This window comes from Apteryx mantelli, chromosome 1 (genome assembly GCF_036417845.1).
Source record: "Apteryx mantelli isolate bAptMan1 chromosome 1, bAptMan1.hap1, whole genome shotgun sequence".
Taxonomy (NCBI): domain Eukaryota; kingdom Metazoa; phylum Chordata; class Aves; order Apterygiformes; family Apterygidae; genus Apteryx; species Apteryx mantelli.
The window spans coordinates 132,467,571-132,583,034 of NC_089978.1; the positions used below are offsets into that span (position 1 = coordinate 132,467,571).

Consider the following 115,464-nt stretch of genomic DNA (forward strand, 5'->3'; position numbering starts at 1 on the left):
TTAAATTGTGGAGCAAATTTATACAACAGTGTTCCAGAAGTAAAACAGTTTCCTATCTGTAACATTTTCTGGTCTGTTATAAATGGGCCCCATAAGCCAAGAGTTTCAGCAGTCCCTCTGGAAGACTCACCTGCTCTTGGCTTTCCACAGCATGGATCAAATCTAATCTGTTCCCAGACCATGTATAGCCCCATTTTTAATGTTCACAGTTCTGCCTGCAGCAATACAAGAATAGAGATGTTGTCAAATAACAGACAGAGACAATTGTAGAAATAACATTTTTGGTTTAGTGTTACAATTTGTTTTACAGCTCATTAAGAAATACTGTTAGAGATATTCTATATTCATACATTTCTAGCAAAATATACTTTTAAAAACATAAGGCACTTTAAGGCACATAAAACAAATGCTCACGATAAAAATTCACAAGAGGGCTAGATGAGAACCCTTTCTACCCTTAATGTTCAGGTCAGTAAAAGATCAATCCTCTAGTCAGGCAGGCAAATGAAATAATCAATAGAAAGGCTTCCAAGATAGAGTTACTACTGTATTAGTGTGCATCCTGAAGTAGTCTATTTGAAGTATCTTGAGATTCTACAAGGAGGGGGAGGGAGAGGGAATTCATCTGCCCGGTGTGAATAAGATGCATTAAAATAGTTCTTTGAACTGGGTAACAAAGACACATTGCAGGGATTGTTTCATTACTTTCATTGGATTAAATTCCTCCCATTCATTATTGCCAAAAAAAGTAAATAACAAAAAGGAGCTGGTTCTCCCCTCCCTCCCCCCTACTCCCATTATAATTCAACACAAGATTTCAAAGACTTGAAGTGACCAAGACAGAAGCCCATGAAAAACTGCATCTGGCCACTTCAGAGTATGTTTAAATATTCATTACTGATTTCCTCAAGTCTCACCTCTTATTAAAGAAAGAAAAACATGAAAGAATTGGCAACTATATAAATTGCTTCCAGTCAAATTGATATTTTGCTTCTTTTTAACGTGATCCCACTATTCACACTAAGTACCTGCATTCAGAAATACCCCATCAGCTCTTCTTGGCAAAGAGATGGAGGGACAGAGGAACAATGTAGGCAGGATCCTAGACACCGCAGGGAAGATGGAATGAGCAACTTTGCTTCACACACTTGTGTCTCAACTTAACATTTTCAAAAACTGGACATGCTGGGCTGCTGTAGCAACAAGAGGACTGATACCAAAACACTGACTGAAGACTTTGCCAATGGAGATGCATCTGTAGGAACTGAAATCCACTATTTAAAACTGACAAAAGAGCTGTAATGCTGGCAAACCCATCATCTACTTTTCCGGGCCTCTGCAGGTGGAAGGGGACAACAGAAACTAGTTCCTACCATCCTCATCACATTTTCAAGTTTTGTCTGTTTGGGGGCTAACAAGTGCTGAAAAACAAGACTCCTGAGGGCTCAGTATGTTCAGCACTGCACTGCAGCCCTCTCAAATCTAACTCTGAGGAGAACAAACAAACAAACAAACAAACAAAAAAACACCCAACCATTTGTATTTCTTACAAGTCCTTGATTGTTTTAAATCCTGACTTACTTGAATTGCACTTTAAAGCCCACTGGCAAAAAGAAAAAGACATTAGCTGTATTCAGGAATATATACAAATTTTTAAGATACAAGATACTTTATGATAAAGTCTGAAAAGATTTCAAAGAACTGCATAGAGATATCGACTGCATGAGCTGCCAAGTTTTGACCTGGCTACAAAGAAAAAGCAATGAAGAGAGGTCACTATTAACCTTAGTAGAATTGGGCCAGAAATCGGACACTAGTTTGGTTGGGAAAGAAAAAGCAGTTAAGGGAAGAGCTAAATTAGAACCAGTCACCAGTATGGAGCCACTGGTCTTAACCCATCACCCAGAGGTATTACTGTGCAACAGGATTTGTGGCAGCAAAGTGGTTGTGAAATCTAATTTCTTGAAGTGAAATGTACATCACTAAAGAAAAGCTGCTGCTCAAGAGAAGAAAGAAAGACAGTACCTTATGGCCCTGAGCTCAAAAGATCTTGAGACCTCAACTTGTGTGGCTCACATTCACTGGCAAAAGAGCCAAGCTCTAGATCACTCAGTTGCTCACTACAGATATACTAGCAGTAAATCTGAAATTATGGCTCTGCAATCAGTTTACTGTCATCTAGCATTGGTATGGCAAAATTCACTTGGGACAGGAAGAAGCACCTGAAGAAGATGAAGGACAAAACATGAGCCACTGATCCCAATCCAACTAACACCAAGCAGTTGGTTCCTCTCAAAATTTTTAGATTCTTCTTCCCAAGCAAACCTCACAGAATTTGCTAGAGAGACATCCAGTTCCTTTGAACATTTACACCTTACTGTGTCTTAAATACATACATTAAAAAAAAAAAAAAAAAGGCACAGAGCATGTGCATTTTAGCTCCTTAGGCATGTGTGTGCGCACAGGGGCAATCTTTAGAGTCTACGTTGCAACGATTAATAACCAAAGGGGTGCCATTTTACAACTCGATTATTTCTTTCAAAGTGTTCTCTACAAAGGAACCTGGGGAACTGAGCCATACTGTCAAGGAACTTCCCAGCAAGAAGTTCAACCTGCCCACCAAGACAGACTGGCACGTACAGAATTTCACAGACTTTGTTCTTCAGGTCACATTAAAAGAAAAATTGCATTAAAAAAAAACCAAACTCACTAATGCTAGCTACAAAGAGTAAAATTATCAAAGTGCTTTAATAAAGTGTCAAACATAATTAAAAAGAACCATTAACACAGAGCTGCCATAAGATATTCAAATAGCTACGTGTGTTTTCTGAATGCAGGAGAGGAGCACAACTTTTTTGTTCCCTTCCAAAGTGGGTTTAAAAAAAAAAAAAAAAAAGAAGAAGTTATGCTGGTTCATTTAGCTTCTTACCACTATAAGTATCTACTGTGCTCATGCATTTGAATGCACAGTTGGATTTGTTGTATCAAACTGCATCAAAAAGGCTGTCTGCTGTGAAATATCAATAACAAGGCAGCTCTGACTGAGCAAAACATACACCAGCCCCATAAGTAGATTTACAAATACCCATCAATTAAATAATTTGAATTTTTAAAAGTTATTTCTTAATACTTAAAATTCTGAGCTATTTTTGCAGCTTTCCTTTAAACATAGTTTAAGATAACTGAATGTGTTACTTGAACAATCTGACAGACTACCTAAGCTTTCAGAACAAGAGCAAATGCAAACTGATAAACAGGCAAGAAGCCTCAAAACCAACTTATGTGCAAGATGCTTGGAAAACATGCTTTATATTCCTCCTACCAGCTTTTCCTCTTATGTTAGGAATAAGAAAGAAAAACAAAATTCTCCACAGTGCTTCTCCCTGTACTTTTAACTCACTAAGCTGCTGCCTACCTTACGCAGATGAATTTAAAGACAGAAAGTAACACTGTACCAAGCATAGCAGAGCTAGCCACAGCAGGGGACATGGTTGTTTAAGAACTGGAAAGGTCAATCTTAAGACCCTTCCTGCAAGTCACATACTTGAGAGCAGATTTGCTCCAGTAAGCTGAGAGGTCAAAGGCATGATATGGAGCACTGCATTTGGTCCCTAGCACAGGCAAATACGGCCACAGATCTGAACTAATCCCAAGTCTCGACAGAACAACTTGTCTGTTGTCCTGAGGCCATGTAAAGACAGCAACACTCCAGGTGTAATGGGAAGGGGCAAGGGGAGGAAAAAAAGGCATTAAGTTAGGAGGAAACACTAAGAGCAGCTTGGTATAACAAGTAAGAAAAAAGGAAACTCAGTTGTAGGGCCGTAAAGTCTACAAAAGCATAAAGATCCTATACCTCTAGGTAAAGAAAAAATAACTAGAGTTTGGGAAAATATACTCCTGATCAAAAAAAAAAAAATCCATTTTTCATGAATGGGTGTAAAATCTGTAACTAAAATCAAAAGGAGACAGAAAAGAATCAAAACACTATACAAAACATTGGGGTCCATACACACCCACATAGCATCATTAACCTGTTTCTGATTTACCACAGTGTTATAAGCCCTGGACAAAGTCTCGTTTACTCTGCAGGATGACTAAAGTCCAGTGAAGTGTCATGTATTAAAACCCCTTTAAAATCTGCCCATCAGAAAAAATCCCCCTCCCCACTGTGTATGAAGGGGACCTCCCAGAGAGCAGACGCTTCTAACAACTCCAGGCACCCTACAGGCACTATGCCACTGATTTAGTTCTCCTAAGTAGCATTGCACCAAGCAAGTCTAGCCTTGCTAAGATGTTCTTACATCCCCTTACATGGACTTGAGGACAGTTTCTTGTGAGCCCCTCAGGCCAGAGGCTCACGCTTCGCAGTTCCATTATTGCTTTTCTAATGTCTTCTTTTCAGTCTTTCCCCCTCAGTCCCTTTTATCCCAGGAGGACTTTCTGCATCCTACGTGCAGCAACACTGGCTTCATCCTCAGAGTCGGATTCGCTCTGGGAAGTGGAGCTCTGGGAGGCAGAGCTGCAGGGAGACGAGCACTCTGGGGAGCACAGGTAGTGCATCAGCGGGAGACGATACTTCCCACAGAAGTCAACAAACTTGATTTGCCTGACGCAGCTGTCAAAGTAGACACCTGTAAGAGCAGAGGTCACAGTAACAACATATGAGACAGCAGGCCGAGAAATCCGTAAGCTCTGCAAGGTTGTTTTGCCTGATGCAAATGCCTCAAAATAGCATTTAACTGACACAGCACTGGATGTGGAAGCAGAAGGGACACCAGAGAAAGAAGGTACCATATGGACACATATGGAAACTGGAAGTGTGAAATTTCTTTTCTCAGTAGACTAAAAAAAAATTCCTTGTAAAAGCATAATGGGTAGATGATTCAGAAAGGCAAGTTCTATATCAAAAGACACAGGACAGCAATTCCAAACAATGTGGCAATTTCTTCCAAACATTAAGGAGAAATCTCAGGCTGGAAATTTGCAGACTTCTCCTCAAATGTTGAATGAATTCACCCACCCTACTTTCAAGTTTGTAAAACCTCTTCCACTAACTAGCAAAGATGTGTCTGCAAATAAACCCTCTCTCCTTCACAGCTCCACTTCTCTTCTGCTTGAGTGAAGTCACCATGCTGAGTTTGGGTGATGCTTTCCATGGCAACAGTGCTGCTCTGACACACAATTACGTTCCTCTCCTGTCACAGGGAGTGATTTTAGACACTGACATTTTCAAAAGTTTCCAACAGTGTTTAAGTCCTAGCAGGTTTGGAGCAAGCTTTTCTCCTGCAGTGTTAGGGCAACACTGAAGTGCTGTGCTAGGGGAGAGGGAAAAAAACCTCTCTCTTCCAATGCAAATTCCAGCCCTTCCATCTTTGCTAACAGAGCTGCTTTGATATTGTCCTATAAGGAGATAAGATATGGACTAAATTACGACTGCAGATTAGAGAGCAATTAAGGAATACTTTTTTTTTGGTTAATCTTTTATGGACAGAATGCACAGATCATTTACTCTGAATGAAAATTAAGCATTAAGCCAGATTAAGCCCAAGCATTCCAGGCTTATCTATAAAGTCCTCTGCATACAGGTGCTGTAAATTAGCTGTCCCAAGCAAGAGCTAAATTAATTGCTCTTGGTAACTGGCAAGCACTACAGCCTCCTCTTTTCCAACTAGAAACTGAACCTACTGTTCAGCAGTTCAAATATAAGTGTTTGCAAAAGTTGTCCTATCCTTTAACCAGTCTGAGTTATTTCAGGGCAGACTGCTCAGAAACTTCAGGACATACCAGCACTATGGAGTGCTGGGATAAGCCATGAGAATTCTGACAAAAATCACTGCCTTGTAGCCCCATGCAAACATGACAAACCAGCACTACAGCTTTAAACAGTGTTCCTAAGTTAAGAAATGGCAGTGAACAAGCTTCTTTAAAGATGAGGTTGCAGGAGAGCTGGAGTCAATAGAATCTGGATGCAACAACATATCTAACCTTACTGACCTACTAAAGTCATAGCAAGTCACAGGGAAAGAAAACTATCATGTAGAAGCAGGAAGCAGAAGAGCAAAGGTGAGCTTACCCCCACATTTAGGATTGGGACAGTTGCTGGCCAAGCTCAGATATCGGACAAGATTCTCTGGGAGATCGCTGGGAGCATAGGGAACATTGCGCGTTTTAATTGTGCGTCCAGCCAGCTCCTGAAGGCTTGGGGGATTGTAAGTCAGGTCACGGACAAACCGAACCACAAGTGGGTTCCCACGCAAGCTCAGCTCTTCCAGGTGAACCAGGTTGAGAATCTCTCGAGGGAGGTAAGTCAGCAGATTATTGTGCAGGCTAAGAGAACGCAGGGAATGCAGCCTGAAGATGCAGATGGAAACCCAGTCAAGAGGTGCAAGCAAAATCATTCCACAATTGCATTACACACAGACCTGATTACTCTCCCCTCTCCCACCTATTTCTTTCCTCTGTTTTTTCCTCCTTTTAAAGCATAAATGCATGCTGGAAGAGCTGCTATTATTCCAGCACACCCAATGCCCTAGAAAACTTGGCTCAGTTTCCAAATGCCTGTTAAAGAAATACAGTTTGAAATATGCTGCCATCCCTCTTGCTCCTCCTCCCCCTGGAAAAAAAAATAGCATGGATTTTCTTTTCCTGAACACAAACAGTGCTTTTAGAGGAAGATAATGTTTCCTTGTACCCAGTGCATGCAACAAAAACGGTTCCATACAATACTCTAAGTCACCTGCTTTCACTCATGCATTAAAGATGAATGTTGGTAGGCAGCCAATTCTGGAAAAACTCATGTTTTCATTGCCTGCAGCTGCATCACCTTGTGCTGTGATGCTATCAGATCTCAAAAACTAAGCAAGGTCAGGCCAGGTTAGCATCTGCATGGGTGATGAGCAGTTTCTTGGCTTTTGGAGGAGGCATTCTCCTCTCTCAGGAAGCGCAAAGCAACGCTCCAGCACAGTGTCCAAGGATGCTATGGTCTCAAACCAATGCAAGCTACAAGAAAACTGGAGTCATTAAAGATTATCCATCAAGAATAACCCCACTATGTCATCAAAATCCAACTCAGAAAATTTCTATGCTGCCATCCAATTGCTTTTGGGGTTACAACTACACTGAATTCTTCACCTCCCATCTTAGGCTACCCAAACAGTATTTAAGTGTCCTCTTTCTCCTATTATGTAGCAGATAAAGCAGTAACTTATCCTCTAGAACTGTGCTGCAGGATTTTAATGAATGCTAAAACATTCTGAGATCCTGGAACAAGAAATGCCAAGAGAAAACAGGGGATGGTACAACACACACACGCGCACACACACGCACATAAAAGGCTTTGGGCGAAAGACAAAACAGACTAAAGCATTCCTAACCAAGAACACAGCAGCACAGCAGTTTATTTTTTCTGAGATGCCCAGGTGCTTCTCAGGATTTCCTGCAGAAACCCATTAAGTCACCTAAAATGTCACAGAGTGTCCGCTTTATTCCACAACCCTTTGATAAAGGCTTTCATACTATATATTTGTGGTCTGCCTGCAGTGCACCATGCTAAGGATATTCCTGTTCAAGTCTACTAGATTAAAAAAATTGAAAGACATAGATCCTCCCAGCTGCTTTTATCCACACATGCAGAATAAATACTCACTGTGCCAACTGAGGTGGAATGCTCTGGATCTTGTTGTCACACAAAACTAGATAGCTTAGAGAAGGCAGGTTTGCTAGTTCAGGTGGAATTGAAGTAATGAAATTCCCTCCAAGGTACAGAAACTCTAAACTAAAAGAGAAAACACCACATTAGTTCATTAAGGTCATTTCCAGTGTCATTTAACACTAGGTCTTCTCATCTCCTGGGTTTCTTAAAGTTACAGTTAATCTTTTCTTAAAATTTCTCAAACTTAAGCTGACTATGTATGAAATAATTTGCTGAGGGAGGGGGCAGGGAAAAGCAAGTTGAGTTGCAAAACACCAACTCTCTTCCAATTTTGATGTGCAACAGGTAATATTGAAATTTTCCTTCATTCAGTCTTCTACAGTCACCATTACATCTGCAGGAAAGTACCAGCCAATACTACTCCTACACCTATCCCACGTGCAAAGCACCTGCCCTTACCTTCAAGGCAAAGCAGTCTGTGCACACACAGTTTGCAGCACTGCTGCAGCTGCTGCCACAGCCAGTGGGAGTTCTCCATTTCAACAGGAGCAAAGCAAGAGAATATCAGCTGTCTCTGAAAATCCCATGGCTCTTGGCCCTATGCAAGTGCTAGTTGCTCTTTATAGTGTCATTTGATTCCCCAGCGACTAACTGTGACCTTCCAGCAGAAGAGAGAGGCATCCAGTCCCGCTTTGATATAATTCACGTACTGACAACAGTACACAGCTGCAACAGCGCATACAGCATCCGATGAAGTCACCCAAGTACACACATGCAGTTTCTCAGGTAGACTGATTTCATTATACCCAAGTCACAGAGCCCAGTGTTACCACAGACATTAGATGGGATGGGCTTAACTGCAGTTGAGGGAGGGGGAACACTGGATGCCCTGCCAAAACTCAGTATTCTGGATAGGAGATAGGTGCTAATGTGTCTCCTCAGTCCTTTCTGCCAAACGAAAGTATTTGCTGTGCATCTCTGCCCTTCCTGAAAAAAAAAAAAAATTGTCACGTACAACTTCAGTTTAGTTGCTGTGAGTTCACTTCTCAATGTCCCTAACAGTTGAGGACTTTTCCTTCCCTGTTCTCAGACGTTATCTGGAAGAGGGGCAAGGGAACATTTGGCTTTGGTACCTCTGGCTGGGATGAGACGCAACAACTAATCATGATTCAGACAACTCTCTTTCCAGTGCCTCAAGAAGGTGGATCCATAGTCCTATCTGCAGGTGTCTGCAGTACTCATGCTGGCTCAAGATCTCTGGTACATACTCAGATGAGCTGCCTAAGTACAGTGTACATCGCCACCCTGGCCCATCAAGGGGAGAGAGCAGACCCAGCAAGTCAGGGAAGGAGAAACAGCCGAGACACTGTCAGCATCTCTTTAGGAACAGCTTGTGACTTCCTTGGAACAGGAGACACCTTCATCTCACCACAGCTCCTGGAGAGAGGCTACAGATACAGTTGGCAAAGGAGCACATGGCCAAACCACTCAAGGGACACAGTGCCTGACTCAGGGAAGGCTTAAACCCTGGACCTCAGCCAAGGCATGCATGGAGTGCCAGAGAAACTCCTGGCTGAGGCATGCCCTAAGATGGAGCACAAGAATGGTAGAAAGAGACTATTTTATTCCATTCTTCCAAGAAACATGAACCCAAGGATCCAATGACAGCATCTGCTTGGGCTACAGAGGCCATTAACACAGCACAGAGTCCATCTGCCCAAAGGGAAGAACAGGAGAATGACAGAGCACTGCAACACAAGACAGGACGCTCACAGGGCTTGACATACCCCAGAATCACATACCCTTTCGAAGAATCCCAGAAGCACACTAAACACGGGAGGTTTGGCAAAGTGGCTACAAAATTAAGCCATTTCTGAGCCTTAGTTTTAACTGAATTTGGCCATTTGAAACAAAGTAATTAAGTTGCTTCAGTTGAGAGATAGAGGGGACAGCACATATGGAGGCTGTTTTAAACATGCAAAAAAGCACACGGAAACGAACAAAAAACCCCACCCCACACCAAACACCAACCCACTGCTCAGCAGTGGCCCCTGTCCTAGGTAGGCAACCTTTAGGTGAGGAGGGGGGGCAGGAAGAAGGCTGTTGTGCAGAGAACATGTCAAGGGGAGATTATTTTTAATTAAATTTAGATCCCCTGACAAAGCCCAGAATTTTAACCAAAATTCCTCCTTCAACCCCCATTGTTTCCCAAGGTGGATTTAGGCTGCCTGGTTCTCATTAGCAATGTAACTGCTGACACTACAGTTCCTATGCAAATTTTAACTCTATGCTATTGCAGGAGCTCATGCTGAAAACTCTTGGGCAAGGGACTTTTAGCAATGTGGATTTCAATGTTTAAACAAGCTTTAGACATGTACAGGTCTCCATTTCCTAGGAAAAGTGAATAATTAACTCTGCATCCTCTCTGTTTGAGGACAATAATGCCAGTAAGGCCACATTGCGTAAAAACACATAATGCCAGTGAAAGGGGGAAGGGAGCAAAACATATAGCAAATAATGTTTTCCAAAACCATTTCAAGGCTTCAAATGCATAAATCTCAGGACGAGCATCCTGCACAAACTCAATGTGCAAAAACACAGCCAAGCTACTTACAGCTTTAAAATCCATTCTTTTTAAAGTCTGTGTAATGAGAACACACAGTTATACTAGCTAAGATATATAAGCCCAAAATCAGTCTACAAACTGTCACTAACTAAAAATCCCATTAAAGATAATTCCTTTACTGAGAGAGGGCTTAAAAACTGTTTTCTTTTTACATATCTTCTGAATCACCTTTCAGAGGTCAGTATATTAACAACCCATGAGGCCCAGTCTGATACATCAAACCCAAGATTTCCAGCATCAATTTAAGATATGAATTAGATGGCAAGTTTATAAAATTTTACAGGGAGGAGGTTTTGAGACTATAAAGAGACTTATTTTACATGCAGTGAAGATATTCTTACAGCTTCCATCGAAATACTGCTCAGTAGCAAAAGCAATCTATAAAAAAACCCTCAAGAAATACAGTTTGCTAGAAAGAAGGATCTAGTCTACACTTGGCTGAGCAAGATGGATGAACTAATAACAGCCGTTTCTGGGTCAAATTAAAATGTCAAGAGTTGTTTGAGCAGAACTAATGACACAGGCAAGGATTTTAAAGAGACACCACCATTTTGTAATTAGCGCTGACCACACCATCAGGGTCACAGTTTTAACTCATCTATTCCTGGTGTGATTTTCATGTCATACTAACTTTGTACCTAGCATCCAAGGCAATGCTGGCTCTCAAGCATTCCTACTTGGAGGAGCAGAAGGCACCACAAGAACTGATCTTAGCAAGCAAGATTTCTAAGTAACCATTCACATGAAGGGCCAGCTTTTCTGGCAATCATTAAGCTGCATACTCCTGGGGACCAGCCACCTCAAGTCTCGTGCAGGTACGCATCACTGCATACACAGATGGAGAGCTGGAATTTTTTGTACTTTCAAAAGTCAGTCCAGGAACTTAGAAAAGCCAATGAGCAATCACTCTTCTTGTTGGCTGAAGAGAACGTAAGTTTAGCCCCTATTTCTGAAGCTAGAATAAATTTACTTCTAACCTAAGGCAAACGATCTGGCTGTACAAGTTTCAAGCTAGGGACAGAAAGACACGCAGCATCATTATACTGTGGCTGCAACATAAGCTCATTCCCTATTAGACATTAGCGAATCAACATGGGACAGGTACATGATGTCAGAGAACAGCAGATCCCAGGTTTGTGCCCTATCCATTCCCTTCTCCCCTCACTATGAGGGCTTCTAAAAGTCTCTTCTCTGTACGCTGGCGGATTCTTTCAAATTTGGCGACATTTTCAAACCTCCATTCCTCCAGTATTTTTGGTTAAAGTTGGCCACTGAGCTCTAAAGTGATTCTAAGAACAGTAATATATGGAGATGACTCTTCCATATGCGAGGTGCGCACACACACACACACACCACAGATCTCATCTTAGGAAGAGAAACCATGCTAAGGAACGGCAGCCTCCTTTGGAGAGCAGCACAAAATCTCCCATTTGGCGGGTAAGCGAGATCACTGCAAATGTCCACAAACACATCTGGTGCACAGCCATCTGCATGAAAGCTGAAGAAAATATTTGACAGAGTAACTAGAAGGAGCAGATGCTTTCTCTTGCCATTTAGCAGCACTTACAAATACACTAAGCAGGACTACAATCCCTTTCAGCCTTATACCCAGCAGGCCCCTCACTCAATGCAGCCAGCACTAATCACTGCCAAGCAGCAGTCGGCACTCCATGCCCATCATAGGACGCTCCCCTCCAGCAAGAAATTTCACAACAGGAGATTAAGGTGACAGTGTAAATTCTTTTGCTTATGGAAGGGCAGCAGGGAAATGCTCACACAACTATGAATTGATTCAGGTGGTGGCATCAAAGTGTACTTTTAACATGCCAAGAGACTCTACACTTTTGCTTGAATACGACTTGGAGGTTTCCACATCATCATGTACCACAAAACAATCCAAAAAGCTCCAAAACACTGAGAAATTAGGAAGTGCCCACTCTGAGCACTAGAGGTATTTTTAACACTCTTATCAATTACTGTAGCACTTTCACAGTACTGTTTCAAGGGCAGACTGCCTTCCAGCACAGAAGAGACTCAAAATTTTCAATCGATCCGGTTTCCCCAAAGATACTTGTTTGGATAAAACTTAACAGCTGACATCAAACAGACACATCTAAATAGCTAATCTGAAAAGAAACAATGAGCCTGAAATAGCTCCAGGTCTTTTTAAGATAAACTTTTTAGCAAGAAATTTCCCTCAGCAGTTGTGAGGCTCACGCAAGGGAGGATTTTAAAAGCAGCCCACAGCACACTCCTGTTCACCCTGTTCTACAATTTGTTAGTTCCTGAGAGAACTACACAGTCTTTGCTGACACACAAATTTAAGATCAAAAGGTTGTCTGAAAACCATTTGCAAAACGTTTGAAGGGGGGAAGAAAAAAAGGGAGACAGCAAGCAGATTTCCTAATGCTGTATCTTTATCAAAGCTTCATTTGCTGTTTTTCCCACACCATAACTGGCATTCTTAAGCACATGCTTGTCTAACATGCTTAATACTATCCATGAATAAAAGCAGATCCTCTAGCTTTCATTGCATCTAAGCCTTTACACAAAACCTGCATGAATCCAGTTACAAGTTTGAGGCCTTTGATCCCAGCCCTTGAATAACTGGGGTTAACTAGAAATACTCAAGCAAGCAGGAAAGGAACCTACATGACAGACACCTGGAAATAGCATGGTTCTTTCCTATCTTCTTTCTGCTTGTTCCCAGTGTTCTGCTGAACCCAAAAGACCCAAAAGAAGAATAAGACTAAACTTAAGGTTCGTATCAGGAGATTCAAGGTACCAATTGCATTTCACCAACCTCTTAAGAACTTTCCCTCTAGGAAACACTTACAAGACCTCTCCCACAGCATGCATTGATGAGGGCAAGCTGTTCACCAATAAGCCAAAGGCCACAATTAGACAGGTGAGGTCAAAACTGCCCTTTATCAGACTGCCTTGCCAAACTAATTTTGTCCAGAACAGGCACAAGCAGATGACTGCATTTCTAGCTCACTAACTAGAATACACAATGCTTCTTAGTGCATCCCCAACTAGATCAGCAGAGGAAGGAAACAGCACAATCAGTGTGCTGGAGGGATGTCTGTGCAGCAACATAGCTCACAGCTCAGGTGCTGCTAGGGGCTGTGAATCAAGTCTGAAAGAAAATGATTTACCATAACCTCTCACACTGAAAACACACCACATTCAATGCTGGAGGCACAACTATGGAAGAGGTGATGCCTACAACCACTTATTCTAAGCTCATCTTTTATTTGGCAACAAATACGAAAGCAATGCAAAGAGGAATGCACACATTTGGTGCATTTTCAACTCTAAATTCACAGCAACACCCAATGCAGCAATTCAGCTCACGCACTATACTGACACTGCTCAGCTGACAGTCAACCAGCACATCACGAGGAGAGAGCAGTACTGTATTTTCCACAGTGCCTCCCTGGGGGAAAACATGCAGCAAAAGCTACGCACCCTTGGTGTTGGCATGCTCTGACTAGCATCACCATGCTGCTATCATTACAGTGATCATGTCCATCCACTTATGGAGACATTTGAAGGAAACTTCAACCATTAGGACACTTTCAGGCGTGAACTGCCCAAGAGGCAACAGATAAACTATGAGGAAGGTGAAATGCCCTTTCCTTCAGCACAGGATCTCACACAGCACACAACAAAAACACTTGTGCGGGCAAGGATGGGCAAATGGCTGAAGCTGGGAGAAATAAGACAAGACAACAGGACTGGCTGCAGTTCTTATCGCAGTTCATTAACTTGCCAAATCCCTAGGAACATGCTACAGAAGTTTTGCACAGAATGTCTGACCCTGGCTTGCTGCAAAGTTGTGGATTTATTGCCTTTACACGAGTAAGTACTCATGACATCTTTCGTTCCAGGGCCTTTGCTTTTGCAGTTGCCAGCATGTTCCTTCTCCTTTTGCAGAACAGATCCATCAGCTTTCTATTCTTGCAGCTTCACCATGTAGGCTCCTTACCTGCTGTATCCTTGGTCTTCATTAAAACAACTGATGCACTATTTCTTCAAAAACTACAACAGAAAAATATTTTGGGAACAGAGGAAAAATATGAAGCTTAGCTATTAAGAATTAAAGAGCTCAGTCATTCCCTGGAAACACATGAAGTATTTCTAGATCTCTGCAACTATGGCCAACTCTTTAATCAGGGACTGGAGCAAATGGGAAGCTGCCAGGGTCACAGGAAGAAGAGAACTGCTGGTCTCAGGAATCTTAGTACCAGCAGGAGGAACGCGTCTGGACAAAGCGCTGCTTGCATTCCTCTGTGGTTTCAGAGATCATGAGACATGAAGAAAATTTCTCTACTGGGAAGTGGCCTATGGAAAAAGGCTCAAAGTCTTGGCTTGCCAGCAACAATGAGACAGATAGTTTGCAGCTTGAGCTGTGAGGCTGAGGATAACAGAGAAGCCTCAACATCTACACCAGGTCCTACCTTCCCCTCCCTCCACCCGGGCACTCTGGAATTAATAGATGTCTCCATGACATTTTGTCACAAAACCTGTCTCTGCTCTGTCCTTACTCAGGCTCATTTTGCCCACCTCAAAATTATCCATGTTCACTTTGAAGATACCTCTCTTGTTGGCAGATGGGAGGCGGGTCTGGCAGTGGTTTCTCTTCAGTACATATTCACTATCCTTTTGGTAAGGGTGCCAGGTCATTGGCTATCTGGCTCCAACCAGCAGACTCAAGATTCCCTGTGCAGGAATATTAAGTTATGAAAGTGTTATTTTCTCCCAGCTCTGGCAAACAAGCATGCCTCTCCCCTTGGTTGCTTAAGTGGTCCCACAAACAGAAGAGTCACTGATGGCAATATCCATGAAGAAGCTGACAATCCTGGTGGAATGTGAATTTGCTATCTTGAACTAAAGTTCAATTTTATTAAGGTGACGTATTAGCAGAGGTTCAATGAGTGAACATTACACAGGCGGCAGACACGTACCAGGTCTAGGTTAGTTTTTCTACCTGACACATCAATTTGTAATGATAAACAACCAGTTCAATAGCTTTGTCCACATTGCCCTCTCAGAATTGTCATTTAGGGGTTCAAGCAAGATCAGCCCAGGAAAAGCTTCAGGACAGGACAAACAGAAGCCCTGCTTCAGGGCAAGCCAGAAGAATAAAGCAGAGTAACTAGGCAGCAGTAGTTTGCCAGGGGTACAGCATGTTGGAGTGCAGTACACAGCCCATTGGGGCACCACACGAAGCACTGTGCAGCCTAGTAGCTCAGGCTGAGAAATGGTAGCTTCCTGGGTCAGCAGCACAGCACAAAACAGGGCTGACAAAGCTAGGCTACTCTATCATCAGAACAAAATATGTTGGTGGGGTTTGTTTTCAGGGAGGGGAAGACAGAGACAACCACACATGAGGGCAGGTAGGCAGCAGCAAGGAGTCTCTGCCCCAGAGGTGAGGGCAAAAAACAGATCCAAGCTAGGTGCTAGACAGCTACCAGGTGCGCTATGGAGACTATGTGGATCCACCTCCCAAGTACAACTGCTCTCCTCCATTGACCTCCCCTCCCATGAAGTCAGTGCCGCTGTCCTCATTCTCTTTGGTACCCTGAAGTGACTGCTCCTGAACAGAGAGAAAGTTTAGATTCCTCTTCCACATGACAGCCCCAAACCAGGATGCAGTCCAGCTCCACTGAGAAGGGCAAGGGCATTCTCTAGCTCTCAATATGCCAAGTGGTGTCTCTGGACCTTAGCTTAGCCCAGCATTGCTCCAGATCCCCGGAAGATGCACGCTGTGTGCTATCTGGGCAAAAACTGCATACCAGGCTGTGTTATATCATCTGTGACGGACAAAGACATTTCCCTCCAGCATTCAAGCAGCTTTAGTACCTCCACCTAGGACTTAAGGAGACAGCACGTCACGTACAACATCTTTTGCTTCCACTGGATCTGGTTCTGCTGAGCCACTGGGGTGAATCCAACTATTCAGGGTCAAGGTTGCTGAAGCTTGCATAAGAGAGGCTGCCTCCAGTGACTCTCCCAGCAAAGGGTCTGAAGTGAGGAAAGTTCAGACCCAAGTCTTAGCAAAGAGGCACACAGAGACTAGTCGGAGGCTTGAGAAACCAGCTGAACACACAGAAGCGTCCACATGTAACAAGTGAGACTCAACACAGTCCCCAGCCTGCCCAGGAGTAAGGCAGGCTTCAGAAGTATGAATCCTAGGTCAATGCAGACAGCAAATAACCAAACCTACATAAGATCTGTCCCCAACCCAGAAATGTTCTTAACTACTATGATTCAGTCATAGGGTTTTATGTCATTGGCCTGCAGAGATCTGAACCAGCTCAAGAGCTAGGTGTATCATGGCACCTAAGCACAGCCTAGGGCTCTGTGCCCCAGGAGATCTGTCAGCTGACAGGGGCTACATGAGCCACAAGGGTGGAGAGAAATAAACAAAAAGCCCAGCCATGCCAGCAAACACTCCGAGACTGGAGCTCTACCAACAAAAAAGGCCCTATTGTCCGCATATGCCACAACCGTCTCTTTATTCTCCTGCACAGTCCACCAGGCACGCGCTGCATGAGACCCAAGCTTTTGTTCTGCTCTTACCTAGAGATCTGTAAGAAAGCAACAACATGGAGCACCTTCCCAAGGCACTTTCTGTATGCCAACCGTACTGTCACTAGAAGAGCTCCCCTGCCCCACAGCAGCCCAAGGACCATGAAATCCTGAGACACTTGCCCATGCTGTGGGGGCAGAAGGCTAATCGCTCACCTAGAGAGGAAAACCAACCTGATGCGCACGTGAAGGGGAAGAGGCGCATCAGAAGCAGCAGTGCTTAAAGGCACCTGAGGCCGGGCAAAACTCAGCACCTGCACCGCGCCATACCAGTGGGTGGGAGCAAGACGTTACTCCCGGCTGCGCTCCACTTGCGAGCGAGAAAATCAAGTTTGGGCTGTCGGGCGGCCGCGGCTTCCCCCGCCACCCGGGCAAAGGCCCAGCCCCGCAGAGGCCGCGCCTGCCCTGCGCCGGGGGCCGGCCCGGGGAGCAACCCCGGCGGCAGGGGGTGCCCGGCGGCGGGCCCTCACCTGCGCAGCTCCTGGATGTCGGGCGGGATGCTGTGCAGGCGGTTGCCGCCGAGGCTGAGGCTCTGCAGCCCGCGGAGGCCGAGCAAGGCGGGCGGCACCTCGGCGAAGCGGTTGCCGCTGAGGTTGAGGACGCGCAGCGAGCGGCCGAGCGGGGCCTGCCCCAGCCCCTTGGGAAGCGAGCCGGGCCCGCCCAGCCGGTTGTTCTTGGCCAGCAGCGTGCGGAGGCGCGGCAGCGCCAGCAGCTCCGCGCCCAGCTCCGCCAGCCCGGTCCCGCTCACGTCCAGCTCCTCCAGCGCCGGGAACCACTGCGACAGCCCGGCCGGCAGCGGGCCCGACAGCCGCCGCGGCGACAGCACCAGCCGCCGCGCTTCCGCGCTGCGCCGCGCCGCCAGCTCCGCCGCCAGCTCCGCCACTGCCTCCTTGTCCGCCGCCGCCGGGCCGCGCCGCGGCAGCTCCGGGGCCGCGGCGGGGCCGTCGGCCGCGCCGGTCTCCTCCGCCGCCGCCGCCATCCCACTCGCACCGACCGATCGACCGACGTGCCCCCGCTCCGCCGCTTGCGTCACCCAGGGGCCCCCCGCCCCCGCCCGGCCCCGGAATCTGGATGGCGCCGCCAGCTCATGCTCGATCCCGGGCGCGCCGCTTTTATGCAGGTTGCGGGGCGCCCGGCTGCGGGCAGTGGCAAGAGAGCGTGCCCCGCCGCGGCCCCGGAACGAGCATGCGAGGGGAGGGGCGGAGGAAGCAGCGGGGGCGGGGCAGGGCGGCAGTGTCTGGCGGGGAGGAAGCGCGGCGGCGGCGGGGCTCGTCTTCGCCGTCCGTCCGTCCGTCCGCCCGGCACGGCGGGCTGCGCTTGTCCCCCGCTCTGGCGGGGTTTGCCTGGCTTGGCTCGGAGCTGCCCCCGCCGGTCGGCGCAGAGAAATTTGTACCGCCCCGGCACGCAAAGAGGCTTCTCCGTGTCGGCATGTCTCATCCGAGCCTGCCTGTCACAGCGGGGCGGCGTTCGGGTTACCGTTATCCCCCCGCGTTACCGTTACAACCCCCTCGGTGTTATCGTTCCCCCACAGTGTCAGGCCTGAGGCGACGGGCCAGCAGGGCTGTCCAAAAACCATTGGCGACCACAGAGGGCCTGGGAATGGCACCTGTTTACCTCAGTGTCTTTTACACTGAACTGGAGTTGGACAGTGCTGAAGTTAAAAGTCCTTTTAATCGAAAAGGAAAAATGACTCACTTATCCTCAGACCCCAAAGAGAACATGGTTGCTGCATTATGGGTTTTTCAAGTCACCTCTTTTCTAGCTGCTAATGGTAATGCCTGACCTGTTGTGTCCCCATCCTTTCAGTCAGCTAGTATTTTGGCTGCAAAACAGGGACTCTCATCCTGCCCTCGAATCTAATGCTGGTCTCTGACAGAGCAAAATTCAGGGGAAGGGGAGTGCTGAGGAGGTGGAAGTCAGCCTTTCCCCTGGGTTGTCCAGCCTCCAGGTTACACAGGTCTAGACCTGGGCCCAGTAGCTGGCGTGCTCCAAGGCAAGCCATGCGGCGTGGCCAGGTGGTTGCCAAGGGCTGAAGAGCCAGAGCAGCCAAAGTGCAACTTAGGAGGCCAGCAGCCCCACCACCCCAGTGTTTCCCAGCCCAATATATCGCCACAGTCAATGCTCTGTGTTCCTGCTTCCACTTGATACCAAATACATCACCCGTGACATCCTCAGACAGCCCCTCAGATTGCCTGAAAGACTCCCCTGTTCAGCTATTTGGAAGAAATGGCATTTCTCAGTGCCCCTGTGGTTACACGCTGTAAAAGCTGCCCCCTAAATTATCCTGATTTCAGTCCTCTGTCGAGAGGGAACAGTCAGCCCCAGGAAAGTGTGTCCGCACCAAGAAGAGCTGGGAGCTGGAAATGGGACCTTGGAGACCTCCTGTTGGTGGTGCACTGGAATAAAGTTGTGTGCTCAGAACTACCTTGAGATGTGTCCTAGCTGTCAAAAGACAGCTCTATTCTTGAGCAAGGACATCTACAAGAGTTAATCCAAAGCATTCAGTAAGTCTGTCAGGCTAAGATGTGTGATGCAGGCTGCATCTTGATACTGAACCAACCTGGGTCGTACCACATGTTACATGAGCAAGTAACCTGAGGTTCTGGATTTCAATTCATCACCCTTTGGACACAGGCTAAAAGCTACGTAATCAGGAACCACATATTAGAAGAAGCAGCAGCAATGTGTGACCACAATGAGAAGATTCCCTGCCCAAGGGAACTTTTGCCCTGGCAAAGTCCAGGCTTAAAGAACAGACTTCTTTTGCTTCTGTGTAATGCATAGGGGAACCAAAATGAAGGGAATGGTGGTCTCCTCCCCACTCAAAGCACTTTATTTACACAAAAGTCTCTGTCATCTTAGAGTTGAAGAAATGCAAACAAACCATAGTTGGCTTGTACCAACCAAGGGTTTAAAAAGAATGTGTGAAACAGCAAAGATGCTGTATTCAAAGGTGTCCAGAATACCATGGACAAAACCCATGGTCCACTAATTTTTCTTTGGACACTGCAAGAACATCAGATTTCCAAAACAAATATCTGAAGGGACAGCTCCTTTTCCTGACAGCAGGGAGTTGTCAGAGCTGTGCCCAGCCTTCAAGAAAGGGTGTGCTGTAGTGGATAGGCTGAACAAGTCTCTTTCTGGACAAGTCTCTTTCTGTTGGACTTGTTTCATTTGTTTTTTAAGCCAGTATGGTTACACAGATGCAACCCCTTGCTGTGAAACCAGAGACAGCCACATAAGAGCAGAAACTGTACCAGTATAGCTATTCCTTTTCAATATAATGTTGTCCACTTTATCCAGGTTGTGCTGTTTTAGCTAGACCAGGATAGCTAGTGTCAGGTTTGATATAAACACAAGTGTAGGCTCATCTGGATTTTGCTCTTGCCTACTACAGTGCTTTAAACATGAGTTCTGCTGAAGTTGTGTTCTGTGAACTGGTTCAGTTTTTTCAGGGACCAAGTCTTATGATAGATCAGTTCACTCCCATCTTCAGAATTAAAGATAATAAATACCTTACAAGTGCAGTTTGGAGTCTTGATCAGCCACTTAAATAGCATATATCTCAGTTTGAAGTTGAACAAAACTAGAGAATTGTGAAGTAATTAAGTGCATATAGCAACACAATGCAACAACTCACTAATACTCAGATGTGCTTCACTTCCTAAAAACAAGTCATAGTTTAAGCTAGGCCTCTGCTAGAGATGAGGAACAGACTTCCTCTCTCCCACACCCTAAAATCACTTAGCTTCAGTAAGTATGCACAAGACAAAGTATTTATAGTGCCATCTAGCCAAATTGGCAGCTAACACTGCTTCATTCCTTCTTTAAATCCTGGGAAATTCCAGCAGTAGAAAATAAGTAAGGAAATAGACCTATTTTAAAGTTGAACACTGAATGGCCAGTGTTAAGATTTGCATACACAGCAGCTGGTATATGGTAGAGATGTTATTTGGGCATTATTTGTTATTATGCAAAAGTAACATGTGAGAGGCAACATTAATTTTTTTAAACAGTTTTGAAAGGAGCATATCAACTAAAACAAAGTAACCTAACCTTCTCTTCTGTTGCACTGTCATTTGCGCAGAAGAGCTCACAGCAGCAAAGCTGCTAAGTCCATTACAGTTGTGTGAGAGAGGAATGTAAAGAGATTATGCTCATGTAATACAACACCATTAAAAGCTATTTCATCATTCAGTTGAGCAAAGGTGACATTAGCCATTGTGCCCTGTCTTCATAATGTCACAGCAAAGAGAAACAGAAGGGTCCTCAGGAGGGTCACCAGTCTGTTCTCCCATCTTAGAATAGGATCAGCTACACATTGACTCTTCCTAATAGTTGTTCATCTAGTCTGTTCTTAAAAGACCTCCAGGGAGGGAGACTGTGAAACCTCAAGCAAGTATCTTCCATTTCTTTGCTATCCTTTGGGTTCAAAAGCATTCCCTGAGTCTAGTCTAGAGCTGTCTTGCTGCAATGCAAGCTACAGTGTCCCATTCACTGCAGAGAGAGGCCAGATTGATACTTTCCTCTCGGTAGCAGTCTCTGCCTGAAAACAAAGACATTTAGAGAAGCCCTTCTTCTTCTCTTAACTATGCCTGAGGCTTCTGATCTGTCCTTGTAAGTCATGTTTTCAAGACCATTCATTATTTTTGCTTGCCTCTGGGTTCTTTGCACTTGATCCGCCTCCTTCCTGAAAGGCACTGCCCAAACCAGAAGGTACTCCAGCAAAGGCCTCCCTGATGCCACATGGAACAGAGTGATTGCACCATGTTTTACAGGCTGTGCCCCTCTGTACTCTTCCCAGTAGTGGTTTGCCTTTTTTCACAGCAGTGTGACCCTAAGTCATGTTCAGCTTGTGCTCCGCTGGTATACCAGTCTTTTTATCCGGAACTGCATCCTAGGTACCTGCTGTCCAGCCTCTATGAGGCAGGAGAAATCAAGTGTGCAGACTGTAAAACCCTAAACTGATCCTTATTAAATGGCTATTTCCCATTCCTCCAGTTTTTTGAGACACTTCTGAATTTTTTTCCTGTTCTCCAAATAACTTGCACCTTCCCCCAACCTGAAATTGCCTAGCTTTCTAGTAGCTGTCCTGTCACCTGATGTCACATAGGTTTGAAATGTTTAACCTGAGCTGGGGCAGAAAAGGACCACCTAGTGCAGTTATGGAAACATTTCAAGCAAGTTCCAGAGGGATCCTTACCGACAAGTCTAGCCTCAACCTTCCTGGTTGAGGCATGTATGTGTGTATATGTGTGTTTGTGTATGTATGTGTATGGGGCTAATGGCCCCAGTAGACCAGTGGCAGAGACATTTATTCACTCAGGCAAGCGTAATACAATAGAAACAAGAGAGCCTGTTGGGAAGGTAGAGAAAAGTGTGTGTGTGGGGGGGACCCATTAAAGTATTTGAGGGCTGAGGAGGGAAGGAAGCAGAGGGGAACGAGTGTAGGTAAAAGTGAATCAAAGATAATTTTCCTGGTTTTAATAGGGCTTTATAAGATGCCTCAAAGTAGGTTATGTAGAATACCTAATTGCAGCGGAAAGAACAAGGGGTTATTGTAAGTGAAAAACTGCTTAAGTGACAGCAAACAGGTTTGCCTTGAGCTAACCACACAGTGGATGGGGATTGTGTTTCCATTAGGTAGAGGGGGGTTTTTTGCTTGTTTTTCGCAGAAAATGAGACACATGCTTCATTCTCTGTGCAAAAGGCTATTGGGTGGATGGGGAAGGAGAAGACAGACAACTCCTATCTAATCTGAGAGACTGGTAACAATCTCAGAAATACCATGCTCCTACAAGATTCAGCCAGATAAAAGCCGAAGACAAAAGAGGACCCTAACTGGGGAGCATCCTGTAGCACAAGCTCAAGAATAGACACCACAGGATCCACACAGACTGTCCCAATATCAAGAAAGCATTGGTGAGACATAGATTTTGTTGTTCACTGTTTGCCACAAGATGCAGAGCTCCAGACATCCAGGCTGCAGGAGTCCTGGTGTTCATGGAGCTTCTGGGAGAAGGGAGACTGGGCAGGAGCTAGCAGTGTGTCCTAGGGATATGGTGTAGCTTTGACATGGAGAATCAAGAAGACCCTGGAGGGACAGGGAAGGGAAATGGTGGACGAGTCAAAAAGGGGCACAAAATAAAACATTGCAATGCCATTAGACAGAGGTAAAATTGATCTCTTGGCAGAGAAGCCCCAGTTGGGGAAACTTTCACAGAGAAACTTTGGCATAAGTCTGGTGTAGCTGAGGTGTTTAGGAGTGTGCAGTCAGCATCAACTACTCTCTGCTGGCTGTTTGCACAGTCAACAGAAGCTTGAACAGGTTTCTGGTGTGTTAGAAAGCAATTCTCCTAGCTGAATTTCTCTCAGTTTTGAGCTGTGGCATCTCTGCTGCTGCTAAGGGGACAAAGTGTGCAGTGCGTAGCCTCCAAACCTGCCCTCCCACACAGCAGACATCTACTGGCACTGTCACAAAAGCAGTCCTCACAACTCCCCTATATTGAACGGCCCAAACCTGCAGCAGACAAGAGCCAGGCTGGAGGGAGCTGACACCCTAAGTGCTGTAGGATGCAGAGATGCAGGGCAGACACTTGCTCAGCAAGATCACAGAGCAACACTGTGACAAACTGACAACCCTGCTCCATTGCAGACACCATAGGAGAGAGGAGGAAAAGACAGAACTGTTTGCATTTAACAAATGCCTTAGAAATCTCCCTGCCACAATTCAGACCATTTTTCCAGAGCAGGAACAAGGCACAGTGAAAGGCAAGGACCTGTCCCAGGAGATAAAGCAGTGCCTGTGGCAGGGCTGCTCCTCCCGCTTGCTCACCCTGTCTCATTTTTGTCCAGGCCAGTAGGGGAAGTGCTAAGTCAGGGCTTAGCACTGCAGTCCTACAGCTCCTTCCTGCCAGCACACATCACTTACACACACAGCATGACAAAGCCAAGAGGATGTCACAGCCCAGCTCACAGCTGGAGGGACCCACAGCACATTGTGCTTTGGTGGGCTCCATGCTCCAGGCATGGTGGTTCCTGATGGCTGGCAATCACTCGGTCTCTCACAGTACAGCTGCAGGCCAGACACTGCACTGTAAACCTGAGTAACAGTCTAGAAGTAGCCTTCCCTTAAGAAATGCTTAAGAAATACCGATTCAAGCCCCGGTCTGCGGACAGGATTTCTGCCCCTCCAAAGTCCACTCCCTTCCACCATGCAAACCCATATTGAACTGAAATGAAAAAAGAAATGTATTGAATTTTAGCTCCACTCAGGGCTCACAAACACCACCTTTCCACTCCTCTTGGGGACTTTCTCTCCATCCATCAGGCACAGGAAAAAAGCAGTTTCAGGAGCAGGATTAAAAAAAAGTGGATTTTTTGGGTTTTTTTTTTTTTTCAGTGGGACAAATACTCCTCAGTCAAAGGCAGGTCCCCTTATTACTGTCATTAAATACAGTCACTGTGACCATGCATGGCCTGGAGCCCCATGGTGCTCTCTATGATACAAACACATCACAGGTAGAAAGTTGCTGTTTTCCTTTCCCAGGGGCACAGGTGGAGTGCATTGGAGAGTGAAAGGGGGAACTGAAAGGCCTGTGAAGCAATCTCATTACTAAGAATGCATGGCTGGGAGGCAGGAGCCTTGGTGGCAGGTTACATTTCTGCCACTGGCTTACCGTGCGATTGCGGCCTTCCACTTCTCCTTCCTGCACTTCAGTTTCCTGAGCTATAAAACAGAGACAGTCATGTTGATTCACATTTGTCAGGTGTGTTGAGATCTGTGCACAAAAGCCATCACAGGATATGCAGACAGACAGTTGTATGTGTGTGTTTTTTTTCTTTTTTTTTTTTTAAGAGAAAAAGGAGGAATAAGGGTTGTGGTGAGAACTCAGAAACAAAATAAAACTAGTGCTCTTTTTTAAAATTTTGTTTCATTTATTTGGCAGTATATCCAAACCCCCCTGCTTCAAAAAAATTACAAAATCAAGTAAAATAAGTGCACTAAGAAAACCTACAGAATACTGATAAATTTCACACACGTACAGGAGGGAATATAGAGGGAGGAGTGGGAGTTTTTTGTTTCTTCCTTAAATTTGGCTTTTTGAAAAAAAATGCCTTCCCTGCCCTTGCAGTCTCTACAGCCGTTGTCCCAGAGGACATCTGGCATTCAGCACATCCTTCCTCATCAGTCAAATCACCCTGCAGAAGTTAGTGAAAGACCAGCCTGTAGTGGGTTACAGCCTGGGCACTGCTCACTGAAAGGTTGCCCTTCCTCTCTGGGTGGGGAGGCGAGATGTTTAGGTACCGTTTGGTTACCACAGCCCTTGGAACCAGCATCATTCTCCACAGTTACGTTCTCCCTTTGAGATCACAAAGAGGCTGCGCAAGTGGCAGCTCTTCCCGTGGAGGCATCTGTTCACTGCACTCCTACCATGCTGCCCCAGACTATGCTAGTTATATGGCTTGTCAGAGAGCTTAACTTGGCTTGCTCAAGAGACAGCAGCCCATCCATATGCCTTCAGTAAAAGTGCAGGCTCTGTAAACTACAACTGCCAGCACACAATGCTCCAGATGACCCGAGCAGCCACCCTCATGGACTGCACATCCACAGGAGATAGGAAGCAGACTGGAGAAGGTATTGTGTAATCACAGCCTACAGAAAGCCCTTCAGCTATGGACTAGCCATCCCTACCTACACATGCTTTGCTTCTCCCAGTTGGAGATCTTCCTGACTGGACCGTAAGACGTTGTTCCCATCCAGGGAAAGCCTTTAAGGCAAGTTGTTGTGTTTTCTCTAAGGCACTTTAATGATCCAAGCTGGGAGGAAGTGAGTGGGAGGCACAAACTAACTTTCAGAGTAGGACTTGAATAAAGCAAAACATATATTAACAATGTTCCTGCGATTCCAGATCCAGCTTATGAAGCTGCTTTGCTCATACCATTGGGGAAGGGTGAGGGCATGTCTAATGGATGCTCCTGTTCCACCAACCACTTCCTCCAGTGCCATCAGTGGGAATGGGGGAACACAAACAATTTGACTCCACTGTGTTCCCAGTGTAGTGCTGTCCTGCTCTTGAATTCAGCCTTCCCCTCATCTCCTATGGACTGACTCTCCTCACCTTCACAGTTGATAGCATTTCAAATCTGGACCATTGTGGAAGAACCAGCCCCTTTCTGTATTTATTATGTCGAAATCTCCAGGCATGGTGGAGTAAATTTGATTCCTACTGCAAAAGCCAGACCATAGCAGGGACCAAGCTTTCTTCTTTTCCTGCACTTGCTAGGCACCAGCTCATTTTGCTTTTTCGAGCATTGTGCATAAAGGGGATGGCTGGGACACAAGTCCTGCTGATCTTCACTCAAGCAGAACATGCTTCTGCTGATGCAAGTGGGAGTTTTGCTTGAGTAAGCACTAAGGACTGCAAAACACCTAGCAACAATTGCTGAAATTGTGATTCAGGAAGATCGAAGTCATAGGCAGTCACCTCAACTCAGGCTATATGCAACTGCTTGGGATGCACAGCAGGGGCATGAAGCAAATGTGGAAACAGGTTGTTTGCTTGTGTAAGCATTATGAAATACATGTGACAACTTCAGGAGAAAATCAGCTGGGCTTGAGGCTAGAGAGGTGATTGTCAAAAAAAGAGCATTACATTCATAACTAGGACCAATGCTCTGAGAAAGAAGCCAGAAGAAAATAACCTATGAAGGGATGCAACAGTTGTCAAAGATGGTCTGATCAGAGACACTGTGAAATGCCTCAGGAGTGAGGATTCCAGCCTTGCCTCCAAACCCAGCCCTGGAATCAAAGAATGCTGCTGCCTTACCCCAGCTAGAGATGGAGACCCCAAGATGATGGCTAACTTCACCTAGACTTCAGCTAAACAGTTTTCTATGTAGTTAGGTCTTTTAAAATACCCTACTAATGGGACTGCCCAGTCCATCTGTCTCTAGACTACCTGGCAGTTCCCTCTGGGAAATTTAAGGAGGGCTGAGCATGGACTTTGAGCACAAAATCAGTGCTAGCCAAGGGAGCAAGGGCTAGAGAGAGCTGCAGTGTCAATCTGTGTCTGGTGAAACTAATTACATCCAGCCCTGTCTCTTCTTCCCACGAGGGACATTGCCATCCCCAACTGAGAAATACCCTGTAGTGTAGGGCTCACAAATTGCTTGTGTTGCTTGTGATGGCTGAGTGCAATGTGATACAAACTATGCATGGGCATTACAGCACTGTCAGTAACAAAAACCCACAAGCTGGGTTTTCTTGAAAGATCTAGAGCTACAAAACATACAAAAGCTGAATTACTACCATAGGAAATAAAGTAATAAAAAACAAAACAAAACAAAAGGGGGAGTCAGCATGTGAATGTGATGAGAAAAAATATGATAGCACCTTTAAGGAGGGAGCAGGGAGAGTAAGAGCAAGATGAAGTCAAAAGGAACCTTGTGTTGGAGCCCACAATGTACTGGAGGAGTTGCTGGGAACAGTCCATTGGAAAGCAAGGAGGAACGTGCTGGACTCACGCCAGCACCATGTCACCAAAACTTCCAGGTGTCACACGAGGCTGACCAGCTTTGAGGTGCTCAAATGGAAGGGGCGGATAAGCAGGGCAAGGTCCTTGGCTAATGATGCCCTGCTGCACACACGCTCAGCCACAGAACCGTCTGGCCTGTATTTTTTCTGCAACCGTGGCTGGTGTCGATGACCATATTGGTTGAGGACCCCCTTTTCTATCCAGCACTGACCTCCATCCTTTCCCCAGACCCAGGGGCACAGAAACCCCTGTTAGCTCTTGCGGGAAGCAGCTGTCTACTCTGGGAAAGGGTCCCAGAGACTGCTGTATTTCCCTTCCAGCCTTCCAAAGCCCCAGCAATGAAGCTCCCTGAACAGGTGGGCTGTGCTCCCCTTCCCTGGCCCCATTTCTCTGTGAATTACAAAACAAATAACTCATCGCTATACAATGTAAATATCTGTGACTGGGCAACTGTAGCAGACACTTGTGCATAGTGAGATCAGCACTGGAGGACAGGGCGGCAGGTTGGGCCCATCCTCCTGGGCTCCTCCTGTGTGGAGGCCCCTTACATCTCCTTGGTGCTCATTCGCTTGGTCTTCTCAGCCGTCTCCTAGAGGAAGAGAGCACAAAAATGAAGTTCTGCACTGACAAAGGCACTTGCAGTGCCCCGAAACCTTTGGTTCATCCACAAACAGTGTCAATACTGGCTTCCTTGAAAGCCCCACACCTGTATTTGTCTCCACGGGCAATAGAGAAGATCGCCCTTTGCGGAATACGGTGCTCCCCTTTCTACCAGGAAGTCTCCAAGCGACACAGGCAGAGGGAACTCTAGTGAGGAGGGACTTCATGTAAGCAGATCTTCCCAGCTTACCTGATGCTTCTGCAGTTCTTGAACATATCTAGCCAGCTCCTCCTCAGTCAAGTCTTGTTCAGGTTGCCGTCTCTGACCAGGCACCTTCTCATTCTTCCCTGCAAACAGAAATGGAGTTCAGCACTATCACAAATGGGGGAGGCAGATTTCAGAGTGTGAGCCAAGGAGAACAAAAAGAGGCAGGTTAGCCTGAGCCTGCCTTGGACCACAGCATATCTCAAGGTTAAGGAGATTTTTGTGAGGGCTGGCCATATCTTCTTTGAAAGGGAATGGGCCTTGTGGCTGCCTGGGACTTCAGGAGCTCGGCATCCAGTCTGTCCACCTCTCTCCCTCCCCTATGATAACAAATAAAACCATAAGGAAGAGGCTGCATTCTGCTGTCCTCCACTGTTACTAAAAAGAAGCACCTAAAGTTCAATTATCTTGGCCGGCTAATATAAACTTCTTAGCAGGTAAGAATATAAACAGAGCACTCTATTTAACTGGGAAAGCTGCTTATTCAGGTCTGCTGTAGGGAATAAATGGCAGCTCGGTGAAATTTACATGCAATAACTGATGCTTAATGAAGAAGTAATTTCATTTAGTGGAGACGCATCTTGCTGATGTATCTGATCTGTCTGATTCTTTGGTTTTATCCTCCTAACAATAGCCTCTAACCTCTCCGCTGCTCTGACATGGGCAGAAAGTAAAAGAATTCCTGTCCGACTGCATGCTTCTGGCATGGATGCAGGGAGCAAAGTAGGCAGCAACACCAGGTTTCACACAGCAGCTTTGAAGGTTGTTTCCGAGCAGGCAGCAAAAAGAGTCTCTCATTTGGTTACCTAACCCCTGAGACCTGCCCACATCTCATAGGCAGCTCTTTGTATTGTATTACAGTTATCTTCTCTCAGACGAGTTCCTGCTACTGCAGCCAAAAGGTCCCTGCAATCTGGGGCGAGGCGATCATGAAGCCTCTACTGCAGACTGTCAGATTGATGTGAAAGGAACTCTATACATACCTGTCGCTTTCCTTGCTCCTTCTCTGTCCAAGCTACTGGACACTGCCTGGCTACAGATTTGAACTCACATACTGCTGCCAGCTTCCACAAAGCACTGCAAACAAAGCTCATGCAAAGGCCCTGTTTCTAGGGAGGAAGGTAAGAAGAATGCAGACCAGTGCTGGAAGGGTACATCTGGCTCTTTGAAAAGGACCAGTATATTTCCCAAGGCACGGGAGATGGTGACTTTCTACAGGCACTGGACCATTTGTGAGAAGGCAGAAGGGAGAGCCTTAGTTCAGAACCGCGCCAGGGCTCCCCACAATTGTAACACATCTGTGAAAGCTTAAAAAGGGCCTTCCAGAGGAAGAGCAGATAGATCAACAATCCTGCCTTACTATAAACAGTACCTCCCTTCAGCTCCATCACCATTATTTTCTTCTACTTCTAGGGTTCTTATTGCAAGAATCTCAAGTGCTTTCCTGACATTACTGGATGAAGTCTTGTATTTCCTCTCTGGGGCAAGACAGGACCCGTTTTACAGATACTGTAAATACAGATACAGTGAGTATACTGACACACATAGAGGAAAGGTGTCTTGCTCACACCTACACATATGGTTGCAGACAGTTGCATGTTTGATCTGTGTATGCCCCAAGCCAGCTGGATGCACAGTAGCTCTGGTGTGGAAAATTTGGTGCTGAATTTTCATGACACCAAATCCAACCTACAATGCCCAGCAGCATTGCCCCCAACTCAGTAACACACTTTCTGATCTCTAGAACAGAACTAGCTTGGGTCTGGCCAACCTGGAACACAGGAGGGGTGATGCAGAAGCCACCAACAGACAATCTGAGGAAGAATGGGAGAGAGAAGGAATCTGGACAGCTGCTACCCTGCAAAACCTAGAAAGTAAAAATCCCTTTTGTACAGAACCAAATAAAACAATCTTCCGGAGAGCATACAAACCCTCGCATGTCATTGCGGTGCACACCCAGTTCCCACAGGCACAGACACAGCGGTTGCATTCCACCTGGGTCTCTGCTCCATCTTCATAGGTTTCATCTTCCAGAGCACACTCTAGAGAGGTACAAAACAAGAGCAGTGGTTGTGAGATACAGAGCTAGCAGAGGAGAACAGACTCTGAAGATGTTTTGAGAGAAAGTAGGTAAAACTTTCTGAAGGAAGCCTTCTTCCCCCTATCCACCGATTACAGTTTCTGGTGGAACATAATGGCTAAATATATTCATGTTGAATTTGGTTTGTGAAATCAGCCAAAAAATAATTATTGGGAAAAGTCAAACATTTCATTTTGACTTCCTCAAAATAACACATTGTAATTTCTCAGTTCCAAATGAAATCTCAATATTAGATTTGCTTGAATTTCCTGATTTGTTATACATAAAAGAGAACTTCCGAAGTGAAATGTTTTGGTTGCTCTGAAACAATTTCATTTTTAAGGAGGGGAGAAGTTAGGGAAATGGTTTTTGTATTTCTCATTGCCCTGAGGAAAAAGGAAAGAAAAAATAAAAGCTTTCTCACTTCATCTCACAGGTCTTCTCACAGCTCTATTCTGTGGTTAACTCGAGGCCCTCAAAGCACTTAAGGGCCCGTCTCATGTTAGGTGAAAATCAGCTGATCATGTTTTCAGGGAGAGTTGCAGCATGCCTAGCTTCCCACTGAAACAGGCAGCAGATAGTTCAACTTAATATTCCCTAAGAAGCATCGCCTCTGTCAACAGTGTGGTGCCATTGCAGTGGGATGTAAATCCAGCACCTTCTGAGCGGTAGGTGACAATTATATCAATGGCAAGGAATGCTTAGTCAGCACAACACTGAGCTGTTTCCAAGTAAACTGTAGCAATAAGCAGGGTTTGGAAGGATAGTGAACTTTGAGACGTTCATCAGGGAGGGTGTCTGTGTGAAAGGCAGAGCACAGTAGGACTTTGCTCTGGTCTGACTTTCCTAAGTTATCCAGACATGAACTCCTCACAGGACTTATCTCCACACTGTTAAATATGTGCCTTGACCTTCCAAGCATACCTTATCCATCTGACCTACGTCCTTGCTTCTAAAATCCATACCTTTTTCATCACAAGAGCTGTGGGTGCTCTGGGATAGAGAAAGCAGGATTTTTGACAGCCCTGGGCTGGGAGAACAAGGGGTGCTGTAGGGCAGGAAGTAGGGGTATATCAACATAACCCTGGGAATGGAGCTGACAGCATCCAGTGTTGGGCTTAAAGATGGTGTCTTTCCTTTCCTCCCTTCTTAGAGTCCCCACTGGTTCCCCAACACAAGGGAGGAGTTCCTACTTTTCTCTGGTGGGTTAAAGGATGGGCTGAGGCACTTGAGGAATTCGTTGAAGCTGAGTTTCCAGTCAGCATTTTCATCAGACAGCTCGATGAGGGCATCTACGCAGAGTCCCCTGAAAGGAAACAGATGCATGCTCTGTACAGAGCTGTACCAGGCTGGTCCCTGCTCTACTAGCTTCAGAGTACAGATGAGGAAAAACAGTAATAACCAGGAAGGCTCCAAGATGCCTGGCAGATACAGCTTTTTGTAAAAAAACCCTCACTGGATATAGACAAAAGCGAAACACATACAAAATGCTTCCTGGCTGGGGAAGGGCTGAGAAGCAGGGGGATACTCAGAAAGAATCAGGCAGCAGAAATAGCACCCTGCTGACATCTACACACTCTCATACAAATACAGACACAAGCACAGCCTACCCACAAGCAGCCTGTTCTCTTCAGCGTTTCATACACAGTGATACACACAGAAGAAAAGAAACCTCTCAACTACGTTTTCATGTGATGCTTACACCAGCTCTTACTGCAGGCTGTCACAGCCACAGCTGTGTTCTCCCACTATCTTCCTCCTAATCCCTGGCTACACTTTCCCACCATCTTTCTTGCACTGGATCTAACAATCAGGCACTCTTGATGTAAGCAAGGTCCACTGGAAAACTGAATCACTAGGAAATAAAAAAGCAGACAAGTTTTCCATCATGCAACTCACCTTCTGGCTACGCACCCATTAGATCCAGTGCAAGAGGGTGGGAATGCACAGTCTAAGGTGAAGGATAAGAGTGGGCCTGCCCCTTCAGTGGCGTACACATCTAATTAAGCAAGAAGCCACTTTGTACACAGGCATCTTGGCTGATGCCAGTCCAGACTGGTATTCTGCACAGGTGTCTTCATGCCACAAGTGGGCAGCTGCCACTTCTCATCACTTCTGCCCCCCTGGCTCTCCCTCTGGCCTCCTTCCCACTGCCCACCTGAGCAGCTTGTTGGTCTCCTGGTCCATGTAGGTGGTGATGTTGACGGCAGTCTCATTCTGCTCCACAAACTTCAGGAATTCAGTGGAGTCCAGGCGAGAATCACCATCGTCAAAGCTCTGTAGGGAAAGATGGAAAGATTTGAGAGGGTCTGATTTATCAATTCAGGGTATCCTTTTCTTTTCTCTCTTCTATATGTACTTCACATTTTTGAAGCTTTAGTGAAACATGTTGAATCATCCCTGTTTTGCACAGAGGCTCAGAGAAAAGCAGCAACATATCCATGCTAGAGTCAGACCGGGGAGATATGATCATAGCCTTGAGCTCACTGATAAGCTACACTGCCTCCCATTTACCTCCTGCTGCTTGATTTATGGCTCTAACCCCATTTCTTCTCTTTGTTCCAGCCAGCCCTTAGCCTCCTCATACCTCCTGCCATAAAGCAAACCAGTTGCGTTCAAGAAGGTGCCAACTTTCCAATATGTGTAAATCCAAAGCTGTATCTGGACTGTGGCAGTGATAAAAGGAAAAATCACAGGAAGTCATTTTCTGCTGATCTCAAAGAAGGAACAATTTAACGCAACAGCACAATGCCTTGCCACCAACTTTGGGAGATCCTGACAGGACTCCTGGCACTGAAGAGCAGGATTTTTAGCCCCCAAGTCCTGGCTCCACTCCCAACGCAGTAATTGCATTCTGCCTTTCTGTCTGGAGCTGTCATATCAGTGCTGGGCACTCAGTGTGAGCTGCTGGGTTCCCTCAGAGACAGGCTGCATTGCAGTGAGGGAAAAAATGAATTCTGTATATACACACTGCTGCAAGAGATGCTGGATAATTTTTGCTGTGTGACTTGTGGCAGGTTACTGTGTCTCCTTATGCAGTGTTTCCAGGGGTGCACAGAGACACTGTTTGTTATTATCTATATGTGGTTCAGGGAGAAGCCAGTAAGGCAAGGAAAATAGCTCTGTGCACCGTAGCCAGTATATAATTGCCTCACTAACATGTTTCGACTTCCACAAGACTTTAAAGCCTTTCTCCCCACTATTTCTTTTAAGAGTGGCCACAGTTCCCTTAATGACCCAGATTCAGTTAGGCTAGTCATTGTGCCTTTCAAGGCTATGGTCTGTATTTACATTTCCCCCGGAGGCCCTCCAAAACAGAGCAGTCTCCCGCTACTGGCCTAACTCCTCTTGGCATGACGTCCTTCAAAGTCTAGGTCTGAAGGCCCCAGACGTGTGACCCACATCTGAGTGATCCACACAAGTCAGGATCTTATGTGGGAGATGGCTTAACACCACATCTGCTAACCTCCAGTCAAGGAGAAAAGGGAAAAAGCTTCACCTCATCCTTGGTCCACTTGTGCTGGGGATGAGTAGTCCAGAAAAAGGGGGGCAACTACAGGATTTCATCAAGACCTCGCCAGCCTGCGGCTGGCGGGGGGTGACCTGGGCTGCACCGTGGCAGTAGAATGAGCCCATGGCTGCCACATATGTTTCTGCAAAGCCAGTGGCACTGGGAGGCCCTCTGCAAAGGCAGCTGGGGACAGCGTGTTTGCAGGGAAGGAACCGCACAGCTCCACTCTGCAGGACACTGCAGCTTTCGGGTGCTGGCAGGCGCCTGCGGGGGTGCCTGAGGCAGCAGGTCCCAAAGGGTTTCCACAGACAGCACCAGCGTTAATGGTTACGAAGGCCGAGATGCTTTGTGGAGCATGGGGGCCAGCTTCTCTGTCTCACCAGGGGGTGCCATTGCCATGGCAAATTTGCTTGCAGCACTAACTCCTGTCAGGTGCCATTAATCTCTCGCTGTCAACAGCTTCTGATTTAAACACTTTCCCCATTTTCCCCACCTGCTCCTCCAGCTCCGTCCTGAGCACTGTGAAGTCTTTATCAGGAGGCGGATGCGAGGGGGAGGGACGCGGCAGTGCATGTGGCAGGAGCATGGCAGGCACGTGTGATCTGCCAGTTAGGAGGGGGTGGGGATGAGAGGAGGGATGGACTGACCGCCAGGAGGGAAGAGGAACTGGCTTATTGCAAGGCGAGACTCGCAGGTGGTTATTCTCTCTCGGCAGAGGGCTAGGGGACTGCCAGCTCTGCCACAACTGGGGCATATTCCTCCCAAGCAGTGACCCCCCTCAAAACCCCAAATATTCCCTATCCTTGGCCTTGGGACTGCCTGGAACAAAGGATCAGCAACACCCCCCACTCCAGCATCCCCCTCTGTACCAACCCGGGCTTTTTCCCTCCTTAGCCTGCCTCTTATTCTTCCTCCCACTGTCCCTTGTACCTGTATTTCCAACACTTTCATCCACCTTTTCTCCTCTGGTTCTCTCCTGCCCCTTGAGATTCGTCCTTCCCTCCGCTGCTTCAGGCATGTTTGCCCTTTCCTCCTCCTTTTCCCCAGGGCAGGACAGATACCAGGAGCTAGAGATGCTCCAATTTCGTGCTGCCTGTTGGCTGTGCGAGTGGCTCTGGCAGCAGCTGCTGCAGGCAGCTCAGAGCACATGATGCTATAGGATATATCAGACTTCTCTGGCCCCCATCACTACTGGCATGTCACACACTGGAGCCTCTTGGAGCAGGACATGGCAGCTGTTTTGCAGTGACAGGGCAAGAAACGTTCCCTGGCCTCTGGGGCAGGCCTTGCGCTCCTTGCCTTGAAATACTTGTCCAGGACTTCACTGTAGTTGCTGCCCTTGGAAAACCAGCCATCTGGGATAATCTCAGCTTCCAGCCACTGGATGACGCGGTGACGAAGCTCGTCCCTGTCCGACTGGTAGCAGACAACTGTCATGGAAGAAAGGGTAATGGAAGAGAAAGACAGGAAGAGAGAAACAAAGTTGGCAGAGAGACCACAGAGAGATAACTGGAAATAAAAACCAAACAGGCAGTCCTGATGGCAGTTTGCAGGCCCCTTGGTCCTTGGAGATGATCCATGGCCAGATCAAAGCAGAGGTGCCATGTGCTGAACAGTGGATGGGCTGTGGGTGACATCATGCGGCAAGGATGGCAAATGACACTTCCACCCCCCCCCCTTCTGTCTTCCTGTCCCTGAAGCTTGTAGAATAGCAACCCAGAGCTGACTCATCTTGGCTTGAAGAGCTCCAAGAATAAAGGAGGAAGGTGGCTGACTGGCCTTGGACAGTGTCTCCAGGCCTTCTGATAGGATTCAAAAATGAGTCCTGGAGTACCAAAACTTCCGTCCATTGCAAGGGGACAGACTGGACTGAGCACGTCTTTCCACCAAGTTCTCCCCAAGCCTTGAATTTTAAGGCCCAGTATCTCAGGAGATTTCATTCTTCAAAGCCCTGGCTTGTCCACTTGTATTGGAAATTAGATGTGGTATAATTGTGCTCGTTTGCTGTGCCCAGCAGTCCCAGGTTTCTCTAGGTGGATATCACTTTGTGTGCTAGGACCCAACTTTGTATTTAGAAGCAAAACTGAAAGCCTAGATCTTCTGGCTTCTGTGAGCTGTCACATCCGCCCTCAGATCAATGGAGCCAGAAGGGGAAGCAGTATGCATTTTGTCCCTTACACACACTAAGGATCTCCTTCCAAATCCAATAGCTGTAATCACAATCAGATAGACAGATGAAAAAAAATCTAGGGATTCTGCATGTTTAATTTGGAACTTCCTTTCAACCATTTTGAGGTGGTGGCCATGCCCTGACAGGGTCCTTTGCCTTAGGCTTCCATGAGGGCTTGCTCTCATCTGTCCTAGGACACTGAAGTTAACGATTATACAGCTCCAGCACACCTTGGACAGAAAAAGTGTCCCCTTATATAGTACAGGCCATGCCCCCCAAATCCATAGCCTAAATACACACGGCAAAGGATAAGGGAGGAGACCAAGCACAGGGAATTAGAGACTTGCTGGCTGATGGGAGAGATGGTTCAGCCAACCTCCTGACCCCCCAGTCAACGCCTTATTCATTACACAGTGCTGCCTCTCTGCCCCGGGCCTATCCGATAACTACTCCTGAAGCATAAATCTCCTTTTAAAAAAGTGCTTATGGAGTTGGGGGCAGCAGCTTCACAATTACTGTGTCTGATACCCAATGAACTGTGTAAAAGAGTGTCTCTTCCCTCAGCCTGGGCAATGAACACAGCTTGGGTCCTCAGGGGCAAACCAGACGTCTTTTCACCTTGTGCCTGCCTAGGGTCCCTGAGACATCCCAGCACAGTGAAGAGCCCAAGAGAGGTGCGTATGAGCACTGAAAGGTCACCCAGGAGTAAAGACCTGAACAATCATGCTTCAGTTGATTTATCAACTCAGACCCTGCTACAGCCAGTGCAGAGGTACCACTTTTATATAGAGCTGTGCAACTGCCAGTGCAGACCTTCTTCCCCGCCTCTCTTCCCAAATACATACAGAGGCCCCAGCAAGGCAAGGAGATGGCTTCTCACCTGGACTTGCAGCTGGATTCTCAGACTTCTTCTCTGTTAATGGAAAGACAGAAGAGGACAGTTCTGATGCCACATGAAGCAATATGAACCTCTTCCCACCCTGAGAGAAACATGGGCAAGAGCAGAGGAGCCTGGGAGTCTTTGGAAAAACTAGTTATTAGGCTGCCCTTGGTTTTGGCAGAGGTTTTACTCAAGTAGAGGAGGTCGTCAGGCAGTCCTGGCCTGTGCTACTTCTCTCTTCTCACCTGCTCACTTTTGGAGCTGCTCCTTTAGCAGAGCATCCTTCCATTCAGGACAGACAAGCATGTGCAAGGCTGGGACCCAGGATGTGGGGGTGAGTTAAAAGGCCTCACCCTCAAGGCAAAATCCTTTCTGCTAAAGTCCCTTGAAGTCCCTCATGAACACGGATGGTAGTATCCAGAGGAACAGATCTTTCCTCAGCAGCTAGATGGAGAGCGCCACCTGGCTGAAGCCATGAGCTCAGGGAGAGGCAATCAGGAGCGCCAGGACTGGAGAAAGAGGTTGCTCTGCTCTCCAGAGGGCCCCCCTTCCAGCAACCCAGGCAGACAATAGCTCCAAGAGCCCAGCACAGCCAGGGTCTCAGGGCCCTAAGTGCACTAATGGACCATAATGGCCCTGACCGGCCTCATGGAGGGTCTCCATCCACATACTCTGTCCATTGGCCCAAGGGCTCCATTTAAACTCAGGCCTGGGCCCCTAGGTCTTGTTTGAGATATGTTGTAGGTTTGCCCATCTCCAGCTCTGTTGCAGCCTGTACCTGGCTACAGATCCTGTTGATCCAGGCCCTGATCTGTGGGCTATCTTCCCACCTTGATGTCAGACCTGCTTCATCACTATGGACTTGCCTGGCAACCACTGAACTGTTCTGGTTCTGACCCTGGTTACCATCATCAGATCTGATCCTGGCCTGACTTCATGGCTTGACCTTGGACCTACTTCATCATCACAAACTTGCCTGATGGTCTGGACTCTTGGTTGAACCTGGCTACTATTCCCAGGCTTATCTTTCTTGCCTCGCTTGGGTACTGTGGGAGGGGTCCCTGGCTGGCAAGGCGCCTGCCCTACTGGCCATGTTATCATGCTCCACTCCCAGCTCCCCCTCTCTTAGGGAGTAGCCAGCCCTAGTTGCTTTCTGACACAGGGTTACCTTTACAGTGGCCATCATAGTCCACCTGGATCTTGGAGCCAGTGAGGCAGGCATCACGGTGCAGCTCACAGTGGTTCAGGTACGTCTTGCCATTGCTACCGCACACAGGCCTCTTGTGAGGTTTGCATTGCTGTGAGAGAATCAGATAAGAGAGCTTTGTACCTGCCTTTTCCAGACACCTAGAGGGAGGCAGGTGAGTCCCAGCATCAACCCAGCTCAAGAGAAGCCCTTTGCACTGCTCTCTTGTCCCCAAAGGTGTTTGGAACAGGCTGAGCATTCCCATTGCCACCCCAGAAAAACCCTCACAGGGCCAGAGAAGCCCATGGGTGCAGATCCAGAGGCTTCCCTTTATCCCAGCCCCAGTCACTGTCATCATACAGGAGTCTTCCTGAAATCAGAACACAGCAGAGAAATCAGTGCCCAGCATAAACGTTGAGTGTAAATCTGCAGCCACTGCTCTGTGTGTCATGGACATGCCTTTCTGGAAGTGTTTTTGTGAATGTGTTCTGAGCACCTCTGCTTGCACCTGCAGGTCAACTCTGCTGCATGTCTTTGCAGAACCTGCTCCACCTTTCTGTCACTGAAATTAGAATAAGCCAGCAGCCAAGAGCAAGTGCCTAAAGCAGAGTGAGAATTCACCAGTGCCACTGTTCATGCTGTGGACTTCCTTCCTGTGTCTCTGTCAGTCTGGGCAAGGCAATCCAGAGTGTTAGACTCTCTTCCTGTTAATGGAGCATTTCACTTTCCAGTATCCAGGCTGGCAGTGTCTGAGCTGCAGATCCTGAGGGAAGTGGGAACAAAGAGCTGCACACCCATTTCCAGAAGCCCGGCAGGAATGGTTTTGAAAGCACAGGGCAGAGTGGAGCAGTAGGAGACTACTACTTTACATCTGGGAAAGGCTCTTCTAATCATCCCAGGCTCCCTGCTGGATGAGCACTCACAGCACTCTACCACAATTATTTCCATTTTACAAAAGCTGATTTTTAGTGGGGTGCTTGTAACCTCCTCAAACAAGACTCCAGCAAGAGCAGGCTGTCTTGGAGCTTGCAGACCACTCCTTATAGTGTCCCTTCAAAGCCCACTGCATATCAGTACCCTACCAGGCTCTCCCAGTGAGAGGCCTCCAGCCAAGTCGTCCCTGCATGTAAAGACTCTAGGCAGTTGTGTAAGTAGCACAGCTACAGGCCCCGGATATGATACACACTTCAGGGCTCTTTCCTCACACCACACTGGGAACGACCCCACTGCTTGAAAAGCCACTGTGAATTTGCAGCTGCCCCTGACCACCCCTAGCCCTATCCTGTCATGGAACCCTTCCAGTGACCTGAAACCAGCCTCAGGGGGGTTTTGTGATGCCTGTCCCAGATGCAGAAGCTGTTCTGCCTCCCTACCTCAATGCAGAGACAGGTTGGCTCTCCCTTTTCTGTCACAGCACATTCCCGCCCAGCTCCACAGAAAACATTGGCACAGATTTTGGATTTGCTCCTTGGCTCTTCCTGCAAGACACAAAGCAAGAGACACAAAATACATCAAGTTAGCCTTCAATACATAGTTTTAAAAAAAATATTTAACCTTTTGCTTGGACCAAAGGGTATCACACTAGTAACACATAGATGACAGAACAAAAAAGATGACTACAACAGATGGAGAGCTCAGACAATAACCAAGAGCAGACACAAAAACTAGGGTTCACAGCCCCAGCAAGGGAGGGTGTCCTTGAGGTCATTCCAGGAAATTCACCCAAGAGAACTGGAGCAAACATGAGCAGAAGAAAATCTAGCACGAATGGCAAGAATAATTCCCTGGCGTCAAGGATTACTGACTTCAAAATTTTTCATAGAAGGTAGAGAACCAAAATTTCTTCGGTTGAGACATTTAGGAAGGAGATGAATGTAACCCTGGAGAAAATACTTTCCAAGGTATGATACCAAATAGGAGAAAGAAATCACCATGAGGCATCAGATAATGCCCCAGTCACAAAATATTTCACAAAACTACATGACCTATTATCTTGCCTCCACTGGTCAAGATTATATGCTTCAAAGGAAGAAACACTGTCATGGATAATTATACAGTAACCTTCTCACAGAGAAAACTTCTTCCTGGCCCCTGACAGTTAGTGGTTGACTTATGCCCTGAGGCATGATTTGTACGCTTTACGGTTTTCTCTTAGCCAAAGTCATCACAAGTACTCTTATTGTTCATGTAACTGTTGAATCCTTTCTTGAGTCCTGTTGCATTCCCAAATTGGTGGCAGATAACAGGGAAGATTTCCACAGGTTAATCATGCTTTTGATAAAAACACCATTTGCTTTTATCAGTTTAATGTTTCTTTTTACTTACACTATTAAAAGAGAAGACGATTCCAGAGGTTAGTACTTTGGAGACCTAGTTTTAATTCCCTGCTTTGTCACTAATTTCCTTTGTGATCCTCATTACATATAACATTTGTCACCTAAAAGTTAATTATATTGTTCAGGCTAGACATTTGGCTTTCTCAACAGTTTTATATTGGAGGTGGAAGACTGAAGAATGTAGGATAGATCCATCACTTCTGCTGTGATTCTTCTCCCTAATATACAAAGACTTTTTACCTTCTCATCTGAGTAATATTCCATACCTCTGCTCATTGCTGGTATCTTTGTTCTGTGCCTTCATCATAAACTCTTGAAGGCAGGTGACCAAAACAGAGCAGAATTTGCCTGAGGAGCAAGCGTTACTGATCCATATAACGACAAATGTTGAGTACGCTTTTTTCTCCTGTTGTTTTTTTATCCCTATTTTTTTTTCTTTTAAACTACAATTGCACAGTGAATTGCTTCTTCATTGAACTGCCCACAGTGACAATTAGATCATTTTCTGAACAAACTTGCCCTAATCTTCAGAATATTTTTTCTGCTGGCCTGTTGCACAGTCATCCAGCCTGAGGAGGTATTTTCAAAGCACTGCATAATTCCTTCCAGGCTTACCTAGCCATGAACACATTTCCTACCTTCTGCAAATGTTACTGTCTCACAGCTTATCCTGTTTTCCACATTACAAATAAATAATATTCAAACATGACAGTATCAGCTCAGAAATGTACAACACTTTCCAGGCTTGCTCACCCCACAGACAGTCAGTTATCCTCACTCTGTCCCCTCCTTTTCCTTCCCAGCTGATCAATCACATATTGTTTCTGAGCTATAAAAGATATTCTGCCTCTTCTGCAACATCTATATCTCTTCAGCTGCCTTCTGCAGAGAGATGGGATAAATGATCTAAGCACTTCTGGGGAAAAGCTGTTCATCTGAGGGTGGGATGGAGCAACATGAGCGCCTCACTGCACAGAACAACTTCAAACAACTTTGGATGGGAAAGGAAGAATAACTCATTTTGCAAAAAGCACAAAGAAAAAATAAATTCTCCCAGGCTGGAATCTGGCTTGGGCACTTGTGCATCTAAATTTCACTGCAGACCCCTAAATGCTGTTCTATTGTAAAGGGCTTCTAACCAAACCTGCACCAAGCCAAAGACTGGAACAGAAAGAGTTAGATACCACTTGAAACGACACCGGCCAAGGTTTGCAATCCAGGTAACTGGCAATAGGTGGCAGTGATCAGCCTCTCCTTGCTCATGGCCAGGCAGCAACAGTGCAGCAAGCTCCCTAGCTGTGCCCCCCCAAAGCCAAATGTGGCTCCTGTTTCAGGGGCTGAGATTTAAAGTAGTGACAGAAGCAGAGCTGGCCTCAGCAGGCATCCGCTGGGTGACTTAGCCGAGGTAGCAACACTCCTGTCTCCTTGCCAGTTCACTGGAGATCAGCCCTGTGACGTGCCTGTCTTGGCCACTGCTGCTTTCCCCACAATGCCAGAGCCCAGGAGCTGGCCCACAGTTCTCCAAGCTGGGACTGGTGACACCACCAGCGGCCTTTAAGGACAACCTACCTGCCCCCACCAGACTAGAAAGCCATGCTCCTCCAAATTTTCTTATTAATCAAAGCAAGGTGGTTTGCTGGTTGGTCGTCTTTGTTGTTTTAAACTGTCCTAGGTTGGCGACAGGTCAGAGTTGGTTGGCACATCTCTCCTGATCTCAGGGTTTTGCCACAGAAATAAATAAATCAAACTGCTTTGCCTGCCTGGCCTCTTCCCCCAGCACAGGATTTCTCAGACGCAGCTTGCCGATCTCCTCTCCCTGCAGCAGCAGCGGCGGCAGGAGCTACCAGGCAGGTGCTGCTCCCATCCACGGCGAAGGCAGCTCTCGGCCTCCATCCAGCCTCCCCAGGCAGGAGCGCAGCCCCTGCCCCTGTGTATCACTCACCCATAAACTGCACTTTCTCCTGCCACAACCCACAAATCATAGCTCCTTCTACCCCTATCCACCCCCAAATCCCCCAAAGCCTCACCCCTTACCCACCTACTACATATGACGTCTCCTACCTGGCGCTTGCAACCTGCCTCAGTGTGGTGTGTGCCTCTGCCCGGGGTCAGCAGCCGCTGCTGCGGATCCCAATTCTGCCTCTTTCGAGAGTCAGAACCCATTTTCCTGCACACAGATGGAGTTAGCAGTTGCCACCACTGCTGCTTGGTAGGGCTGCACAGATCTGAAATGGTTCGTGGCCTACCACAGGCTGGGAGCTCTTATTCCAGCGGCTGCCATCCTTCTTCCCACAGCTGCCTGCCAAGCTAAGCTGTGGGCTGATGCTTGAGTCTCCTCTCTGCAACTGAGAGTGTAACTGAGGAGAAGGTGGTGAATGAATGGGTGAAGAAGGTGGGACTCTGGGAATCAGGACTTATAGACTTTATTCTTGATTCTGTGACAGTCTGTAAATCCATTTCTTGTGACAGATATTCTGAGCTTGCCTTGAACCTTGTGGTGTTTGGTGTTTTTAAAGCTTTACCTTTGGAGTCATGCGAGTAGGTAAGGACGCCAGCTGTCACTTCAATATTAAATAGCCTATCCTCATAGCTACTGTCTAAAACCTTGAAAATGCAAACAGCAAAGGCTGAAATAGCAGGTGACAAATAGAAAGACTCCACAGTATGTTGTGTATTTAAATGCCATCATCCTTAAATTAACCTCAGGGTTTGGGGGCTGGAAGCATGTTTTTATACTGCTTCCTCTTGGTGAGCTGCCATTTCCTTTTCTGTCACTCCCAGCTGTGCAGGTGTGCTCAGGCAGGTGGAAGGGAAAGGGCATAGAGTTATTATTAATTGCTGCACGGTGGCATCTACACAGAAAGCAGTGACAAAACAGTTCCTCTTTTCTGTCTCAGGTGGGACAGTTGCTTCATTCGGTTTGGGCAATACTCTGAATCACTGTTCTGCTGCCCAGAGAGCAAGTGGGCAGGTGTAACAGCAGAGGGCCCAAAGGAGCATCCAGGCTCTGAACACCCACCACGGCACGGTGGCACTCCTGACTCTTCACCCTTGGCCTCTGCAGGGCACAATCTCATCAGCTATCTCTCTGGCCAAAGACCATGGAGAAAGTTGTTCATCACTGTCACGGCTCACAGAGCAGAAACCCAGAGCAGTAGGGCAGCAGCAGCTTCACATACGCACAGCCCAGACTGTCCGTCAGACAGAGATGGGAACTAACGCTGTTCACATGGCATTACAGAGCCTAATGCCACGGGTGAAGGCTTCTTGCTTGCAAACCTACGGGCAGTTCAGTCCAGAGGGAAGTGCTGAGCAGAAGACCTGAACTGAGAGTGCAGTGAGCCACATAAGATGTCTTCTTCCTTGGCTGCTGCTTCCTGGGGTGTGGAGAGCAGAGAGGAAAAAAGACATTTCCAAGGCACCTGTAAGCAAAGAAGGCGGTGCTGACACTGGTGGTGAGGAATCGCCATGGCAACCGGCAAAGCAGGGTCTCAAGGTGGAGACCTAAAACTAGGCAGCGGGAAGGGCTGTTTCTCATCTTCAGCAGAAACAGTGCTTAAGAGAGAGTCAGACCCTCCATGCAGCGTATATGCAGATGTCAGGAACATCTCCGAGCCCATACAAGCCTGGACGTTTGGGCTGGAGCATGGCTCAATGTGTTGCCACATGCTGCAGAGCACAGGTCTGCATGAGGGGCCCTAGATGCCGTAAGCGGTGGTGCCTGCCTGCACTGGTGAGACTACTTCACAAAAGCGCACTGCTGTGTGCCGTCACAAGCATGTGAGCATGCTGCATGCCTGCTGGTGACCGTCCCTGCACCTGAATGTGCCTGGCAGAGACCGATTGCATGCTCTTTTGCCCCAGTGCTTGCACAAACACATACCTGTGTATGCTTGCAGGTGGTTTAAGGATTGTGTTAGGGAGGATCTGTGTGTGACTCTGGTATATATGAGCATATAGGCATCTGAGTGACTGCATACTGCATGCCAGAAAAGAGGCATTGTGCCTCCTAGGTTTTCCAACAAAGCCTCTTTCTTGCCTGCTCGCTTCCCTGGAGGATGCTGGGCCACACTGCCTAGTGTCACTTAGTAGAAATGGGGACTTTCCCCATCGCTATGTGAAAGCCGAAAAGGTTAATAGTTTACCAACAAAACAACTCTGTAAGGAAGAACAAGTTTCGACCTGCAAAGAAGAGCTGTGCAAGCAGCTGCATGTCCATTGTGCCCCACTGCACCGATGGAATGGCAGGGATTCCTGCTATTACACACGCTCACACATGCTCTGAAACCACAAGGCAGACCACTCTGCTACGAGATGGGTGAGGTAAGGAATGAACATGCTTAGGAAATAACCCTCCAGATCGCTTTCTGCATGTCCTTCCATATGAAATCTCTTCTTGGAGATCTCAGAAGTGTTTTTCTCAGCAGCGCAAGCTGCACTGGACAAGTACTACATGCTGTCCTGCTCCTATTGACATCAGCAAATAGCTTTTCTGCTATCAACAGTGACTGCGGGTTCAGGTTCCTTCTCCTCTTCTGGTATCAGTTTGTGGAAATCCATAAAATGACTCAACCACTCATACAGTGCTCTGCGCTGTTTGCTGTAAAATCAAGGATTTGCATTTTTGCCCTGCCTGATGTGCAAGGAAATCAAAATGCTCTAAAGTGGTGATAAGGCAGACAAGGCAAAAATAAAGGGCAAGAAAATGATGGTTGGGGTTGCAAAACTGGCACAGATTGTTACAGGTCAAGGAAGATAGCAGCTAAAGCTGGGAGGAAGCCTTCAATTCAGATAAAACCAGTATAATTCACAGCAGATTCTCTCCAGGCAGACATGGAGAAATAAGCATTGCTGATACGTATTTTCAGCCAGTCCTCTTTATGTCTTCCCATTCAATCCCATTTTTTCTGTTCCCAGTGACATTGACTTCCATAGAAGCATACATATTGGGGGTCTCAGAACGCACCAAGGGGCCACCTGCAAACAGCACTCAGTAATTTCTAAATCAACTCAATGTCCAGCCATGATACCTAATATTTCATTCAGCTGTTGTCTTGGCAATGTTTTCTCCTTAACGCAGAAAGATTTGGAGACATGGGGTCAAAGATGAGGAAAGCTAAGGCCAGAACCCATGTCCCCTGACTCCTGAACCTCTCTCCTGCCTGCTGCAGGGCTGGGAAGAAGAAACGCTACACTGTGCTGCAATACCCCAAAGGAGGGCTGGGCAGCTCTGGGGACCAGTAACAATTAGCAACTCCTGTATAGAGATGGCACTGGGAAAGCATTTGGCTCATGCGCTTCATCCCATTACCCAACTGTGCCTCTGGGCAAAACAGCTCTTTCCGCAGCATGCTCTCTTGCAGGAGTGGGAAGAGCAGACCCCATGCCTGCTGGAGGGAACACGCAGGCAGTCTGTCACCTCTAGTCATCCATGCTGCAGGGTCTGGCAGCCTGTTTCTCCCATTGTTCTGGTTTGTGACTAACGAGTAATGTGCCTGTCCCTCCCCGGCAAACCTGACCTAATTCCTATGGCAATTCCCTAGATTCTCTAACACTCTGATGTGACAGGGCAGAAATCTGGCAGTTGCATAAACTGAACAGATTAGCAGCAAAACAAGCAAGCAACCCTGACTTTGGGATTGTCATAAATAAATAGATGAACATTGCAGTTTCTCTTTCTTAGGACTATTGCCTCAGGACGTCAGCAGACTCTGGAAGAAACACTGCACAAGCTACCTTTAAGTCCCAGTTGGAAGATTTATTTACAACTGTCAGAGGGTAGATAAGTGTCTGGCTTGTGGAGTCTGAGCCACGTGAGATTTCAAGACTTGTTCTCCGGTCAAAGCAACCTCCCTGGACAGCATTAATACTAGGCTGACACAGGGGCTGTGTGGTGATCCACACCCTCTCCTTTGGAAGAAAAGGTCACCAGAGGCTGCTGAAGACACAATGGTAGGGCCACCTCAGGACCCAGCTGCACCTTTCCTCAGGTCTGGCCCTGTTCAGTCCCACAGTGAAACCTTTCCAGATCCACCACCACCTCCCTCCTGCTACCACCTCCAGGAGCTCCCCTTCCCCTTGGCTCTGGGAGGTACACGATATGTGTCCTGCGGCTCAGTCCAGGAAAGATGTTGGCAGGCAGCTCTGAAGGCTGGACAACAGGCCACTCCCATGCTAGTTAAAAAGGAGAAGAAACAATGCCGAGTTTGTGTCTTGCAAAGCCTGGACCAGTGCTGGATTCCTCAGGGAACTGCAAACCGGCACATTGGACAACATCATCAACAATAACAAAGTCCTGTCTGAAAGGTTTCAGCATGAAGTCTGTGTTGGACGCAAAGGGGTCCAGAGCCATTCAAACTTTAGGAGTCCTTCTCCTCCCCAAAATCCCAAAGTTGTTTTGTGAGGAGCAGAACTAATGCAGCCCAGTTTCCAGCCGCTCTCTCTGCACAGACTATCAGCTAGTAAGAGGGCAGCTTATGAATGCTTTCCTCTGGGGGGGGGGGGGTATTCATAGGCCCGTCTCATTAAGCCAGTCACCTAGAGTCACAGAACCAGCTGGATCCCATTATCTGGGAGGCCTCTACTGCTTTATCAGCTGTGGCAGAAACAGGCTGATAGATTCAAGAGTCACTGGAGGTGAGAGACAGGCAGGCAGGCACAGACAGCATACTGACACAGCTGTGTTTCCTTAGGGAATCAGGCTAAAAACAATTCTTGCACAGCTCCACAAAATAACCTTCCAGTTCATCCCCTCATTTCGGGCAGACTGAACAACATTGTTTGCAGCCCTAGGGTCAGCTCCTCACACCAGCTTGCTCTGTACAGAAGTCCTTGACTCCAACCACCTTTCAGCATCACCTCCCCAGCATTTTCCTTGCATTTGAGGACAGCCCTCATCTCTCTTCTGCTTTAATCTACCCCTCAAAACTTCCATCCCTAAGATATTTCAGCCAGCTGCTATTTGAGGCTGCTAACAGCCATCCGGACACAGTACTGGAAACTGCTGTACTGCCAGCAAGACACCCACCTTGGAGAAGCATACGCCCTGATCCATCAATCCACATACCCAGTCACCAGCCGCATATACCCCCTCCTTCCCAAATCCTTCCCTGTATCTCCTCCTAGTCTCAGCTGACTTCCAGGTCTGGTTTGCTATAACTACATCACGCAACAAAAGCAAACCTTTAAAGGCTTCTTAATGCTTAATAGATGAATATTTAATGGCAGTGGACTTTTGCTAATGGAAAACAACTGAGAGCATACATTTCTGCCCATGCTGGGAATCATGGCATGTTCCCAGAAAACCCAGATGCACAGACAAGCAAACGAGAGGAAGTGACCTGCAACTCTTAAGAGTCCAGAAGAAGTTCTCTCTTGGGCTGCAAAACCCATACCTCAACCACTTGCATGTGAACCTTCTTGCTTTACTGTTGGCTCAGTCATGGATCGTGATTCATGAACCAGCTGTGTCCATCATGTCAGGTCACAGAGCAGGAGAGTGGCTGTGGCTCTAACAGAGCTCTTTGATAAGAGAGGCCCAGCAAGTAGGTGACCTCAGCATGGGGCTGAGGGTAAACAACAGCAGGAGGCCTACATGTGGATATTCGTCCTTGGTTCTGTCAGAGAGATGGAGAGGGCTGATCCTCTTGCTACAAAAAAGATTGCCCTGGCAGTATTGCCTGCAAAGATTGCTCTGCCCTCTCTGAGAAGGGACCAGATAGAGGCTGCATCTATACATGGAAAGAAAGAGTGCTGTGTTAGAAAAAATACCAGCAATATACAGCTGCCACAGTCCCCAGAAAACCTGGCCCAAGGCAGGAGTTGGTGAGGAGGATACAGAGAGCTCTACATCTCCACTGACCCCAAGTGCAGTGTAGGCTGTATGAGAGGAACCATAACACACGAGACTTGGCTTTCCTGTGCCCCAATACAAGGGGGTAGGAGCTGGTGTAAGCAATGAAAGGTATGCGGGAATTGGAGGAAAGAGGCTCTCTTCCCCATACTCTAGTAAAGAGGAGAAAGTCATTTACCAAATAGAGCTAATTTGTCTTACAGCAAGATGTTGCTAACAGTTACAGAGCCAAGCACATCTCTCTCAAGGACTCCACTGTGCAAGGACTCTGTTTTCCCTTTTAAACTAGAAGGAACAGCTGTTCTCTGGCCCCCACAACCTCATATTTTCCATTACAAGGCAAGGACCTGTGAGGCCCCATAAAGGGAACAATGACACGAGAGAGTCTGAGGAAGAGGAAACCCCTATCACAAACAAGTCTGAAAAATGGCTGCTAGAAGGAAGCAAGATTGCATTTGGCAATGCTCTCACTGCTGCAGCCCAGCTCTGCTGCTCACCCTAAAAAACACTCTCAGAACCACAGCCTCAAAAATATAACAGCCAAAACTGCACTGTCTCTTAGCACTCTTCCCCTACCTGGCCCTGCAGCATTTCTGGAATAAGGGGCTGGATTCCCTTCTGCTGCATCATGCAATAAAATTGCCAGCTCCTTCTCAGCTCTCAGAAACTTTCTTACTAGTGCTGGCTCCTGACAAGGCATGGAGGCAGGAGATCAGAGACTGATTTGCGCATGCCAGCTGGAGGGATTTCAGCTGCAAGCGCAGCAGATTCAATCCTATGGGAGGAGAAGAGATGCTGCTGCTGCTGCACCATAGTTCTTAGGGGGAGGAATTCTATTAATTACTTTGTATTTGGGTATGAAAATAACACTTGTCCACTGGGAAGGATCCCAGTGCATTCTGAAGGCCCTAAATGAAGTCAGTCTCAGAAGCCCTGCAGAATGAGATTGGTATCATCAATCTTGTGTGACAGGTTGGAAAAAAAAGCCTCAAGGGAGGGGATTTGCTCAAGGATTACCACAAGGCAGTGGCTCAACCCCTTCTCTCCCCAGTCCAGGGCCAGGACCACTCTGCAATCTGATATACAAGCTCTACTCCTTGTTGGGGCACGGCTCTCCTTCCCAGTCCCAGAGTGCTCTGGGCCAGGCTCCGTTTTGTTATGGATTTCTGGGAGCTGCAATTCTCCATCCTAGTTTAACACATAAAAACATGACCAACATAACTCCGATTGTCCTGAATTTTAACAGGAGGGTACCACTGCATATGTGGGTAGCACGTGAGATAAGTTACAGCATCTTAGAGGTGGTCAGAGGAAGCCCTTGATGACAGGAGGGTGAGAACGAGGAAGAGGAGCTCCTCCTCAGAGCAGGCAGTGAGGGAAGACCGCCTAAAATTTTAGCCTAAAATTTTACTGATCCTGCCAAGAAGTTGTGTTGCCTATTTCTCTGGCCAGCTGGTTGATGTATGCCCTGCGATTTATTTCTGAAGAGGATACAAATCTGGCACATTTCTCAGCTATCACGTGGCTCCAATGGAGGGAAGGGAAGAGTCAGCTGAGCAGCTGGAGGCAAATTAGGATTTACGACTCTAGGACATCTCCTCACTCCTCCAATAACTGGAAACACAAGAGAAACCTGGAGTGCAGGAAATGCCAAGGTTTACTAGCAGCCTCTGACTGTTTGCGCAAGAGTCCTCACCAGTTTTGTTCCCGGTACTAATGTAATGGATATGATGATCTTTCTTCCCAGCTCTGTGCCTTCATCCTTCCTTACCCGCCTTCTACCACAACATGTTGCAAAAAAGCAATGAAAATCCTGCTGTGCGATCGCAGGAAAGCACCGAGTCAGAGTCGCAGTGTGGGAAGGAGAGTGAGAACAGAATAGGACATTAGCCAGCTTCACACTTCCCATTTCTAGCTGTAGTCAGGGACTTGCTCAGTTTCTCGGTAATACAGAGCAGCTTCAGGGCTGCTCCACCCACCTGCTCTGCAGGAGCTCTCTGGCCACAGCCCTTCCTCTCCTTTGAAGCTTCCTTACTTTAGGGAACGTCATGTAAGCCCCTTTATGCAGTGGGATCACTGAGGAAGAGTCAGAACAAACCCCAAGATTTAGCATTATTTGGTCTAAACAACTTCTCTTGTCCTGTGCTCTCCCCAGAGTCTTCTCTTTCTGAAAGAATAGGAAAATCTGAAAACAGGAGGGTAAAACAAATCTGCCAGAGTGGAGAAATTTGGGAAGGCTGGGGAACTAACCTGGAGTTAGCTTATCAGCGGTACATCTGCCAAAAAGGCACAGCTCCATCAAAGGTCTAAGCGTAACCCTGTAGCCGGAGGGAGCTGCAAACAAGTCTGCCAGAGCGTTGTCATATTACAACCTTCAAATTGTGAACTAGGGTTTGAGAAGGTAGGCAGATGCAAAGAAAGCTCTCTAAGTTCTTATAACCTCAATTTTTATTACTGAAGACCTGACAACTGGCAGAAGAGTGTGTGACTACTCATTTGTATTGGAAAGAGGAGAGGAAAAACACTGCTGTAAAACTAAGTGAAAATCTTTGCTACAAGAGGAACATGGGAAGGGCTGCAGAAGCATAGGAGCTACAGGGAGAGATATGCATGTGCTTTTCCCTGCTCTCAGAAACATCACATTGGTAACAAGCAAATTCCATTAACCTGCAAGGGCAGTCACCTTGCGGCCCTGCACCACAACCACTGACTAGCAGTGTTAGGCCATCCAGGACCCAGCACAAGGAGAACTGTGAACCCTGAGTCACTACTAGCTACTTCTTTTCAATTCCTGCTGCCCCTGTTGTCCCCTAGGACATGCACAGCCCAGGCACCAGCACTGAAACCTTCCCTGTGCAGAAGTAACAGTTTTACACTTCTTCTGAAGAGTCTCCCTTCCTGTAATGGGCAAAGTGCTGGAAGTCTCTGTGATTCATTTAATGGCTGATTTTTAGGAGGATGGGAAAATCGGTAGTTTCACTACAAAATCAACTATAAAATCCAGAGCCCCTTGCAGCCTGAGCTTGGTGGCGATGCTACACCAGCAGAGCTGGTGTGGGGAGCCCCAGGCTGGGAGAGCTGCGGGGGCTGCACATGTCCCTAGCAGAGCTGGGCCAACAAATACCCAGTGGTGTGTACCTTCACAGCTTGCGCACACATGCCGTTGCGGAGGCCTCCAGTAGAAGCAAGCACGAGGAACTAAACGTCTTCCTGCTCTCTGTAGCTATGGTAACTGCCCTAGCTGAAAGGAAAGAAGAATACTTCCAAAGGCTGAAGGCTTCCAGCCTTCCCACCTTCCTGTGACCACCTGAAGGATGGGTGAGCTGTAGCATGGCATGGCCCACCCAAGGCTATCAGAGCCACAGACACCTGCAGCCCCTTCCACCCTCTGCACTGCTCTCTGCAGCTCCCACCAAACTGACTCTTGCTTAAGGTGCTTGGCCAAATGCTGAGGGTCTTCCTTAGGCAAATTGCTCTTGCTTCTACTGGTGTGTCCTCGTGGGTCCATGTGTCTCATTCCTGATTTAATCCAGCATAAACAGAAGGGAAACAGGGTAACAGGAAACAAATTATGTTGTGTGGGCTATCAGTTAGTAAGGAAGATGGCTGGCAGTCTTCACAACACCACCCTGACCTGTTAACTCCCAATCTGCTGCTCTCGTAATAAGCTCATTAAAACAATGCTCCCTCTCACAACAGTGGAGCAGTATATAAAATGAGGGATACATTTAATTCAGACCTAACTTGTTGCACGTATTAGGAGTGGTGCGCTCCATATTCCATTTAGTCTCAAGCACACAGACTTGGTCACCCCCCTCTTCTCAGTACTTGGTGACAGCTCCTCCCAAAGCAGGAAAGAGCAAACATTGCCCCTTATCACTCCAGGGGCCTCGGTGCCAGGCTGAGAGAAAAGACTCTGCAGCCTTTGAGGCCCAAGGGCAAGTCTGTGATTAAGAAACAAGAGAAGTGATTATTGATTTCCTATAATTCCTAAATAAGGCTGGGAAACATTTTTCAGACAGATGGATTATTCACTGGAAAATGCAATTTGGGATTGATCAAAACTATCTGCAAATTCGTGCCTTGTCTGGGGAACAGTTTTGATCCCCAAATTATTTCTAAAATGAAACGAACTATTTTCCCTTTTTTATTTTGAAATATATTTCAGGATGTGTTGTATGTAAATTGAAAGATCAAAAACAGTAAAATAAAAAAGTGTTTTGATAAGCTTAACCATTTTTTATTTGGTCAGTTCTGGTGTTTTTGGGGGATAAAAAAAATTTTAGTTGATTTGAAATAAACTTTTTCTTTTGATTCTTTGATTCAGCTAGGGAGTTGAAAAAATAATTTTTCCCATGATTCTATTCCTAAAACAGCATTATTTGGGGTCTGAAGTGATCTAGTCATCTCATTCTTTCTTCTCCTTCCATCTGGCTCTTCGTGACAGTGTCTGGAAATAATGAAGTTTTGCATATATCTCTCTCGCCTTCTCTCTGCAGTCATGGGGGCTGGATTTTTTTCCTGTCTAGCTAGGAAAATTGTTGATGCTGACTCCCATGACTTGACTTAAAAAAAACAAACAAACAGAAAAATAAAGACAGTTTCTTTTTGTGGTTATGATAACCCAAACAGATGTTGCTTCAGGGAATGCATCTGCTCTTCTGAGTCACTCCAGCCAAGCGAAGAGCACAGATTTAATGAGGCAGCTCTCAGTCAGAATTTTACAGGGGCTACAAAAAGCCTTCCTCTTGCCCACTGTGCTCCAGCCCCCTCCCTGATGCCCGCAGCCTTCCCATCACTTCCCCTCCCTCCACTCCCAGAGATGTCTGTGCCAGTGGCTCTGAGAGCCAGAGGAAGCACTGCAGTTCTCAGTGCCTGCAAACCACAGTCCCGTACCCCCACTTAGCACTGGCCAAATTCAGCTTGCACGGGCGTCAGGAGATTTGCATGAAGACGCTTACATGGAAGGCTCATATTGGCACTGTCCTGAACAACGCTAACAAGGAGGGGGAGCGAGGACATCTGGGTCCTCTTCCCAGCTCCCTCGTTCCCTGACGTGGGATTTCAAGAGATTACCTGCCCGTGTCGTTACCTGCACCAGCACCCACAGAGGTGACCTGAATTGCAGAGATGTGCAGGACCCAAGCATACCACTGCAGTCAGTTAGAAAGGGGGCTCCTGAACCTTGGTAGCCCATCTGGGCCCAGACCAATATAGGCAGGCAGCCAGCACCAGCCCAATGCACTGCTAACTACCCAAGAGTGCGCCTGTCTCTCTTTTCCCCCTGTTCTGAAACAGCTACATGGCATTAAGGGCTTGCTGTGAACCATGGCATTGCCCTGGGCTGGAGGGAGAAGGCTCCGTGTGCTGTTAGTGACCCTGAGGCTCCCACCGCCTCCTGGAGCTCATGTTCCTAGAGCAGAGATCGTGGGTGGAGTCAGCTCCAAAGGCACGAACCATCCTCTAATACTTCTTAAAGTTTTCCCAGAATGTTTTGCTTTCTGTCCTGCGGCCTGGCAGGACTCTGTTGCGGAGATGAAAGGCTGTGGCAACACACGGCTTCCAGCATCCTTACGCATTCCTGGTGTGCATACTTTCCTCGAAACAGCTGCAAAGGCACAGCTAGGGGAGGAAAGGCAGTCACTTAGGCCAATGGGAGGGCCACAGCCCCAGCGGCTGGCAAATAGGCGCCTGCCAGGTACGCCAGGAGACCCTGGCAGAAACCACTCCGCTTTCAGGCCAGCAGTGATGCCCCGGGGGCCCACTGCCCCAACCAGCCAAGCAGAAACAGCAGACTTGGAAAAGCGCAGCCCTGCTTCCCCCAAGGGCTCGGATGGCCTTAAAGAGACACGGTGCAAAACGCGTGGGGCATAATGCTAATGGCACGCCAACTTACTTCATAACAACATACATTTCTGATTCTGTTTGTCCCTATGGCTCCCCAAGCACATCATAAAACAAGCATGTTAAGCATCACTGCCCGCTGCCGGACTGCAGCTTCTGGGTGATGCGTGCTGGAGAGGAAACCCAAACAGCGCTCAAGGTCTTGGGTCTTTACCATCTGTGCAATGCCAAAGTGGTTAGCATGAGCTTGGGGGGGTTGCAATACAGTCAGTCCTTTGTACTTCATCTCCCCAGCCCAGCTCCTGTGCAAGCCAAGCCACAATCCCAACTCCAGACGCTCAAGAGATGCTCGCTCGCTGTCTGAGCTTGCAGCTCAGCCCCATCAGGGCGTTAAAAGGAGAGGCTGAGAGTGCTCTGGCAGGACTTCAACCCAATATACTGTCCCCACCACTTAACTTCTGGCACCTGAACAGGACCTCAGCCTTAACCCTCAGAACCAGCAACATAATGCAGTGATGGCTGCCTCCGCGCCCTTGCAAAACTGCAGCGTTTCTCTGGTGTGGCAGAGCTTGCCCAGCTCAGGGGAGCCAAGGCTGCTCTCTGGGATCACACCTGCCTGAGGAACAGTCTGCTGGCAGAGATACGCTCAGAGCCCGGCCAACTGCGGGACCTGCCTGCTGCAGTCCTCATCCCTTCACACGTGAAGACAAAGAATTATTAATGCTACCACATTAAAAAAAAAAAAAAAGTGTTCTTACTTCCCTTCACTGGTATTTCCCAGGGCCAGCTGGATTCACTGTGTGCACTTTCTCCACAAACATATAAAATATACCACTCCTGTATGCACATGGGAGAGACTAGAGCCAGTGAGGGAAAAGGGGGTAAAGTGCCTCTTTTTGGATGTCCTCTTAAGACCAGACTTTCCCCCATCTTCCTCTCAGACAATTACCATTCTTGTCCCTCTGCTGCACAACCTTTCCTACTGTTTTTTCTTCTCAATTGTGAGACTTTCTTTTTATTAGTGCTGAACTTCTTCCTGCTGCCTGCAGCTCTTACTGCTCTATGTTGTCAGACTGAAGACTATTCTTTCCCCTTGACTGGTTTTTATTCCTCTACTTTTGTCCTGATGGAGTTTTCAGTTTTCTCACAGGTGCTTGGGCAATCTTGGCCTTTGAATGCCTTTTAATGTTATGAGGTAAGAAGTAGGGTTTGGGCTCTTTCGGTCAAAAGGAAACTTAAACTTCCACAACTTGCCTGTGTTCTCTCAAAGGGGTCAGGAATGAAAGTTCCTTTAACTTAACTCTGCTTTAATCTTGTTTTTTTTGGTTCAGGAGTCTCCTTGGAATTTGAGAAAAGAACTTCAAAAGACCTATGTGAGGGGACATAGTGGTGAAACACAAGCCACAGAGCCAGGTCTCATTCTTTCCTGTTCCCATTCCCCACACCTTGTCTGTTCAGCTGACTTTCCTTGCCCGCTCTTTTAAGAAAACGGTCTTATTTCCCTCCAGTAACTCTCTCCTTCACAAATATTTGCCTTTCAGTCAAAGCTCCAAGGAGATCAGGCCCATGTAGGAACCACAGGACACGGAGGGACCTCTTGAGTCATCAAGCCCAACTCCACGCTATCACTGCACCCTCTTCATACAACTACATTCACTTAGTTCCACCTAATTGCAATACTACCTTTTGCCTTTCTCTCTCCTATTGAAAGCCTGTTCTCAAAACCCTTTGCTTTTACTGTTATGAGCCCTCTTCTAATGCCAAGACTGATTTTATTCATAGTCAATTTATACATATTTATTCATATGTCTGTTCTATCCTTTAACTTATATTGTGCTTTTCCCTCCTCGGCATTCCATTTCTCCCACCCTCCAGCATAAGGGAGGAAACTAGACAGCAATAACACGTCTTTCTTAACACATGACACTCTTTTATAAAAGTCATCTGTGTTTTGATTCATATTGATAACACTTTTAAAGAAGTATGGGGTCAAAAAATCTTCCATTGCAGTGGAAATCTGGGGCAACAGGCCAAATCAGGGTGAAAATATGCAGGTTAACACCATTTTACAGCAAGAAGAAGGCAAAGAAAGGTTTCAAAACCGAATTTAATATTTAATATGAGGCATATTTGTCACGGTGCAGTCTTAGCCAAGATTATAATCAGGACGATAAGTCACCTCTGCCAAATTCCTGTTTCTTCCAGGGAAAAGGAATCCTTCACACAACAAGATGTGACATGCAAGATTAGTAATGGAAAAAGAAAGAAGAGTGGATTTGCCTTTGATTACATTAGTCTAGGAATGAACAGAATGACAGATCATAATGTGAAGCTAGCTTGAGTTGTATTTTACAGAAAGAGCAGCCCCCCTCCAGAACCAAGTCCCCTACTGTTTTGAAGTTGATACCAATTATTAGCCACATTGTTATCTCAATGGGCAGCTGAAAGAAGAATAGGCAGCATTTACCAACTCTGTGAACCCTCTCTAATAAACCAGGACTACATATCCTGCAATTAAAATCACCACACTACATGCAATAATTGCTGTGGAGGCCCATGATCTCCTCCCATATCTAAGCTCCTGTGCCCCAAAAGATGGAGTGTGTCAAGGGCTCCAGAATAATTCCTTGGAGAGGAGGAGGAAGAGGAAGAGGAGGGGAGAGGAGGAAGGTTCACATGCTGCCACAGACCAGCTCACATCTGGGTCTCTCACTTTGTTCCCCTAGCTTTAACTTGCATGGAAAGAAACAATTCTTTCTGTGCAGGCTTTTGCAAAAACTCTTCAATAGGATCACACATTCATCCTCCTCTTTGTCCCTCAAATAGCCCTTATGACCCTGCTTCCAAGCAGGCTGGTTAAATGCAAATGGATTCAAACATCCACGCCAGTCCTCCACCTCACACAGCCCAGGAAGGCGTTACGCACTCCTGTGGAGCATGGGGACCTGACCACGAGGAGCCAGGGGCTCTCTCCCTAGTCTGCCCCTATTCGTGGACTGACCTTCAGCAAATTCTTTGCCTTTGTTAACATCCTCTACAGAAGGGAGCAGACCACACAGCCTTGTCCCCCTCTCCCTGCTGAAGATGACCCCTTCAGGCATCCAAAACTTGAGGCACATTTGGGCAATGCTGGAGGGATGCAGAGGATGGACTAGGGAGAAAGGGAGGGAAGGAGGGAGAGAGAGAGTCTGCATTATTGTCATCTCCACCGTTATCTGCTCTTCGGGTAAATAAGGGACTTCTGTCTCCAGGGCTGCTAATCAGCTCCATTCCCTCCAAGAAAGCAAACAACAACACAATAAGAAAGCCCAGAAATAAATCCATTTCATTATAAATTCATTTTCTTTTCATTTCATTTTTCTTGCTAGTAAAAAATTTAGGTTAAGCTAAGCACTTTCTTTTCCCAGCAATCTCTGCTGGCTGTTGGCTAACGCAACAGAACCTTAAGCTTTTGACAGTATAATGGCTTTGTTAGGAAAAAATTACAATTATATTATTTCCCAAGACAAATTCTACAGTGTTAAATGTCTGAGCAATGCAGCATTGCCCTTGAAGCTGTTGGCATAAGAATTGTACATAGAGAGACAGGAGGATGAGATGTGCTTTCAGGAGATGTATTTTACTGTGTAGATCTCCACTGTCCAGAAACACAGAAAAGATTCTGTACCAGGGACCAGCTCGTACACTGGATAACTGAGTGATGCATCCTTTTGCCTCTACACTATTTGCATTTGTGGTCCAATGTCACTGATAATTAGAAATCATAACCATCTGAAGACTCATCAACGGCGTGCATGGAACTACCTCAGTCGCAGTTCAACTCCTATTACACTAGAGTTCATAACAAACTCATTAGCAATAACTAAGACTACTAACGAGGGACTCAGGAGGAAGAGCTGAAGAGGCTACGAAACAGAAGCTTTCCTTCTCCAGGGCCATCAACATAAGAAAAGGCTCTTACAGTGAAAAGTGTTAGGAAAGGTAATTTTAGAGTCCCATATTGTCGAACTGGCCATACCTTCACCACAAAAAGTATGTAAGACAAGCATGACTGGACAATGAGGCAACAGGCAGAGAGCATGCCCAGGGACTCACTATCTCATCATAGAATCACGGTTTGGAGATCAGATGAGATTTCTGTAACTCATTAAAACCAAAATTTTTCTACAGTAATTATATATTATCATGTTTGCCAAATCATTTTAAACATATGTCTCTAGAAACTAACACCTAAAAACTATGGTAGGGTACTGAATGCAGTGAATTTATAACACATACCAAGATTCACCAGGTATTTCAATAATCCTCCAACTCTAGGGTAATCCCAGATAAGCTGTCTGAGGTTAAGTCAATGACAGGAATACCCCCGGCAGTCGAAGTAGCCACAAAACAGCTGACTGAAAGAATTCCCCCTCTTGAACACTACTCAGAAAAAGAATATTCAGGGGACACAGCAATGCTGGGATAGGTACAGAGTGCCAAGACTCAAAGTTACGCTTATCTTCGGAAATTAAGCAGGGCCAGGGAACACTCCCATGCCCAGGAACTCAATTGCCTGCGCTACTAAAGCAGGAGCACAGCCACGGTGCAGCTTGGCTCAGGCCAACAACCAGTCTCCCAGTGAATTACCAGGCATAGTTAGGGAGTTAGTATGGACTGGTAACCATTCCTAACAGGTAAGTCACACACAGCCATCCTAATTCAGAGAAAAGACAGCTCAATAGTATAGATGTGAGCCATTCCATCTCACTTGGCCTCATGGTCAGAAAGCAGTCCCATGCACGTTTAATTAATACAGACATAGCCAAAGCCATGAAAAAATCTTGTTCATAACCTGAGAGACAGGGCATGGAGGAGTCAAGGATCACAACTGGAAATCTAATAGCCAAGAAGAAGTCATTATCCAGCATTTACATCCTTGTGGGTGGAAAAGGTCAAGGCAGGCAGAGCCATGCATCCAAAACAGCAGCACCAATCTTTCAACTTTGCTCAGCTTTGTACTTCAGGGACTGACCTCTGAAAGTCCTTAAACAAATGGTGTGCAGTCAAACTGGCTGATTCACGAAAGTCAAAATTAGCCCCCCCATTATGTGTGGAAGAGGTAGCACACCACCACTTAAAAGTAGCCTGCACTTCCCATTATGAAATCATCTCTTCTGTTGCTGACAGCTTTGCCAGCACCGAACTGCCCAAGTTGAAATTTTCCATGCCAGGTGTTTGCCTCAGGCTGACTTTTCTTTTTTAAAGCATCAGCAGAAAAAGGTCAGCTCTTTCTGAGAACAAGATTAAGTAAGTTATTTTGTCCTTGTTTGAGGAATTTGTAAAGTTATTTTGCTGAGCACCCAGAACAATCCTTGACATTGGTGCAAGACTCTGAATTTGGTCAAGGAATCACCCTGGTGCCTCTTGGTTGTGAAAATCTGCCCGCATCTGTGAAAGTCTGTAGCAAGTGTGGGCATGTGGAAATTACCAGTGTGCATGTGCTCAGTGAGCTTTCCAGCATCTGATGACTCCACTTCTGAAACTTCAGTGATTACTAAGAGCAGTCCTTCCGCTTACAGCTCACAGATCCTGATCATGCTTCCCAAACTAGCTCTCTTCTGGGGTATCAGGGTTTGAAGCAGGATTTGGCAGGCAGCTGCTGCTTGGGATACAGCAAGGAGCAATGAGATAGAAAGCAGGAGGACTATATCTCTCTCTAAAGGCTCCCTTGCAGGTCATCAGTCATTACAGCCAGCAGGGCTGATGCCAGAAGGAAACGATCATTTAGGACACAAAGTACAAGGGTGGAGATCAAAACCAGCAGATGTTTTGCATAGAAGAGACAGGCTTTGGATGAGACTAAGGCTAGAGAGGACAGGACAGGACGGGACAGGACAGGACAGGACAGGACCATCTTCAGGGGCTACAGCCTGACATGGAACTTGGGTGTGTTTTAGTATGTGTATGTATGTTAAGCTCCCTCATCAAGCGAGCTACACAATGGGATCCAGTTCAGCACATGAGCATGCAGAACTGCAGATTCTTTGCCTGGGAAGTTGGCTAAGGCTGTACCTTCCCACAGTTACTGCTGCTGCCCCGATGAACCTGCTGCCCCTCTCAGTCACTCTCTGTAAAAACGTGCTGTAGATCTAAGAGCCAAACATGTTGACCACTCTCACCTCCCTCTGACCTCCCACTGCTTTTCCTTTACTTTGCCTTGAAAGAGAAGGGTAGTAAGTATTGTGCTCCTGTTAGGGGTATGGACTCAATGGTGGCAGCCACATCTCTAGAAATAGCGTGAAGACCATTTGAGGTGGTAGCTTCATTTGCTTGTTTTCCTCCATGGTAATGGAGGTGTAATAACAGCCTGCCTTACAGAAGTTTGATGGCAGCTTAAACAATTAATGAGAAAATGCTCTAATGGGCTGAGACAGATGGTACAGCAGAGGGCAAAATATAATTACAAATGCTCCGTACCACAAAGACAAATAGCACTGAGAAATACAGAACCAATCACAGTCAGAGTTCAGCACTGCTGGTCCCAGATCTCTTCTCTCTCTCAACATCAGCCTTAGTAGGGCAGCATCCCCCTATGGTACTCAGTCCTAGAGGGGGTCAGGGTCTTTCTGGGCAGCCACATCTTGTCAGTGCAAGGCAGTGCCCCCAAGTGCCATTTGCCCTGATCACACAAGCGACAGCCACCCAAGCAGCACACATTGCACAATGGAAATGAATTTTTCATGGCAGCTGGAGCTGCAGCTTCACAGATTTAGGCCTTGAAGCTCTGGAGCATGGGATGGGGTGGAGGCATCCACAGCAAAACAAGGACTATGGAGCAAGACAGATGAAAAGCTAGTGGATCACACAGAAGTAAATGGTACCTGCGCAGCATGCTCTTTCCTGAGCAGTGAAGAGGTAATTCTGACAGACCTTGGGAAATCTCTCACAAACCTGAAAATTTATAGTGGCAGCAGAAGCCAAGATCTCTGCATAGACAGCAGCTCTTCAAATACCAAAATCAATTCAATTGGCTTGGGGACAGGGTATTTACATGGCGCTTTGCTTGTTTATTTATTCATTGATATTATTTTTAATCTGTTTTCCCAAATAACAGTAAGAAGCCAGATGTCAGGATGTATGGAAGTTTTGTTAGGCCCCTCTAATCTTGGGGAGTATCTGTGACCTGACTTGCAACCACTCACACTACCACTGCTTTCAGCCTCTGAAAACCCAGCCTACAGCATCAGCCTAACACCGGATAATATCCTCTCTGTTCTAGGGCACTCAGTTCCACAAAAGCAGTGCAGGGGCTGTGTTTTGTTTTTGCTAGCAATGCTGTAGAAATGGCTGAGTTAATATTCCTCTACAAATCCTCTTGTTTGTGGAACCGTACAGATGCCACAGATACATTTGTTGCAGGCTGAAACTTGGTGTTTTACATGCTTTCTGTCAAAATCAAATCAAAGACAGGGAGAACACACTCAGTTTGGACATATTTTAAGTTAAACGAGCATAAAACATTTGGCACTTTTCCCTTGCTTAATGCAGTATAAACAATCTTGGTATTTGAGAGAGAAAATTTCCCATTTAATGAACATGACAAAGAGCTGAAAAAAGGCCACACTATTTTTGCAGTTTGAATTAAGCACAGGACAGCCCCAGCTTCTGTGGCACTGCTACACAAAGCTCTTGTCAGAAGTTAAGGAGCTGCTGTGCTCCTTCACAGGAAGGGCTGCACTGCAGAGGTAAGCGAGAAAGATTCCTTCAAGATGGTAAGTTCTCCTGTAGCATCCAGTGAAGACAAGTGGACTTTCACAATTACTTTCAGAAGGGAAAAAATGAGCCCTGACAGACATAAAACTGAAGCAGACTAAGGGTTTTGGAAGGCAGCCTCTGGCAAACCTGACAGCAGCAGTTTAAGACGTTAGCTTCCCCAGCTGTCTGCCAGCCTCGGCTCTCCACCCCGTCAGCCAGCCAGAATTTACTGCTCGTCTAATAAAGTCAGCAGAAAGAAATACATGCTTGTGCCTTGGCCACTCCAGTTCACAGCCCAACGTATCAGACTGAACTGCTGCCAACCGCGGCTTTGCAGTAAGATCTTAGATTTGTGGCTGTATATTCATGGAGGGGAAGAGCAGACAGGAACAGAACAAAATGTCTCCCTAGCTATGAACAGTGTAGAACTGGCTTGCAAGAAAATCGGCTAAAGAACTTCTAAAAGACATTTATTCTACTGAAATCTCTGCAGTGCCTCTATTCCGAATCCTTTGCCGTTAGAAAACCTGTCTGGTTATTTACTGCTTGCTCCAGAGAAAAGGGAGCCATAGGCATTGAAGATAAAGCCAGGTCTACAGGAGTTATCTTGACTGATCATGTGTCTGCTAGCCCAGAGCACACTGTAAGAGTAGGAGCATCTTCCATAGCCTCCAGTTAGCACCATGTATTACAAAGCCAAGAGCTTACCTGACCCTAATGCCTGTGCTTTTGACAGCACCCTCCAATTTTAAGGGCTCCGCTTTAGAAATGGTATCATCTGAATGTATAAACAGCCTGCTTTTTTAATCCTGAAAAGGATTAAACAAGACCCTCTTCTCCTAGTAGAGGAGACATTTCAGTGTAAAAATGGTGCACGCTGAAAGAGATTGAGACAGGAAACTGAGAAGGGACAATAGGTTTTCTTTTTCAACAAAGATTTAAGAAAACCAAGGAAATTCACACACCCAAAGCATTTATAAAAATGTGTTGCTAAAGCTGGCTTTGACTCAAGCCCACCAGGAAATCAATGGTAGCCTTTTGAATACTGAGAACAAATTGCTTAAGTACCTATTGCTGTGTATGTATAGAAATGATTTTCATGTACTTCATGTTACACTTGTCACACTGAACAAAGTTATGCTAGATGCTAACTGCACAAATGTACAGGCTGTAAGAAATAAAGAAAATATGATCTGTTACACTTAACATGATCTGAGAAGTAATGTGATATTATAATAACGTACCAGGTCACAATATATTCTCCAAAAAAACAGACGTAGGGTTCTGCAGGCCACCTTGAGGTTTTGCAGTTATTGAAAGACTAATACTGTGCAATGAAAGGTTGACTAACACAACACTACATTTCAGTTTTTGAGTAAAATTTCTTGGTTTGTTTCAAAGAAAACAAACCTTACTTTTTGGATCTTCAGTAATTTGCGTTAGCTCAGTTTGAAACAAAAATGGGGAGGAGGGAGCCCCCAAAACTCCTTGTTGCAAATCTTACAGCCTTCCTAGCATAAAACCTGCAAAGCTTGCCACAGTCTTTTCCTGACAAATGCCCAAGCTCTGTGAGGGTGCAGAGATTTCAGAGTGTATCTAGCATGCTAACTGATGGCTCAGACACACAAGCAAGATACCAGGTCTGGAAAGTCATCCCACCGAGCAGAAGGAACTGTATGTGTGCTCCTTTAGCCTATGGCAAAAGCAAGATAATGGAAATAATCTTAGCCTGCAAGGAAGAAGATTTACTGGAATTCACAATATCTCACATCTATCACATGCTAGGTCTGCAGGTTTATGACAGCCTACGCCAATCTAGCTGCTGGCTGCATGTCCCTCCTTTCACAGAATCACAGAATGGTTGAGGTTGGAAGGGACCTCTGGAGATCATCTAGTCCAACACCCCTGCTCAAGCAGGGTCACCTAAAGCATGTTGCACAGGATCATGTCCAGGCGCGTTTTGAATATCTCCAGAGAAGGAGACTCCACAACCTCTCTGGGAAACCTGTTCCAGTGCTCTGTCACCCTCACAGTGAAAAAGTTTTTTCTCATGTTCAGATGGAATTGTCTGTGTTTCAGTTTGTGCCCGTTGCCTCGTGTCCTGTTGCTGGGCACCACTGAAAAGAGTCTGGTCCCATCCTCTTGACACCCTCCCTTCAGATACTTGTACACATTGATAAGATCTCCTCTCAGCCTTCTCTTCTCCAAGCTAGAGGCCCAGCTCCCTCAGTCTTTCCTCATAAGAGAGATGTTCCAGTCCCCTAATCATCTTTGTAGCCCTTTGCTGGACTCGCTCCAGTAGTGCCACATCTCTCTGGTACTGGGGAGCCCAGAATTGGACACAGTACTCCAGACGTGGCCTCACCAGGACCCCAGCCTCGTGCCAGCTCTCACACTGACCAGACCCGAGTCATTTCAGTGGGCTAAGCCTGAAGAAAACTACCCTTTCCAAAGACAGACTAAATATGTTGTAGTGAACACACTGCAAGAGTGGCTACCACAGCTCTATGGATATGTAAAAGCCTTTCACTCTTGGGTGACTTGATTGTGATTCTCATTTACTGTATGAACCATCAAATCCTTACCCAGGCAGGTATTACTTGTTCCTGCACTTGGTACCCTTGACTCTGTGATGCATATGTATAAACACAGATTAGTCCCAGCAGTGATCATTTATAAGAGAAGCCTTTAACACTGCAGTCAGCATTGTCACACTCAGGCTTTGGACTGATGAATGCAGAGACAGATTAAAATCAGGTATTTCTAAAAGGAATACTGCTTACGGCTGTTTGCTCCTCCCCTCAAAGAAAGGATGTTCTCTCTATGCTAAGGATAGTCAAAACAGGTTGGAAAACAGTTCCTGATGTGTTGCAGCTTCATCCATTACAGCAACCTAACCCAAATACAGTTTGTCAAATCATGCTGTGCTGTAAGCCAGAAAGACTAATGACACACTTGGTGACCTGTCCAGTCATCCCTGCTGCATGATGGCAATTCCTACCAAAGGGCTGGGCAGATGGCCATGGTCAGCAGCCGCTTTGGCTGCCTGATTTCAATCCTTCACTCTAAGCAAATCCAAGTCCTTTGTTACAGCAGAACACAATTGACTTTGAGCCTCACAACCCCTAAAATACCAGGATACTGGCACAGCTCTGCCAGAGGAACCTGTTCCTTCAGTCTCATCAATGTCCCATTAAACCTTGTCATTTCTTCCCCTTCTTATGCCATCAAATACACTAAGCAACTCACCAGGAGATACATGCTTTACTTCTCCATGCTCCATGGGTGGAATTTACTGTATTTCTTCATCTTATCTGAGTTTTGTATCTGCATCTGAGGTAATTTTTCCCCTTCCCTCTTGGAAACTACCAGACTACAATGACACTGGGACATCAGCCAGCAGTACTTGGTGTGCCTGACTTTTAGAAGTTGAATCCCATGAAAAATAATGATGCAAACAGAGGCACTTTTCCCCTAGACAACCTAAAGCTTTCAACAAGCTCTTAAGAACACATAATGATGCTGGATGGGACAGTGGCAGAAGGGATCCAACTTGGGACTTCTGGTACTTTGTGCGTGGGGACACCTGCTCTCTAAACTAAAAATCCCTGAACTTAAAGCCAAGATATCTGTATGTATGTTCTTCAACCACTATATGAGATAACCACTTCCTGAGGATAGGCATGAATTGCACAGAATCATCAACTAACACACTCGTGTGGTAGAAAATTATCCTTTAGGCATTCCACGCACTGATTTAGGACCAGGGGAACTCCTGTATCCCACCAAAACATCCCCCTTGAAGTACTTATGCAGTGATCCACACTACCATTTAAGAGACTAACTCCCTTGCTTTCAATCTTAGATACTTATCTGTCTTTATGGCCCGGGGTTTCAGTGGCTTATCTAGTACCACAGAGGAGGTCTGTGGGAAGCAAAATAGGGCCTTGCAAGTCCTGCCAAGCAACCCTCCTCTCCATGCCACCAACAACTGCAGTCTATCAATAACACAACCCTGTCCACGTTTTCCATGAGCATAAGCAAGAACACAAAGTCCTGCAGAATTAACCTTTCTGCATCTACTCTTTAACCATGGTATTCTTCAGCCTTGAGTACATCACTGAGAGGGAGAAATACTTTTTGGACTGTCTCTGCAATAAATGAGTGCTTAACAACTCCCGCTCCCACAGCTGGAGCCAAGGGCTCTCCCAGCGTGTCGCTCTGCTGACCACAAGGAAGTGCATTATGGATGGGTGAATGGTCCTTGGGCCATACCCAAGACAAGCTGCAGCAGAGCTCCAGACCATTCTGGTTGCACTTCTCATCTCCCCTACCAGACCCCACCATTTGCTTGCCAGGCCCAGCCCTTCGAGCTGCCAAAGCTGCTGAAACCCTTACAAGCTGTTCCCTTGAGTCCACTGTGCTCTTCCAGGCAGGACGAGAGTTGGAGGAAAAGGCTTCCGAAAAGCCCACCTGGCCAAGCTCTTGCTTGCTATTGCAGTGACTCGCAGTGATTCCCAGGACACCAGGTGACCCATCTTCACAGTCAGAAGTGCCACAGCCAGCTAGATGAAAGAGCAAAGAGGCAGCCCAAAAGTCTGAAGTGAGACCCACCACTGCAGAGCTCTGAACTTAGCAGAGAATACAAGGGATGGGATAGGGTAGAGGCGGGCAGGGATGCCCCAAGTCACACAGGCTCAGCCTCACAGCTTTGCGCAACACTTCAGACAGGAGGGGATGCACATCAGCCACCACTTCAGCACATCCCCTTTTGCATTGGTCCAAAATGAAAACGCAAGCACACTCCTGCCCTTCTTGGCCCTGGGCAATGTAAATTATCGCCTCAGCGTTCTGCAGAGGCAGCATAACCTCCCAAGCCTACCTCAGAGGCCGCAACAAGCCCCATGAAGGCCAAACCTGCCTGGAGCAAAGGACCATTCCCTCCCTTCTGCTAGTTAGCAGAGCTAACAGCAACCCCCCCCATCTATCCCTGACGCCTCCAGAGAACATCAGCAGCATTTCTGTTTCACCTGTCCAACAGGGGGAGAGAAAGGGAAGGATATTCGGAGGGCTGAGCAGCACACTGTGCTCTGAAGGGCTTTGGCGGAGACTGTCTAGACTCCAGCTCTCCCCAAAGAGCCAGGACCACAGTGGGAAGCAGTGCCAGACCAAGGGCAGGGAGGAGGTGGGGAGCCAAGCATTCCCACTTCATGTTGCGCTCACACAAGGTCACAGGGGAAAGGGACGCTCTTCTAAAGTTTTCCCCATTTGCTGGGATTCAGCCGGCTAAGTCACTTTCTTCACATCGGGCACATTCACTGCCTGTATTCTTACACACATTTTGTATGACGAGAATTATCAGGACAGACAACAGCTTCACTGAGAAAGAGATAATGCTCTTGTATTTCAAAGAAAAACAGCGATCAAAGGGGCCTCTTTCATGGAGGCTGTGGTCAGCAGCAGGGCATGGGCTAGGGGTAGAGCAGGAGGCACCTCTTTTTCTAGCTCAGCTGCAGCACATTTGACCACAGCCAGATCCCAGAGAAGACATTCCTTCCAGCGGTCTCCAAGCCCTTGGTGGCCTTGGTGAGTTCAGCTTCTCAGCCCCACCAAGGGGAAGGGAAGGGGTGAGCTGAACTGCCCAAGTCCATGTGGGGGGCCAAGCAGCAGAGCTTGAAACTGTGCTATGAGCTTTGGGGCTTCCAGATCTCTGCCTTATGGCCCAGCTTCACAACCTGACATGGTCTTCAGTAACCACCGAAGTGGTCCTGCCCTTCCTACTCCCCATGCTGTTTTCCCACATCAGCTCTCTTATGGCTGTGCAAGGATAGAAAAATGAAAAGCCAAGTTTTTCTTTTTCCTTCTTTTCCTTTTTTTTGGTCAATTTTTTTTTCAGATAGAGTTAATTTTCAGCTGTGTAGCCGCACAAGAACCAGAGCCAACACAGAGGAGGAGGAGGGTGCATGCAACCTCAAGTGGGAAAGGGGTGTGGAAGGCATTCACCGTTTTCCGTAGCAACTCACAGCTAGATTGGCTTACACTCACTGTGAAAGTGCTCCTTTACATGTATGTTGAAAGAATATTTGGATGCAATTTTAAAAATCACAGCCCTGACAAACACAGGACTTTGTTGCTTTTTGCTAGACTTTTATTAAAAAATGGGTTTTGAGCTCAAGGCAAAACATACAATGAAAATATTGCCTCAGAGAAGGGAATCATCTCCTCTCACCTCTGATCAATGACCAAAACCAAAAAGACTTCTAAAAGGCTTGTGTCAAAAAAATGTCCATGAGCCTTCTTTACTTGACTGCCTCTACTGCCCACGCTGCCTTGCAGAAAGATGCCCGGAAGCTATGAAAGGAGGAACCTTCATCCTAGCCTGCCTGGTTCTCCCAAGATGTGAAATGGATCGGAGAAGGAGAAATGCACAGACCTTTCTACTTGCTCTGAAAGGAGGAAACCCCTCAAGCACCCATATTTAGAGACAAAGTTGGAAATGAAAAGAAAAACAAAAAAGGGGTATTCTAATAATCTCTGAGCCTTTATTAAGCATATTCAGTACAGAAGTTTCCCAAGGTCCAAGTCAAGTTCCAGCACAGTTTGTGCCAAGACCTGTACAAACACATCTCAGAACAGAGTCTATGCCCTTGAGACAACATGGAAGCAAGATTTCGTCTTGGAAGAAATTCCTGTACTGTTACTTGGTTAGAAAGGGATCTTTTGAGAGAAGGGTGGAGTGAACTGCAAGAAAGCTGGCTCTGTCTTCATCGCTAACTGTACCCAATTTGGGTCAGACTTATTTGTAACAGCTTGAGTTTTCTAGAAGGGAAGCAGCCTGCCTGTCCTTTGTGCCACCTCTGTCCCAGAACTGATGCCTGCATGTAAAATAACCAAGTTACACCTAAATATATCCAGCTGCTACCTCAGTGAGAATTCCTCCCAGCAAAGTCTAAATCATCCAGCAATCTCTGCAGTGAGAAATGGAATACTAATTCGAGAAACAACAGTATGTGCTGGTATTCACATGGGACTTTAGAGTGCACTGTTTGCTTGCATGAAGACATGCTCATCAATGTCAATAATGCAGCTTTTAACAGCTCTCAAGCCCCAGCTCTACAAACTGCTCTGTTAGGGTATGTGAGTACAGGCATGCAAGAGACCACATGCTTCCTTGCTGCTGTGCCCGTGCCTGAGAGCCGACTCAGTCTGGTGCAAAGAGTCCTGCAACTGCAGAGCCCATGCTCAAGGCACTGGCCATGGAGCATATGACTTCTAGCAGGGCTCAACTCATAAAACAGCTGCTAGATGATATGCTCCACCTGACTGCAATTTTGTGATATGGCCCTTTATCTATCACATGAGTTGAGATGAGCATGCACACCCCCTACCCCTACTCCAGTCAAATCTCATGTACAGGGTCTAAAACGAGTTGAGAAGCCTCTAGATATTCCAACAGTCTTTAATAACGAGCTTTAACTTATGCATGTATCATAGGATATTCCAAATCAAGGCTGTAATTTGTAACCATAACAGTATATCTATGTACCGTGGGCAAGACTGTCATTTTGAAAACAGCACCGCTTACAATTCCTGATTTTGTATGGGTTAATGTATGTGATCTCCCTAATATTTTAAATTAGGGTTCATACTGCTTTTCCTCTTTCCTCTTTTTATGATTTATATTGCCTAAGGCTGGATGGAGCCCCAATAACAGTGCATGGAGCAGCCCTTTCATCATGTGGCACAGAGCAAGCACCTCACAGGGAATGCTAACAGAATAGGAAAGGGGATTGCAGCTCCTTAGTCAGGTCATGGCAAATTCAGCCTTTTTTCTCTCCTTGCATCTCAGACAGAATCAACACAGGAAGCGTATAAAACCCTGTAATGCATTAAAGGAGTTTCAAAGAAGAACCCCCATAATGAGTAAGTGATTAGGAAACAAGCCTTACGAGGAGATGACTTGAGGTGCTCAGACTGTTTAGCTTGCCAAACACAAGGTTCGGGGGCTGGTGTGGTCACATACTACAGCTACAAGGGTGGGGAATAGATCTACGGTACTGAAGACTTCTTCTGCCTAGCAGATTAAACACAAGATTCAACATCTATAAATCAAGATTAGACAAATGCAAGCTAAAAATGAGGTGTAACAGCATGAGGGTAATTAACCACTGCAACAACATACCAAGCACAGTGGTATTTTCCATTTGTGGTAATTATTTAATCAAGACTAGATGTTTTTTAAGACATGCTTTAGAGTCCAGAGCAAATGGAATTAATCAAAAAGCTGGATATATGGGCTGTATTATGCAAGAGGGCAGAAAAGTAAAGCACAACAGCTCCTTCTGGCCTCACCATTTACTAGTCTACTGGGAAAATTGCTTCCTTTATTGTCAGTAGTATTGGTAGACAGCCATATTTTTAGTGACAAAACACACTGCTGTTTACACGAAATAATAATAATAATAACACCTTGTGTTTCACCCACATCTCTAATCTGAAATGCTCAGAGCTCTTTACCATCACTGTGTCAGCAAGCCTGACAACTCACTGGACGATACATTGACATTGTTATTTCCCTTTCGTCCAGCGTGGACTTTTTCAGAGCAGCTAATCATCTGCTTACAATTTATACAGGAGATGGTACTCAGATCACCTGTGATTTTGGGCACCTACTTTCTGGCCTGCTGGTGAGAAAATGTTCACACAAGTGCCTTGCCGAAGGTCTCAGGGTGAGACATGGCCTGACACAAACAACTGCCCAGCAGCTGCCTACTCTGAATGCTCATCTCCAGGACGTAATTTGCAGCACTCACATGCTCTGTATAACCTCCCTAGAAAAATACTGATAACAATGTATTTTTAAGACCAGAAGTCAGCAGTTAAAATGCTGGGAAAAAAAGGAGAGAAATGTTTCCTAGTTGTTTTTACAAACATCTTCATATGACCTGGGGGGGGGGGGGGAAGAGTAATTTCCATTAGTTACCATGGCAACCCATGGGAATAGCTAACCCATCTTCTCCTCCTCATCAACCTTTGATAGACCTGTCGGGGAATGCAAGCAACCATGTCCTGTGTAAGACACTCTGCTTAACAACAACATGCAACTAACAGAAGAGTCTGCATTACCATAGCATCAAGTGCTCCCCTTATAGCACATCTCCCACTTGTTTTCTCTGAGCTACCAACCACAGGAGATGCTTGCTGCTCCCCTCAAACAGCAAACACACTCTAGCAATGCAATCCCCACTGTGTGACACACCAGCTCTCCCACCCCGTGGTCCTTCCTCCATCTCAGGCTCCATTAAAAGCATTCAAACATCCCCTCCTTCCCATCTGGGGACAACTGGCTCCCATCTTAAATGTAGGTTATACCAGCACTTCCCTTTCTGTACGCCTTTATTACCTGTGAATAAATTATTCATTCACATAGCAATTCTGGTCCAAATGTTATCTCCATCTTCCTCACTATTATTTTCATTGCTATTGATAAGGACAACAACACTCTGCAGTGTCTGCTGCACCTTCTGCACAAGAGCTTTTAAACTTTTCCTAGAAGGGATGCATACAGCCTCATAAAGCCCTCGGTGAGGCATAGCACACTTGTTATCCCTATCTTGCAGACGTGAATGCTGCAGCTCAGGGGAATGAAGTGCCTTGCCCAAAGCCTACATACAAATCAGGGCACAACAGTGACTAAGAGCTAGAACAAACAGATCTGGAGAGAAGAGTCTGTTTGCATTGTCTTGGTGCCTGTGGGCTCTGAAGCTGCTTGAACCAGATATCCTCAGAGAGACCTCTTTCCTGCTTTTCCTCCACAGAAAAAAACAAACAAACGCCAGCAAATAAACAGAGACAACTTTCTTTTCAGGTTTATGTTTAATATTGCTTTACTGTTGACCTTGTGTCTGCTGCCAGGACAGCCTAACTCACCTGAGTGCTTGCATACATGCTGCTGCACTGCAAGAGCTTGGCAGTGATTTGCGAGGCCACATTAACACTCAGTTGCTCTTCCATCTCTTTAGGTTTTCACAGGCACAAAGTTAGGAGTGGCCTAGGCACTGCACTGACACCGTGCGGTTTAGGGCTGTTCACAGAGCATAGTGAGATCCAACACTGATGCAGTAGGATCAGAAATAAATAATCTGCACCGATTGCAAATTCTGCTGTTCTCTCCTCCCCAGCCCCAGCTCTGGCTTGCTGGTACTTTCTGTCATTTTGAGTTACTGGGAAGCTATTCCATAAAAGGGCTGAGTAAGGTGGCTGCCCTCAACAGGTAGGTGTGCATGTGTATATGTGTTTGTGTGCACATGTGCACGAGGGTTAACCAACCACGCTTTGGGCCCCACGATTAACCATACTTTTGCTCAGTTTCCCCTACACCACACTCCTGAGGGTGTATCCAGCTCCAGGCACCAAGGTACCAAAGAGGGAAGGATAGACTGTAAAGTGCAAAGAGCAACAACAAGGTGTTCTGCAAGCTGTTGCCTCCCAATTCCTAACTGCCTTTGTGGACTAAGAAGGTGCAAAGCACAATCAATAGGGAATACTTACAAAACACTTCCCTGGTCTGTAGTGAAAGCTGATCTCACACTGGAGCTATGAGGAGTTTAAAAGAGCTGGACTAAGCAAAGAGCTGAGGGGCCACATAAACCTGCTATGTGTATGAGGTGAGGATAACTACACCAGGGAAGGACACACTATAGATGAACACAGGGGCATAACTAGGTCTGCTAGAGCAGAATAAAAAGAGAATAATGGTCTACTTGTTCATTTATGAGGTCCATCAAGATAAACTTATTGACTTTGAGATACAACAGACTGTGGTATCCCCTTTCCGCAGAACAGGAAGGGGACATCATTTAGCACGGATGCATAGAACAGGATTAGACAAGACATTAATGGCTCCAGTTTGTACAAGCAGCTACTAATCTCAGGGCCTACTGCAATGCTTTGTAAAGGAAATGGTCTGTTTTTCCAAAGGTGGATGTTTTGCTGCCTGCTGTGTTGCTGCCCTGACCCTGCAGCAGGGCAAACACGGGAATGCTCCTTGCAGAAGACAACATGCTGCCTCCGCAACCCTGCTCACTGGAAGGGTGATGCCAGACAGACATGTTACTGGCCAAACAAAGCTCGTTTTTGGACACACTAGCAAGCTCAGACACCAAGGCTTGCCCTTCATCTGCAGGCCAAGTACAACTCAGGCAGTTAAAAAAAAGTACTCCCTTCTCCAATCACTACATCATCCTCTATCATGGGATCTGAGCCCCACGCCTGGGGAAAACACACTGGAGCTACATGAGAAACAGAGTCTCTGTTGCAATTTGACTTCTCTGCTGTCCCCAGGGGAAATGAAGAAGCAGGGCACCAACTGAAGGAAATTAGGCTGTTATTACTTATCCTGCATTCGTTGTCTCGGGGCTGGAATACCCCATGGCTCACATCCCATGGACCAAACATGCTGTCCTCCCACGGGAATGCCTCAACTTTTCCACCAAGTTCAAACCAATGCCTTCGAGATGAATGCTTGGTCTCTTGTCACCTTAATCCTCCAGAGGCCTGGGTCTGCATGAGTGTGCTCCAGTCCGGAGCTGGGTCACAACCTTTCCAGCTCTCTCTGAGGAATTTCACTCACCAGACAACTATATGATCCAGATATAACAAGAATTCCCTGAGGAAATTTCTTCCGCCTACATACAGGAAACAAGACAGTAATTCCAAGCCCTCATGCTTAAGTTTCCTCAAACATAAACATGAAGAAGTAGCCAAAACACAGGAGGAGAAGAAAGTCCCAGAGCAGCATAAAGTACATATGCAGAGTTACATCATGCAAAAGGAAAGCTCTTGGCTCCAGGCTACAATTACCAGTGCTTAAATGGCAGGGGCTGCTACAAGGCGGAGAGGCCTCACAGGCACTCTGCTCCAGATTGTTCACCATCTAGAAAACAGCAACAGACTTCACGATCAAAACCATCCCTGGACAATGTGCCACTGAAGGCTAAGCTGGTAACTTGTCAGCTCCTGCCAAATTCCCTCTCTTTTGTGTCTGTCCTGGCAGATGGACAGAAACTCCTTGTTCTGCCCCAAGCACTCGGCCCTGCAATGCTGTACCCTGGCCATAAGGTGACAAGGCAGCAGTGACCACAGGCAGCATTTCAGAAGGCCAAGAGGCATCACTTGCTTCTGAGGCTGTGGGATTGCAGGTGCCCACGCTGGCCAAGATGATCCAGTGCATCCCACCATCAGAGGCAGACACCTTTGCTAGCACATTCTAGCTCAACCCTGTCACCCTCCTCATGCTTCCCTCTCATTCAAGATTTTAACTCCCTCTTTTTCCCCCCCAAACCCAACCTGAAAGACTCAAGACGACACTGCTAGGCTTGAGCCTTAGCCCTGTCACAGGTCCTTCCACAGCAAGTCCTTCTACTACCACCCTAAGTCTCCTCACAGGTAAAGAAACAAAGAAGTGGTATGTGGCTATAGATAATCTTTGAAGCTACCATTATTTCTTAAAAACTCTAGTTCTGGGGAAAAGTTAATTAAGAAATAATCATGGAAAGGTCTTCCAACATCCATATTCCCCAGGGCTCTTCATCCTGTCTCAGGACGCTGAACCAGAAGAAAGCATCAGGAGGAACTTATACTGACTGCTGCTGACTAGGGACAACCAGCAGTGGGTGACCAACAGTTGTCCAGCTCAACCCACCTCTTCCAAGCCCAGTGCTGTCCTGGCTTGGAGCATAAGATGTGCAAAACCTCTTCTTCCTATTACTGAAACCCAGCTGCTCTGCCTCAGTATTTTCATCTGTTCCCTCAATCTGGTATTTTGCTCTTCGCGTTGCAAGGCTCTCTACAAAGATATAATCAAGAGAGAAACCCAATTTCATATGCTTACAGCTTTACTGTTGTGTTACAAACAGTGTCACAAAATGACATAAGGAAAGGGCAAAGAAGAAGGAACAACAAGGAAAGCTGGCTATTAAAGGGACCATTACATAGTATAATAGTGTTTAGAGAAAGTGGTTAGAGGTCCATTTTTGGGACAGTCAAGGAAAACTCAACTGTTGACCAGTTACAGCCAAGGGAAACTCAGTACAGGGAACCATCCTGCAATGTCCATACGAATGAGATGGTTCTAACAAGTCTTTTGTCTCTATCTCCTGGTTTTCCTGGTGTTTTCTCAGAAGCACTGGAAAACTAGTTCCCTTCCCACAGCAAGACAAAAAACAGATTTTAGTCTTCAAGCAATGTTTAGTTTCTTCTGCCAAAATATTTGCTTAGCTGTCAAACAGTGGGAAAGTGGGATCCACCTACAGCTGAGCTAATAAGATACCAAATCCTCCCCTGATCATCCAGCCCAAACTCCTTGTTCTTTCCAAACAGGTTCACCCAAAAGGAGCCTCCAAATTGTTTCCAACTTGTGGACCTCTTGACGTTTTCCAAAGAAGGTGCAGATGCCTCAAGAAAGTACACATATGTAGACTGATACACGAGCTTGCTTTTCTTCATCATCTCTCATAGGCAACATAGATCTAGTCCACTGGCCCAAGCAAGTACAGGCCCAATGTTAAAACCTAGTAATACAGTGTAATAAATGAGAGAGCTCAGGCATAGAGCAGGAAATAAGATTTCATAGGAACTTTATTTCTGTGTAGCTGGTTTGTATGACAGAGAAGGTATGTACTCACTAGCTACTGGTAGCTGGTGTCTTCAACCCAGCGTGCAGTTGTGAAGAGTGCATTTTGATCAGAATTGGAGCACATTTGAGAGCAAGTAGTAAAAAAAATGTCGTGCAGTCCCTGCTCATGCTACATTTTTTTTTCTTCTGTCCTTTAAAACAGCACTGAAGCCTCCGGGCCTGTTTATCTGGCATTTGCTTATTTATTTCAACAATGCCTAAGAACTGCAATCAGAGCCCCATGGTGCAAGTGCAAATAAACTCCTGCTCCAACCAGTTCACATCCGACATTAATACACTAGTTGTGGCAAAATCTACAACCTCTGGCAAATTCGAGTTACAGATCCCAATACCTGTCACCCCGACCCAACTCTGGAAGGAACTAGGCTTCACAGCGTAACAGCACTCTAATCTTTTCTTCTGCTAAACTCAGACACTGTTCTGAGGGTTAGATCTCTGCAAAGAAATGCTGGTCGTTCACAGGTCAGCTCAGACTCCACAGTACAGCAGAAGCCTTTTTAGACAACACCTCCGCAAAGGTAGATCCAACCCAGCTAAATACGGCATTTCTGGGAACCAATCTCCTCTAGCTCACAGGATACAGGGTAAAAACAGAGCCTGGTTAATAGGAGTCTCAGGAGCCTGGAAAGACGCATCTGGCTGAGATTTGTGACAAACTCTCTTCAGTACAAAGAGAAACATTCCCCAGCTCATGTAACACCACACAAGACAGATCAAAGGTGCCCCAGTGCCTCCTGATGGGTAAGCAGCTGTACCAATAACAGCAGCTAGAAAATGCAACAGGCAACCTTATCCTTTCAGCCAGCCCTCCTCCTATGCTGGGAGGAGGAGGCAGTCCCCTGTTAATTACCCACAAAAAATGTGCACTCTGGCAGTTAAAGGCATTCATTCAGCTATGGTGAATTTGTACAAAGTGGCTCAGACCCAACAGTAAACAGCAGCTCCATCTGAGAAGCACCATTAGGGTGCCACACACACCTATACATTAAACTACACCACTTCTGTTTCAGAGCTTGTGCCACGCACCTCTGCAGCCAAACCACTGCTCAGAGATTATGGTCCTTTCAACACAGCCAGGGGAGTGGTTTAAACCCTCATGCATGGGGAGTTTGGCTAGTATTTCAGCATGGTGCAAAGTGCCTCAGGCAGAGCTCCCCATTTCATCCCTCAGCATTTGGACTGCCACAGCACAGCACAGGGGGCAGAATCACTTTTCCCTGCCTCCTTCATTTACAATGCGCTTATCGCCTTGATATGTGATTCCTGCAACGCCTGGTCTGACACCCGAGGGCAGGATTCCAAAATCAGCTCCCAGGGAACAATGACGGTGATTCTTCCTTTCACCAAAGACTGAAGCTGTGTCAGCAAGCCTAGACATAGGAAGGTGCCGTTTTATTACATTAAACAACTGGGTTTTACATTAATGCACAAAGCTAGTACACATTAAAAGCAGCCCAAGATACCCATGTGATAGGCACCATGGTGTCCTTCTTTCCCCACTACCATGGACAAAATATCAATGGGAGGACTGACCTGTCCCACAAAGTCTCTACCATTAAATTTCAAGGCAAATGAATCCTTCTTAAAATGACAACTGCAGGGCCAAATTCCAGCCTTGTCCTAGAGCTATGCAATTACATCAGGATGTCAACTTTCACTTAGTAAGGGAGTGGTTTTTAGTCTTCACAGTTGCAAAAAGTCAGAAAAAGTTTAAGCTAAGGATGCTGACCAGAATCTGTTAACAAACCAAAACTAAAGCCTGGAAGGAGGGACCAGCCTTTACAGAGGCCAGTCGAATTCTCAACTTCATCTCCCCTGGTTCCCAAGAGCACTCTGCTGGAAAACTGGCATGTTGGCAGAGGAAGCACACGACCTTGAAGGCATCAGGTCTTGTCATCTTTCTGTGCAAAAGTAGCCAGGTCGGATTGAGAGAAAGCACTCACGTGAGTTAAGCAAGCAGAACTTAGCCTAAAGCTTTTTCATTTTCTCTTTTTCCCTCTCTTCCGGCTTTTCACACACAGAAGTTATACTGATGGAAAAGGAGGGGGGATAGAGAGAGGAATGCCAAGGTTTCAACAGATGCATGCACTGCAAATACTGTACCATGAGAAAAGGTTATCAGTTTGCCTCCAGATGCTTGTCACCACCTTGCTGCTTGGGGGTTATAGCCCCCTCGGATCTGTCAGTAGATCTCCTCACAACAGCAATCCTCTATCCCTTTTTACTCAAAATGAGACAAGTCAGCTTAAACCGTTTACATAACTCTTCCCAAAGACAGGCTCATTTAGCCTGAAATGGGTTAAAGATAGTTTAAGAGAACAGCTACAGGGCTCAGGGATTAAGCTGAATGGATGGAAAGGAGTTGAGGGCAGGCCGGGGACAGTGACCTCTCCTCTCAGCAAAGCTGGATTCAGAAAAAGGATATCTGCCCACAGCCTGCACCAATATAGTCATGCTGGCATCAATCTTTTTGTTAACATCTGATATTCCCTTTTAAAATAAGTTTCTTGATGATTCTGAAGCAGGTTTAAGCCAAAATGAAAAAAATCCCCAAATCTTACTCTTGTTCTAAAATAAGTATCCTGATGGGACATATAATGATACTGGTCTCATTAGAGCGGTACAACTGGTAAAACTTTTCCATGCAAACTACCCTTCAGATCTCATCGACACAGTCGGAGGGACTGGATTCCTTTCCCATGTTAAGCAGCTATCTACTCCATCAGAATATGTACAACTGATCAAGTTACAGACCTATGGATTAACTCTTAATACGTTCATCAGACATTTTGTGCCTCTCCCTTTTCCTCAACAGTGATGGATGCTTCCTAAAAATCATTCCCTCTGCCTAGGAAAGCACCAGCTGGGAATACAAGCAACAGGACCTCCGCAGCATCCCTGCTAACCCTAGCAAACAGCCTCCTCTTTGAGAGAGTGATCCAGGAAGAGAGAGATAAAAAGCACTGTCTGAAGCTGGGGGCTGGCTTCCATCCGAGGAGGAGAGTTCACCGACTGTTGCTCTTGTGACTATTACTGAACTGGGCCAAGAAAAGCTCCCAAGCTTTGGCACGTCTCAGATTTTCCAGTCTGCATAAAATCATGCCAGGAACATTTACTGAAGCAATTTCTTTCTTACTGCAAAGCCTCTAATTATGCACCTAACAATATTACAGAAAGGAGAGTGGTACAAAAACCCAACCCAGTTCAGATATAGTTTTGCCTACAAATGGATTAGCAGCTTATGGCTCGGCATTAATATTCTGAACATCCTGAAAGGTACTAAGCACCAGCTGCAGCAAAAACAGAAGAAACAGAGAGGTTATCACTCCCAAAATCTAGAAAAGGGAAACCCACTCTATACTAGTCTTACCAAGTGTCAGTGACACAGCACAGTGGTAATAAAAGGGGGCATTTGGAAGGGGGGGGGGGGAACCTTCAAAGCCTTTTCCGAATTCTTCGCAGCTCACCCCCTAGAAAATAACAAGGCTCAGATATCCCAGATGGTAGGACCTAGAAGCGGACTGATACTCAGTACCAAGCAGTCACCAGCAACAAAAAATCAAACCGAACCCCAGGAGAAAATTTGCCTGAGGTGCCCTCAAACCAGAACCAAATCTCAGTCATTACTCTCAAGTTTTGCTGAACTGAGACAGGAATCGAACCAAAACATTCACTGGTTTGACACCTGGACTATTACCTTGGAAAACAGTAAAATCCTTCATTTATCCACTCAGGTAGGAACTGGCCTTTAAAAGCAAGTTTTGAACATAATGGCTGTACATTCTTCTTACTTTCACTTCATAGATGGGGACACCAAGGCACAGAAACATTACAGTACTTATATTCGGGCAGCCAACCACGGTACTCCAAATTGGACTAAGCTAGGCAAAAAGCAGGATTTAACAATTTGTCTGAGTCACGTAATGCGAGTGGCACTGAATGAAAAATCAATGGCCAAACACATCTTTGTTATATTCCTGCTGGCTACCGACTTCAAGACATTTTACTTGGACCACTACCATTATCATTTAGCTCTTATTATTAATCTTATGAATGCATTACTATGCGCTTCCTTCTTACAGAGGTTTCTCTGTGCGTTGACTGGAATTCGTTAAGTTTTTTTTTTTTTTTTAAATGGTTCCTAAGAAAATGGATAAAACCATTCCGGCTTTTTTAGGACAGTGTTGGAGGGGAAATATGTGGAAATGCTGACTGCACAAGTATATCACGCCTTAAGAAGAAAGTGTATGACAGTATTATCGTGCATATGCAGATGTAAAATGCTAGCCCATACCACAGCGCAGTTTTCATGCCTGCTGCAAGTAGAGCTACTTGGTCAGCGTCAGCTCACAACCATTGTGTCTCACCTCCATTTCTCCTGCGCTACGCTATTTGCATTGTTCCTCTCTCTAGCGAGAGACTGGCATTCGTGGGGAGTTCACCAAAGAATCTTCCTTATGGAGACAAACAAACAATAATTGATTTAATTCCAAACCCCGTCTCTGTCATAACCCTGGCAGCATGGTATATGGGTGGGAGGCAGAAAAAGGGAATTGTTTGGAGGAAACCAAAAGTGTTTATACATTTTTGTGCGGAGCCAAGTTGTGATGCTCTAGGGTGGGGCCAGCCATCTGGGAGAAATATGTAGGGAGAAAAAATGCAAGTGGGCAGACAACCCACTCCCCCAGGCCCCCAACAGGGATTGCTTCCCTCCAGAAGGCACGCTCAGCCACCCTCCCCAGCGCAGCTTGAGTTCATTTGCTTTAAATCACTTCCACATTTCCCTGCCGTAATTATCAAATATTTTGTTTCTGACCTCACTTTTATGGCGGCTGCAGCCCTGGGAAGTCAGACCCCGTTTATTTTCTGTCAACAGACCTTTGGGTTTACGAGCTCGGAGCTAATGGTTTTTAATGCTCGGAGAAGGTCACTGCAGCAAAAGAAAAGAGGGAGAGAGGGAGGCAGAGGCAGAGGGGGCTGCCCGGAAAAGTCCCGCCGGCGGCGAACTCGGCGCGGCCCCGCGCGCCCGCGGCGGCCCCGCGGCTCCCGGCCGAGGCGCCGCGCACGTGGGCGCGCCCAGGCCGGGCGCTGCTCTCCCGCGTCCGGCGCCTCGTCCTGCTCCGCGACGGCGAAGCGGGCGACTGCAGATACTTTTTTTTTTTGGGGGGGGGGGAGGGGGGGATGGGAAACGCCAGAAGCAACCCACCCGGCGCCCCCCTCCGCGTCCCGGGCGCCCCCGCAGCCTACCTCCGCTCGCAGCCGGGCGACGGCCACCAGGGCGCAAAACAGCGAGAGAGTTTTCCAGACCTGCAAAAGAGGGAGCGGGCGGGGGGAGAGGAGAGAGGTGAGCGCGGAGCGGGGCGACGGGAGCGGCCGCCGCCGCCAAACTTCCCGCCGGCCCCTCACCATGCTGCTGGCGGCGGGGCCCGGCCAGGCGAGAGCAGCGCGGCGGCGGCTTTCCGGCTCCGGCGGCGAGGGGTGGGGAAAGCCCCCCTCGCCCCGACTCCGCCAGCCCGCGGCTCCGCCCTCGGCCCGACCCCGGCCGCCCCGGCCCCGCCCCGGGCACGGCTCCTCCTGCCGCCCGGCCCCGCCCCGCGCCCCGCCCCGCCGCGGCCGCGCCGTCGGTGTCGGTGTCGTCCCGAAGCCCTCGCGCTGCCAGGCTCGGCCCGGGTGCCGCTGTTCGCTGCCACCCGTGCGGACATCCCGCGAGGGACCGCAGGTCCTAATAAATAATGAGCCGATAATGAATCATAATAAATAATACCATAATAAAAATGCCTCACGATAAATAAATAATCAAACAACGGTATTTCAAAGCTTCTAAAGTCCGAGTTGCTTTTTACTCAGCCTTTTATTGCGCAGCATGGGCTTCATGGCCCAGCTGTGGCCAAAGGCAGGTTTTGGCACTGGAAAAGGAGTGTGGTGATAGGGAATGGGTTTTGAAAGAGTTCCCAAGGGAAGGGTTGAATGAGGGATGGAGCAGGCAGTGGGAACATCCAGCGCTGAAGAGAGAAAATGTGCCATTGCTGATCAGACAGCCATGGTTTTCTGTGGGGTTTGCAGTGGGCATCCTCACTGGTAAGTCAGAGGGATGAGGGAAATGTTTTCAGGGGAGTGAAACAAAGGATTTTTCCTAGAAGAGGAAAGAGAGCAAATACCAAAGAAAGGCAACATGTGGGAGTATTGCTGCTTGCATCTTCTGGGACCAAACCCTGACTGCAGAAGAAGATAGGTCTGGAGAGTGTCCCAATACTACAGTGGTGGAAGGCGAGAAGAAGCGAAGGCAATGATACCGATACTTAGTTCACAGAGTAGGCTTTCTGACAGCAGAGCTGAAAGCACCACATGAAGGAGATCGCTGCTGTTACTGCCTTTTTTACAAATGAGGAAACTGAGGTACAAAGCAGTTTCTCTGCAGGCAGGAAGCAGCAATGCCCAATATAAGCCCACTTCTTTCCAATGCGCAGCACGTGTTCGCTCCATTAGACCACACTGAAACTCCAGCCATGACTGTAGATGCAATTCATGTGGGGATGCGGTGAGGTTTAAAAATAGGAATTTAAGTCTGTGTCTATTAGAATCCAAATCACATTAGTTGAGCAGAACAGCCAGTTGGGGTATTATTCCAGTCACATGGGACTTGTAATCCTACATGAACGCCTGGTGCTCTTCATTTGCATATAAATACCTGTGATCCTTTTGTCTAATATCTTCAGCTCTGAATTTCAGAAGCTTCTGCTAGCACAGGGGCTAGAAAGCAGGACCTGTCAATGCAAAGAGGCTAACTGTCCTGAGCATGCCCTATGACCATGCCTAAAATACAGCAATCTTCACCATTACAACAAATGACACCATGACACCAGTCGTCAAGGGCTTTTCCTCAAGGTTTGAGGTTGTTTACAACCAAAACTGACACTGCTGGCTTTGAAATCCCATCTTGCTCCGTAACCAAGCATTATCATAAGCTACTATCTCCTTGCCGTGCTTCCTTCTGCGTCCTGAACAGATAACAAGAGCAGGGGGAGAACTGGCGTGTGTTCCCCCGGTGTTCACCAAGACCAAAGATTATTCCCGCATCCTGGAAGGGGCAAACTCTGAAAAATAATTATCTGTGTCCTGGATCAGCCCAGTTCTGAACCGCTCATGGCAGCTGTGCTCTTTTGCTGTGCTCGCCCAAGCTCCAATTCCACACTGTATTTTGTTTTAGGACTACTACTAATAATTTTGTATTTAGAGAGCATCATCCCCATCCAGTTCTGCTACTGTCTGAGTGGAGTTGGTCTATAAATCTAGCCTGAAGAGATGTCTAATTATTTCACGGCTGATGCTGAGCAATGTAGTTTTCATTGTCTTTTTTTCTGAACTCACCCTCACATCATATCTCTTTGTTTTGGAGTCACTGATTCCCTTGTTTCATGACCCAGTGCCGGCAGAGTTATGACTGAACTCAGCCGGACTTTAATTTGCAGAAGCGTCATAGAATCAGGCTCATTCTGAGTCACCCTGATGAAGTGCCATAATAATAATAAAAAAAAAGTGCCAAATGATAAATCAGTATAAAAAGATTCATCAATTTCTAGCCTCTTGATGTCTGGTTCTGCACAAGTGGTGCTATGCAAGGAGGCTTGCTCTCTTCAGAGGCTGAAGGTGACTCATATCACTCCTGCGAACACAGCACTAGAAGGGATCTGCTAGATCCTGCCCTCCCTCCTTGATGTCATGAGCAGTCACTGCATACAATTTTGATGAACCATTGTCCTGGATTATATGGGTTTGTCAGCAGGAACATGTTTTTTTCTGTGTAATCTAAGGACTGAATATGACACGCAAAGTAAAAAAGTAATCCCTCATTCTGTGCTGGTGTCCAGGTAAATAAAAGCATGTTTCTTCAAGTTAATTTACATCATGTGGAAATGGATTCAGGTGAACACCAAAAAGCAGCTGTCATACTAGCATGAGAGAACGTTACCACAGGAAGGCATGAGGGGAAAGAGACTTTTGCACAGTTACCCAGTTTAATCAGCTAAAACTGTTGTGTGCAGACAAGGCCTGACCAAGTAACTCTGGTAACCTGTGAGGGAACAATCCTTAGCCCTTTGCTGGAAAGATGACAACGGTGATACAGCTGGAGGTGTCTGTGGAAACATGGGGGTGGTGAAAGTTGCTACCAGCTATGGCTTTCCAGCTACAGAAAGCATCCATCCACAGGCAGAATGGCAGGTATATTATATCAGCAAACTTATCAGGACAGCAAAAAGTTGTGTTCTCACTTCCATCACAGGCAGCACAAAATGATCTCAACACAGACCCCACAGCCTTAATGCTGTATACAAAGGCTAAGGCACACATCGTATAAATAAATACACAATATCGGATGAACTGTTCTCTTTTATTGCAAACTCACTTTTACTGTTTAAAAACGTAAATTGCAGAAGAAGAGTGTGTACTACCTAAGCACATAAGGAATAAATCTTTCAGGAACCTTTGCTGTTTCATCATGGGCCATAACAAAGAGTTTGGATCAGAAGCACTAGAGTAAGAGGAAAGCAAATGCATTTACAGCTGTGGTTTCAAAGCTGTGGCTGTACTGGATATGGTAATTCATCCACTGCTGGTCGCACAACTCAACTAGTATCATAAAAATGCTTGCAGTTAAAAAGCTTAATTGTAAGAGTGCATGACGCTTGCCTGAAATTCTGAAGGTTGTAATGCTCTGATGGGCCAAAAAAATTGGGAATCGTTGCTCTACAAGAAAGATTTTCTACTGCATACATTAATACTTCATTTCTGCTGACACTTACTTTCCAGTCACTGCTACTTCTAATACAAACTTTTTGTTATATGTATAGGATCACAGATTTACAGTTTTACAGGAGATTTACACACACACATATGCATGCCAAAGTGGCCATGCTACCGAAATTCCCTAACAAGCCATTGCCTGAGAAGCAGAGCAAATGAAGCCTGGGCTCCTATGAGTTTACATCTCATGGGTGGGTACATCCACTTGTGTTTAATAAAGTGCAAGCTCCAACCAAAGCCTTCTCCATTTCTGGGGCACTGTAAACATCACTTGTCTGGACTCTCTGATGTCTAATAAGAGTTACTTTAACGCTGCAGCCTCTCCCTTATTACAGCATATGCACAGATATACACCCAAAGTGATCGTATAAGCCTCATTTCCTTGAGAAGCTAGGCTAAACATGTGCCAATAAATTACTTCATAAGTCCTCACCCAGCCCTTGTGGCTATACCATGATATCACCCTCTCCACATTACCTCACTCCTGTCCACCACCCACATCACTCAGATCTCCTCCTTTCTCCCTGCCATCTGCAACATGAGACCCTTCACACCAGTCATGAGAGATGCTTGCTCGCTCGGTGCTGCGCTGAGGTCAATGGCTGGTGTGCCTGTGGTACGTTAGATGATAATTGAAGTAACCAGTATGGATCGGGAACCAGGCTTCGTGACATGGAAATAAACTATCCTGCCAAGAAGTAACTAAGAAATTTGCAGTAGCTTTATTTGATGTATTTAGGAAGCAGGGTATTATTTTTAACAGCTGATGTTTAAGGTTATAGTTGAGAAGGCTCAATTTTTGTGGAACGGGAGGCATCTGTATTATCTTGAGTTATAGGAGTAACTCATTATAGACCAGAGGGTAGCTCTGCATCTGAGCCTGAGGAAGGGCCAAAAGACAGCTGTCGTCTCCCAGAAAAACAAGAGAAACAGGCCAGGACTGAGAAATGAGAGAAAAGCCTAGAGCAGAGCAATGCCTTTGCCGCCACATTGTCCTGGCTGCAGGCATCAGACCTGAACACAAAGTTGGCGTGAGACTCCCCAGGGCCGTGGCACACCTGGGTTGCGCTGACGCCTTGCCACTTTGGGTGAGAGCTCAGGTCTGCAGCAGCCTACTGAAGACATTCACTTCAGATCCAGCCCCCAGAGCATGACATCTCCTCACTCTGCTATGCAGGTGTACCAGGATTTTGTTGTGAGCCCGCTGGCAGAGAGTAGCAGGCTGGTAGGAGCGAGCCCCAAAACGTGCACTGGTAGGGGAGTGGTGCACAAGTGAGGAGGAGGCTTCTTATCCAGAATTTTAGGGAGATGTCAAGTTACTCTCATTATCCCAGCTTTGTAGCTGCACCACACCATCAAGCAAGCGCTTAAGACTCAAGTTATAACAGTATGTGGCTCTAACATGCATACCCAGCTGGGTGAACTCACTTGGGTTCAAGGCTTCTCTAACTCAAATCAAGACAGTAAGGGGGTTACTTTTCTAACCCAAATTCAAACTCAGGTAAGAAGTAACTGTAGTTAACTGTGATGTGAGGATATAGACATGAAGAGTAGATTATTTAAATCTTCTTTTTGACAGTGCAGTTATTTCTTATATCCATATCACTTTCCTGTAGTTTGGTCACCTTCCAGCCTGCAATTTGTTAAATAGAGCCTTTTTTTTTTCTTTTTCTAGCTTTATTTTTTGCTTCATTTACTTGCTCTTGTAATTTACCTTCTCACTTGGTTTCCCCATGCCTTGCTCCGGCCCCAGCTGCAGTGTTTGTACTAAACGTGATTGCTTAAAGCTCTATTTCAATCCAGCCCTGATGTGTTCTTTTCAACTGTAAAGTGATGTAGCTATTTTCTTCCCCCTCACAGCAGATATCTTCATTTTACAGGTTTTACTGGGGACATTACTAACCAAAGGACATGCAAGACTGGCACTAGTAGGCAATGTGGGTTGTATAAAGGGCATTCTCTAATGGTTAACATACTTAATGGGCTTTTGGAGATTCAATTAGCTAGTGCTGTAAAATGCCTAAATACCTTTGGTAATCTGGCCCTTATGAGTTACCCTTGATGTCCCTTATTCAAGGAAAGATTTTTCAGTTTTCTAACATAAGAAAGGCTCCCAAGGTGTCATTTCCTGACAGACTTAACCCAGGTCTTAGCATCCAGGTGCAATCATATAGGTGAGCCATGCCTGCCAGGAATATCCCAAGCACAGAAATGTACTCCTGTCTGAGCCTCTGTAACCATACCTAGATTGCATTTGCAACAGCCACAGCTTGGCCAAGGATAACTTGCCATTCGTGGTGTCCATAGACTTGAGTTATACTCAGATCTGAGTCGTTGTGCAAGACATGAGAATCTGTCTCAAAGACTCTGTGTGGACGTACCCCTCCATCCTGAATAGCATAACATACTTCTGTCTCAGCATGTTCCTCATTCCTGCTCATTTCAGCTGCAGCCAGGCCATGATGCAGCGCAGGCAAGTGAAACGCTCCTGCTTTTGACTCCACTGTTGCTGAAGCAAACTGCAGAAATGTCTGGACCTACTGGAATTGGGAGAATGGACTTACTGGCAGCCATTTCAGCTGTGATCTGTATCCCTCAAAAGTCAACAGAGGCTCCTCAGGAGGTATCAGGTAGGTCACCCTGGTCAATTAAGAAATTTAACAAGGACAAATGCAAAGTCCTACACTTGGGAAGGAAGAATGCCTTGCAATGATACTGGATGATGGAATAGAGAGCTCCTGAGGTCCCTTCCAACCTGAATTATCCTATGAGGTCATATAATCCTACGAGTTTGCTACAGCCTTCAAACTAAAAACACTCTCAAGAGAGGCCCTACCCAGCCAGAAGCAGGCTGCTCCCATTCCCTGAAAGTGCCCCAGCATGCTACTAGTCCAAGGCCAAACCTCTCAGAGCTGACAAATCAATTAGCTCTGCTCTGAGGTACAGTTCTGTTGGAGTTACTGTGATTCTTTACCCACAGGGAACATAGCTCATTCACCTGAAGCAATAGCTGGCCTTAAGCAAGCAGGGTTCCTGAGCAGTTATGTGGCCCCTAACAGCACCTACAGGGCCGCCCTCCACCCTCATGAGGAACAAGTTCTGTCCCAGCTGCCAACAGTATCTCTCCATTTTGTAGAAGCTGGTTGGTCACAGAGACTGGTTCACAGACATTGGCCCAGCATGCCTAGCATGGTGCAGAGGAGACAGGCTGCTTATCTGCTTAGACAGGTAAGAACCTTATTGCACAAAAATGGCACAATCACTAACAAGATATCTGTGCTGACGGTTATTTTTTGGGGTCCTAGCCTACATGCCACTACCACAGTTCATTGGATTGGAGTCTGACCCCAGCAAGCCCCTCAGAAGGAGGTTTGATAATGCGATGGGGGTCAGGCAGAATGGGCCTCGGGACAGGCATCAGGGCAAGATGAGTCATTCATTGTGCAGGCAGCTGAACTGGCACATATGATTCATAAAATGGATTTTCTAGTGTGTCTCTGTGTTAGTACACAATCCAGGTACATACCGCCATGAAGATATACTCCAAAGGTGGAGTCCCAGCTCACCTCTATACCTGCTAAAGTTGCATGCACTTCACAATATATACTATTAAATATCATGTTATTCTCCTCTGCAAGGGAGGAAATAACCATCATTTCTTTCTACTTCCGTCCCTCCCTGTTCACTCCCTCACTTTGCAGACAAGTTCACAGAGAAGTTGCTAAAGTCAATTCTGGCAGAGCTTAGAGTCAAATCCAGGACTTTTCTGTGGCAGGCTGAAATTTCAGCTACTTAATCTTTCTACATCACTGAACTACAATGAGGTATTTAGCTCTGCCATGTTGCCTGCAATGAGCCCAGGCGCCCCATCCTCAACATGCTATTGCTGCAGAGCAAACAGTTGTCTACGACAGGTGCATCCCGATCCACACAGTTAAACACACTTTCTCCATTAGCTCAAACAGTAGGGGGCCTGTGCTCATGGATGAAGCAGAAAATGAACCTGGGATGTCTTGAGCTCAGGCACAGGCCGTTATAATCTATCAATTACAGTGTAACTCACAACAAAATACATGTGATCCACATGCCATTCACTTGTCTCACCTTTCAATTGCTGCTGTCGTATGGGTGCAAGCTTGGCATTTGACAAAGATATCCAGCAGAATTCCTCAAAGGGGTGCTAACACCAGCCATCCTGCTGTAAGGCAACAGGCTCTCCCTCTTCACCATCCAAGGGCTACTGCTTGTGGTTTGACTGTGGTGCTCACAGCTCTTGACTGCCAAGTCAGTGAGCCAAGTGCCTGAAGAGCCAGAGGGCATTCAAAGGGGATGCACTGATTAGCCCCTTCCCACAGTTTCTCAGCCATGCCCTTCTGCCTTCCCTGCAGCATTTGAAACTCTCTCAAACACTGTTTACAGCTGAAGTCAAAAAGCTGTTTTAGCCCTGTGCAAAGGAGGTGCTGTGGAAGAGCCCTCTGGGGATGCTGCTTCGGAGCAGGTTGAAAAAGCATCTGCTGATGGGAGCAGGTTGGTCAGGGGAAATTAACTTCTTCAAACTAGGGATGCTGGTGTTAAGGGTCTGTCAGCTCTCTCACAGTTGAGGCAACGGGGCTGGGTTGCACCTGGATTAATATGAGCATCACAGGAGGTGCTGGGGTGTGTGGAGCCATCCCTTGTTTGGGAGGGACTGCACAGAGCCTGGTGAGACCTGGGCTGACTTCATCTAGAGGCATTTGTGTGCCCCAGCACCATGCAATCCAGCCATGACAGAAAGGGAGCTCACAGGCCCCTGGGGTGACCTTCCGCAGAGCAACTCTGGCCTGGGGTGTCTCCTAACCTGCATAATTGTCCACAGTTCTGTGATGACAGAAACTGAGTGCACCTCAAGATACATATGATGCATTCAAACAATTGCCACAGCAGCTCCTGGCCCTCATTACTACTACTGGACTTTCAGAGTGCATCTCAGACCCACTTCTCCCACTCAGGAGGTATCAGGTAGGTCACCCTGGTCAATTAAGAAATTTAACAAGGACAAATGCAAAGTCCTACTTTACAAAGCCACCTACTGCTTACCCCTACATTATGCATATAAAAAGACCTCTCACAGACTGTTTGCAGGTCAGGTCTATGGCTCGCAGGACAGAAGTTCCTAGTTTCCCCCACCCACCCACACTCATAATAACTTTTCTAGCTACTTTTCATCCTCCAAGGATGGGCAACCCACTAGCTGAGGGCATGCTCAAACATATTTACCCATTTGCCCCAGCCCTCAGCAGAGCCTGGGATGCTTGCTAGGAGACTTTCAGGGATCTTCATGGGTAAGACAGAGTTGGGTGTGGAACAGCAGCTCTGTGAATCACCAGGGGTCTGTAAGACTGGGAGGAGCAGTCCACAGAACCTTATTCAACTGCAGATTGTTGCAATACTCAACATGTGAACTCAGGGTGGCTGTTCTGGTGGTCTGTGACAAAGCTTGGGAGTTGGCAGTATAAGTTTGGACAGCTGATCTAGGACACAAACATTAGTTCAGGCACTCATAAAATGAGAAACTGTGCTGTTAAGCAAGAAAATGTGCAATGTGTTAGTAAACACAGCTCACCCTAGAGACCAGCTCTTGTCATTGCTTTGCAATGCTATGAAATCATATTTTCCCCTCCCAACCCTGGGCTAGGCAGTGGAAACCAAGGGGTTTCTGATTTTTCATTGTACCATACAGAGGTACAATGCCTGTCTTAAAACAGACCTATCAGTCCCTAGGAGATGCTAAGCACCCTCAGCTCCACCACAGAGAATGGGAAATGCAGGTGCTGAGCACCTGCAAATAAGGCTGTTGCATTAGATGCTATATGTGGAGAAAGCATCTGACTTTAGACATCCATATTTGAACATGCTGGCCTTTATTTGCAGCAGCAAGCTGCCCCAGTGGGGCAGGATTTATGCTAGACCTTTTACGTGCAAGAGCAGGATAAACAGCTGTAAACAAAACCAGTCTGAAGGAAAAGGTCACTGCTTTCAACCTGTGTGAAGGAAGGCTCTTGGACTGGAAACATTAGTGACAGGTGACGCAATGGATAAGAAGTTGTAATTGCAAACTGGACAAGCTGTCCCATGAGACTAGAAACTGGAAGACCAGGAGGGGAGCTCTGATATGATACTACACTGGGCCTTGATGACAAGGCAAGGGAGATGAAAGATACATTTCTGACAGCGCAACGGACTGGAAGAGATGAGCAATGCAAGCCGTGAGCAAAAGGAGAGGATGAAAGCACCATCACAGGAACCAGAAAGGAGGACGAGCAGGTTCCAGCCTACAGGAACAGAGGCAGAGGGGCTTGCCAGGCTCTGGGTGGCAGAGGGAGGGAACCCATTCGCAGTGGAGATATGGATCTGCTTTTCAAATCTCACTGGGAGAACAAGCCCACCAGTTCATTAACTTTAACACTAGAGCACTCCCACCTTTAGAAAGGGTGTCTGTTCACTGGAACTGAACATTTACTTTTGTTTAAATGTCTGTTTCCAAGAGGTCCCACAGCAAGAGGTGCAGCCCTTTAGCAACAGCTCTAGTAGAGCCCAGAAATATAACACAATTGCCAGGTTGAATAAAATCTCTCCACTGTTGAAGGGACCCACACATCCAATGTCTTTCACAAACTTATGCCTATCTCCATTTAGCCAGGTCATCTGTTCCTGTGAAAGACAAAACATCTGCCTTGACAGTTTTGGCTCCTGTTGGTGTATATCACTATTCTGCATTCCATTAAGGTGTGGAGCTGTCATTCAGCTTAACAGACAGGTGACACAGGCAGGATCAGATGGAGCCATGCTTTGCACGGGCACAAAGTTACAAGGTGGGTTACATGATGTACACAAGATCTGGCCAAGAGCACACACATCCTCCAGGGAGTGCTCCAGATCATGGATGTTAGAAGCCTATCGCACCATCCAGCTTCCCAGGAAATCTAAACCTGGCAGCAGCCTGGTTGTGTTAGTGTTGAGCCTGGAAATGACAAATTAACAAAGACCTTGAATTTACATGCTTTTCAGTCATTTATGGCCTTGCCTACGTAAAAGCCATGGCCCCTAGAAAAATTGGACCCATTTGTCAGTGAGATGTTCCAGAGAAAACATCACGTGCTCATTTCATGAAATGAAATAAGATCTTTGTTCTGCTGGCTTCCCCCCCCCCCTTTTTCTGAATGAGGCAGTTTTGTCCAGGGATTACAAGCCAATGTTCCAGTCTTTCACAGACGTTTCCCATTATCAGAACTGCCTCTTGTCCTCCAAATCATTTGCTATAGGACTCCTGTAACTCAGGGTGGGAAATGAAGCCAAGAGCTCAGAGGAAAGGACCCTATTCCAGACTGCTGACAACACAGAAAAATGCTGTGGGGTGTTGCTTGGACCACCCAGACTGAAGCATCCTCAGCAGGGCAGCAGCTGAAAAATACACAAGTGGTGGGAGGAGGCTCAGTACCCTGTACAGCCATTTAAACAGCTTGGTAAATTAACTCTGATGAGGTATAATCACACTGCGTGGAATTGGCTAGGGACTGGTGGTAGACAATTGTGACTGGCAGCTCCACAGCGTATAACACAGAAGGTCCTTGTGTTGCTCTCCTCAGACATATTCACACTGTGTGAGGCTGAATGACTCCTTCCTATCTTGGGACTAGATTGCCCCTGCTGTGGAAAATTGCCGAAGGGGGTTGGAGGAAGGGAAGGAAAATTCAAGTGAGGCTTTCCGTTTGGATTCCTTTCCCCCCCTCAAAGCAACACCCTCTGCAGGGAGGAGCCACGTGTGCAGAGCTTGGAGTTAGACCACCTACTTATTGCCCAGACCCAAGCAACTCCCTTCCTGGAGACGGAAACAAGCTCCTGGAATAGCACCAGGCTTTGCTCTCCAGATGTCCCCCTCCTGCCCAGCACAACTGCAAAGGGGGTCATTAAGCTGCTGGCTGGGCCCCAGCAGCCTCTGTGGTGCCACTGTATTGCATTGTACTCCCATCTCTGTGGGAATCCCAGACCTTTCCTCTCAAGAAAAGTGCAACAAATTAACTAAAGGTGTGTCACCCTAAACTGGTTTTCTTCCCTCAGTACAGACCTCGGTGCATGAGCTCCCTTTTCATTTTAAGCCAGACTTTATTTCTGCCCAGCCTAAAATGACTGAGGCTTGCTCATATCTCATGGGGATTCTGGGAGACACTTACTCTCAGTTATCTAAACAGGAGTCAGCACTGAGCCTGGCTGGGTACATCTAAAGAACCCATGAGGCCCCTTTCTGCATCCTCACATAACTTTGCTGTTCTGGTCTTTGGAGTCTTCTGCTGAAGTTTCTCCAAATATCATGATCTCATCTGTCATACAGAAGGAAATTCTGTGATGCCTTATTTCATGTTTGCAAGGAAGTTAAGGTATGAGAAGGATTAGAGAAAGGGCTCAAATCATCCAGAAATGTAATTAGGTGACTGACAGCACATGCTTAGGACTCCTTTTAGCCAACCTAGCTTTAGGAACAGAAATAAAGCTACAGCAGAGATGTAAAACAGATACCAATAGTTGTACCTTATATTGCTACAGGAAGATTTGCCAGGACTCATCTGTTAGCACCCTAACCAGGAAAGAATGGGGCTCTATTGCTGCATGAGCACACGCTGCCCTGGGACAAGGGAGGTCTGGGCAGAGTTATGCTATTCTCAACACTATTTTTTGCATTTTTTCAGACTATTATGAGAAGCAACAGTTGTAGGCGGGCCTGGTTTCCTGGATCAGAGTTCATGCCCCAACCTTCTGGAGCAGACCTCATTTCACTGGCTTGCTGAGTCTGACTTATTCTTGCTCACAAGCCTCATGAACTCAACAAAAGTGATCAAAAGTTCCTATTCTCTCCCTTTCCACCCCCCTAAGCCTGAGGAAAGCCTAGCAGCATGTCTCACCAGCTCTGGATAAATGATCTAAATAGCTGGTTAAATTGCAAAAGATGGGCAGCACCTGCTTCTTTGATAGCAGTTTGCAGAACTGAACTGAATATCAAAGTGAATAGGATGCAAACTGAGCATCCTTACCAGGCTGGGCCCCTCTAGGGATTTGGTCAGTCCTGCAGAATCACAAAAACGCTGGTTTGGAGGGAACCTCAGTGGTCACATAGTTCAATCTCCTACTTGAAGCAGGTCTATTGCCAAAACTAGGTTAAGTTTACCATGGCTTTGTCTACCCATGTCTGGAAAAAATCTCTGAGGATGGGTACTACACCACCCTGGACACTTGTTCTAATACTGCACCACTGTCCCAGTGAAGCCTCTGCTGTTTACCCGCCCTCCCTAAACTGCAACCTCACCCTCTCCTATGTCCCAGGCATGGAGGTTCCTGAACATCTGTAGATGTCTCTATTTGCATGTGTGGGAAATTGTGACCTAAAATGGAGCTGTCAACTGATCTGAGAAACTTACTGAAATTAAATAGATCTTGTGTATAGATGACCTGAATCACTGTCTGAGACTCTGGTGCTACAGTCTACTCAACATTGGAAATTAGCTAGAATTTAGGCTATGGCTCCAAATTAGGAGTAAATTTGCTACAGATCTAAAAATAACTCAAAATGTTGCCTGAAAATACCTGAATAACTACAATAATTGTTTTCTATAAATCCCCCCACTGGGTTTTCCCTCATTAATAGTGGATAAATATGCATTCTACCACACAGAGCCACCTCCTGCCCTATTCTTGTGCTCTGACCATGGTACAAAGAGCGTTAGGTTGGTTAGAGGTCTTTGGGCTTTTTTTTGAGCACAGATACAACAACAGGAGGAATAACTGGCTAATTTAGCTAAGAACAATGTTGTTCTGCTTCACCTAGCTGATTTACTCTTCTCTTTGTGGGGTCTTATCTTGTTCTTCCTTTTCTCGCAAACATTACATTGCAATGACAAATAAAATAAAAAACAACTTAGTTACATTGTTCAAAGTCAGAGCAAAGGTCAGGCATTTTCCCCAAAGTGGTGATGATTTTTCCCTGACTGCCATGAAATGCTGCCCAAGTGAAATCTTTTCTGAACAGATGAGACATTCTGGTAAGGAGGCAATAGATCAGTTGTCAGTTCCCACATGTTTAAGGAGAGATATGGGATGCCCAAGGAGAGATATCAGCTTTTGCAACCAAGATGCAAGACCAGGGAGTCAGAAAAAAAAGGGAAAAAACAAAGGAAACACTGATCCTTAAAAAAAAACATGACAGGACTGAGGTAGATAAACTGAGAGAATTCATATCTGGAGGGATGTATCAAGGAGTGTTCAAGACAGGACAGGTGATAAAAGCCACAGAAAGGAAAGAATAAAAAAAAAATTAATCTGTCTTTCTGTGGGAGAGCGATATTTTGTGAAGAGGGTAGTTAACAGAAGAATGTTTCTGCGGTGTAGATTACACATGACCCACCTGCATGGGATGTTTTTCTTTTTGAAAATTTGTGTTTGTTTGCACTTCAATGTGTTTTAATCACTGGTCCATATATACAAATTTAGGGTTGGGTTCTTGCCATCCTTTCAAGTTGAACATCACATATCCAAGAGAGACACACTGATATCCAGTGAGCTCAGCCAGACCTAGCCTGGAAGTATAATCATTGCAAAGCCATTTGCAGAGAGCCTTCGACAGCAGGTCTGAGTTAGGAACTGCCTCATTCATTTCAAAGGGTGTAAACACAGTTGTCAAAGATGGTGCTGGGAGCAGCCAGATTACTGTCAGCACTGTCTGTTAGGGAAGCAGCATCATAGCAAAGAAGCCACAATGACATTTCTTGAAGGGCCTGGCTGGAGGGAAGAGAAGGAATGCATGTGGAGCAGAGGATACCTCTGATAACACATGCTGAGGCAGTACAAGACCCGGGGGTTGCTTTTGCTTATGGACAGAGGCTCTGACCTGTAAATCTCAGAGACACTGGACTAAGCAGATGGTAAGACAATGGAGGATACACTATAATCAGTGCCGTTACAAGTTGGCTGGGATCAGCATGTGATTAGACCCCACAGTAGGCACACACAGATGTCTCATGATGTACCATTCAGTGAAGAGGATGAGCGTGTCACCCAGAGGAGACAAATATCAGGCCACAAAGGAGGGGAAGGAAGAGAAAGGGAAGTGGAAAGCAGTAGTGTCTGACTTGGAGTGACAGCATAACATACAGAGTTCTTGAAGAACAACTGATGTGAGGGGGTCATTCGGAGTTACACTGTAATGCATGGGACAGTCTGAAATAAGCTTCTTGTCCTGATGGTTCAAAGCATTTCAACTTGGTAAGACTCTCCTCTGTCCCTTCTGAGTCTTTTAGAACAATAATGTCAAAAAATGAAAACAACAACAACAAAGTCCCACTCTGTGGTATCATATGGATGCCTGGCAAGAACAACAATGGGGCTGGAACCTTTACCAAAGGGAATTAAGCGACTGCCCCTGTAAACAGACCAACACTAGGAGAGGATAATGCCTGTGCACTAACAGCAGGTCCCATAGACACTTGTGGACAGCAGAGGAGCAGTGCTGCCCAGGAACAGAACCCAGAGGCTCCTGGTGACAGTGTGATCCAGTCCTACTTTTCCAGTTTGATTCCTTCATTCTTACCTTGTCCAAGCCCTTTCTGTTCCCCATCGCTGGTTCCTCATCCCAGTACCATGCCCTTTCCTCTCCTGTCTCTGCCTCCACTCCTCAGAATTGCTCCTTGCTTTTCTTCTCCACTCAGTCCCCAAAGCATCTGCCTACCTTGAGCATCAAGGTCCAGGCTCCCTCCTCTTCTCCCTAGCGTTCCTCCAGATGACAGTCTCCCAGCTCCAGGCTCCCTCCTCCAGCTTCTCATCCAGTCATCCACCCTTCCTAATCTTGTTCCTCAGGCAGTTCAAGTTCCCTCCCACCTCAGCTGGTTTGGGGAATGTCTCCCCACTCCCAGTCCTATCTCTCCCAGTAGTTCCAGGTCCTACTCTTTTTGTTCTACATATCCCTGGTCCCCCTTTGTCACCCACAGTCACTTCCTTCTCTCTATTTCCACCCCAAGAGGCTTGTCCCAATATAATCCCTTTTCTTCCCAAGTCGTCCTCACCACTCAATTCTGCATTGCAGGTAAATGCCTTCCTTCTCCAAGCTGCTTGGGCAACTGGTAAAGTGATCATAAGAGTGCAGACAGACAGGAAGGACAGACAGACTCCCTGCCTCTGGACGTGAATCAAATGGATGAATTTGTCCACTCTGTGCAGAAACTCATGCTGCTGCCATCACCCAAGCTATGCAGAGCTGGTACCCATTCACCCAACCAAGGTTCAGGAAGTATCAAGGTTCAAGGCAAGTTCAGTGATGTTGAATTGATGTGATGATGTGGAGATATGGACATTATGCTCCAGCTGAGAGGGAGCTTCATTTTACCTTCTTGTTATTAATTCCCTTTTAAGAAAATACTGCTCTGGAGTGGAAATGTGTCATTTTAGTACTCACATATGGACACAAAACAAAGCCCTCCTAAGGCAATCAGCTATATATCCTTGGGAAAAGCAGTAAATTATCTACAGAAAGATTTACTTCCCAGAGTCATTTCCTGATGGGAGATGAGAAATGCTGGGAAACAGGGTGGCTGCAGTCTAGCTTTTACGATGAAATTATTTAACATCAGCTGACCTTCCTTAGGGACAGCTAAGGCTGCACCAAAATCTCCCATCATTTTCCAACCCTTTGAAATGTAGAAAACCCAAGCTAAGCATAACATTTTTTTCCCTCTTCACACTGCTGGCAAGACTGATCTTGGTAAAACAGAGGCAAAAGGAAGTGGGCTGGAGTTGGGAAGGCTCAGTGTAGAAGGAGGAAGAAAAAGTTGTGGCTAAAGAGTTTGTCCAGGCCTGGGAGAGAGGAAAGGCAGAGAAGGTAGAGAGAGACACTTTAAGGAACATACTGTACTCTGTCTGACAAAATAACTGCTACTTCTTCACCATAACAGTCTTTTGGAGCATTTTCTGCAAATTAAAAAACATTCCAACGGTCACATTTTTTTTCCTTAGAAATGTGATTGTTGGTAAAGCCAACAGGACAGCCCCTCTCTTACAGTGTATTACAAAACCCTGTCAGCTTCTGACTGCCAAACATTCACCGTTTGGACTGCAATTTTCCATTCTTGCTCTCTGTCTCAGATATGTATTTCCTTTTAAGTTCTTACAGAAATAGCATCTTCCTGAAAAAGGGCTTGGGAAAAAAATGGTTTTAACAGTGCAGACTTCTTTTTCCAACCATTCCATAAAGGGTTAGAAATTCAAGGAGCTGAAGCAGGCACTTGAAATTAGAGAGAGAGTCCACCTCCTTCATTTTTTCTCTTGGATCCTTTGCTGAGTATGTCAGACCCTTCAAGAACCTATGTGTTAGGATTTATCAGCACACCAGTTTTCTTTGGGCTACAGCTAACTGGTTGGAAGAACCAATGGAACCTGGCTGAAAATCATGGATTCTGGTTCCTTTGATTTTACAGACAAGTTAGCACTCCTAAATCTTGGCTGCCTAACACATTCCTTTAAAAAAAACTCTTCCCCCAACCTTTTGTAACTCTTTTTTTTTTGTTTCAACACTTCTGGTGTTGCAGCAAGACTATGAAATTTGGCAGGGCACATAAGTCAGGATGAGAGAGAGAACTTCTTTTCTCCCTGGTCTCATGAAAATCTGTTCAGATTTTGGGTTGAAGTACAAAATGTCACAAATTTCCACTTCCCATCTGTGACTGGCATAGCACAGCTTGCAGTTCTGGCCACTTGCCATAAACTCCCTGACAGTTTTACTGCCATGTGCAAGTGCTGGCCCTGTGTCTCACTCTAGCACTTTCCAGAGAGCTTTAATCCAGCAGATCTATTGCCAGCAGAGATGATGTGGCCAAATGAGATACAGGAAAAACTTTTTGATGGCTGATGCCTAGGTGCATGTGCGTCTTTCCCCCATCAAAATAATTGTTGGATTATTAGAATATTGGCCCATAGTACCCTTGTAGCCAAAATGGGAAGGTATGGACTGGATGGGTGGACTACGAGGTGGGTGAAAAACATGCTGCATTGGTGGGCTTAAATTATAGTGGTCAATGGTTCAAAGTCTGATAGGGAGCCTGCTATGAGTGACATTGCTCAGGGGTGAATAATGGGACGAATACCATTTAATATCTTCATAAACAACCTGAAAAAGGGCACAGAAAACTCAGATGACATCAAACAGATGATCACTGAACAGATGATCATCAGATTAGACCACAGATGACATCAAACCTGGATGAGGGGTGGATATGCTGGAGGGCAGAACTGCCTTTCAGAGGGATCTTGATAAGCTGGAGAAATGGGTTGGCAAAAACCTCATGAAGTTCAACAGTGACAAATGCAAAGTTTTGCGCTTCTTGCAAAACCCACTTTCAGTAGTGCAGGCTGGGCTCTGACAGTCTAGAAAGCAGCTTTGCAGAAAAGGGCCTCAGCTCCTGGTAGATGAGTAGTTGAACAAGATTCTGAAGAGCACCTTGGCAGCAATGAAGACTAAATGCATACTGAACTGCATAAATGAGACAGTAAGTTAGGGGAAGTGATTTTTTGCCCTTCTATTAAGCACCCATGAGACTGCATCTGGAGCACTGTGTCCTGCTTTGGTCTTCCCAGGGTTTGAGAGATACTGATATACTGAAGAGAATCCACCAAGATAGTCAGGGATCTGAAGCACATAACATACAAGGAGAAGCTGAGGAAGCTGGGCTTGTTCAGCCTGGAGAAGAGAAGGTTGTGAGGGACCTGATCTGACTATCTAAGGGGAGACTATGACAGAGTCAGACTTTTCTCAGAGGTCCATGTTGAAAGGATTAGAGGCAACAAACACAGACTGCAGCAAGGGAAATTCCAACCAGATATAATGAAAAAAGGATCCCAATAAGGTGGTTCAGCAGTGGGACAGGTGCCTAGAGAGGCTGGGGATCTCTTCCATTTGAGATTTTAGGACTTACCTGGCCCTCAGAAACTTTATCTAACTTTGGAGCTAGCCCTGCTGTGAGCAGAGAGTTGGACTAGAGACCTCCAGAGGTCCCTTCCCACCTAAGTTACTCCCTGAGTCTATGAATATGTGAAGCAGTAAGAGCTCACATACAACAGGACTGCGATTTGCTTGAACAGGCAGTATTTCATAGCTAAGATTTGTTCAGGGTGGAAGACTACCACATGGTCCTATGTTAACCATAACACAGAGTCACAAAAATTCACTCAGTTCCCCTTGTCCTGAGCATTCAACTTGTATTTGATTAAAGCACCTTGATTTGCAGAAAGTATATTCATCCCTTCTACTGTTAGTGTGTGCTGCACTGCACAGTCACCCCTCTGCTGTGAGTAGATCTGGTCACCAAGTCTCACAAATATTCTAGCCAAAGGGAGCTGAATAGAATATGCTCATGGTTTATAACCCAGGGTGGTAAGTGCACATTCCCAGACTCATACTTCTTGTGTGACACCCATTCTGGGGATGTGGGCCCTCTTGCCCACCAACTCTTTTTCCTGAAACCAGTATCTGAGACATCTGAGCCCTTCCAGTTAAATACCCACATTTCCTGGGAACTCAGACTCTGACTGTAAATAGCTGTTGCCCAAACCCTTCAAAGGCAGTGCAGCAGGACTGAAAGCAACACAAATTTCACAAAGGAATTCCTTAATCTCACTAAACAGCTTACATTTCTCAGTGTTCTAAAACACTCAAATTAGAGATCTTTGAAAACAACAAAAGCACCATGAGGCACTTATCTTTTCAGTGAGCCCATGATTTCCGGCACTTCAAGATGGGCCAGGACTGGCTTGTCTTTTGCAAATGCATATTGGGTGTGATGTTGGTTAGCCCACCTGTAAAATAGGCTCTCTCTTCTCTGCCCCACATGCTCACATTGGAGCCCTAGACTGCAGTCTTGCTGGCCATCTCCTCCCCCTTGCAAAATCACTGCAGTTCCATTGATATGGGCCAGCAATTAGATCACAGTTGGCACCAATGGAAAATACAGTTCAGTGTTCAAAGAAAAGGTGAAACTTTTACCCCTTTCTTCTGATACTTGCTGCAAGCCATTCTTGCTTCAGCGCTTTTCTGTCCCCTCACAGAGGTGTGGGAAATTTGGGGGCTTCATGCTGAGCCTTCAGGAAACAAAGGCATTGGCAAAAGTTATTCTTTTGTCTTCTAGTCTTTGCCTCTAGCTGGGTCACATCTTCCATTTTTTTGGTTTGAAACCACACATTTCTTCTTTGAATGAATGGATGTTATGGTCCTGTCAAAATGACAGGAGACAGGGACTGATGCTTTTGGTACCGTATCAAACACCCTAAGTCTTTCATTGTCTTAGCTGCAATTGCCCACAGAAAATAGTGATCAGCATTTAATTAAGACAACATATCAAGTTCCCTTACCCCACTTCTCAGTTCATCTCACACACACACATATATGCACACAAGAGGAAACACAATCCTGGAGTCACTTCCTGAACCTCTCTTAAAACTTATTTTCCCATCTTTACATGTCATCTACAAATGAAAAAAGATCAGAGCATGACTTACACTGCTGTTTCTTCCAATTGGGTTACTAGGCTTTCTTGGTGCCCCCTTCCTGGCAGAAGGGGCAGCTGGAGGAGATAGTGGACAGAAAAGAAAGAGCTTGCTGTTGCATTTAAATTCTATTGTGTCATTTAACGAGCCCTTCTGGCTTAAATGGCCTCCCTGCTGGTGACAACATTTCTAAGGCCAGCTCAGAAGTTGTAAATCATAACAAGTATTAACTGTATAACAATTTGGTGCATTTCTCTGTCGATAGCTGGCTCCCAGCTCCTCCTGGCCCCAACATATGACACATTAATCACACAGACCATACTTGACATTCTAGGGGCTTCTGCTAAACCATCTCATCCCAGCATCTTTGGTTGAAGAACTGCAGGCATTGTTCTATATTCAGTGAATATTGCCTTTTGTGACTTGCCACTGTGCCAGCAAATTTGTTAGCTAATGAAGTAACTAAACAAAACCTACCTTCTAACAGTAAATCACTATCAGTAGGCTGTGATTTCTCTTGTATTTGAATGCATCAATTGTCAGTTGCTGCCAAAATCACATGACCTGGTTCATTCCTTGCAGTTCTATTTCTGCTATTTTACACAACAATCTCTGATCTTTTCTTCTACCTGTGCTTTCATCCCATGTCAAAAAACTATGTCTAGCTTTTGCTTTCTTTGTACAAAACACAGTAGCAAAAATGTCCCTTATGAATCTCCTTTCAGGTCCCCTGTATCCATTTTGTTTGGAATCACTGTTTCTCCTTACCTTTCAGCCTTAGTCTTTTCTCTGCAGACAATGTTTTTTTCATTCCAGAAGTCTATGATAGCCAAGGAAGCTTGTTATTTTTGTGCAGGTCACTCTGCCCTCTTTGTTTCCTTTTAAAATCCATCACATCCACACTGTGTTTCTCTTGCTGTCTCTGATAACCTGCTTGTAGAAAGTTAAGTGTTGGACTATGACATGTATTCATTCCTCAAACTCTTCCTCTTCTTTCTTTCATATTCTCTAAGAAACTTTGAGAAAGAAGATCTGCTAGAAGAATTCATCTTCCCCTGATTATTTCTTCATTTTCAAGTCAAATCTTTCCAGCTTTAGAATTACATGCGAATAACTTGGTGGTACAGAAGCGGGAGGCTTGTGAAGAACTAGCAGACTATGATTTACTTGCAGTGTCAGCCTGTGGTCAAACATGTGCCAGAGAAAACCCTGACATCCAGAGACAATGGCAAATACTTGCTTTTCTAGGAACAGGGTTTTGCAGCACTGGCTTTATTTCATCCATACACTACTAGAGCTCCTTCCTACTACTTTACCTATTATCTGAGGTGATATTTTCCTTGCTTTTGCTATGTTTTAGCCTGATTTTGAAAGTGACTGATTTGGAGGTCTTGTTCAAGGTTTTCTTCCTGCCACCCCTTCTTTGTGTTCCTCATCTATACCCTTTCCCAGTTCATAAGCTGTGCATTTATGCTAATCATGGTATAAATCTCACTAGGCATGTCAACAGTCCTTGTGCAGTTGCTGACTTTTAGGGGGAGGTTGCTGTTCATTAGCTGCTTTATTCACTTTGAATCAAATCTGATGCCTCCTCTTTCTGCAGTGTGACCAAAATAATTTAGTTCCTCTGTGTTGATCTGCATTTTGCTGTGACTCAATTTTAGGCTGCACTCTCTGCTTCTTGTGGGTAACGCTATTAGTCTTTTTTGTCATGTTCCTCTCTGGGTCTGTCATGCATGAGAATGTCATCAACAGTGACTCCAGCTCTTTGCAGTCTTTGTGTTATTTCATGAATCTTTCGGGGCATATCTCCAGGATAGGCAGTATTTTAAAAGGCAGCCATTTGAAGTGCTGTCTTCTAAAAGTCATTATCTTTCTGCTTTCTTGGTCCAGCCTGATCTGCCAGTGCCCAGATTGAGTGTTTAATATGTCAAGGATATTTGCTGTAGAGAGCAGGTAGGTGATCTCATCTCGGGTGTATAAATAGCAATGCTTTCTCTTATTGCTTTCTTTGTGTCTGAACAGTCTCTGCAGCTATCGGTTATAACAGTGCTTTTCTCTTTTCCTGTAGTTGTGCAAAGCCATTCCTGGGCTTCTTCCACTCACTCGGTTGTCCCTAGCTGTGACACAGGCTCTGCTCCCTCTCCATTCTGAGCCATGTTAGCAGTGGATGCCATGGCGCATGTACCACTGGTTTCATAATTGCAGTTAGCCACCGATCCACTGCAGGGAGGGGATGTGCTGGTGAATCCCACAGGGACCCTGGGATGCCATCCTCAGCAATTCCTGCAGGTTCAATTCCGTTGCAGCAGAGAAGAAATTGCCTGTCACCCCGTGTCAGAGCAGCCCCATTGCTAGACCAGTGCCACAGCCTCAGGTTGGGAGTCACAACAGACCCAGGTCAGGGAGCAGCAGAGGCAGGCTGCTCCACCAGGCAAAGGGAGCTGGGAGTCGAGCATGACAAGGCAGAGGCAGCAGCCCCACAGGTAACAGCCTGGTCTTACAGCATCCAAGCTAGGTGAGCAGAGTAAGTTCAGTGACAGCAACCAGGGTCAGCCAAGAGTCCAGATCACCGGACTAGAGGTGATGTGGCAGGTCTCAGACTGATCCAGGAAATCAAGTCAGCTAGTCAGGGTGAGGATCGGGTCCAGCACAGCAATCGGAGTTAGCCACAGGCCAGTGATTACCAGCCAAGTCCAGAATGATGAGGCAGGTCTGAGGTCAAGCCAAGGTCAGGGTCAGGGTCCACATCAACAGGGCACATGGCCTGGCATGAATACAGCTGCAACATGACTGTAATGTAGCTCAGGTGGGGGCCAAGCATGCAAGCCTTGGCTTGCAAGCGGTTGCCAAGCTAAGGAAGGGGGAGCCTCCACTGAGGCTTCTTAGCAGAGCTGTTTGGGGGATCCTCTGTTGTGGCTTCTTCCAGCAATTTTTTCACAACAGCTCTTATCAGCAAGCTGGACTTGAACTGCCAGCTAAACTCCTAGAAGAGGAGGAGCAACTCAGGGTCCTGGCAAACCACTCATGAGATGCATGTTGGGCACCCCTGTGCTTTGCCTTCAAAACCCAGGCAAGTATTTCATTTTCTCTACTGTGAGACAGACTTTAAGATTTTTATCAGGTTTCATGGACTGAAGGTTTACGGTCCCAGGACTGCTTTTGCTGACATTTCTATAGCATAGAACTTTAGGTACTTAACATTTTGATGTATATCTGTATGAAACTCTGCATTTCCCTGCTGTGCCAAATAGACGTTCTCTGCCTCCTGCCATTCTCGCAGTGGCATTCATGGGATGGTTCAGCCTGTGCTTTGCCTTTATTCTGTCTCAGGGAGGCAGTTGACTTGTGCCCTGATGATAATATCCATTGTCACCAATGTGTCTCATAGGGCCTGTTATGAGAATTATAGGTGCCTCATTGTTTTTTTCCTGCTCTGTACTGTAGCTAGGAAGAATGCAATATCATTGTTGCTGAACTACTGTCCTCAGAGCTGTTCTTCAATTACGCATAGAGGAAAGACCAGGTACCTTTCTGTCTGCTTGAATGACAATCTCGTACCTATACTCCTGAGAACTAAATACACTTGTTGCTTTGCACAATACATGCACCAACTTCCCTCTGATGTACCTTTGCTACATGCTTCTCTTAAATGCTGGCTATAGCTCAGGCCCTCAGCTTTCTCCCTACTCTCTCAGCAATGTGTGTGACTGTCTACTGTTTGTGATGCTCTGTTTTATGAGGTACCATCCCATGTTTGGCACTAGTGAGTACTTTTTTTTAGATGCTTTATGTTCTCTCTGAGTTCTCTCTGTTCAAATACATGGTTCTTCGTTGGTGATTTTCTTTGCATCCTATTCTAGTTTGATCCTGTTAAGATCTTGTCTTTCAGCATACCATTCTGCCTGTGAAAGCAAAGTTGTCCTTATAGCCTCAGTTATCCACTTGCCACCAGTCTCAGTCTGTCCAGGATTCCTTGTTGGAAAATTTGTATTTGTACAGAAATGTTTTCCTTTGGAGAACTTCCATATGTGCTCTGTTCCTCTCCAGGCCCCTTTGTTCATATTCTGCTCCCCTCAGGACACCCACTCTTACTCTGTTCCTTCCAAACCCCTCTGCTGTGCCCCATTCAGTTCAGAAGCATCCATCCTGCTCCAGACTTGTTCACTGTCTGTGTCAGGGAGCAGCAAGAACTGGCTGCTACCTAACAGAAGGGGGGAGCTAAGTGTGTTAATGAGGCAGGGAGAGGCAATGGCCTCACCAGCAAGTGGCCACTGCCACAGTACCTGAGCAAGGCAAGCAAAGCAGATCCAGTGACAGCAACCAGGGTCAGCCAAGAGACCAGATCATAAGACAAGTCCATAGTAATGGAGCAGGTCCGAGGTCAAGCTGGGAAGGTGAGTCAGCAAGTCAGGGTCGGGATCAGCTCCAGAGGCAATAACCTGGGTCAGACACAATCCAGTGATTGCCAAGCAAGTCTATAGTGATGAGGCAGGTCTGAGATCAAGACAGGGAGTTATCTGGTGGGTTAGGATCTGGGTCAGTAGGGTACAAGGCCAGGAACAGGAAGTTGGATCTAAAGCTCAGGAAGACCCAACAGGTGAGCCTCAGCTTAAAAGCAGCTCCCTAACAAAAGATGGGTCAGCCCTTGCTGAGGCCTCTATCTTTCTTCACAACTGTTTTCTTCAAGGTCACCAGCTGGACTCTTTCCAAGTTTGCTCTGAGCACAGACAGCCAAAACCCCAGGCTGGGGCAAGATACATTCAGGGCTCTGATACTGTTTCCTTCCAATCTCTCATTTGCTTGTTCCCCCCAACCAACTACACCTACACCCTGTTTCCCTACACTCTTTTCTGTTTGTTCTCTGTTCTCCTCCACATCCCTCATTCACACTTTGTTCTGCTCCAGACACCTTTGCTGCTCTTTCTTCCAGACCATCTCCTTTTGCGCTTTGCTTCCTTCCAAGCCCCTCCTGTTGAGCTCTCTTCATCTCCTGTCACCTCCATTTGTCCTTAATTCCTCACCAGTTCCCACTGTTCACAAAATGTTCTGCTCCAGTCCACCTCATTTGCTGTCTTTTCCAGAAATTCCCTGTGATCATGCTCTGCTCCCCTCTACTCCCTCCTTTTGCCTTCTGTTCCCCTCCAGTCTCCTCCACTGGTGCTCTTTTCCCCTCCAGTTCCCACTGCTCAGGCTCCATTCTCCTTTGGTTCAGTCACACTCTGTTTCCGTCCAGTGACACTTGTTCTTGCTCTGTCCCCATCCAGTCCCCTCCATTTGCCCCTTCTGCCCCTCCAGACCCCCTCTATTTGTGCTCCATGCCCTCCACACCTGCCTGCTTCTACTTTTTTCCTGTCTAGTTGCCTCCATCCAGCTCTGCTCCCTTCCAGTCCTTTTGTTCACTCTCTGGTCCACTGCAGTCCACCCATCCATGCTCTTTCCCCTCTACTTCTGCTCTTTTCACCTCTCTTCTTGCTTCCCTCCCCACCAGTCCCCCTCATTTGTGCTCTGCTACCCTCCACACTCTGCACAGTCAGTGTCCTCAGGTCAAACGGCCTTGCTGGATCTGCATCACTCTCTCCTTTGAGACCCTGCATTTATCCCCAGGTCACCCAGGAAAGGGAAAACTGTACACATTTGTACTGTCAAGGAGTGAGCTAACAAATTGTCTCGGTAAGATGGAGATGCGGATTTGAATTTCCTCATGCTGAGGAGGGCCTTGAACTCCAGTTTCTGGTTTCTCAAGCACTGACATGAGCTTCTATAACATTTTCTTCTTTGTACTGGAAGCTGGACTCTCCACAGCCCATATCAGATCAGAAGTGGAGGAAGTGCTCAAGAGAGTCTGTGAAGGTGAAGGTCTGATTTCTCACACAGACCCCTTCCTACCTCAAGAAGATCAGTGTGTGCATGTCTATGTGAGTGCCAGTGATACAGTACCTGTTCTTAGTTACTCCTCCCTTCACTCCAAAACAAGCTACAACACAATAGAGAAAAACAGCTTGATGTGCCCTTTTCCTGGACTTTTGGAAATGTGTGACTTACTGAAAGGGTCTCACCTTACTAACTCAGAGAGCATTTAACTGTGGGTTGTCAGTGAATGGAGCAATCCTGCTCCTACACCTCTGCCTGCTCTCTCCCCAGCAACTACAGAGATGTGCAGTGAGTCAGATCAGCACACTGATCCACCTGAAATTTTCTTGGGTTAATTTTCAGCCAAACAAGTGAGTTGATCTGCTTCACTCCACAGCTTCTAGTGTCAGTTCAAGGTGGGGGTCTAAGAAGTGGCTGAGAGCCCTGTGGGGAGTGGGAGAGGAGGAAAGGAAGTGGGACACCCACTTTTGACACCACTGCAGCATTAGATTAGCTAAATAGGGCTATGCCCCACACCCTGGGACAAACCAGTGACAAGGGGCTGTGATTTGGCTGCCATTAGCAGCCTGATGATTGTTGCAGGCCTTCTACCTTGCAGGGAGATGTTCAGACATTTTTCTTTCTGTGTAACACTATAAGGAACCAGCAAATGTTTAGAGTAATAGAGCAGTTTAGAGGTAATTATGCTCAAAACCCAAACAGAAGAAAAGATGTACCTCTGGCTCTGCAGGCATAAAGTCCGGTGTCAGCAACAGTAAATGTGGGCCCTGAGCTGTAATACAGATAATAAATAACAGTACCAATGAAGCATCATTTTCTTCTGTTAAGCTGGGGAAACTCTGCTGAGGACACTGCCATGATACTGGTATAAAATGTGTGTAAAGTCAGAGCTGAATGAAGCCCTAGGAGTGTAGATCTTACTTCATGCAAGAAAGGCTGTTCAAGAAGAACTCCTCCCTGAAATCAGAGGAAAGTCATTGTATTGCTTGGCACCTGCCCAAAGTGATTTCATTTTCTGTTGAGGATTAAGATGCATTAATAGCCTGAGGGCAGCAGTTTCCTCGCCAAAAATGCCTTTCTTCCTCCACACACCCCCCGCCCCCCAGCTTGTGTTACAAGGGCTTGCAGGTCAGGAATGAACGCCCAGCAAGTATTCCTTGAATTATCAAATAAAAGTGCAGCAGTATCATTTTCTCTGGAGCAAACACTGAGTTAATTAAAATGTGCACTCTGGACTTCTTGCAAATTTGACATTATTCATGAGGAAGGTGCAGGTCTGTATATTGCAAAGGCAAACTAAAAATAACTTGAAATATAGCACAAGAATGGCAGCCTTTAAGGCAGAGCCACACTAAAAGTTTTGCTGGCAAAACCCTATCTCTAAGACTGTCACTTACCTCAGCCTGCTCTCTACCCTTGACTAGTATAGCAAAGCTGGCAAAAGCCTTTGTGTAAATGTGACTGTGTTGGCCAAAAATCCTTGTGGTCTCCTTGGGGAAATGGCATAAGCTGTACTGGCAAAAAAGCTTCTGCCGACAGAAATTGTGTCTCCCCAAGGGGGCAAGGCTCGTACAGCTAGATATGGACCTCTGCTGGCATTCAAAGGCGTCAGCGAGGGAAGCTTACTTTGCAGCCCAGTCCAGCAGACAAGGGCTACTTTATCACCAGCTCATGGCCTCGTGTTCTTCCATGGAGTAGCTCTTTCCATAGCAGGGCCACAATAGCAGGAAGCTCAGATACTAGCACCTACATCTCTATTACCTTGGGAGAACCTACACAGGTCTCCCTTTGGGCCTCGACAGAGAACTGAGTACACAGTGAACCAGTATGCAGAGTGGGACTAGACACACACAGGGCAAGAAACCTGGGGTACCCAGTGCCACCAAAGCTGATACTAAGTAAAGGTAGCAGCAATTTCTGTGTTGAGAGAGCCAAAGCAATTTTTCTCTAAGGTTTTGTGCAAAGAACACTGCAAGAGAGGGGGAGAATACTCCCCTTGAATGCCCCGTTAATAAAAGTCTGTACACAGACCAAAGAAATGACTTACCCTTTCTCCCCCTTCCCAAACTGCTTTCTATTGCTTTGCTCTAATAACTTGAATTCAGTTGATCGTGCAGTGACATCCCAGTATGAAATTTGCCTTCTCTTCACTGCACCTGTCACTCTCCAGTACATTGATCTCAAAACACAAAGTCACTTTAGTCATCTGAAAATCCCAGGCAAAATATTTTCATTCCTACCTGTGTAAATATGGGACAATGTCATCAGCTTCAATACACTCATTTGGTAGCTGAAGGAAGTCAGATAGCTAGCTGAAAATTTTGGGGACTGGGAGGGTTGGCTGGCTTGCTGTAAGACCAGTTCAAGAGCAAAAGGTTTTTTTGTTGCACCGTGAGATAACATGGTTTGCCTGCTTAAACTCAGCCCTCAGAACCAGTTTGGAGGAATCAGCTGATCCTTAGAAAAGATGTCTAAAAGGGACATAGTAGTAAAGGTGAGGGGCTCTTGCAGTAGGTTGTGGAAGAGACATAGCAAATCTCTGATGAACTGTTTTGTCTCGGTTTATGTTAAAGAATAAAGAATGGATGCCCACCTATAATTCTGGGCATGGCTGTTAGTTGTTCCTGGCTGGAAAAACAGGCTGGCTTAACAACAAATACTTTCCCTAATCCATCAAGTAGGTAGAGCAGAAGGGCAGCAATCTGCTGGCAGTATATGAAAACCGGCCAGAGTGGGAGCAGGATGCCCAGCTGCACACTGCATCCGTTCCAAAGGCACTGCCAGAAAACACTGGGGCAGCAGCTGCAGAGGGACAGGGGAATTGCGGCTGCATGGATCCTGCATTGCAGAGACTGGCTGGGGCCACTGAAAGTATCTTTGACCTAGGTCTGAGCATAACAGTGTGGACTGGGGTTCACAGCTGGTCTGTGCCAGTAATCGAGCAGGGATTCCTTTCTCGTCTTTCAGAGCAGGAATTCCATGCGATGGCTTCTGCTATGTGAGCTGGGTACCAAATAGCTACTGTATAACCTAGGCACTATGTAGTTAGGTACCAAACACTATTGTGATCTGCTGGGAAGCATCTGTTCATCCCAAATGAGACATTCTCTTGTGTCTGCCCTTGCCTCCACACAGGAAACAGGAGTGCGTGTGAAAGTTGCTGCATCTATTATGTGTTGGGAGAACAACAAAGAAGTGTTTGTTTCTCAGTTACAGGCATCATTTGCAATGGATCTCACTCTCACAAAAAACATAGACTTTAGGAGGCATGCTGGAAGGGTGGGCATTAAGCAGAATAAAGCATTTTCATTGTAGGGAAGGTTTCAGCAAGAAAGGTGAGCCAACACCCCACTACAAAATAAAAGCAAGCATCCCAGGCAAAATATAACTAAGAAAGGAGACATTTTGTATCTCTAAAGGCATCCAGAAAGCTAGAAGAATTCAGGTCATGCACTGAAAATTCCAAAAGACTCTACCAAGTACAATCAAAACAGGTCTACAATAAGCTGCTGAAATAACAGGCGGACAATAACTGTCTTGGGGTACCCAGATTTAAAGAGGTTGCTCAGCTTGACTGAGGAGGGATTTGCAGGTATGAATGGGCAGAGTGCCATGCTCCTGTGGAGGACATCACAACTGATCCTGACAGCCTGGAACAGTTGGAGGCAGTGGAGATAACTGTGTGGTTGCAGCTACAGCCCTCAAGCTCATGGCAAATATATGTGCATCTGTGCTGAGGAGGGAGTTCCCTGTTGCGCATGTAGACATTAAATCACTGAACCATTACATGGTCAAGATATGAGAGCAAGAGTCAGTAATACCTGTTGTAGGTGGCAGGGAGCCTTTGAAGCATCTCATCCCATGGAAGAGAGACATAAAGGAAGCTTGTGTCTCTGATTATATGTCAGCAGTGTCTAGAAAACACAATCAAGAAGCAGGATCCTGCTGGGCTGACTACTACCTAGAGCACTGTCCCTTCAGGGCACATGTCACTGCTGCATCTTGCCTCAGGGAGAGAGAGCTGAGCCCCGACTGCATCTATGCTGCATCAAAGAAGCCTATGGCCAGTGCATCTACACGTCATGGAAGTGCAACAAACCCACCTCATTTCATAGCAGCTTTGTGCCACTCCTTGAGGTGGGACTCCCTTCAGCTGTTGCCCCAGAGCCATCTGAGGGCTAATGTTGTGAAGCAGTATCAGACTGTTGTAGCTGGCTTTGCTACTAAAAGCTCTGCAAAGAGCAGATGGAACTAGAACAAACGTCAGCTTCAGCTCTACCTGGAGTGAATCCAAAAAAGACAGCAGCAGCAGAAGGGGAGAGCTGGCAATATCCATTAGGAAAATGAAAGAGACAAGGAGTAATTGGAAGCACCCAGCACTGCACGCACACAAAATCACTGCCCTCTCTTCCACTATTAAACGGACAGAAATAGAGACAGATGAGAAATAAATACAGCTAAATGGGATGAAACACTGAGGGAAGCCTTAGGAGAGGCTCAAGAGGCACCAGCTTTTAGCTGATCTCTAGGTCTGATGTAGCTGCCAGTGGTCAAACGGGAGCAGGCAAGGCACTGCTACATACCCTCCTGTGGAGTTACACATAGCCTCTTTTGACACTCTAAAGAACTGTTTCACCAGCCTCAAATGCCAGGCAAGAAACTTGATAGAATTGCACAAACAGTTTTTACGTCTGTTGCACTTAATGCCCTGTCTCTCTTACCAGGGCAGCTCTCCTCCCACCTCTCCCTCCTACTTGCTTTCATACCATTGAGTGAAAAATCTGACTTCTGTGCTGGAGCTGGCAGACCATTAACTACAGCACCTGCCTCTGTTCCTTGTCACCAGCCTCTTCTCCAGGCTGCACTATTTATTAAGAGTACAGTGATCTGAGGCCAGCTGATAGCAAGAACATTCATTTATGTTTGAACCCTGTGCCATCCTCACAGGCTTACCTAGCTCCATTTTTCTAGCTGGGCAAAACAAACTCTGGTATCCAGATTGGTTTGCTGTAGCAAAACAACTATGGCCTGCATAACAAGGTCAGGAGCTGGTTGATGCCAGAGCTGCTTTCCCCTACTTTCATAGTGGTAAGCTTGGAAATACCATCAAATGCAAGGAAAAGTGCTGCAGTCAATATGGTGCATTCTTCTGAATCTGGAGTGAATGCTGGGCTTTACACCAGGTTTTCACAGAGGATTTAGATGCTAACAGGAGCTAGGATAAATCTCAGGATGTAGTTTTCTCCAAATCTGTCATATGCAGGGACCACATAAATTCTGATGTATTTTCAGTAGTGGCATTTCAATAGCAGAGTTGGTTTTCTTAACCTGATCTTCTCCACTCTTCCCAGTCACAAGCATAAAACCCACATGTTTTCTCTCATTTGTTGCCTTCATGGGGAATGTTAATCTTATGATTTCTTGTGTGTTAAACTGATACCTATATAAACTTATCTCTATTCAGGCCATGCAGAATCTGGATCATGGAGACTTGCACAAGTACCAGGAAGGTCAAACTGGAAGTATAAGAGAAATATCTTCCAGGAATCATTACAAAAGCTGTCAGCTCAGAACTACAGAGTGAAGTGGATCTTGCAGGAACCTGCTATGTGCTGTGTGGCAGGCAGATGAGTCCCCTCCGTAGCCTCTAGCTTTGCCTCTGCATTGGTGACTGAAGGACAGCACCGTCCATCTGGGAATCAGAGCAGTTGTGCCTTTGGAAGCAAAAGGACTACCTGGCAGTTGTTTCTGCCTGGCACTATTCAAGCCAAGTGTTGGACCACTCCATGTCCGGTTACATCTATTCTACTAAATAAAACAGAACTAGAGGCCCTCAGGCTGAAGGGCACAGCATGGCTTGTATTCACCCACCTAAATTCTCCACCCAAACAGGACAGCTGTGTCCAAACCTCTCTCACCTGCAGATATGTCTGTAGACCTGGAGATACTGCCAAACACCAGGAGAAGTGCTATACTCATACAATGTAGAGAGCCTTAAAAGTGAATCCTGGGCTTTATGTCAGACCAGTACAGAGGGCTTTGAAATGAACAGAAACTGGGACAAGACTCAGAGTTAATTTTAATTAGTTCATAAAGAACTAATGGGAACAGTCTCTGGCACAAACTTTCATTCAAACTGTGTCTGGGCCTTTTCTAGGCTAGAGCTAGTTGGCACAGGCCAAAACATGTCCAGGGAGTGAACTAACAATTAAACAGTACAGATAATGGTAGACTGGTTCTTGAGATCATGTTTAGACTTGCTAGTATAAACAAAACCACTGCTAATACAGTGAAACAAAGTTGGTGCACTTTTGTGTGGGCTCTAACTAAATGTTAGCCCAATGTAACCAGCAAAGGGCAAAATATAGCCTCTAAAAGAAAGGTCACAACAACAATTTTTTCCTTCAAAAAACAAAAAAAGAAAAGAATTTGTCTTCTCAGAACCTAAAACATAGAACTGTGTGCATGCCAATAAGGAATGATTAGTACAAGGAAGACATAATAAATATCCCAGGCTGCGATGCCATGAGATGTCCTGAAAGCCCAAAGCTCATTTCATTCATTCTTCTGCAGGCTATAGCAAAAGCATGTGCCAAGTGCTAGCTGCAAACTGAAGTGTCTCTGCTCCCTGGCCAAGAGCAATGTCCCACCCTTGTGAACAAAGGGATTGTTTAAGACTGGAAGCAGGCCAGCGTGTTTGAAGTAAGAAACTTCTCCAGAAATATTTCTTCTTCCTTCAAAGTTTATCTTTTCTCTTCTGGCCAATGCAGGCTGTTCAAACAAAAGAAGTGCTTCTGTCATTCCGGTGAGTAGTGCTCCTCTCAGGAAGGTGAAGGGTTGCTCAGGAAGAGGCAGAGGAGAGGCAGAGCTCCTTCACCAACCTCTGCTGATGCACTTCATCCCTCACTTTTGCTAATTCAACCTCTCCGGAGCAGAGAGAGACAAAACATGCCAGCTTGTGTAACAGAGAAAACACTGGTACTGGTGAGACTCACCTCACAACCCAAGCCACCAGTGATCTCCTCTAGATGTGAATACCCCCTGCAGAGTGGAAAGCTTAGCAGAGTGGCCACATCTTTTAACTTTCCTCAAACCAAGCAGTCTGGAAGACAGGCAGTCTGCAATGCCTGGCAGCAGGCATTTGCAGACAGGATTCTCCAGACATTGTCCTCCTCTGATTATCATTCTGTTATACTGCGAAAGGGAGCCTTGCAGGAAGAGTTGTATTACCCATAAAGACAAGCAAGCCTGCCTGTGCAGATGTGACAGTCTAGCCAGCTGCATGCTCCCCTGAGGCCCTTGTGTCAGCACCTGCTGGCACAAGGCAGAGAAGGGAAATGTTGAGGAAGCCTTGGTGGCTGAGCAACCAAGGCAGGTTCCCTTCCCTTCCCCAGGTCCACCCGGTGGCTAATACTAAACTCATGCAAGTCTGATGGGAACTTTCTGCTGTCAACCCCTTTCACAGAAACCTGAACACATCTCCACTGCAGCACAGGATGGACTGGGAATAGGTGCCTGTGTGTATGGGGCCTCAAAGGGAGGCTTGGCTCTGCTTAAAAACAAACTCACGGTCTTTTCCATTTCTTTCTTACCTCTTTCCCCTTTGACCTCCTCCTGTTCTCTCGCTATTGAGCTTTTTACTTTAAAAAAAAGATAAAAAATCAAAGAAATCCCTTCTTTTTCTCTCACAGACCAAAGCTACTCTCTGTGGTCTCCTCCACCCTGTCCTGTCCTATTCTGTGTGTCCTGTGCAGGAAGAGCTTGGCTAGACCCCTAGACACCTTGCCCTTGCACAACCTGATGGGCCTAGAAAGCAGCTGGCCACACTGCATACACATCTGCCAACAGGCAGGGTGTAATGAGGAAAGGGGAGACACAAAAGGGAGCAAAAGAGGCTATGCAGGGCTTTGTGGACTACCAAATACTGTCCTGGATGTCTAGAACAGTGGGTAGAAAGTATATACCTGAATTCATGGTCTCATTGCTATAGTAATAGTGAGCCATGTAGTTCTCCCCCTACAGGAGACTGGTTAGTAATATTCTATTTCTCTATTACAGTTCAGCTAAGCTATGGCAAGAGCAAGTGATTTGCCAAAGACCATGAAGGGAATTTACAGAAGAGCAGGGTACTGAACCTGGTATCTCCGATCTAATCTTTGCATGAGATGTTCCACACAGCTAAAGCAGATGAAAATGGCCAGAAAGAAGTATGAATTTTCCTTTAAAATCTAAGAGCATTCTTCCAGAGTGAGAAAATGATACAACATTGCAACATAGGCTAAATAACATGGAATTATATTGGCCTGAAATGAGGACTTTTGCATTTTGTTTTTTGCCATCCGGGCACAGGTAATGTGGGCACAATGAAATATAGGAGACTCTGTGTCTTCCCTGGAGGACTGGTATTGTTTATTAACCCATCTTCTAATGCATCATATGCAACGGACTAGTCTGGCACTATAAGGGGTGTTTTTGTGTGTCTGATTACTAACACCATTTTGAATTCACTGTTGCAGTATTATACACAAATATTTCTCTGTTGTTAAAGAAGTATTAAAGCAAGTAAAGAAATTAGAACCATCAACAATATTACCTCTCAGACATAAAAAATCTTGCAGCAAAAGACTGCTGCCTGCAGTCCTCCACTGCATAGAAAAGGAGTATC

At 46.3% G+C, this 115,464-nt stretch overlaps 2 protein-coding genes across 2 annotated transcripts; both read right to left on the bottom strand.

Annotated features, from left to right (window-relative positions):
* Positions 1-2,881: 2,881 nt before the first annotated feature.
* LRRC58 (leucine rich repeat containing 58) lies at positions 2,882-17,853 on the bottom strand. Its single transcript, XM_067291849.1, has 4 exons — positions 17,345-17,853; positions 7,646-7,774; positions 6,074-6,351; positions 2,882-4,631 (listed from the first exon to the last, which is right to left on the bottom strand). The coding sequence occupies exons 1-4, from the start codon at positions 17,851-17,853 to the stop codon at positions 4,423-4,425; spliced, it is 1,125 nt and encodes a 374-aa protein (XP_067147950.1). The 3' UTR covers positions 2,882-4,422.
* Positions 17,854-24,791: 6,938 nt separating this feature from the next.
* FSTL1 (follistatin like 1) lies at positions 24,792-81,090 on the bottom strand. Its single transcript, XM_067302238.1, has 11 exons — positions 80,976-81,090; positions 80,817-80,876; positions 39,478-39,582; positions 38,087-38,216; positions 36,919-36,951; positions 35,168-35,298; positions 32,516-32,634; positions 31,551-31,663; positions 30,209-30,319; positions 28,263-28,360; positions 24,792-28,001 (listed from the first exon to the last, which is right to left on the bottom strand). The coding sequence occupies exons 1-11, from the start codon at positions 80,976-80,978 to the stop codon at positions 27,957-27,959; spliced, it is 948 nt and encodes a 315-aa protein (XP_067158339.1). The 5' UTR covers positions 80,979-81,090; the 3' UTR covers positions 24,792-27,956.
* Positions 81,091-115,464: the final 34,374 nt, after the last annotated feature.

Bases quoted from the DNA above. Each gene is read 5' to 3' on its own strand.
- FSTL1 (XM_067302238.1), bottom strand. The intron at 39,583-80,816 runs GTAGGCTGCGGG...TGTGTCTTGCAG, and splicing joins TCGCCCGGCTGCGAGCGGAG to GAAGAGCCAAGGAGCAAATC. The intron at 36,952-38,086 runs GTAACCCTGTGT...TTCCATTAACAG, and splicing joins CTATGATGGCCACTGTAAAG to AGAAGAAGTCTGAGAATCCA.
- LRRC58 (XM_067291849.1), bottom strand. From the start codon at position 17,853: ATGGCGGCGGCGGCGGAGGAGACCGGCGCGGCCGACGGCCCCGCCGCG. The intron at 7,775-17,344 runs GTGAGGGCCCGC...TTTCTCTTTTAG, and splicing joins GACATCCAGGAGCTGCGCAG to TTTAGAGTTTCTGTACCTTG. The intron at 6,352-7,645 runs GTGAGTATTTAT...CTGCATCTTCAG, and splicing joins ATTCCACCTCAGTTGGCACA to GCTGCATTCCCTGCGTTCTC.